This window comes from Arvicanthis niloticus, chromosome 16 (genome assembly GCF_011762505.2).
Source record: "Arvicanthis niloticus isolate mArvNil1 chromosome 16, mArvNil1.pat.X, whole genome shotgun sequence".
In the NCBI taxonomy this organism is placed as follows: Eukaryota; Metazoa; Chordata; class Mammalia; order Rodentia; family Muridae; genus Arvicanthis; species Arvicanthis niloticus.
This window is the reverse complement of record NC_047673.1, coordinates 9700625-9844803: the sequence shown is the minus strand read 5'-3', so window position 1 is coordinate 9844803 and position 144179 is coordinate 9700625. Positions and strand designations below refer to the sequence as shown.

Here is a 144179-nt window from a genome sequence, read left to right as displayed (position 1 = left end):
TGACAGCTTTTGGGACAGCCCCTGTTCCAGTTGTTCAGGACCTACATGAAGATCAAGCTCCACATGTGTTACAGTGTGTAGGGAGGCCTAGGTCCTGCTTGTGCATGTTCTTTGGTTGATGGTTCAGATTCTAAGATGGTTCAGATTCTAGGTTAGTTGGACCTATTGGTTTTCCTGTGGAGTTCCCATCCCTTCATTGCTCATAATCCTTCCAATTCTTTCATAAGAGTCCCCAAGTTTGGTATGGGTGTCTGTATCTGTCAGCTGCTGGGTAGAGCCTCTCAGAAGACAACATGCTCCTGTCTATATAGTTCAGGAGTCTGATGGAGAGGGAGGAGAGATAGCAGAAGAATGGAAGTCCCCATGGGATGGCAGTCTGCTCAAGGAAGCTTCATGTTATTCTATTTTAATAATTGAATAGGATCTATTCTGTATGTTTATTCTTTTCTTAGTTTCCTGTCTTCATTTTCTTTTACCAAATCCCTGTAGGTAATATGATTTTGCCACACTCATTTCATAACATACTTCTTACTGGTTTTGAAATAGAGGACAAAATACATCAGATGGTTTTGTCGTCAATGATAGAAGATGAAGACACATGACAATGATACAGGATAGGAAAACTAGTGTGGCAATTTCAATGAGAAAGGCTCCCATCAGCTCATAAATGTGAATGTTCAATTCACAGTTGGTGGAACTGTTTGGGAAGGTTTAGGAGATGTGACTGAGTTAGAGGAAGTGTGGCACTAGGGAGGAGCTTAGAGGTTTCAAAGCCCATACCATATTCCAGTTATCTCTCCTTCTGCCTCATAGTGTTTCAAGATGTAAGCTCTCAGTTACTGCTCCAGCAAAATGCCTGCTTGCATGCTACCATGATCCCTGCCATGATAGTCATAGACTCACCCTCTGAAACTGTGAACTAGTCCCCCAATAAACTCATTCTTCTGTAAATTACCTTGGTCGTGGTGTGCTTCCCAGCAATAAAAATGTAGCTGAGAGAAGTGGTTAGATGGACATGTGCTGCCACATTCCTATGATCCCTATGTGATAAGTATGCACATACTTATGCAGCAGAAGCAGAGAAATCACTGTGAGTTTGAGACCAGCCTGGTCTACAGAGAGCATTCCAAAACAGGCAGACCTACCCAGAGAAGTCCTATCTCAGAAAAACAAAAGAAAACGTCGCTAGATCATATGTTATAGAGTTAGGCAGATGCATAGATGATTAACTAACAGATAATAGGTAGATGATGGATATAGGTAGGTAAGTAGGTAGATCAATAGATGCTATAAAAGATACATAAGACATAAAAATGAATGGGTAAATTAGATAGAGAAGTAGATAGATGGATAGATAGATAGATAGACAGACAGATTATATAAAAGACAAAGATGAATGAAATAGAAAATGAGAGGGTGGATAAGATAGATTCAGAAATGATAGTTGAGAGAATAGATACATAAACAGACAGAAAATAGAACAATATAAATATTGTTAGTCCTCTTCTCTTAAGGGGAAGGATATAAACCAAGTGATTGATACTCCTTATCCAGTCTGATCACTAAAGATATGACATACAGGTAACTGAAATAAAACTGAGTGGTAAATGTTTCTTAATTCTAATCACTGGTATTTTTTTAAATAAGCACCTGTTGAATTAAATATCATAAATATAAAATATATTCTGCAAAAACACTATATAAGTGAACTATTAGAAATCCAAGTAATATAAAATATTATTACTTGTACAACATGTGTTTACATTTTATGCATAAAATGTCATGAAACACATTAGCATATGGAGGGACTATTATTGGTTTATTTTGTATAAAAGTTTCTAAAACTCACTCAATGTAATTAAATTTTTCAGTAGCTGCTAAATGCTTACACTGGGAATGTTAGGATAAAAGGTCATCTCAAATTGCCAACCATCAGGTGTCATATTCCTCAATGCCATCTAACCAACATGGAGAATTTCAACAAGACACATACATTAAGATGGGCTGAAAAACTTTCTTCCAATCTTTTCCACAAGATCAAGTGCTTTTTTGTTTGGAAGACAGAAACATAATGTTCTAAGATGGAAAGAAAGAACTCCCGTTCTACAAAATACATTCAAAAGAAAATCCTTTCTGGTAAATTCATGGCTTCTCAGTAGCATATTCATTAACTATTTAGTAGATCTAAATAGAAATTTAAAGTGCAGAAGGTTTTTTTAATAGCATGTATTGACAAGCTAGAGACAGATACATTTAATTTACAGCTGCTTGAATTCGATTTTAAATAATAAAAGATAATAAGGCATTTTAGTTTGTACAATATAAGCTAAATCTAACAATGCATTTAAACAAACACTTCTTATCTCTCCTTTAAGATGTGGTTATTTTGATTTGACGGGAGCATGGACCCTCAAATCAAAAGGAGGTCGTATATGCAGCTGCAGACCAGGAGAGCACATTGGAGCTTCTGGAGCCAGAATCACAGGCATTTGTGAGCTGCCAGATCTGGGTGCTGGACACTGAACCAGGGTCATCTTCAAGAGCAGCAAGTGTTCTTAGCTAGAGACCTGTCTCTCCAGGCCCCCTCCTTTCCCTCTTATCATCCTAATTTCTCCATTTACAGATATTTTGTCTCAAGTTTTACTGATAACATTGTATCCTTTAAGAAAACTTTTTACAACAAAGATTGGAATTGTGTTCCTTCCTCAAATCACTAAGAATGGGGTTAGAGACCCACACAGGAGAAAGAGGCTTCCAGTTTTAACAGATGCCGGGTCCAAAAGTGCTGAGACAAAATGTCGGCATCCTGGTAGCCTCAAGTGCCGGATAACTTTGGCTCTTACAAATTACTGCTGGACTTGGAAGTATTTATAGAACATCCAGTTATATAAGACACACAACCGTAAATGCCATTAGGAGACTGTGCTGACAGGGCAAGCACCTGCTGTGTGTGGAGACCATTTGTCCATGTTGCATAAGACCCTGCTGACGGCACCAGCCCCGCCCTTCGCCCTCCCGGCCACTGCCAGAGAGTTGGCACAAAACATTCCCCACACAGCAATCTTCCCTTACCCCTTCACCCTAGAACTGTTTCTGCTCTAAAAATAACAAAGTCTTCCTGTTCTAAAGTATGGCATGACAACACTAGACCCAGAATAATCTCTCAGATATGTGACATTTTCAGTAAGATGGAATCTCATTCCTTTTAAAGGGGATCAATGTCTGCTTTTGACACGAACGATTTCAGCAAGTGGGAAATTGAATGAGGCTGTCAATCCACGGAGGCTAAGTCACGGTTCCCTGGAAATGTCTGGGGCTGAGATCAGTGTCAGGAAATGGAACCGAGTCCCCACTAAATATGAAGCTGGAGTTTGAAGCTGGTGAGGTCCTTGTGTGTCAGCACTGAAGTGGGACCAAGGTGGGTTTCAAATTCACACCTGCCACACATTTTGCTTCTGCTAATAAGTGAGTTGTATTCTGTCTCTTAAAACTGGGGTTTGCAGGCTCAGCCCCACAGAGGAATGGACTAAGCTAGAAAGAGCTGAAAATTTTTCTTTCAAGACACTCCAGCTGATATGCAATTGGACTCAGCTTGGATCATCTCCATCCCTAACACATCGTACTTGGCACCAGTATGATGTAATCTGCTCTCCGAAATTCAATCTGAAACCCTAAGATCAACAAAGGCAGCAGACGAGAACAGCAACCTACCAACCTGCTTTTCTTCTCTTTCAGTAAGACCTTGACAATGTGGGGACAGGAAAATGGGCAGGTGACCCCAGTAGCAGCCTGCTCTAACTAGCTGGAAAAGAACCTAAGAAAATCCTCTCCTTGCAATATCCCTGTGTAAACATTTTCCTGTCATCTCCCCCAAAACAAAAGATGTCAAAGTAACCACAAGAGATGTTAAGGAGGTTAGTAACATTCTGGTGTGGGGAAAGCCTGGTGGAATGATGCCAGGGAAACCTTCCCAAGAGCCCAGCACATTGGCCGGATGAAGCACCGTGCCAGCTTTGACAACAACTGAAACCAGGCTCAGGTTCCCATTCTGCCTAGCAAACCTATACATTGGAGCATACTGGGAGTATTTTCCTGTTTGTAAACTGAACAGTGTTTCCTGAAATCCAGGCTTTGCCTCAACTTCTTTTCTATCATTCTTTCTCTTGCAAGTCAAATCCACCCTTGCCTGACAAACACATCACTCACCAACTCAATTGAATTTAGATTAGTGACACTCACCTCTAGGAGTGTCTGTGTGAGTTAGTAGGAGTGACTCTGGTGTCCCAGATGTGGACAGTACTGTCATAAAGGGGAGTGAGGAAAAGACAGCTAAGTTCAGGCAGGTGCCAATTCTACATCCTGGACCTCAAGATGTAGCTTCGTGGGGAACTAAAGATGCTGTGAGGTAAATAAATGCATATATGGTTTTCTAAGGTGTCTGAGCATGGTGAAAACTGAATCTAATACATTCTATTGCAGGTCCTCCTCATCTCATCTGGATCTGCTTGGATGGGGACAGGGAAAAGTCATTTTGCTATACATAAGTGATCAAGTGTCTCAGAGTACAACATGGAGGCAGCTAGATAATACACGGAATTGATGTTCTCAGTGCTATTGCTCTTATTCCCAGTAAGAGCTGAGTGAGCATGTGCCTGGGTAAGAGAGAGGAAACAGAAAGGCTGGATGCTGTGCACTACTGAGGGGTTGGATGGGCAGATGACCTGCCTCTAGGAGGCAGACTGATCCAAGTGGCCACAAACATAGGCCTCTCATCCCCCTGGTACCCTAGATCTCAAAGAAGAAAGTGTCAGAAGAGGAGGGGCACGTGAAACCTGAACAGAAGTGAGCCTCACAAGATCATATCATCCTCCAGTATAGTGTGAGGAGGGACCTTGGACAGTTCCATCTCCTGTGACCGGACAACACTTATAGAGGCGCTTCATGAGACTTGTGCTAAAATCAGCACTAGCTGTTCGTGAGGGAGAAGCTGGCTTCCTGTGACCCAAGAGACAGGACGTGCATGGCCCTGAGCTAAGCATCACAGGATCTCAAAGGTGCTGCAGCATCTAATATAAAACTCACCTAAGCCCCACTTCACAGCCCATGCACACGGCCAGGTGAATGTGTATCATGTGTGCTCAGTTTCTGTCTGTGACTTATAAATTTACTTTTCTCAACCAGGAAGATGTTTTCTCTTTCAGTAACTGCTTGAGCAAATCAGACTTGCTTGTTGGGTGTCAACAGGCTTAATGATAAAGGAACAGGATAAGTGTGTTTCTCAGAATGAAGAATGTGTACATTCTGGAGTTAAGTGCACGTTGTGGAGTTAATTATAAGATATCGATCATAAGCTGATTGGATTACATGTTCTATGCAATAAAGCATATGGGATACTTTAATGAAATTTATATTTCTGTGATGTTTTGACTTGTGGAGTATGAAGGAAAAAAACTGTAGAATTCCTAAAACCACAGGCAAAATGCATTTCATGACCAGTGGTGGTTTTTGCATGCACAGGATCACTCATGTGCCCCCAAATCAGTGTTAAAAGAAGGTCTGATACCACAAGGAAGGAGTCTTGCCCAGACTGCAGATGGTACATGGTTCCTGGCCAGGCTGCATCTCGAGGAGGCGGGAGCAGAAATCTGTCTCAGTGCCAGGAAGTACTAATAAGTGGATTTCCAGACTGGCAGCTGGTTCCTGGGTGCCAGACACCCTGTAATTTCAGTAAATGACACATTTGTTTAACCTGGTGTCCTCAGATAATGTATAAACACGGATTAGATTGAAATCTTACATACTTGGCACAATTAGACGGCCAGTTTGATGGAACTTCAAAGACAATGTCATAAGCGATGTGAAAATAATACCCTATCACTCCCAGAACTCACTGTGAATATTTTTCTTATAGGAAATTTCAAATGCATTAAAAATGAAATAAGCAAGCTTGTTGAAGGGCTGAAGAGATGGCAAAAGGAGACAGCTTAGTATGTAAGAGCTTTCTGTTCTTAGGGCACCACTTGAATTGGGTTGGCAGTGCCCACAACCTCCTGTGACTGCAACTCAAGGGAATCTGATACGCTTTTCTGGCTTCTATTAACTAGGCATATACATGTGCGTGTACTCACACAGACACGGGCATACACAAAAATAAAAATAAGCGTATAAAAGCGAGTGTGTTGAGACCTGAGCATGTAGATCAGTTCTGAGCTCAAGGTATTCTCCTGTCTTTAAATAAGTGGTTGCATTTGACGTATTCTTCCAACTTTTCACTGTTTTAAATAATGTTAAAAGCCATATCTTCATCATACTTTGATAATGTTCCCCTTGGTCTGACATGATATAAATCAGTCTAAACTATCTCTTCCCTGAAGCAGTACTCATTTTACTTATAAAATTTAAATGGCCATGAGGTTCCACCCTGTGTGGCCCTTGATTTCACTGTGGCACAGTGGAGGAGACCCATTGGTTACACTGTGGCACAGTGGAGGAGACCCATTGGTTACACTGTGGCACAGTGGAAGAGACCATTGGCTACACCGTAGCACAGTGGAGGAGATCCATTGGTTACACTGTAGCACAGTGGAAGAGACCATTGATTACACTGTGGCACAGTGGAGGAGACCCGTTGGCTACACTGTAGCACAGTGGTGGAGACCCATTGGCTACACTGTATCACAGTGGAGAAGATTCATTGGTTACACTGTAGCACAGTGGAGGAGACCCATTGGTTACACTGTGGCACAGTGGAGGAGATCCATTGGTTACACTGTAGCACAGTGGAGAAGATTCATTGGTTACACTGTAGCACAGTGGAGAAGACCCATTGGTTATACTGTGGCACAGTGGAGGAGACCCATTGGTTACACTGTATCACAGTGGAGAAGATTCATTGGTTACACTGTAGCACAGTGGAGGAGACCATTGGCTACACCGTAGCACAGTGGAGAAGATCCATTGGTTACACTGTGGCACTGTGGAGAAGACCCATTAGTTACACTGTAGCACAGTGGAGGAAGCCCAGGACCAGCTCTCAGAGGAGGTCCCTACTGCTACTGGACTCCAGGCTTCGTGATTCCAAGACCACTAGGCTTTATCTAGCCTTCCAATTAGATGGTGCTCAAAATTAAATATTACCAAATATTAAAGCACTTTCCTCTAGAAAACAATATTTGATTTTTTTATGTTTGAGAGTAAAAACATTGTATTTTGAAGTAGCACCCTCCATTGTATTTCTCAATTACTGGCACATGCATGAATAACAGTTTTATAAAATCATTTCTAAAAAGAAAAAAAAGAAAAATCATCTCTAATATTTTGAGCAGGGATTATATGTCAACTCAGTCCTCTATGAATAAAGTTATATAATTTAATAAAAAGATCAAAACAGTAGGAATTAGGAATTGATTGCTGCTTAACTAAAGTCAACAGGTTTAAACATCTGCATAGATGTTTTTGTTTATTCAAGTATATAACATGAGGCTTGCATTGATATATCTAGCGGAATAACACCTATGGTCCAGCAAATTACCCACACCATCATGCTGCATAGCTGTTTTTCCTGAGATATAGCATCTGAAATTTGTTCTTTTGACAGTTTTTCTATATGTGATGCAATGGCACCAACCATAATTCCCCTGCTACATGTGAGACATGATAATTATTCAGCCTACATAACAGTGTTAGGATTTCTCCAACAAGGTTTTTAATTTCTTCTTCACTTTTGAAAGACAAGATTGCTGGTTGTAATATTCCTGGTTGGCAGATGCCTTTGTTCCTTCAGTACTTCTCAAACCACCTCCCCTAACGCTGGTAAAATTTCTGCAAAAAAAACCAAACAAACAAACAAACAAAAAAAAAAAAAACATGTTTCCTTCCCAGTGGCTGATGACACAATGGAATCCAAAGGAAAAAGTACTATGGCCACTTTCCTAAACCAGTTTCACTGCTCACTGAACTCAAAAAAACCTATCCTATAGCCACAGGTAAATGTGGTTCTCACTCCTCATCAAAGAAGCTTGTCCTTGCAACAAATAGAAAGCATTACAGAAAGCTACAACAGGTCAAAATACAGAGATCACCTTCGAATAGGGTGCACATTTAACAATTCACCAATTAACACATTTGCAACACAACACCTTCACCTAATGGCACTGAGGAGAAAGGAGAGCAAAGACCAAGGCATCTGCTGAGAGGTAGGCTCTTCTAAAAGAGGACATGGAGAGAAAGGGGGTGTGGAGGAGGAAGTAGGTGTGGGAAGATTTGGGACCAAGAGTGAGGGTAAATATGGTCAAAATAATTTATGTTAAATGCTCAAAAAATTAACAAAAACATATATAGAGTTTTATAGAGATAATTGCACCGATATACATGCTAATGTGGAAAGGGGAGTCTCACTGATCTCCAACCCAGGACAAATAACCACAGGAACTAAATGCTGAGGGGGAGAGAAATAACCTTCCCTAGGGGAGCGCCCCTGGCTGCTTCTACAACACCAGATAGGCAGCCCTGAAATCATATGTAAATAGGCAATTATATACGGTCTACAGAGAGACAGAAAGACAGAGACAGAGAATAACAAAGAGAGAGAGAAGCAGAGAGAGACAGAAACAGAGATAGAGAGAGACAGACAGGGAGAGACAGAGAGAGAGAAAACACATAATTAAAAAGAGGCCATGAGTATGAAAAATAGAAAGGAGATCGTGGGGATGGGGAGGAAAGGGAGAAGAAATGAGGTAATTAGGTTTTAATTTTTAAAAACATAAAATTTAAGAGTATCCCTTTGTAGTAACAAATCTCCATTTCTGGCTGCTTTTGATTTTTTGTTTGTTTTTGTTTTCTGCTTCTGGCAATTTGATTATGTGTGTCTGGATGGTTGTGCCCTTGAATTTATCTTACTGAATACCATCTCAGCTTCCTGGATGAGGATGCCTAATCCCTTTCTTAGTTTGGAAAATATTTATTCATGATTTTAAGTATGCTCCATTTCTTTCTTCTCGTTCTAGAATTCCAGTGACTAAAATTTTCAGCCTAATTTTGTTCTACAGATCCTTTGAACTTTGTTCATTGTCTGTGTCTGTCTCTGTGTGTCTGTCTCTGTGTGTCTGTCTCTCTCACACACACACATATACACACACATACATGTACATATGTGCACACATGCACACTCACATACACACAATACACACACACAAACATACACAGGATTTTGTCTTTTCTTCCCTCAGAGTTTATTGCCTGTGACCTGCCTTCAGGTTCTCTGTCCCTTTCTGCAGACACACACATACACACACACACACAGACACACAGACACACACACACACACACGGGTTTTTTTGTGTGTGTTTTCTTCCCTCAGCATTTATTGCCTGTGACCTGTCTTCAGGTTCTCTGTCCCTTTCTTCTACTTTCAGTTTACTGCTCAAGTTTTCTCTGAATCCTTAGTTGAACTATTGTACTTTTCAGCTCAATGATTGATTCCTGATGTCGTTTACGTCTTCTATCTTTATCCATTTCTTCTCATTTCATGCATCGTTGACTATCCTAACTCAGATAAATACTTCACAGGTGTTATTTTAAATGGTAAGTGATGAGCAGAAGCCCATGATTTTCTCCCATTCCATTAGAGTTTCTAGAGACTTGTGTTATTCTTTTTCTTAGACTAATGATTTCAGTTTGGTCTGCCTTGGCTTTTCATGCTGATTGCTGCACACTAGCAGAAAGGCTCTCTCCCTGTCCTGTCCCATTGCCCTTGTGAAGCAGACCCACCTCACCCAAGTCAGCTCAGCCAGAGATTCTGGGTGCCACACAGACCTCTTCTCTTGTTCAAAACACTTCTTTCTTTGTAGTGTCTTCTACAAAATTAGGATAAGCTACATTCTGTTAGTTCCCCAAGAGAGGAGCAAAGATTCCACATTCATCTTTAAAAGCTGGGTGCTAAATATGTGTTCTGATACTTCCTATTCTCAGGGGGAAGCTAAGAGTCAGAGCATATCTCCAAGTCATGAAGAGAACCAATGAAAAATGACTATACTCTTGCCCACACCCCCACTGAGCCCAGGCAATACAGCCACTAGAATTGTCCTCCTGTTCAGAACCCTCTTTGCTGCTCCATGGCCTAGACATCCTTACGCCTCCACAGCTCTGCTGTCAGACATTGGTCCTGAGGAACCTTCTGGTGGAATTGAAACTACATGTGTGCCTAAGTATTTCCTGGCAGACCTGGGCAGGTGTGTGAAATTCATTCATTTCTAGTCAGGCTCCTGGAGGTTTCTGCCCTGTAAGCAGCCTGATGTGGGCTTACAGAAGCTAAGCCTTCAGGCAGCAGCAGGGAAAATAGACTCTTGCCAGAAGAAGCCAGAGAAAGGCCATTTATCCCTGTCTCTAGATCTGCTTTATACAGTATCATCTTGTAAAGAACCTGTGTATCCATTTAAAACTGATTCTGAGTTCTCTGTGTTGGGGGAAGCTCATAAATGCCAAGGTCCTTCTGCTCCTAGACCTAGGGGATCTAAGAGCCACACCATCCTAGAGAAACTGGAAAGGGCTTAGCTCTACTCAGCCTCAGACAGACTCTCAGCTGGGGCCCCTTAGTGATCGTGAGGTACGGTGCCCAGGGAGATCTGTGTTAAATCTGTTAATGGGGTCAGGCTTATGGGAATGGTGACCACCTCTGTCCTTCTCCAGCTCCCAAATGCTGGAGAAATGACAGCAGCAGCCTGTGGGGAGATGCTTGCTATCAACCAAGTTATTTGTTGAATTCTGCCCTGGGACTGCATCTCTGTATTTAATGTCTATCATAAAAATATTTGAGGAAAGATGGTTAAATGTCAAAGTAGTTCTGTGTTCCAGGACTCTTGAGTAAATAATGAGCTCACAAATTAATGAAAACCTGTAACCGTGTGTGAGTCTGCAGAGTAGACAAGCACAGGCACCAAGGGGCCTCCACAATGGCCTACTAGAGCTGCCATGCTTGAGGGAAAGAGAAAACTAATTAATCCCAGGAGGACTACAACCCCCAGGTCTCTCTGGAATAAGCAGCTTTACTCAGATTTAACAGGATCAGTTACTATGTAACAAAACTCAACAGGCATTGAGCCACAACTCCTACCTGACTTACCAAGTACTACAGTGTAGCTTATATGAGCTACCCCAAGGTCAAACCATGCAGGCTCTGTCCACAGCATCTTAGCACGTGCCTGCAGCTGCTGCCAGAAGAGCCTGCTTGCTTGTAATTTGACTTTCACCTCCTTTCATTACAAACTATAACATGACTTGGACAAATTTTTAAAATGTCTGTACTCCAACAAGAGTACTTAGTGAGCCATTATCAAAAATATATACAAAAGTGAATACCAAAGAGATTGAAATAAACGGTAAAAAGGGCAGAAGGGAAAAAAATGGCTCAAGAAGAAAGTCAGTGCCCAGCACATCTGTTTACAAACAAGGACTCTTCTGTTGGCTCAGGTAGAGAAGCTGATACTGTGTCATAACAGAAAGTGATACTGTCTTTCTAACATCCAAACATTCTCCTCTAGTTTTATTGTGACATCATTGATAAGCAAAACTTATGTAGATGTTATGCATATGTATATATGGTATATATTACACATCTCAATGTTTTGATAACTGTGAAACCATCATCATTATTGAGCCAGTTAATAGACTCTTCACCACCCCAACTCCTATATTCATTTCCACTTCCTCTTTTATGATGAACAAGCATTAGTGTTTACATGACTGCATGGTTTTAAAGAAATCACTGCTTAGCAAACTCATAACTGCAATTCTGCAAAGAAATTCTACTTTCTCAATCACATATCCCTGAGACTATATCACTCACAATAAATAGGTAGGGGGCAGAAGCTCCTAGTTAGCAGAAAAAGAAAAGAAAAAAATAACTATGCTTGGCATTACACAATAGGATGTTAAAATAAAAACTCAGCAAAAATATTTTTAAAAAATAAATAAACCACATTATCTAAAATCAACCATGAGTCTTTGTGTCACCAGATCTAGCAGAGGAGTGCTTTGTAACCCCAGTGTGTACCAGAAGTGCACATAGCACAGAGGAGACTGTCTCCCATTCACAATAGCCTAGGACATGTGGTCTCAAGGAATATATGGTCCCAAACGAGAAAACCCAAGGTTTATTGAGGGCAGGGTACTTATCCTGACCTGTGGAAGATACAAGAAAGTCTCTGGTCCCCCAGAGTCTACGCTGGTCCAATGATGAAATGTACAAGGTACAGAAAGTCAGCACACTCACTATTTAAATGGTTATGAGTAAACATCCCTTGGAGGGATCAAAAAAAGAGAGACCATTAATATGGAAATGTAAAAGTATGGAACCAGCACTTCACAGTCATATTAAACATATGCACAAAATATGAGTGTAAATGGTTGGAGGAAGAAGAGTTCATCAAGGTCACGCCCCCTTATACAGAAGCATCTCAGTATGATGTGAGTCAGGCCTCAGGCAAAGCCAGAACATTGGAGACAGACAAACTCACTTACAGAGGCAGGACCAGGAGGGGCTGAAGTACGGCAGCAGCAAGATGGATTCGGATTCAACAGATAAAAAGGTAGCATTCTAGCAGTCCAGGATTTGTAACAAAGTAAGTAATGGGCTGTGTTGAACTAAATGCCAGATGTTAGCAGGATAACTCAAACGAGGACCACTGTGTCCTGTAGAATAATGGCCCTGCTTTAGGAGGATGAAGGAGGTAGAGATTTGGGGAAATCGGATGCAAAAGGACAGGGACAAAGCTGTGGACATGGTCTTAATAAAGGTTTGGAGGGCTGTAGCTTGATAGGTGGGAGGGACAGATAGCGTCAGTGATGTGTAATAGGGAACTCCATCCGTTCTATATTGTCTCTGGAACGCCCATCTCTGGCTTCTAGATCCATACATCTCTGAAGACCAATAGCCCAGAACTTGCTAACCAGAAAAGTCACTTGAACAACATAAACTCTTAGAAGTTAAAACAGAAATTTCTAAGCAAGGATTTGCATGCATGTCTAACTGGTGTCTTGTTGTAAAAACTGTATGTGGAAGATTAGAGATTATCTTTACAGCCTGATAGCAATTGTTTTAAAAAATGAGCTAGCTACCATAAATATGGTGTCTTCACCTTCAGAAGCCAGAACACAGGAGGAAGGAGCCCAGTGCCTTTGATGGTGCAAGGCCATGCTGTGAAATGTGGCAAATAGGATGACATAGAGAAATCTCCCCCTGAAAAAACAAAGGTTGTTCTAAGTACACAGCTGTTGGCATCTGTAGGGCATGGAGCCCAGAAACAGGAAGTGAGGAGAAAGGAGTAGGAAGGAAGGATGGACATCTTGGGCTTGCACAACCAACATCCAGAGACTGGCACAGGAAGACATAGAGAAGCAAGAGCCCTCACTCAGTGCTGGAGAATACAAGATGCCACAGACACTATAGAAGACCATTTTGTGGTTTCTTATAAAACCAAACACTCTTAGCATATGACTTGACAATCAGATCCCTCAGTATCTACTCAGAAAGATTGAATACTTGCGTGCGCACAAAACCATCACACAGAACTGGGTAGCAACTGTAGTCACAATTGTCCAGACTTGAAAACTACAAAGACATCCTTCAGCAGATGAATGGGCCTGGGGTTATGTCCAGACCATGGAAAATTATTCAGCAGTGAACAGAAATGTGTGGCTGAACCATGAAAGGGCTTGACGGAATCTTCAACGCATGTTACGTAAACAAAGGAGCCAAACTGAAAAATGAGTTTGGGATGGCGACTGACCCATGTGACATTCTGGAAAAGACAGAAGCTAGAGATGGCAAATGGGACAGCAGTGGCCTGGGGTTGGAGGGGCGCCATGGGCAGGATTACCATTGCTGTGATGAAACAGCACCTCCAAAGCAACTTGGGGAGGAAAAGGTTTGTTTGGCTTACACATCCATATCAGTTCATCACCAAAGGAAGTCAGAATAGGAGCTCACACAGGGCAGCAACCTGGAGGTAGGAGCTGATACAGAGGCCATGGAAGAATTCTTACCCACTTGCTCCCCAGGGCTTGCTCAGTCAGCTTTCTTATAGAGCCCAGGAACACTGTGGCCCCGCCCACAATGGGCTGAGTCCTCCCCTATCAGTCACTAAGAAAATGGCCTACAGGCTAGTCTACAGCTCAATCTTATGGATGCATTTCCTCACTTGAGATTCCCTTCTCTTCTGATGACTGCAGCTTGTGTCAAGTTGACATGAAAGTAGTCAACACAGGGGAGAGTTACAGATGGGGCATGGAGGATTTTTCAGCACAATGCAACTTATCTGTGTGATTCTTGTGGACATGTCACTGCACTTGCCCAGACGTACAGAGGGTAAAACATGGCGGTCGACTGCTAATGTTAGGTGTAGGTTTAGGGTCATACTCATGGGTCAGTGTGAGTTAAGTAGTTTCCTTCTTTAAAAAAAAAAAAAAAAAAAAAAAAAAAAAAAAAAAAAAAAAGTTCTCTTCTTCTTTCTTATAGAAAATGGTGTTTTAATGGAGGAGTCCCTTTCCAAAGCTGCCAGGCTCAGAGGCTATTGGTTATTTTTCTAGAAAAAGCTACCATTTAAAAAACAAGCTCAGGAAGAGTTATTCTGACTTAACCAGTCCCAGACAGTTACATGTCGGCAGGGACAGCATGTCAACGGGATCACAACACTGAGAGATCATGTCTCAAGCACACACAGGAAGCAGAAAGAGAGAGTTCAGAGAAAGTTCAGCAAATTATCACTCTGAAAGCCTCCCTCCCCGACCTGACCCCTGTAATGCACTTCCTCCAGCAAGGCTGCTCCTAGAGGTCCCATAACCTCCCCCAAACAGTGCCACCAACCTGGGATCACATGCTTAAATAGATGAACCTGGGCAGGACAGTTCCCATTTGAGCAACCACAGGCTGCAAGCTGAAGGCCTGTGTACAAGAGCAGACATGCTGGCCCAGGAGACCCACAGGTAAGACAGAGACGCCATGTAAGATGGCATAAAAGAGATGGAACTCTGAACCTAAGATGGGAAACAGATGGGAAGCACTCATCGCTAAGGAAAGCAAGAAACGAAACTGGAAATGACCAGCTAGAACATAAAGAGACCTCCAGGAAGAATATCAAAAACAAGTGCTGGCTTCTGAAAACAGTGGACAAACCCAAATATGGGCGAACATCATTGTAAACTATGGAGCACGAAAATCTTCCAGGCATTTAACTACAAGGAAAACAAACAAACAAAAAAAAAATTAAAGTACAAGACAATACCATGAAGTCCCAGGATAATGAGTAATAAAAAATACTGTTCTAATTGCCTTGAAATAAACACGTAATTGTCTTAGACATATAAATTACATACTTGTGAGAGCAAGTAGCAAAGACTGTAAGTTCTGTTTAATACGACAGGAGATTTCTACCAAACTTTCAAGGAAGACATGATCTGTTCTTAATGTTCAAACCAGGGGCATTGACTGAACTTTCGATATGGGACTTATACGCACAAGCATCCCTAAGACAATATTTGTAATTGGTCTGATAGCATTTTGTTTATAAATACAGTATATCCAAATAATTGCCTGTTCCAGGGCCTTGAGCTTGATACTGGAACATGGAACATTCATGAACATGAGTTAATGCCAAACAGACTTAAAGTGGAAAGCATTGTCTATGTTTTGTGGTTCTTCTGATAAAATATCGGGTGAAAATAACCTGACATACCCATCCAACCCTCTTGAATATCATCTCCATTAAGCACAGGAAGTGGTCACTACCACATCCACTGGCTACTTGGAGCACATTCTTCCTCCCCATCATCCTCCTGGTGTTCGGCTCACACCCCTCCTCGCCATCATCCTCCCGGTAGTTTAGTTCACAGACACATCAAGTAAGATGAAATGTATGAGAACTAAAGAGAAAGAAAAACTCGTTTGCAGAAGACATGGTTGTCATTGTAGAGGAGCCAAGGAAACCTACCACAACAGATGGGGGAAGGGGTCAGTATGACAACACATCACTCTGCAGAAAGAAGCGGCCTTTCCCTGATGCCAGGTGGAGCCAGATGTGAGAAACAAAAGGGCTGGGTGTGGCTAACCTCAACATAAAAGTAACAGTGTTTCCAAGAAAAAGACACAGTAACATAACGAGCAGCTAGTCATTCCCAGTCCAGCAACTGTTCACATTTACACCTTAGACAAAGCTCACAAAGATCCTAAGGACACTGCTCATTTAATACTAGTTTCAATATAAAAAAATGTGAAACAATATACATCTTTCTCAGAAGAAAAATATAGAACTACATATTAAGTTAGAGGCCCAAGTAATTGGTAACAGTATTTTATATATCAATTTCAGGCAAAATACAGAAAATTCTAGAATCAAAGAAAATAAAAGGTGTTTTTTTAATGTGTGTGTGTGTGTGTGTGTGTGTGTGTGCCACATACAAGCCCATCCATGTCCATGCCTTGTAATTTTCAGAAATGCTTTGTTTTATCTTTTTAATTATAAAACTATAAAATTTAAGTAGGCTCACGTGTGGTATGCCTAAGAGGATAAGGGGAAAAGAAAAGCCAAAGAAAAATCTCTATTGCTATATAGACCATTCTGACTAAGAGCAGCTTGGGGAGAAGAGGATTGATTTTTAACTTACACTTCCACATTGTAGTCCATCACTGAGGGAAGCCAGGGAAGGAAATCAAGGCAGGAACCTGGAGTCAGGACCATAGAAGAACAATGCTTGCTCACTCCGGCCTACTCAGCTACCCTTGGTAAATACCCTGGCCCACCTTTCTAGCCAAGAGCTGCCTGCAGGACCTGCAGTGGGTAGAAGGCTCTAGTGTCCTGACTCATGATCTGTGTGTCTTAACACCTGAAACAGACTTGATGCCTAGGCACGCTTCTCCCGAGATTCTTAGCCACACTGACTAGCACACCTAGGAATCCTTTGCTCGTGAACAATACTGAATAAAACCCAGCTGAGAACAGAATTCAGTGGCTGCTGATTGACGTGATGTAACAGTCTGATCAGACCAGCTGATTAAGCCAGGTGTTGCTGTAAGAAACTGCCCACCCCCAACCTTCAGCTTTACTCAAATGTCTGTTGAGCCGCAGGGCACCGCCCCCTTAGTATCAGGGACTTTTTCTGCTTGCTGATCTCTCAAGCTGTTAATGGTGATACAATGCAGGCATGCCTTGGCCCCTTAGGCAGAAGCTGGACTGTTTTCTGTTTTGTTTTTCAAAAAACTAGTCAGGTGGCAACAGTGGAGAGATGAGGAGTTGTCAAAAGCATCCTTACAGTCAAGTCACTTAGCAGATAGGGAAACAGAAGAGCTTTTTTAAAATTTCCTTCTCTTTTCAGCCTTGGGGGGGGAAAATATATATATATATATATATATATATATATATATATATATATATATGCATGCCTGATTGTTTATTTCTTTTTGAGAAAATACTAGGGAAATGCCTTAGGGTTCCTATTTCTGTGAAGAGATATCATGACCAAGGCAACTCTTATAAAAGAAAGCATTTTATTTGAGGCTGGCCTACAGTTCAGAGGTTTAGTCCATTATCATCCTAGCGGGAAGCATGGCAGCATGCAGGCAGACATGGCGTTGGAGGGGAAGCTGAGAGCTCTACATCTTAATCCACAGGCAGCAGCAGGAGACTGTGCATCACACTGGGCGTAGCTTGAGCATAGAAGCCCTCAAAGCCCACCCCCACAGTGACACACTTCCTCCAACAAGGCCACACCCATTTCAATGAGGCCACACCTCCTAATAATGTCACTCTCTATGGGCCAAGCATTCAAACACATGAGTCTATGGGGGCCATTCCTATTCAAACTACCAGAGGACATATCTTAAACAGAGCGGCAGGAGGTGATTTCTTCAGCTGTCTGAAAAGTCTGCATCTTAGGCTCCAAACTGCTGGCTGCACAAAACAGCCTTCCTGAGACATCTACAGTCAAGACTCAGTACTTTACCAGCCGTATAACCCTCCCTGTGCCTCAGTAGGATGGCACACCTGCCAGGATCTTTGAAATCATGGTGCCATAACTGGCAGAAGACAGTCTTGTTTCCCTCCTGGACTCTAGAACTGTCTGTATGTTATAGCTCCATGACCATCTCCACTGTCCTGATAACCACACAAGCACCTGCTTGAGACAAACTTCCACCTTGCTGGTTCCTTGGTTACGGATATGGCCCTTCAGAGTTGGCCTCCAGCAGGCTGCCAGCCTAATGTGTTCAAACACGGGCTGGTTATTATGTGTTTTACCCTGTGGAGGCCAGAGATCACTTTTCCTTGCCTTTTCTATGACCTGTTTTAAGTGATTTAATCAGGACTTGAGAGAAAAGATTGGGGAAAGGGGGAAGGAGTAATGGCTGCCATTGCCGATGGCATAACTTATTCTTTGTGGACCATTTCTCGGACAGGCAGCCAGGAAGTGGGAGAACAGCCACACTCAGTCCTCAGCCCATCTACATTCCAGCAGAACTGAGACATATCTTCCAAAAACTACTGAACAACGTATTTTAAGAGGCATTGGAAGGGGGTCCAGAGGGAAGTTCCAACATCCAGGACTGCAGCGAAGGTCCAGTGGTGAAATGGAGGGTCTGGTGAGTCTGAGGGACCAAAGGTCATGGAATAGAGTCCCTGTGTGCATAGGGGTGTGGTTGAGCTCAAGGAGCATTGGTTCCACTTTTTACATATAAGGAAACTGAGGCACAGAAGAAATGCCATCTATCCAAGGCTGCTTACCAGGTAAAACCCATTGTCCCTAACACTGAGCTGGAAATCATGTTTTTACAGCAATATATTGAAAGAAGCAGGGCTTGTGTGTCTGAGGAAGTTGAAGACCCTCTGTATCAGAACAGGAGCTGACAGATCAATGCACAGGACCGCAGCAGGTCATGTGGGACACTAGGAACCGGTGGCATTTCTTTGAAGTCATAACACTGAGCTGACTTGAGGTTCTGTTCTGTCAATATGCCATTGAGTGGACCCCTTCACCACAACACCCTGATGATACCATTTAGACATGCTCTGTTTAAGAAATAAGGTCATGATTCTGCAGGTAAAACAAGTCTAAATAGGAATTTAATCCACTTTAAGCCAATGAAAAATGTGGCTATCGTCTGTGATCTTTCATCCAATTCACTACTTAACTATTGCTCAAGAAAATCAATTAAAAATTTTGTAAAAGATGCTAAACTTCAGTTCTCATTATAGGAGAGGAAGGGGGCTTCTGATCTTCTGAGTGCTGCCCCTCCCACATACGATCAATAAGCAAAGCTCTGTTAAAAAGGACGCTGAAGGGCGGAGAAGGACTCCGGGGCTCACAGCTCCCTGGAGACCCAGGAAGTCCTTACTCAAACCTCATCACTATGTGATAGTGTTGCTGTATCCAGAGGTAACAGGAAGAATTCCAGTGTTGTAATTTACTGCTTTGAAAAATGAGGGAGCCCGCTGCCTTTGTCATGCCTCTCTGAAACATGGGATATTTAAAATTCACACCCCAGACTTAATGTAGAGATAGATCACACACTTTTATGGCTTCGGTGATGCAATGTGAGCCTTGTAATATCTCACAAGGTGTGTTTTATTCCTTCCAATGTGAGTCACGTGAAGATTAAGACGCTATATTATTGCCTTCGAACGACCTGCTATTTCCTGGAAACAGTAATTTGCCAGACCTGTCCTTGTCGCCGGTTTAAGTCTACCGCCTTGAACAACCTCCGTTCTCTTAAGTGATGGGTTTGCACCAAGGAAGCCTGCTGGCCAGACTGCTGTGCTGAGTGCCTTGGCGCCACCTAGTGGCTACTTATGGGATGACTACGGGAAGGCTTGTTCGTGGCCTTAAGGAACAAGAATCTTTAATAGACTAAGGTCAGAGGGTGCCGTTATTTTACAACTTAACTCCAAGAAAGAACAGAGAGAGGGGACATGAGAGCCGGCCCCACGTGGCAGAAGGAGGGAACCAACTCAGGTCAAGTGTCCCCTGTCTTCTATGTGCACCACGGCATGTGTGTATCCAGAGGAACACACACAATAAATCACGTGATATTTTTTTTAAGAAACTAGCACTTGTCAGAAAAAGTCTGAGCTTGAGACAATTGTACAGTGAAATGCAAGACACCTTTGAAAGGCCCTGAAAAGCCAGATCCACGTGAGCTTGGACTCCAAGACACAGCGAGAAGCTGGCTGCAGGCAACGCCACAGTTTTTTCTGTCCTAGAGATGAGGTACACATACAAGATAACTGGATTCTGGGAGAAAGATACCTAGGCAGGCTCTCTCCTTTGTCCTAGTCTCAGACAATGACTGTCCACTTATCCCAGGCCACACTAAAAGTGCCTGAACTCCCTTTGTAGCCTCACCCCAGAATCACATCTTGTGTGTTTGCCATGGGCATGTGTGCCAAATGTCAGGCTGTGTAAAACTAGGTGTCGTGAGCAGTTCCCAGCAGAAATAAAGGTTATCTGTAATTTTACTCGGTTCCTTGACAGGTTACTTTCTCTGTTGCTTTAATACTAATAGTAATAATAATAAACAATAACAAGAAGAAGGAGGAGGAGGGAGAGGAGGAGGAAGAAGAAGAGGAGGAAGAGGAGGAGGAAGACGAGGAGGAAGAAGAAGAGGAGGAGGAAGGAGGAGAACAACATCAACAACAACACCATGAACAAGAACGAGAGGAAGAAGAAGAAAAAGAAAATGAAGGTTATTTTGGCTCATGGCTTGAGAGCCTGACAGTGAAGGCAGAGAGGAAGCTGAGGCTGCTGGTCACATGGCACCCACAGGAAGGAGCCAGGGAGGATGAATGGGTGTTCAGCCCTCTGCCTACATTCAACCCAGGCCCAACAGAATGCATGGCACCACATACACCCAGGGTCACCCTCCTCAGTGATATCTTGAAAGGGCCTCACAGATGCCCAGAACATTGTTTCCTAGATTATCCTAACTCCATTAAGTCGACAGGCAGGGTGATCACCACACAGCCATGGAGATATGAATTGGGCTGGTCTTATTGTGATCATTTACACGGTGTCCATGTTTTACTGCTAAGACTGAATAGCAAGAAAAAAACAGCCCAGTCGCAAATGGGCAAAGGATCTAAACAGACACTTCTCAAAAAAAAAAAAAAAAAAAAAAAGAAAGAAAGAAAGAAAAGAAAAGAAAAGAAAAGAAAAGAAATGTACGGACACGGACAATGCTCATGACAGAAGAGGGGACCCTAACTCTCCAATGTCCTAGTTAGGGTAACTATTGCTGTGATAAAATATTACATGCAAAGCAACTTGGGGAGGAAAGGGTTTATGTGGCTTATGCTTCCATATTACTCTTCATCATTATAGGAAGTCAGGACAGGAACCTGGAGGCAGGAGCTGATACAGAGGCCATGGAGGGGGTGCTGCTTCCTGGCTTGCTCACTGTGATTTGCTCAGCCCGCTTTCTCACAGAATCCAAGACCACCAGCCCAGGAGAGGCGCCATCCCCAATAGGCTGGGCCACTCCCCCATCAATTATTAATTAAGAAAATGCCCTACATCTGCATCTCATGGTGGCATTTTTCTCAATTAAGGTTCCTTCCTTTCAGATTATTCTAGATTGTGTCAAGTTGACATAAAAAACCAGCCAGGACATCTGAGGAATAAACTAAGCATTCACAGCTGACCTTGGTCGGAGCCGAGGTAGATCAGGCGCTGGCTTATGTGATGGCAGCGTCTGCTATGACTGGGGCATTCGAAAATCAGCATCTTGCTCTCACATGAAGCAGAGACAAGGATGTTTCAAAGGGTTGGCCCTGGCTCCCAGGAGGAGGTTTTCTTATGAAAGGGCAGAGGAAGGACTGGCAAGGACTTTCCTGAAGTCCACACATGGGAGGAGCAGCATCAGGAAGGTGACATCCAAAGCTCCATCCAGACGACAGAAAAAGAATATTAGCAATGGTTGTTGACAAACGGTTACTAATTTCCACTCACTCGGAACTTCCTTTCCCAGCTACTTGAATCAAAAATGAACTAATGGTGTGGTCCTTCAGATACACTGCCTTTCTCTCACTTCCCTGCAGAGACCCCATCCCTCCACCAGGAATTGTCCAGCTGTCAGAGTTCCCATTTAGGAGAGACCCAAGAGTACAGTACTGTGGTGAGATGTGGGAAAGAAGTGGTCCCCATCACATGCATGCACAGTGCATCCTCTAACTGGCTGGAAATCTGCCCTGGTGGACAAGCATTACCTGGAACACGGGAAGGACTGCGCCCCCAGTTTGCCAACCCCTTCTCTGTGGGTGTGGACACAAAGTCACCTTCAAGTCAAGAATGGTTCTAATTATTTTAAGTGCGTCTACAATCAACCTCTGCCAGTGATGAACCCGCTCTGTCCTCTCTCGTCACAAACATCTGCTTTGTGTCATCATTACGGTTCATGTACACTTTATGAAATTCAATTTCTGAATCTATTTATGGTTTTTAATTTTCTAAGCCATTAACATTCATGTGCAGACTCTCTTGAGTTAAAACATTCCTTAGGAAAAAAAAAAAGCACCCATTTGCTGTAAGCAACTCTCTTGTCACCAGAGGAGTAAGCAGAGTATAGTGTCACACAGTACTGTGGTGGCCTTCTTTCCCCAGACTAGAGAAGAGGCCTTGGTGCTGCATAAGATACACGTGGTTTGTTGTCTGTAGACTTTAGATGTGTGCATGAATGCTCTGGAAACATCCGGTAATTGGAGAACAGTTTTTAAGTTCCCCCGACTTACTCAAAGGATATCTCAATATCCAGTATTCATTTACCATAAACTGGGTGTTTTCACAATTACCTACAGAGTAGATTTTATCTCATTGATGGCAAAATATCATTCCCCAAACTGAATGTGACTCATTTTCTAATCTTACACACTTTCCTTTTGGTCAAAGGATGAAGGAGAAAAAGCCATCAGTGAGTGGATCCAGCTGCTAACATTGCTTACAAGTAGAATGCTGACACAGTACTGATACAGTACCTCATAGATCCATCCTCTGTGCCGAAAGGAGAGGGGTGGGGCAAGGAATGGAAAGAGGAAGGATTCTCACAAACATGGTAAGACAACATTAAGTCCCTCAGAAGGCTGAAGGTTTTGCCCTTCCTGTTTGAGCTGGCTCCCTGTCACGCTCTTTCAGTGACCGTCAGAAGAGAGAGCCGTGGTGCAGATGCAGAGCCACAAGCCCCATACGTACGTGCATAATTAAAAATAAGTAAAATGACTGTAATAAATTGCAACCCTGCCTTATGAACCACACCTGCTAAATAAAGAGATGTATTTCTAAGCTAGAAAATCACTGAATTCTGCCCCAATAAATAAAGGTCTCACATGAAATAGAGTCTGTGCCTACCAACAGTGTTCCAGAAGTACGTGAGACATAAGACTGAATAAACTCAGCTGATTGACCATTTGACCGAGAATAGAAAACTAACCAGGTCCTTGTTGCCACTCCCTGGGCTGCAGCAGGATCCACTGGCATTTCAGGATGCCAGTACCATCTAAGAAAAGAATGAGGGGATGTTAAAAGGATTGGCTTTTTATGATCAGTAATATTTAACAGGATCTAGACTCAATAGGAAACAAACCTTTGTGAGGAACTGTTGTGTGACAGTTACCTCAGACTGAAACATTCCATCCTGCAAGGAAGCTCCTTAAGCAGGAAGGAGAACAACTCAAAACAGCTTCAGGAAGTCCCTGAAACTGACTGGATTCACTAGGCCCTTCCCTGCCAGATTAACCAATAAAAGTTGAGAGTCTGCCTCAGAAGGAAGGAAACTGAGCTGCAAAGAACCTCAGAGAAGAAAAACTGCAAAGCTGATTCTAAGACCAGACCAGCTAACTGGAAAATACAGAAACCAGCCAGGCTCCCTGGAAGAGATTTAAACCAACCGAGGCACCTGGAAAGAACACTCTCCAACTGTTGACCTGACTGTGGGCTGAGCGGTGTGCTCCAGGTTCCCAGCTTTGCGAGCTGTCACTCATGCTGGGGTGGGCTTCAGGGATGTAGCTGTCTTTGAATCTGTTCTGCTCCTGTAAGTAAACCCTTAGCCACATGTCTATACGTAACCTCATTGGTTCACCAAGTTGGACTTTTGTGAACTTTGACCAAAGTCTGAACTTTGGTCTGTTGTGGCCTCCTTATCTGGGGGCATAGACCCACGAAAAGTTGTGTCGTACAGCAGGGAGTTCCTAGATTAGGTCAGCTGAGATGGGAGACTCACTGCTCTGTAGGTTGAGGTTCTAGACTGAATAGAGAGAGAGTGAGCTACACACCAGGATTTGCCTCTCTGCTTTTAGGCTGTGGACACAGTGAGACCAGTTGCCTCAGATTCCTGCAGCCATGCCTGTGTACTGTGAGCTAAAATAACCCCTCCTTTCCTGGTGTTGCTTTGCTCAAACATTTGGTCACAGTGACAGTAAAAGCAACTAATTTTAATGACCCAAAGAGGTAAGACGTATTTAACCCAGGAACCTTTCTGCTCCAAAGCAACTATGATACTAGTGGGGTAGGATTTTCTTAACCGAGGAACTCGGGCCTCTTACAGGAAGCCTGTAGTCACCCTGTGCATTTTTCAGTGTCACCCAAGTAGGTCTGACCTCAGCCAGTCTTCCATTTTTTTCACCTTACTGACCACTACAGTGCTCCTTGCCAATAAGGTGCTACTTCCCCTTAGACTCTGCCTAGTTTAGTCAGTGTGTCAGAACACAGCAAAGCTACACACACAGTTTTTGCTTTCCTCTACAAAAAAAAATTTTTTAAATCCATTGTCTTCGAGCCTCACAGAATGCAAGTCTCTCAGGACTCTTGACTGAGGGTCCCTCTCTGTATCTATGTCAGTGGACGGAGCTACAGGAGGGATCCCTTCCAGGGGCTGTCTCCCATCCCTGGTTCTTTGGACGTGATCCATGGTCCACAGAAGCATAAAGGCCAAAAACCTTAGCGAGCCAAGACAGGGACGTGTAGGTAAGCAGGATGCTGGCACAGAAACCACAGCAAGATGTCTTTTATTTTCTTTATTAGCCTAAAGCAAGACAAGAAGGTAAGCAAGTAGCTTGCTCAAAGTCTCCACAAAGGGTTTCCAGAGATGTGCCCTGCAGGCCCCACCACTCCCCTCAGGATGGTCGTAACTATCCAGACCACCACACGCTAGGACCCTCTGAGGCTCAGTCCACATATCTATCGCCCTGGATGTGCCAGCTGCTCTCTCTCAGCCTACTCTCCACTGCCATCCAGTCTCAGCCTCACACACGTCTTTCAGTCTTATGTTCAAAAACATTTGCTTTTCCTCCACACATAAGATTTGCATTGCAAAGGGCAAGATCAAAAGTCTAGTGTGCGATCGCCCATCTGGCCACACATGATCTCACGCCAAACTGGCATCCACTCAGCACAGCATACAACGTCCTAAGTCCTCCAAACGTCCCGCCCATCTCTCCAGCCCAGGGCAGACGGGATCCCCTTAATCAGATGAGGTGGAGGCTGGGATGAGCTTGGGTTTGGCTTGCTGTGGAGGTGAGACGTCTGGGATCTTCTCCCCATGTTTGTACACACTGACGGTGACATCGATCTTCTCTCCTCCATATTTATTCTTCACATTGATGCTGTACTTGCCCGAGTCCTCGGCAGTCACCCCCTGAATGGTCAGGCTGACGTACTTGGACTGCTCCACCTTCACTGAGAAGTGCTCGCTGAGGTCAATGTCTTTGTCGTTCTTAAACCAGACCACCTCAGGATCCGGATTTCCAAACACTGTGCAGGTGAGGTTCAAGGTCTAAGGAGAGAAGATGTGGGTGGGAAAAGACAGTTAGGAAAAGTATTGGAGAGAGGGAAACAGGTGGGTATGATCAAGATACATTGTATACATGTATGGAATCTACCAATAATACATTTCCAAAGGAAAGAAAAGGCCACAGTGCTCTCTGTCATGCATCTGTTGATCAACAAACCCTCATAGACACAAACTCTGAAGGGAGATGGGAGCAGAGGAACCCTGTGCTATGGGGGAGGGGCTGAGGAAAACTGTGGAATAGTTCTGCTTATTCCAAGGTCTAACCTGGGTTAAACCTGGAGGATGGATTAGCTCTGTTATCAGTCCATCGAACTTGTTTTTAAACTTTTTAAGTTTGTCTATTCCCTATTTATGTGCACTCCTGTATGTCTGTGGGGGGGGGATGTATGTGTGTGAGTGTAGCTCTTTGTGGAGGGCAGGATAAGATGTCAGATCCCCTGGAGTTGGAGTTAGTGGAAGTTGTGAGGCACCCAGCATGGGGGTCGGGAGCTGAATCTCCACCCTCTCTTTAAAGGAAGCCCTTGCTCTTACCAGATGAGGCATCCGACAGTCCCTACACTTCCTTTATGTTCAGATTTAGGGGGTCTGTCTTCCAAGTCCCTCTGGAAAATTCAGAGAATGTTCTCTCTGTACCTCCTCACTCAGATGCAGCAACTGCACGCTTGCCTGGGCTCAAGCCACTTACAGCCGGTGACTGTTCATTTCACAGTCACATCTTCTGTGATGTCACACTTACTCCATCTCAGGAGCTTTCTATGCATTCACTAGCTGTTAAAGAGGCCTATAAATTTTGCATTTAGGCCTAATAAAGTCCTTTGAAGTGCCTATGTCCCTGTGACATTGAACTGGAATCATGCAGCAGAGGTGCCAATTAGATATCAATAACTCTACTGATGGGAGGCAAATTAAAGCCTCAATTATGGATTCTAAAATGACCTTGGAAATTGGAGCAGGGTGTTTTTCTTTTCTTTAATATTGAAAATGTTTTGACTGTTCACATTCGAAGGCAGTGGCTCACAGTTTCAGAGCAGATGGGAGTTTACCCACCACCTCATTCAGAGAAGCTCCTGAACCAGATGCCAACACACCCATGGCCACCAAAGTCCTTAAAACAACTCCTTGGGTCACACAACAAGCCTAGTGTCTGAGGATTTGCAATACTGGCTGTTGCTGTTGCTGCTGTTGTTGTTACTGCTGCTGCTGCTGCTGCTGCTGTTCTTTTCCTCAGTGCTGAGAGGGAAGCTGATTGCCTCACACACTTGCCAATGCCCCTAACAGTAAGGCACATCCCAACCTTGACTATTAAGCTAACCCACCTCTCTGTTTGCAGAGGGCAGCAGCCCAGTGGGAGGCAGCTCTGAGTGCCATGCAGGCTGAGTGGGGAAGGATTCCTGCTCTCGGGCTCCTCTGTGTCCCATCCTGAGATGAAAGCTGCGCTCTACCCTGTGATGTGACACTCATCCCAGTCCTGTCCCCAACAGTCTGCTCTCACCTTGCCCTCCATTATGGTCACCACATCGGGTAAGCCGCCAATCACCTTGCCACGATCTACAATGGAAAAGAGCCAGGTTGAAGAGGCACCATCCCAGAGACCCTACAAGAGGCCTGAAGCTGGTATCAAATGATAAACAAGGTGAAAACAGGAAATAACAAGCTCATACCCAGGAGATGACACAGAGAGCTTTATTCTAGGTAGAAAAAACTACCATGGGACAACAAAAAATGACTGACTCTGCAGGTTAGGGGACAAGTGACACCAAGGAAATAGAAATGAAAGTCAACCAAACCAAGGCAGTCACATCAAGGAGAAAGAGCTAACTTCACAGAGGAGAGGGTCCTGGTCTCTGGGGAACAGAATCTTATAAGAGTTGTGTACAGACATGAAGAAGGGGTCAGGTGAGACACAGAAAATCAGGGTGCACTTAAACTGGGGAAGGAAGGTTGGTTGTTACTGAGCCATTAAATCAACTACATGAAGTGTGCACCTCCCCAACCCAAACTCTATCTCCCAACAAATACTCACTCTTCTCGGCAAATGCAGCAGCCCTAGAAATTACAAGAAGGAGAGAGAGAAAAGAGAGAGAGAGAGACAGAGACAGAGAAAGAGAGAGAGCTATTAGAAATCATACCGTGCACATGAAAAGTTGGCTAGCAGTGAGAGCAAATAAAGAAGAAACATCCAATGACACATAGCTATCACTATATAGCTACTCCCCATTGGTTCCAGAGCTGAGCCCCAAGGATAGCAAACTCTATGGCTGTGTGGGTCCCTGAGATGTGCAGGTGCTGTCTTCATGCATAGTGTATACTCATCCTCCTGGGTCTTGTCAGTCATCTCTAGTCACTTACAATACCCAATGGAGTAGATATCATGTGAAGAGTTCCTAGCCTGTTATTTTGGGAATGATGACAGGGAAAGGCCTGTAGGGACGTGCTTGCTGCCTTTGCCATGTTTTTAATTGTGGTTGGATCTGAGGGTGTAGAGCCTGTACCCACACAGAGGAATTGTGCTCCAGTTACTTGCTGTTGGGAAGGATGCTAAAGCCAAAAGAAAGACGAGCATGCAAGCCTTCACATCAACTGCCTTCCTCAATTGCTTTCCACCATGTTATTAGGATCTATCTCTCTCTCTCTCTCTCTCTCTCTCTCTCTCTCTCTCTCTCTCTCTCTCTCCTCCCTGTGTGTCTATCTGTCTCTCTGTGTGTCTCCCTGTCTCCCTGTCTGTCTGTCTGTCTGTCTCTGTCTGTCTGTCTGTCTGTCTGTCTGTCTGTCTGTCTATCTATCTTTCAACCTGGAGCTTGCTGATTTGGCTAGACTGGCTGGCCAGAAACCTAGGGATGCTCCTGCCCCTGCCTGCCCAGTGCTCAGGTTACAGGTGTGCCCTTCTGTAGCCAGCTTCCTTTTGTAAGCACGGGTTCTAAGGACCCACTTGATTCACTAAGCCAACTCCTAGACCCCAGGCATTTTGTTAAACTGTCAATTTCTGATTTATCACACTTCTCACATATCCACTTGACAAAGGTATCTCGAATAAGTAAGAGCCAAGGACTGTCCTCGGCTTTAATATTATAAAACTCAGACACTCGTTTGAAATTCTGAAGCATTCTTTAACAGTTGCTCTGTGTGGCATGTCACCTGGGTTATGATGATTTACAAGATCCATCATTTTAAACATTTAAAGTAATCCAGGGTTCTGACACCCTGAGGAAGCTGATACACAATGCATTTCTAGTGTAGGAAAAAAAATGGTGGCCCTGCTACATATTGCATTACTTAAATTGCTATTTTTATCCCAGGAACAGAGCATCCTTGGAATCATGAAGGCATTTATAAATGATCCTGTCCAGAATAAACCCTTCAGCCCTCACGCCCCCATCAGGCACAGGGATAACAAGCTGTGGGCCTTACTTGAGCTGCTGGAACTCGGCATATGCTTCATCAAAAGCTGCAAGGAAACAATCCATATGTCACTCTTGTCCCCGAGTGTTTAATTCTCATCCACTCAGATATTCTACTAGATAACTGATGAAATGAAAACTGACAAGCAATCAAACTAATCAATTGATTTTTCTCAGCTAATTTCCTCTGATTGAAAGTCATGTCATTGAGTGGATTATCATGCACCCTTATTTTTTCAGTACCGATGTGGGTTGTTGACTACAGTGAATTTCTCGTACCTTGTCCAGAGAGGTCCAGCGAGCGTTGGTGGTTGTCTTTGCCATCGAAAATCTCAAACGTGTATTTCCCCTTGTCCTTCTCTGTGGGCTCGCAGATCTGCAGCCATGCCATCTCCTCGCTTCCTCCGATCCGCATGTGCTCACTGGAGGAGATCTTAGCCTCTCTAGGAAACAACATGGGCATGGTCAGTTCAGCCTCCAGATCTCATGTTCACGCCTGTCAGGATGCACTTGAATGTCCGTGTGAGAAGGGTCTGCTTGCTCACATCTGGTTGGGAAGGATCTACTCATGCTCATGCCAATAGCATTGTAGGTTTTGGGGGATTTTTTTCTGGCTATTATAAACTTGAGTACATCAATAATTTGGGCCTGAAACCTTTCAAAGTCAAATTGCTACAATTTAAAGGACTTCAAAATACATGATTAAGTGTGGCCGTTCCTAAGAATATTAGGCATGGAGCCTATGACTTGACATGCCAATTCCATCTCTAGGTTCCTGTTCAAAAGCTAAAAGCAGGGACCTAGACACAGGAACACTCAACATCCATAGACACTTCAACACTCAATATCCACACAGCATCATTCACAACAGGCAATGTGGACAGCTACGTGGGCCCTGACAGATGAATGGATAATTAAACTTCAGTTTATCTGCATGGTGGAAGACTCCTGGTCCTTTAAAAAGAAGGGAACTGGCACACACACTACAACATGCATGACTTCTGAGGACATGATGCTACATTTAAAATGCTGGTCACGTGAGGACAAGCATGTTTCTACAACCTGAGTGCACCAGAGTCACCACACTCAAGAGCAGAGAGTGTAATGAGGCTAGTGTACAAGAAAAACAGACTTCTGTTTTACAGCCAAAGGCTCTGAAGACGGTTCCCCATGGCACGGTTGCTCTGCACCTTTACAATGTATAAAATAATAAATTTTATGTTATATGTATTCTACCCCCAACTTTTATGATGTGAGACTAAAGCACCCGATCCTGTCACCATCCTCTAAGTCCTCAGAATGTCAGACCACACCTATTGTCAAGCCAGCCTGCTTGATGTGGACATAGGTTTACAGTTCATACATGTTTCATGTGTATACATCATTTTCAAGTTACTACAATTTGGAGGACTGGTTAGAGGCTTGCTGAGAAGGCCATGGGCTTATAGTAGTTCTGTTGTCCTTGCTGGCCACTGTGTACTCTATAGTTCAATGAAAGAAAGTAATTCCCTGGGCCTCTTTACTGTAAAATAGCTCTGGCAGGGAATACTCACATGTCAATTCAAGATAGAAAAGTAACTCATACTATGAGAGCAAAGTGCCAGGAATGTAAGCAGATGGGAGGGAGAAAACCAGGAAGGCTCCGTGGAAGACCAGCCAAGCAGGGATAAAAAGATGTAATATCAAGGTACTACGTATGCCCAGCAGAGCACAGAATACTCCTGGCAAGAGGATGCATAGGGACTTGGTACCCTTGGGAAGGCAGAACCCAGAGGCCAAAGCTATAGATTAGGCTTACAGCTTTTCAGGTCGAATGCTTTGTCCACAATCTGATGGGTTCATTCTAGTCAACTGGCTCTTTGCCTGAGGGTGGCACACACCAATACTAGATAGACCTCCAATGAGCTCAGAGAAATCTCTATTACTAAAGCAATGAAAGGGTCATGTCAATACTCACAACTGCCTATGTCTACCTAAAAGCATTAATGGGACTTTATATAGTTTTATGGTTCTGTGAAAAGAAAATTCTTTCAACATAAATGTACTGTGCAATCAGACTCCCTGCCAGACTCCATGAGCCGATTCTCCAAGTGAGAGTTAGACAGTGTCTCACATCTCACATAGACCCGTCCAAGCACACAGTAGGGAGTTACAACCAGGCTGCTGATGCTTCCTCCAAAGCCAGAAGGATATGAGGTAATGGGTTCAAAGTGAGCTGACACATTGATAAGGCCTCCTAACGCCCCAGCCAGCCCTGTAATGACTCCATGGTGTATAAAGAGTGTAGCATTGACCCTGGTTGTCAGAGGAAGACAGCATCTACCTCACCTAGGGATTTACAATCTGCTTCAAGTGCTGTGTGACTCACTGGCCACCATCCCTAAGTCTGTAATAACTCCTGCAGCCTGTTCAGTCTTGCCCTACCACATGCTACCCATGTGGGCCTTAAATCTGGAGATGTCATTTTCTCTGTCTCTACAACTCAAATACACTGTAAGCACACAGAGCTCTGTCACAGGTCACAGTGGCTGGTAGCCCTTACCAGAGTGGGAGAGAATCCATCCATCACCTCACGTTCCTACTGGAAGCCATTACCTCTCCCATCCTGTCTAAAGATCCTAAAGGTGAGGTGTAGGCGACAGAGGGCACCTCATTCTTGAGGTAGTTGGGTCCACTAAGATTCAGGGAAGTCATTAGCCCAATGTGACCACTGCAGGAGAGTTCTCCCAAACTCAGGGAATGTACCTATGCTGAGGTCAAAGAACGCTAGCTTTGTTTTGTCTATAATGACAGCAAGAACTCCCGTGAGTGGCTGGGGTTCCTCTCAGCCTGGAGTGGTCCATTCTCTGACCATCGAGCTTTACCACATCTGCCTGATACATTAATTTCACTCTCCAGCAAGAAAACAGGGTTCTTTTCTGCAGAACGTTTGGCTGCATCTCGTCAGCTCATTTCTCAACTGTGAGCATGGATTCCCAATCTTCTATTTAAAGTGGCATTTTCTGCATCCCTTGATACATGGCATTGCTTGAAAGCAAGGAACAAATGTCTGTGTCTAAGTCTGCATTCTGTAAAATTCTCATGGACATCTATGGACTAAATGTCACCCTGGTGGGGATGTAGAGACAAACTTGGTGGAGGAAGAAGCAATATTGTGGGTAGATTGGGGAGCTTGAGGCAACACAGGCTCCCATGACTCCATGAGGAGTCCTGATCTACTATATCTGATGTGACACAACTCCTGGCACATGGGCAAAACAACCCAAAGGACTAGACATCGTAGCTACTTCCCCTGTCTTCATGGAAGTCTCCCCCTGAGGGGAGGGGCCCTACAGGTTCATGGACAGGCAAGTCAGATTCAGCTAACATAGGTTGTACCCCAATTTGCCCTTGAATACATAATTGGCTAAAAAGCTTGTGTAAAAAACAATAAAGTTAGATCTGCACTTTATGCTGGTTCTGATCTCCAAAGTCTGAATCCTGGGCATCATTGTAGGCTATCCACTGCTTCCCAGTCCCTGTTCTCACATCATCCACTGATGCAGGTTTCCCTATACCCTCTGTTGTTATTTTAACTATTGGGCTTATTTGGGTTCTTGTCTTCTTACTGTGTCTATTGAGAATGCCACTGGTTGGAAGGTTGGAGCTTGGACACTAAACACTGGTTCCCTTGCTCTCTTCTCCATACCAGGAAGAAGCTTTAAGCATTGTCACCACCATCAGTGAGCAGAGCCGTGAGAAAGCTGTTGATACCTTCTGGCATTTCCTTTTCTTTCTCCTTTGCCCAGACCCTCCCCATCTGCCCCGCAGCCCACCCAGCCTAAACTTGGCACAATGATCGAGAACAAGGTCATGGCCCGCAGTTCGCCAAGAGTACCATATCCAGTCCTGGGATTCTGCAGCCACCCATGGTCATGTGCTCTCATACTTACTTGTGATACCAGCTGACCTTCATTTCCTCTGTGAAATACTTCATGAAACACTGAAGCCGGATGCCCTCTGGAGTGCAGAGAACCTTCAGGGGTGAGGCAGAGGCTCCTGTAGATAACCAGATGCTATCTCAGATCTCAGAGAAGTGGGACAGACCCATGCATGGCCTGATGGGAAGGTACATCCATCCACAGCATCAATGCATCCCTCCTCAAGTTGGTAGTCATCCCTGTCAGTGCCACAGAGGCTCCCACCTCATTCCTGTGTCACATGCTTTCATTAAACACAATTTTGCCCTGCCAGAGAACTTTAAATGGCCTTTGCTTAAGACAAAAGAAACATTTTTTTAAAATCTACCCCTGGCCCTTAGCAGTTTAGTTTGCACAGACAGTCTTGTTGACAACGACTGAAAACTTCTAGAATCTGAAGAGGTGGGAGGAGTCACAATGCATGGAAAAGTCAGAGTCAGGGAAATTGGAGGATGTGACTGGAATCCTCTGTTCTCAAGACATCTGTACCTCACTCTTCTCTTCCTGCAATGTCACAGAGATGCTGGGGGGTCTAATTACACAGAGACTTCTGTGCTTGCTCTCCATCCCTGCCTCAGTCCCCATCAAAGATTCCTGCGTCTGCTTTGTGTGAGGTGTGACCTGAGAGTTTCAGAATCATCATTTGAGGGCACTGTCAGCTCTCTACATGTGACCAGCTCTGTCATCGTCAGGTGGCCCGTTCTCATGGCTGGCACATTATGAGCTAGGTAATGCAAAGCAGCTCCCTGGAGTGTAAGAGCAAAGCCACTCTTAATGGCTTTGTTTGCCTACCAAGCAGAATACACACCCATGGGGTCAGTACATGACTCACTGGAAGCCAAATGTAGTCCAGCCCATTCACCAAACAAAAACAAAAGGTCTGCCTCACAAGGCCATTTGTGAAAGCATTAGAGGTAAGTGTACAGTGGTTTTCATGGAAATTCTAAGAAAGCACAAGCCTCTGCAATTGAGGTGATGGGGACGTGGGTTCTGGTAAGTCTTGACCCACATGGTTGCACATCCACTGGCTTATGCACACTTTGGTTACTCGATCAGAAAATGTAACTTGGGTATTCTCTAGCTGATGTGTCTAACCCTTTGACATTATAACAACGTTCACGTCTACAAAATTCACACTGGAGAACCTCACAACGGGCTTACAGGAAGGAAAATTCCAGTGAGTTTATGATTTTGCGTTGAGCCACATTCATAGCTATCCTTGACTTTGTGCAGTCACATGTGGCCAATGCATCATAGATTGGGCATGCTTACAAACCTAGAGAGTCTAGACATTACGAGTTGTTAACATGAAAGCTACTGTTTGTTCATTTATAAGTGCCATTTTTGCTTTCCCAGTTTCTATACAAGGGCAACTGTCTCAATGCACAGACTGTGAGATTGGAGTGTAAGTATCTACTGTTCCTATTCACTGTTTGAATAAAGACTAATAGCAATTTTGGACAAAAAAAAAATTGCCCCGGTTGAGGAAGGGCAAATTGGCAGTGGTGGCTGGTGGTCAAGGGCAGAGGGAGCTCCAGGACTCACATTTTAACACTCTGAAGGAGCATCATGGAGTGGCCAGGTAACCAGTCATTCCACTGTCACCTACCCAAGTCCAGGCATGGGACACACTCTGGCCATTAACATATTCTGAGAAGTGACTGCATACCCCAGGAATCAGAGATGCTTCAGCCAACAAGACTTGAAACCCCAGGGGCTTTTACTCACCACACACACGACTCATTGCCAAGACCATGTCCTCGTACACTGGAAGGGAGAAGGGAAATGTAACATCACGGGGTACAACTTTAACAGAAAGCAGCATTTTCCATGTCTAATTAAATTGACACAGGAAACGGTGAAATTCATTTGAAAAATGAAACATTAAAATGGCAATATTTGTCCATAAAAGGCTTATGTGCACCATAAATCCTTCTAACCTATTCGCTTTTTAAATGTGGGACAAGAACATTTTGTTCAACATAAATCCAACTGTACATTGAATCGAATAACTTCATAAGAGCTTCAATCATCTTAACTACATCCATAGGGAATCAAACCTGGCTTCTGATGAGGGGCGGGAAATGACATTTCATCTAAGCCTGGAGTGATACTGTGTGTTTCTTTGATGCTCTTAATGCAGACAAAGTACAATCTGTTTTTCTTATACAATGTCATTACAGAGCCAAAATGCACCCAGCTCAGAGTGTGCGTGAGTGCACTGGCATAGCACCTGCCATTCATGGACAGAATGGAGTTCTGCCATCTCAGAGGACACAACTATAGCTCCCACAGAGCCCATATCACACAGGCAGATATGTCCAGCAGATATGCTCAACAGATATGCACACAGCTAAGGGTACTCGTGAGCATTCCATGGACAGAATGGATTTTACTATAAGACAAAGAAGGCACCATTTTACCTTTGCCAGCTATTTCCAGAACAGATACATCTTGACCTCTGTCATCTTTCAAGGTTGCTTTGTATTCACCATGGTCCTTCTTAGACAACTATGAATAAAACACATCCCATATTAATACAGAATCAAGTACCACAATACAAGATGTTGATTCAGACATTTTCCTCACAAAACATGGGAAATCGGTGCTTGAATTGGAAGGCACTGCCAAGTTTACAAGTTGTGGAGAGCAGTTTTGTTTCTGTGGCTGCATAGTACCTTTGGTATAAGCAGCTCACAGACCCCCTTCTCCAGGTCTGGCAGTGTCTCGGTTTCATAAAGAACATCATCCTTGAGCCATTTGAAAACAGTTTCCTTCTTGGTGTTTGCAACCTGCAAAACAGAAATCCTAAGTGAATTACAATGGCTCGGAAGAAAAAAAAAAATCCTTCAAGGTTAGTGAACCTGTCCCTAAAGAAGACACCAGCATTTACCCCTCAAAGGCTCAGCAAGGCGCTCCTGGAAGACCTGTCACTTCTAATAATGGTAAAAGCATTTCTCAATTGTCTTCTGAAAACAGTGAGCCCTGGAAGCTGCTACCAAGAGGACCCATGTAGTCAGTAGGTGTGAAAATCTCATGTTTAATGGGAAGTGTCACTAATGGGGCCTGAGCAAAGTGCTTTGATCGGTGGATCCAAAACTCTGTGTGTCACTGAGAAACCACTCTTTGAAAGTGGGGGATTCATGGGCATGAACACAGAGGAGTGAGCCATGGAGGGGGGAGCTTCCCTATGTGGGGATTCCTCTCAACTGACCCTCTGGCTTTAGAAGCTAAGCTTTGCAGGGTTCTGATAGAGTGTAACCACACTCACACATATGTTGCCGATGTGCTGTCTCAAGAAGACATTCTGCTTTGTGTGACAGATGTTGGACATTAGATAGCATTGGATTCCAGGAGGCTGGGGAGTCTGTATCCCCATTCATACAGACCCCATACAAGTAATGCCAGCAATGGAACATTACAAATGATGATGTCATGGGACTAGCTCCATAAACTAGTAATGCCATGTGTTTGGAACTTCCACAGCAGCTATATGTTATATTGTCACCAGTGACAATGGGAAATAATCACATACCCATACTGTAGGTACTTTTGCCTGAGTTAGTCCCCAGAATCAAAAGCCAGCCCAGCACAGAAAAGCCATTCACAGTATCTAAGGAATGGATGGAGATCATGCACCAGCCACTCTGGAAGCATCTCTCCCCATCTTCATCACAGAACATGAGTGAACACACATCATAGGGTGGTAGCTTCCTGATCTTTCTGGGTCTCCCTGCTGTGCCAACCTCTGCCATCCTTCCCTGCCTCTAGGTTCATGCTGTTCATCAAGGTAGAAGCTGCTACTGCATGTGTGGAATCAAAGCCTTTCCTATACCCTTCAGTCTCTTCTCAAAACAGCCTCAATCTACCTGTGTGTGGGTAGAGGGGTCTCCCCCTACGCATAGCCACCATGTGTCTTCTCCGACCCCGTGATACATCTCTGCCTGCAATTCATCTCTGACGCTCAAGTGCCTAATGTGTACAGGAGTAAGCAAAAAGACTTAGAAACAAGCTAATTCCTCAGACATCACATGCACACCACACCCATCTCCAAGGGACTCTGCTCTTCCTTCACCCTGCTCTGTGTGACAAACTCCCAAAACACCTTCTTCTTCTTATGATTACAGTTTCTGTTAAACACTTTTGTTTTCGAATGCTTTTCTGTAAAGGTAAAAGTCTCTCCTAACATATAGTATTTCCTGTACATTTTTGTTACGTAAATCAATTAAGAAGTGTCACTTGTCACGGTATCACTTAATGAAATAATACTCAGAAAGATGTTTTGCAGCATGTATCGAAAACCAAATGCATGAGATTGTAGAATACTCAAGGTTCAAGAGCGATTTCTTTCATTTTCCTGATATCTGTGTCTACCAGTCTATGCATCTCTGTGGTCAGGGAACTGAAGGTAGTTTCAAACATTTATGGTCAGTTACATAGCACTAGAGCCCCAAGAAGTAGACCTTACATTTTTCCCTGTCCTTAGGATACAGGAAGATCAGTATGTACTTCGGCTATGGTCAGAACCAAAGCGACCATCACCCTCCTTATTCCCTGGCCTAACCTCTGACCTTTTAATGATCTGAGGTTTATAATGCCGAGGCTTAGAAATGCAAAGTAGAAGCCCATACCTCTCCATGCATGGCAATCATTTCAGAAAACTGGTATTTTTCCAGTGTAAACTGCCTATAAAAACAGCTTATTGTTCAGAAAAGGGCTAGCCTCTTGCTTCCAAATGTCAACACTTCAGACTCCCATACAACACCCAGTCCTTCTCACCCACTGACTCAGCCTCTCTCAATATAGTTCTATGTTATTGTGCAAAATGCACATAACGTTTTGTCTTCTGACTGTGGTTAAAGATGCCGTTCAGTTCCCGGCTTGTCACCGCACTCCCCTGTACCCATTTCTCATCCTGAACCATGGAGCCCCACCATGCTGGAATGACCTGCTTATTTTCTTCTATCCAACTTGGGCTTTAAGTAATTTGTAAGTAGCTTAAGGGAAAAAAATGCACCACCATCATTTATCCTCGGCTCTTTCTCAGTGACTTGCTTAAAACACAACTTAGAAAACAAGCTTCTTTAGCTACTGAGTTAGTAGCAAAAACTTAAAGACCTGCTCCCCAAATGTGCCTTTTACTCCCTGATGGTCCTGTGAAAATCATGGCAGGTGTACTTCCTCATGACACACCTTCTCGGGGACTGGCTGCTAACGTTCTAAGTCAACGTCTACGCTGCGGTAAACCTAACTCCTTGGATTCTCCTTCGGAGAATTATCATGACACTAATGCTCTCTGAAGGAACTTAACATCTAAGTTCCACAGGGTTCCCTAAACCCTGAAGTCTCTGTCTATTCCTTCCTACACCTAGATCAGCACGTCACTCCTTAGAGCTGCTCACTAACCAGCCTCTCTTGTGAGGAACAAGAAGAACCTGCTGGGTCTCTTACCTTACAGACAAGCCGAACTTCACACTCTTCAGTAACATCCCAGTGCAAATACTCAGCAAAATGAGGGCCTGTGGGAAAAGAGAACATTCTAAAATAAGAATTTACATTACAGACAAATAGATCTTATATACACATATGCATGTATATTTAAATATACATTAAATTTTGATATATAAACATAGTTGACTGGAGGAATTTGCTGGACCCTATAAAGCTAAGGTACTTCTCATAGACCTGAAGTTGACCTGCCTTCAAGCTGAGTCTCTCTTGAGCCTCCTCTTCCTAGTGGGATACACAGCTCCTTCCACCCCCACCCCTTGCTGGTGCATGGGGTCTATCGCTTTTTAGACATTTACACTATTCAGCTCACCACATTCTCCTTCCCCGGGCCGCACGTCTGACTGAGCACTGAGCAGGGTAGTAATAAAATCTTTGAAGTAAGGGAATTAGTGAGGATGAGATGTAGACAGAGCAGTGACCTCGCAACTTTGTAAACGCTGTTGTTTCCCATCAGAGATGGAGCCATGTACGGTTCTCAAAAGTATCAATCATTTCTATCTAAATAAGCATGGAGCAAGCCAGAGCCTAATAAATCCATTTTCTCATTCAACACAAAAATCTAAAGCAGTTTGGAGACTTAAGTACTGATTTTTTTTTTACACTAATACATTTTATAAGGCTAGAATTCAATTGGTGTCTTGTGGAAGTGCTCAGTCAGGGGTACCTGGGAGGAACTGGCAGGAGGGAAGGGAGGACAGAAAGTGATGTGATTCTATCCCAATTCAAAATATATTTTTAAAAACCTGTGGGAAAAACAAGGCAGAATAAAGAGTGGTCTGGACACTGTGATGGGGGTAGTCAGAAAAGTCCATCTGACTTATCAGATGCTAGGCTGAAGTAGGCAGAGAATTTGGCTATCCTGAGCTCCACCAGCTTCGGTAAAGCTCAGGCATTCTCATTAACATGGGGCAGGCAGAGAAAAATGTGGAAAGAAGGGTGTTGGGAAGGATTGTCAATCTGCAGGGAATAGCGGCTGGTTAGAGAGATCCTCATCAGAGAATATAAAAATCAAGGGATATCCAGGGTCAGCTAAGATACACCTAGAGGGCTAAAGACAGAGACATCTCCTAATTTGCACAACAAAAAAATGATGACTCAATGTTTGATCATTCTAAGTATGTTCAGAGTCAGCTGTGAGATGCAGGACCTGTTCAAGATACATTACAAAGTCTGCACCCTGTGCTGCTGTGTGTGTGAGCCTCCACTTACCTTGTTTCCGTAGAAATTCCTTCCTTTGAAATTCTGCCTCTTCCAGGACAGCCCTGAATGCTATTCAAGAAGAGAGAGAGAGAGAGAGAGAAAGAGAGAGAGAGAGAGAGAGAGAGAGAGAGAGATGAAATACATCTGCCTCTCTCCATTCAAAGGTATTTTCTTTCAGTTACGTTCTGTGGGCATTTGAGAACGTTCCCGGTGGCGTACCATCTCCAATGAGCACCAGTGAAGACTGATTCTTGGCTTTTCCATCTTGAATCTGCACAGTGTAGGTCCCTTCGTTTTCAATAGTAAACCGATCCATGACCATCTCAATCATGCCTGTTGATCTGTCACATTTAATTCTGTGTGTCTGGAACCCATAAAAGACAAAGAGACTGACATGATGAGACTGTGTGTTCACATTGCAGTTGCACCTCATGGTGACTGGAATGAGAATAGCCACCAGTAATCACATTTGTTTGGATGCTTTGTTACCAAAGAGTGAAACTGTTTGGGAAGAATTCGGAGGAGGTGTGGCCTTGTTGGAGCAAGTGTTTCAGAAGCCCACACCAGATTTGTTCTTTCTTCTTCCTCCTCCTCACTCCCCCACCCCGTCTGTTGCCTATGGTTCAGGATGTAAACCTCTCAGCTACTGCCCCAGTGCCATTCCTATCTGTTTCTTGCCTTGATGATCATAGACTGACCTTCTAAAACTGTAAACAAACCCCCAAATAATGCTTTCTTTTGTAAGAGTTGCCTTGGTCATGGTATCTCTTCACAGCAACAAAAGACTGAAAGACATGCCAGATATTACATCTGAAGGACTCAGGAAGAAAGGTTATCAACCAGCACTCCAGATGAACCAAGGACCAAAACTACACTACTGTTTTCTGAGAAGAGAAAAGGGACAGGCAGTTTCCCAGGGCTTAACTATGAACTTCAGTCTCAAAAGCTGTAAATAGTTGTACGTGGCTAAAACCTGTCCCATCCTGTCCAGCCTTTAAACATACAAAAAAATAATAACTCAGTAAGAAATCCAAATTTTCTTTCAAATATGTCAGTTATATATTCTGTACTTGTATAATATCACTAAGGTTTTTTTTCCCCCAAAGGGAGTTAGAAGAAGAGATGGATATATCTATGCTCTTGAAAAAGGCCAAAATAAAGGGGCACAAGCCTGCAGATTAGTTTTGAGGCAGAACCTTCTGGAGCAGGTTAATGACAGGAATTATGAGAAAACACTGTGTCCTCATCCTGAAATGAATCACCACCATATCAGAATAGAAGAACAAGAGCCCAGTGAGTGATACCTGCCCTGATCTGTCTAGTTTCAAGTGATGACATTTGAATATAAAAAAGCAACTTTCAAGTAGTCAGTATCTGTGACATCACCATCAGTTTGCTGCAAGTTCCTGGAACTGTAGGAACCCACTCTGACTAGTTAAGAAATCACAGGTATGAGTCTCACCAACCAGAAGCTTAAATACATAGTAGGCTCTTCAGCTCCCTCTGCCCTACGGTGTCTGAGAAGGCTTTAGGAACTAATTAGGCATCTTGCTGCGGCAAGACGAAGTTCTGTGATTTTTACAAGCCCCATAAATACAGGGTCTTATGTGACTTTCACAAAATAGCATCAGTCTTCAAATGTGAAAGTCACCTGTGGGCTGCTAATTAAAAAAGTGAAATGACTCACTCCTACTCCAAAAGACTGGCTCTGGAGCAGCAATGTCGCTCTCTGTCACAGGCAGGAAATGTTAATCAAAAGATGTTCAGCAAATAATGTGCAATTACTCCACATTCCACTTCTTCTCCTAGCATGATCTCTGCTTGGAAAAAAATTTCTCCAATTACCTTGATCAGGCGATGCTGCCCCGTACACAGTGTGCACTCACTTGGATTTTTGCAACCCACAAAATCGACCTGCACTGTACTTTTTCTAAAAGCATACCACAGCTCCCGTGGGATAGGCTGACTGAGTGGTGTGATCTTAAATACCACGACATTCCAAGACTTCTGTTTGATAGACTTCATCTAGCGCTGTTTTGCCAATACCATTAGACATAAAAACCAGGCTGAGAGAATGTGTGAAAGCTCAAGAAAGGGAATGGGCTGTTCACAAACATGGGAGGGCTCTCATTTCCAGCCCCTAGTTGACCCATGTGTGGTAAACAACTGAATGGGGAATTTTGAACTAGGTAGCTATGTGCCAAGGACACTACAATGGCATTTAGAGAAAAGAGAGCTATACCAATCGATGGCTCAGCTAAACCCACTCATGAATAAAAGAAACTCCATAAAAAATAGATTGTCCTATGACTGGGTTCCCCAGTGCGGCATAATTACTCAATGGTAAATACACCTAAACATAGGTAATAATTTCTCAAATATTCCATAGCCAAAAATGAGGATTATAGTAATTTTAAGATTTGTTTTATACAATCAAAAAGATAGGAAGATAGCTCATTCAGTAAAGTACATCACAATGACTAGGAACGAAGTTTGGATCCCAGAACCCATGCAAAAAGCTCAATGTGGTAGCACATAACCAGGGATAACAAAATTGGAGACAGAGACAGGCAGATCTCTGGAAGCCTGCAGGCAAACTAGGCTGACCTATTTGATGAAATGCAGGTTAATGAGAGACCCTGGCTCAACAAAGAAGTTAAAGATGCCTGGAGAAAAACACCAGAGATTTTCCTCTGATCATACAGGTGCCATGCAAAGACACACCTCAACTACTTACACTTGCACACATACATACACACATACACACACACACACAGTAGAACAAAGGCCAAGTGTGTTTATCTTAGCATAATAAGCATTTGTGAGAGCCCCATGCCTTTCTCTGTCCAGATCAGATCCAGCACACCAAGGCAACAGCCCAGAAGGATCAAGATACCCCTGAGACTCCTTTTTCCTCCTGTGTCCCCCATGGGAGCTACCAGAGGAAGGAATATAGGGGGTCAATTTCCAAGATAGAGCAAACTAACAAGACTCCAGAACTATAGTCAGAAAGAGAGAAACTAGTTCATCAAGACACCCCCTTTAATCCTGAACCTTTTCCTAAACTCAAACTCCAAATCTCTAAAATATACTCAGTTTTCATCTTAACATATTCGAATTTTAAAGTCAACCTAATCAAGAGTGAATCTCTGAACAGTATGAGGACCACAACCTAGAGCCATCTGGTCAACCTTCTGAAATCCCGCCTCTGCAACTCAGAAGCAGTGAGAATGAATATGTACATTGACTGAGAGAACCTTCTACGTAAGCCCGGGTTCCTCCAGAGCTTTAGCCCCTGTGAGCCACAGCTCACATCCAGAAACTTACCTCACTGTCAGAAACTTCTCTGTCATTAATAATGAACCGGAAGTTGGCATCAGGTGAAAGGTGCTCTGCCTGGAGCCAGAATCGGACCTGGCCCTTATCAAAAATCTCATAAGCTAATTCTGACTTCAGAGGAATTGCTACAGGAGAAAGAGAAATCAAGTCAGTGGTGAATAGATTCTCCTCAGGTAGTCAGCTCCAGATCACAAAACACCAACTCCAGGTCCTAAACATTTAAAGAAGCCATGGAGTATTCCCTGGGACCGTGGCAAGAAGACATGAAAGTCATGCATGATGAGTTCCTTATGGCTCTCTGGTCAAGGTCAGAGGTTGAGGAGTGACCGTGTGAGGTGACCTTTTCTAGACAACTTGCTTGGATTAGGAACAGACAGGTAAGTTTCTATAACATAAGCTGATACTTCTGCTAAGTGGGTCACTCTAAGCCTAGTGAAGTCTCTCCCTCCTTTTGAAAATCCATGTATGAAGCAGGGGGATCGATACTTACTGGGGTTCTTTATCTCATTGCTCAGTGCCATCAGACGCTCAAGCTCTAAAATTAAGAAAAGAAACGTTATCAGTTTTGACCTGTGCATCTGTAAGTCTGTGACCAGCAGCAAGGCAAAGCAAGAGCTGGGGTCTCGCATCACCAAGACTTGCTCTGAGGAGATAAAAATGAAGAAGAACAGATAAGGGGCTTAACCTTTACCACACTAGCAATCTGCTCCAGCCACAGTCCTCACCATGGAACCCACTTGTTAAAAGGACAGTTGAAGCTGGCATGGAAGTGTAAGAGAGAGCAAAGCAGACACTCTAAAAATCGAGAGTTATCTGCAGAGAGTGGATAAAAGGACATCCCCAGAGATCGCTACTCTCTAACATAGGAAGTACTCCCAGTAGCACTAGTTCTGCTCCTGGGAACATTCTGGGGCTAGTGGGTTTCTTTCCCCTTCTAAGATTTTCTTCTTCTGCCTTATCCAGATAAGGTGAAGCTCAGATAAAGTGAAGTTCCCTGACTCAAGCAAACCCTCATTGTGGCAAATTAAAACAGGGCAGAGGCAGAATGGCTCCTGAAAATATCCTGGGCAGAGCCAGAGAAGCTAAGTTTCCAGGATGTCCCTCCATTTCCTCTTCTTCTTCCTCTCTTCTTCTCCTCCTCCTTGTCCCTCATAAGTCAGAATTCATAAAATGTGGTGGGCATATGGGAAAACACCTTTGTGCTAAACTCTTCCGAATCAACAGCAAACTCCATATGACCATTGGCTTGGCCACGAGGACCTCCATTCCCAGTGACACCTCCCAACCAGGATGTGTATAAACCAATCGAACTATGCCTGGAACCCTGAGGTCTTCTTTTGGTCACCAGTTCTATAAAGCATGGTGGGAGCTTCATTCTTTGCAACTACATAAAGCTGCAATGCAGAATGCCCTGTGTAAGTTGCAGAGACATATATGACTGCTTCTTGTGCATGCAGAGACAGAGTCCTCAAAGGCAGATCACAAAGCCCCTTCTGTGTGCAGCCTAAGGAGTGGCAGAGCCAAGCCTCTGCTATTCTTGGGCATGTCTTGTTCAGTCTGTTTGAGTTTGGTAAAATTTAACCAAAACTGAGCTAGATGTGTGAAGCTGTCAGCATGTCACCAACGCCCTCCTCCCAGATGTTCATGTGTCTTTCCTTTGCACAGTGTGTGGGATGACAACGTCTCCCCAAGTTCACATGTTGGAAGGTAACTCCTCTGTGAGTCATACTGAGAGGTGGGAGTGAACTCACACTTCAGTCCCAGGCGTGGTCCCTAGTGAAACAGTGAGACCCTTGCCAAGATGAGTTCTGCTTCCCCTGTGTGATACTTTCTGAGACAGAAAAAGGCAGCAAGAAAGGTCCTCAGTCTAGATTTGTTAAATGTCTAAAGTAATTCTGACTCACGAGCACTCCCTATGTCCTCAGTCCTCTTTCTGATTGTGATGGTTTGGCCCAGAGAGTGGCACTATTAGGATGTGTGGTCTTGTTGGAGTAGGTATAGCCTCCTTGGATTAGGGGGTAGCCTTGTTGGGGTGAGCTTTAAGACCCTCATCCTAGCTGCCTGGAAGTCAATCTTCTCCTAGCTGCCTTCAGATGAAGATGCAGAACTCTCAGCTCTACTTGTACCATGCCTGCCTGGATGCTGCCATGCTCCCACTTTGTTGATAATGGACTGACCCTCTGAACCTGTAAGCCAGCCTCAATTAACTGCTGTCCTTATAAGACTTGCCTTGGTCATGGTGTCTGTTCACAGCAGTAAAACCCTAACTAAGACACTGATCAAATTTTTGCTCTGCATTACAGTATATGAAGGTAGGGAGAAGCTGAGAAGGACAAGCCTGTGTCAGGAGGACATTACCTGCCTCATCCAGAACGAAGCTGGAGGACACACCATCTGTGTCACTTACAGATACAGAATATGTCCCTATGTCTTCTTTATCTGGATTCTTAAAGTACAGCTTTGAGCTGAAAGGAAAAGGACAGCTGAGTGTTAGTCACTTGCTCCTGCAGAAGCCAAAGGTTCACAGCCTCTGCCTTCCCAGAAACTTACTGATCACCCTCTGTGTGAACCTCGAACCGCTCGTCATCCGCAATCTCCTCGTAGGCCTTGCACCAGGTGAATTGTGAGGCGTCTGTCATTTCCTGGCAGTCAAACTCAAGGTAGATGTTGCCTTCCTCATCCACACCAGCACTGATCTCCTTTGTGCCTATAAGGGGAAGGGAAGAGGGGAGAGAACACAGTGTCCTCTAGGTTCCTTTTCTAGGGAGGCCAAATGGAAGCTTGTTTTACATTGGTTACATCATCAGTCTTACTTTATTTCCACCCAAGGCTGACCAGGGAGGCTAGGAAGGGCATGCACCCCTCAGGGAGCTGGCTGACAAGGTCACCTGGATGACTGGGATGATGCTATTTGTAACCTCAAGCTTCTGCTGGCTTCCTCTCCGCCACTTCAAGAACCCCTGAACTACCTTTCAGAGTGACTCCTCACCCCCAGGCCATGGCCTGGACAGTACATTCTTACAGTACTCTACATTCTTCCTTCAGTTATTCTGTGTCTGCTGAAGAACTAGGCTGCTATTTGTGTGATATGAGTTGACCAAGGGGAACACCTGGCCTGATACCAGACATTCAGATTCTCTTAGAATCTAGAGACAGGGAAAGGATAGAAAGATGGCCTAGACACTAAAAGCATTTGCTGTTCCTGTAGAGGAGCTGCTTTGATTCCCAGCACCCACACGGCAGCTCACAACCTTACTTCTTTTGCCAATCAAGGTCTGCTTTAAACATACTTGAGGCATTTGTAGGGAAGAAAAAAAGAGTTCAATGAGGGGTAAGCCAGTGATTGGGAAAGATAATTAAAATGCATTATACACGTGTATGAACTTGTCAAAGAATTTTTGTAAAAAAAAAATTTAAATAGCAGGGAATCCATTCATCTATTTAAACATGCCTCTGGGGCTAGAGAGACAGCTCAGCGGTTAAGAGCGCTTACTTCTCTGCCAGAGGTGCTGAGTTCAATTCTCAGCAACCACATGGTGGCTCACAACCATCTGTAATGGGACCCAATGCCCTCTTCTAGTGTATGTCTGACTACAGCTGCAGTATACGCACATAAACAAATATATATATATATATATATATATATATATATATATATATATATATATGACCCTGCACATGCGTACACATCCATAAAGAGGGTGTGCACTCCTCCTCAGTGTCCTGCTGTGGGATTACCTCCGCTGTGCTGAGAGCTGGGGGCTCACCTGGCCGAGCCTCTACAAGCACAGGCTCCGATGTGTCTGACGGCTTTCCTGGTCCACTGGCATTCACTGCTCGAACTCTGAATACATAGGTCTTACCCTGCTCCAGGTCACAGACCTTGAAAGAACAGAAGAAATATTTGCCAAGGCAGACAGCATCCAATCTTAATGAAGGAATGAGCAGATTTGGGTCTGTCTGTATTCATTTGTTCCTTTGAACAGTGAAGTGCAGAATCCAATGCTATTGATGAGATTACAGCCTCGGTGACATTTAACACAATTCTCTGGGATCGCATACTATTTTAAATGTGGTTTCTGGCTGTGAAAACCATCCTTTAGACATTACAAAATTGAGCCAGTCTCTTCTGACATGTATGCGTACACTGACATCCATATCACAGCTGGGCTCTAAGGTGATCATTTACCCATCCAAATGAGACTGTTTGCACCATGAAACTGCTCTGCAGAGAGCACTGCTACCCATGTCTCCAGCAGGGAGCTTCAGTACCTGGCACAGATGTCACCTTCCTTGAAAGAAGGATGCACAGACATCTGTCTAAACCACATCAAGAGACTTCTGGGTCAGGAAAGGTGAGCACACTCTTCAGAGCATGCAGGCCAGGGACTCAAAGACACTGTCACAACTGACCCAGTGACCAGAAAAGTTAAAGAGCTAAAGTTAAATATTTGAAAAATGAGGATGAACTAATTTATACTATGTGTATGTGAGTGTGTGCCCTCACGGATGTGTGAGTACAGGTGTGTGTGCATGTAAGTGCAGGTGTGTACATGCATATATGTGTGTGAGCATGCTGGTGTACATGTGTGGGATGATGTGAATGTGCATATATGCACATGTGTAGGCAGAGGCATGTATCCTATGCATATGTGTACATGGGTGAGTTCATTTGCATGTGTCTATATGTGCATGCATTTGCATACAAGTATACATGTGTGTACATGCATGCATATGCACATGTGTACACACATGTATATGTGCACGTGTGCATGTGTACATATGTGTGTGTGTGCATATGTGCATGTGTGTCATAGTGCAAGTGTATATGTGTGTGAGTGCTGGTGTGAAATTATGTGTATGCGTATAAATGCAAATATGTGTATATGTACATGTATGCATACAAGTGCATGTGTGTGAGTATATTATGCAGTCGTGTGTGTTTGACAGTACAGTATGCATATGTGAGTTCATGTCTGTATTTGTGTATATGTGTGAATGTGTGTGAGGGTGCAGGTGTGTATATGTCCATGTGTGGGCTTCTGTGTGTGTATACATGTGCATGTGTGTGAATGCAGGCATGTATGTGTGTGCATGTGTATAGAGTGTGAAGATGCCTATGCACGTGTGAGAGCACAGAGGTATGTGCATATAACAGTAGATGAGTGTGTGCATATGCATGTATGTCAGGTGAGTACAGCTATATGCATGTACACATGTGTGAGCAGAGGTGTGTGCATGTGTATGCATGTGTGTGGATATATGTGAGTGCTGTTTATCACTAGACCCTTATAAGCAATCACAGGTAAAGTAAATGTTGGGCTTGAGGTTGAAGCACTGGTAAGATGGTGTCACCCTTGCCTAGGGTGGAGAATGTACCTCTGCATACAAGGGATATGTTACTGTAATGGTAGTTTGGTAGGCTGCAGTATGAGTCCCGGAAAAAAACAAGCAAGCAACTCCATCCACAATACCCTAACAGGAAGTTTGTTAGGACAGCACCACCTCCTCAAGGCGCTTTGCTGCCCTCTGTTGGAGCTTCCTGCACTTGCTCTGTAGAACCCAGAGGTAAAGTACAATGGTGGTCTCAGTGGCATCCAAATAGGCTCACCCAGAGACTTTGGGCCAATTTGCTACAGACTCAAAAAGACGCTTTTTTAAAGGACAGTCACCTTTAAGTAGCGATTTGGAGTTGCTGCCTCGCTGGTGGTCTTCCACTCCCCAGAATCCTCTTCCTTAAAATCCACAAAATATCCAGAAACAGGACTGCTCCCCGAGTACACCGGGGCTTTCCACAGCAGGACCAGAGAAGTGTCTCGGACCTCGCAGAATGTCAGGTCATAGGCGGGACCTGAAAAGTCACCGAATCTGAGCAGCAGTGGAAACCTCAACCAAACCTAGGGGCCCTGCACCCTGGCAGGGACCACCCACCCCCACCATTATAGTGATTCCCCTGCTGCCTTGGCAAGGGCTTCCCTGCATCTTTGCATTCACGTATCACTCTCTAGACTGTCTTACCAGGTTCTGGGGCTGTCCAGGCCTCACACTTGAAGTGCTCACTGGGATCCGATGGCTGCCCGATCCCAGCCAGGTTGGTAGCCGCAATTTTGAACTCATACAAGGAGCCTTCGGTCAAACCTTCCACCTGTGTGGATTTTGTTTTCAGTTAATATAAGAAATCAGAGCTGTGTTACAACACACGGAGGTAAAGGAGGACTCATGAGTGTGTGAAGAGAAACGTAAGTAGAATGGACAGTGCCGGGAAATCAGAGGAAGCCACTTCAAGAGGCCAGTTCCACACCAAGTATGGGGACGTGATATCAACTCCATGATAGCTTGCCTCAGTCTACCAGACTGATATGTGGTGACCTCTGGACAGGCAAGGAGCTGAACTGAGAGAAGACACAACAGCTACAAAGAGCAAAGCAGGCACGAGAGAGGCAGCTTTAAGCCCCACTTTGCCTCTCCTACCACTGGGCTCCATGGGACAGAGCAAGAAGGTAGCGGGAGCCATGATTCCAGTCTGGCTAAGTAATACCAGGCTACCCTGTCAGCTGCAGTCATGGAACCTGCCACCTATAGTCACCACAAAATCTACCCCATACGTTCAAATGCTTGCTGAGTGGTCATGGTTTTACAAGTGGCTACGGCCTTCAGTCCTCAGCCTTGTGGTCTCTGATTTCATGGGCAAGACCCTAAAGGAAAGCCTTTGACCCAGCAGCTTGGTAGGATGACAGCCATATCCAGGTCAGGATACGGATTTCCCAAGCGAGACCTTTGTGGTTAAACTGCTTTACTCCCCAAAGGACAGAGCAGAGTGGGGAGCTGGTTCTGCCAGAGACACAGGCTCAGTAAAGAGACACTAGAGTTTAAAGGTGAACTTGGAAAGGGTCAATATTGTCACACCAAATCTGAGTTTAAGTTACACACACACGGTAACATGTATGTGTGCAAATATAGTTTAAATGATGCATAATTATATTATATTATTTTACATTTTGTAGTTATATTGTAAAGATAAAGTATACTATATTATATAAAATATTATAAAAATATAGTCTATAATTATATTATAAAGTATACTATATTATAAAATATAGTATATTATATAATTATATTATAAAGATAAACTATATTATATAAGTATATTATAAAGATAGGCTATATTATAAAATATGTTATATGATTATATTGTAAAGATAAAGTATATCATATTATAAAGATAAAATATATAATTATAATATAAATGTAAAGTATACTATATTACATAATTACATTATAAACATGAAGCATTTATATACATATCTATATGTATATATAATATCTATTTAAAGTATATCACAAAGCAGAAACTTCTATATGACATATTCATCTGCTAAGGACTCTTCCCAAATTCTCATTCTCCAATATGTTTGCTCTGACCAGTCCTTATGCATTGGGGATGAGATGAATTCATTCATCACTCTTCAGCTGAGAGGTCCAGGGCTCAGATGGTTGAAATCACAACCAAGGGCTTACATCTGGATTTGTCTTTAGATCTCTCAGACCCTCTGTATCAGGGTGTGATGTGGGGGCAGGAGATGGGAAACATTGGGATTTCTAGGAAATGGCTGTTATCAACTTATCAAAAGAGAGCAGAGTACCCTCCCATTGGCATTTGTTTGGCTAGATCCTCCCCTGAGCACCAGGCTCTGCTCCTAGGATGGAACACATCATTCCTGCCAACCAGGGCTGCTCACTAACCAACCATGAAATCTGCTTAATTTCTGACACAGCCTTTTTTACTCCTTCTTGGTTCCCAAGACTCATGTTATTCCAAAACACCATGCCCTCTTAACTCTAGGATTTTTGAACTACTACTTTTTCAGGATCAAGGGACCCAAAACCCAGTGAGCTCTAAAACTAAGTGAAAGAGTCCACCCAAAATGCCTAGGTAAAAGCAGAGGCACGGACAAAACCAACCGTTAAGATCCTCTCTTTAACAGGCGAGGAGTTGACCTCGTGCCAGTTCTTATGATGCACTTCTCGCTTGTCCAGATAGTAACCTATGATAGCCGAGCCACCGCTGAACTTAGGCACTTTCCAGCCCAGGGTCATGGATTGGCCATCACAGTTGAGAAGTGTAATCCCGTAGGGATGAGAGGGGACAGCTGCAAGAACACAGAAGCATAACAGTCACCAAGAGCTCTGTATTCCTCCTCCCACCAGTCAGTTAGCCTTGGAGTCATAGGGGAAACAAAGTCACAGGCAGCAGTCCTGAGGTCATGCCTTCCCCTTGACTATCACTCTTCCTTTAAAGGAGGAGAGTTTAACAGTGCCCATCCTTTCATCTGTATTCATTGTTCTTTCTAAATGCCATTTCATTATCTTGATAATAGGACAGGAACTTGTTTAAACCTGGTGCAGACTCGGAGACAGCAGATGTCCTCAGTGCTTGAAGATAAACAAATGCAGCTTTCAATCTGCATATGTGAAGAACAATCACTCTGTAGCCAGAAGGGGGCAGCATGATCCACGGTGTGTGCTCTAACTTCAGGGATGAAAACTTCTCATCAATGTGCTTCCGTAGCTCGTTTCCCTGTTTCACCATCATGTCTAAACTGTTTCACCATCATGTCTAAAAGGATGCTACCCTCCCCAACAAGCTTAGGAGTGTGTCCCTGCATCTCTCTGACTAAGGAACCTGGTTCATCATCTATGACTGAAGGGTGGTGAGATAGAAATCAGGAATTCTCACTGAGAGCAAAGAAGCCTCTGGCTTCCTGCTTTAGGTAAGAGGCAAGTAAGGATGAATGTGAATCCTTCTGGAGGACAGAGAGATGTCAATCAGAACTAGATGTTCTCTAGCCCTGGCTCACCTGGGAGTTAGTCCTCAGGTGAGCTCCACAGTCCTCAGACTGTCCTCAGGAGGCCCAGAGCTAGGAGATGTGGTGCAGGCCTTTAATACCAGCATGTGGGAAACAGAGACAGGTGGATCTCTGTTGAGTTCAAGGCCAGTCTGACCTATATAGTGAGTTCCAGGTGAACCAGGGCTACATAGAGAGATCCAATCTCAAAATAATAAAAAATAAATGAAGGAACCTCAGGAATAATATTGCCAGTAGGCTGTTGCAGGATATTTGATCATACTATGAACATGGAGATTGTGTTGTTTACTGGACAAACCTGTTTCTAGTTGTAGTATGGCTCAACCTTAGCACACACCTTTAACCTCCCTGGTTGAGATACAGACACGCCCTCAGTAAACAGTTTTCATCCCAAACAGTGATGGTAAAGTTAGTTGTGGAAGGAAGTACCCTTGTGGAAAGTGATGTCTAATTGAGAGGCAGACAAAGTGATGAATCAGAGAAAGATTTGACTGAATAGGATATGCCCAACTCTGAGGAGAAGAGAGGAAAGAGAGGCAACATGAGAAGGAGCATGCAGAGGGAGAGGAGAGAGAAGACAGTTTTACCAGGACAGTTAAAGAGACAGGTTACAGAGAGAGAACAGGCTAGACACAAGAGAAGACAGAGTGAGCCAGAGAATGAGAAGGAACCAGAAGATTAGAACCTATTGCCAAAGTTAGTATGAGACCAAGTAGAGCAATTCAGGAGGAGCCAAAAGAAGCCGGATTGAACCAGTCAGCTTAGAGAGGAGTTTTGAGCCAAAACTGAGATGACCAGCCAGCCAGAGTTCAGAAGCAGCTGAAAACATCCTAGGCCTAGACTAGATTGTATGGAGGCTAGAAGCTACCAGGACTAGGCCTAGGATAGCACAAGAAGGCAATAAGCCTCCAAAGTGACAATTATATCAGGATGAATAAAAGTCACTTTTACAAGAAACCTTAACTTCGAGAAATGTGATAAAATTACCTGGAGTTCTAAATACAACCCTGAACATATCTCTTAAGAATGAAAAGATAGTGGTATAATGGAATACACAGCTATGACTTTCATATTTTAAAGTGTTGCTCGTGGATATGTTCAGCAACAGAGTGAGCTCAATCAGTAAGCTAGCCCTGTCTGCAAGCTCTGGCTTCAGTGAAGACACTCTGCCTCAAAATGAAAATGCATTGTGATCTGGGAAGACATCTCAGGCCTCCACACTCTCATGTACTTACATGCACAAGCACACACACATGTGTGCACACACACACACACATGCACACACACACCACAGGCATGTACAGAAAAACTGGATCTGAATTCTCCTGTTTGACCAAAATAATAGGCATTTTAAATATTCATGGATGGGGGCCAGGAAGTGTCATGAAAGTCACACATGTTTAATCCTAGCAAATATTTTCAAAGAGCCAGTGACGAAGGACAGTGGAGATCTTCACATGAGTACAGGCACCATTGCGATATCTGCCATATTTAATTGGCATGGTGTTGGCATACTACCATTGTTAACAAGCCCCACCCCTACCACTTTTGTCTAGGTGTCAGTGTGGCAAGGATTTATCCATGCAGAAATTATAGCCCTAAGCAGAGACAGAAGAGCCTATAATAAGCTACGTACTGAGGGCCGCCTGGACCTTGATGACCTCTGACTCCTGGGAGTTCTCGCTGGTCCCCACGGCATTGACAGCTTTAACCCGGAAGATGTACTGCTCACCGGTGGTTAAGCCGTGTACCACGAACCTGCGGAACATGACCAAGAGTCACACAGCACCAGACCCAGCTTCCTGCTTCCTACCACTGAAATAGGTGTTATTGGGGGTTCATCACAAAAATTCTCACTTGACCTAAAGCCAAATTTACTTTTCCTGTAAACCATACATATCCACCCCCATTTTCAGTGTCATAAATTAATTTGATATTTAAAGTAAAAAAGCAAGCCAACACAATACTGATTATACTACACTTGGTGTCAGAGTCTGAGACCCTGCTTAAGGTCTTACATCTGGAGCCTCTCTCAACTGAAGCTCTGCTGCATATGACTCCTGACATCCACAAGGTCTGTGCATTGAAACTGAACTCAGGGCAGGTATTCCAGAATGCGTAGCGGCTAGGACCTCAAATTCACACAGACAGGCTAGAGCGCTGGCTTTGACACATATGTTCCTTGTCATGTTCCTTGACACCTACAAGGCTCTTTTTTTCTCTACTGGAGATCAGGGGTGCCCAGCTCTCACAGACCCACCATAAGCTTCACATGAAAAACAATCCTGACACACTTTGGCCCCCCTGCCTTGCACCCAGCAAGTATTCAGGAAATATAAGCAGTTATTATGACTCTATCATCAATACAATTTATCAATATCCTGCAAACCCCTCTCTGAGAATACCCCAGGTCTCTGCCTCTGATGGATCTTTCTCCAATTGCTGACAGTGTGTACGGATAGACCATCTAGTTGTGATTTGTTTATATGACTGCATTTTAAAATGTGCCTTTTTAAAAGAATCGTTTTTAAGTAAAGATGGCAGAGCTGCCATTGAGAACGTTCACAGCAGACATTGTGATACAACCTATAGAGCACATGGTAAGAAAATGCAAACCCAGATAACCTATATGTCCTGAGGGGGAAAAAAAAGCAGAAGAAGCAAAATTTCAAAAGTAAAGACTCTGGTTTCCCACTGCAGAAGACATGGGTCTCAGTTGCACTGCCCAGCCAGGGTCAGCATTTCCTGTCCCAACCCCATTGGGGGCTAAAGAACAAAACTGCCATTCTGTGAGCAAAGCAGGATTTGCCCTGCTGTGTGGTAAGTTCTGAGGTGTCTCTCTGACCCCCACATAAATCAAATTTAAATGATAGTTATTGTTAAATATTGTGTACATATGTTCTATTGTGGCATTGCATACTATGCATTTGTTTAATCAAAATAATAACAATAGAAAGGTTATTTTCATCAATAGACAAGTTTTCTTAGTTCAGTGATGTGACCTGCCCATGGGAGTCAGTACTTTAGAATGCCATACCCCAACATGTGACTAAACAAAAGAAAGATGTCTAAAGGGGGGCCGTAGGCATTCTACTGTGGTCTCTTGAGCTCTGGGAGCCCCACTATGCACAGAGCCCTGTCTCTGTGGCAGTAGGTTGGTTGCTGGGTGTTAGGGAGGGCACCTGTTATATCCAATGGGTTTATGGTTGCATGGCTCCCACAAGTTTGTTCCTGCGACACAGCAATCCACATAGTAGCCCAGCAGGTCCTCTTCATGCTTTGGTCTGTCCCACTGGACCACGACAGATGTCTTTGTATTCCTGGAGGCAAGCACCCGGCCAGGAGCAGAGGGGACCACTGAGGGAGAAACCAGAGGATGGGAGATATGACAAGAGTGGGAGCCATTCCTGAGAGCCATCTTGTCCCCAAGGAGTAAATGCCAGGTTTGGCATTCTACAAAGGAGTGAGTTCTCGGTGGAGCTGTGAAACTGGAGCATCTTTCTGGATCACCTGACTACCAGGAAAGGAATTATCACTGTGAGATCAACCTTTTCATAGGACTGATGGAGGTTCTAGTGCAGGAAGGCTTTGCTTGATGTCCATGTTTGAAATAAGACACACTGATGTCCTATTTTGGGGACTCTATAAGGGACTCAATTGAATCACAGTGTGATCATCATATCTCCCCAGACCCCGTGGGCTGTGATTAAAGATCCTCCCTGGTATCACCAACCACTTCAAAGCCAACTACCTCAGTATATGCTGTCTTAGGTATTTTATTGCTGCTATGAAACACCATGACCAAAAACGGCAAGTTGGGAAGGAAAGGGTTTATTTGGTTTATACTTCTATATTCTTCTATTTATCAACAAAGGAAGTAAGGATGGGAACTCTGACAGGAAAATAACCTGAAGCAGGAGCTGATACAGAGGCCATAGAGAGGTGCTTCTTACTGGCTTGCTCCTCTGGCTTGCTCAGCCTGCTTTCATATAGAACCCAGGACCACCAGCACATGGATGGTGCCACCCACAATGGATTGGGCCCTCCCCGTCAATCACTAATTAAGAAAATGACCTACAGCTGGATCTCATGGGCGTATTTTTTTTTCAATTGAGGTTTCCTTCTTTCAGATAACTCTAGTTTGTCTGTCAAGTTGACATAAGGCTAGCCAGTACACATGTTCGGTGTTTGCTAATTATTGTCACTTTGTACATGTGTCATTAAGTAAAGGAAAAAATGTCATTAAATAAAGTAAAGAAAAATAAAGTAAAGGCCTCTCCTCAGAGATGACAGATGTGGTAGCTATGGTGCTGGGTTTGAGTTCTAAGAGACTAGGTGAAAATGGGCGACAACCCAAAGAGGATCTGAAGGCAGTCTGGGCCTCCATCCTCAACACCAGCTCACTGTCATCCCCAGGTTTTAAGATGTTGGACAAAGGCTCTCAATCCCATATTGAACTTGAGTTGGAAAAGGTGAGTTAGGTCTCAACATGGAGGGCCATGATCCAAAAGAACCAGAACATCAAGGACACCAATAATTGGTGTCCTGAGCTTTGAAACATCAGTTGACAGCTAAAGACACCATTTTGAGCAATGGGGCACACTTATAGACAGGGTGGTAACCAGAGCTCCCAAACAAAACGTTCCAGGACTTTGGTTTTGTGACCTGCTCTTGTGTTGAAGAGGTGGATGCTGCAGTGTGTGCTCGGCCACACAAGGTTGATGGGGGTGTGGTGGAACCAAAGAGAGCTGTTTCTAGAGAGTATTCTATAGAGCCTGGTGCCCATTTACTGGTGAAGAAAATTTTTGTTGGTGGTATTCAAGAAAATACAAAGAATACACATAGAAGATGTAAAGAGTATAATCTGAGAGACTGCTTTGAAAAGTATGGCAAGATTGAAACCATAGAAGTTATGGAAGACAGGCAGAGTGGGAAACAGAGGACTTGGTTCTGTAACTTTTGATGACCATGACGCAGTTGATGAAATTGTCGTTCAGAAATACAACGCTATTAATGGGCATAACTGTGAAGTGAAAACGGCCCTTTCTAAACAAGAGACGCAGTCTGCTGGATCACAGAGAGGTTGTGGAGGTCGATCTGCCAACTTTATGGGTTGTGGAGAAAACTTTGGGGGTGGTGGAGGCAATTTTGGTTGTGTTGGAAACTTCAGTGGAAGAGGAGGCTATGGTGGTAGAGGTGGTGGCAGCAGAGATAGTTATGGAGGTGGTGGTGGTGGATATCACGGGTTTGGAGGTGTTGATGGCAGCTGTGGTGATGGTCCTGGTTACAGTAGTAGAGGAGAATATGGAGGTGGTGGACTGAGATATGGAAGCCAAGGTGGAGAATGTGGTAGTGGAGGAGGAGGATTTGATGGTTGCGATGAAGGAGGAGATTTTGGTGGAGGTGACTATGGTGGTGTTGGTAACTATAAAGACTTTGTAAATCACAGTGGATAGCAGCAATCCAAGCGTGAACCCATGAAGGGGGGCAGGGCAGGTTTGGTGGAAGAAGCCCTCGGAGTCCCTATGGTGGTGGCTGTGGATCTGGTGGATATGGTAGCAGAAGGTTTAAAAAACTAAAACAAAAATAGAAACGGACTGCAGTTCTTAGCAGGAGAGGGAGTGAGGAGTTGTCAGGAAAGCTGCAGGTCACCTTGACACAGTCGTCCCAAATGCATTAGAGGAACTGTAAGAAACTACCACAGAAGGAACTATGATCCACAGTCAGGAAAGTTACTGTGGCTTAAACAGGAAACTCCTCTTGCTCAGGACTGTCATGGCCACAGTTTGCAAAAAGTGCAGCTACTGATTAATGCAATGTAGTGTCAATTAGATGTGCATTCCTGAGGCCTTTTACCTGCCATAGCTTTGTCTTTTTCTTTTCATTACACCAAGTATACCAGGAATTAAAAATTAAGGAATTTTTAACTTCTTTTTTTTTAAAAATGTGGTACAAAGGAGAGATTGGCTAGAAGTGCCCTGACACTCAAAATTCATCCTGTGGGAAGGATTTTAGGATTCAGGAGGCCTCCTGAGAGGGCGATGCTTTGGGGTGAACTGCAATTCCAAGTTCCTATGATCTACATCTGAAACTTTCCGAGTGTGATCTTCAAACCAATTGAGCAAGAAACTGCCCTATGTATAGGGCAGAGGTCTTTACGTGACCATGGGCTGAACATACATTTTTACCCATGTGTTACTGTGTGTGGTGGCATCATGCATATAATCCCAGCATTCGGGAGACTCAGGATGATGACTATCAGTTTAAAGCCAGACAGGGCTACATAGCAAGACCTTGTCTCAGCGAACATACTAACAAACCACTTGTTGGTTTTGTGAGACAAAGATAGGCCTTTGAGGGAATGCTGAGTGTTGATCATAATATGGAGATAGCCCTTCATCACTTCTGAATGGACTTCTGACCATGCACAAAGTCATTGCCATGTGACACGCCAGCATCTTCATTCTCTGACTGAAGTGGTAACAGGGACACTGTATTTCCAGCCTGTCATAGCGTCTGGTTATGTGCCATAACTTACCAATCATGTCCTGTGCCTGAATAGGTGGTGTTATCTCTGATGGGTCACTCAGGCCATGTTTATTGGCTGACAAAACCCGGAACACGTAGGACTTCCCCTCAGCCAAGTCAAAGACAGCATATCGCGGAGATCTCACAGCTGTCTGGGCATTGACCCGCTGCCAGCTGCCACTCCCAACTGCGGACTACAGGGGGAACAGGACAGGAGGTCAGGGTCTCAGAATGATGGATAGAAAGACAACTAAAGAGTATTTTTATCACCTCTTAATAAATCATAATTCAGTTAAAATTTTTATTATTGTGCGGCTACTTATGGTAGTGTCGTGACATGACCTATGCATTCCTAAAGGCATAGGTCACACAATAGTGAGTTCATTGAGTAAAGGCCTTTGGGGAATTATGTCATCTCAGTGTCCAAGTTCATAAGAACTAAGAGAGAATACATAAGGTAGAATGCTATATCTTATAAAGTCAAATACGGTTGGGTATGTGTGTGTATGTGTGCTTGCCTGTGTGTATATTTGTGCTTGCCTATATGTATATTTGTGTGATACCCGATGCATTTGTCTTTAGGTATATCCAGGTGAAGCCTCAAGCTGCTCAAATACACGGTTCCCTCTACAAGATCGCCACCCAGTGGCTGAGCATTGACAGAACCTGAGGTCCTTGGGAGAACTGGAAGGCAGATACAGATGTGCAAACTCTATTCCTCCCTAAACCATGAGGACATAGGAACCAAACAGCTGGGCAGCAGCTCTGTTACACAGGTGACAAAGCTCAGTTCCCACAGGTTCCCATGCCAGAGCAGCTACCTGTGGAGGACCAGTCCCCCCCCCCTTCTCACCCCTGCTCTCCACTACTTAACCTCCTCTTATATAACAGGGATCGTACTCTATGGGGACCAGTGGGCTCATGACCCCTAAGTAAAGCCCAGAAATCTAGGTGGCTGCCTGAGAGCTGCCTTCTTGGGAGCTTGGCCTGAATACCTTCTCAATGAAGTACATTAAGGGCTCCTTGCCACGGGGGGAAGGAGGATCCCAGCTGAGGACAACATAGTTTCTGCTGATCTCTGAGGCCTGGACATTGGTGGGAGGTCCTGGAATCTGAACATCACCTGTAAAAAAAAAAATTAGTGGAATGAGTGCTCTGTGGGGATACTTGGTCATGCCCTAGCAGAGTCCAGGTCTGTTCTGGTGAGCTGGAGGATAGCTAAGCAAAGTAAGAACAATGGCTGTTCTTTCAGAGGACCTGGGTTTGTTTGATTCCTAGCCCCACTATGGTGGCTATCACTCCAGTGTCAGGGGAGCCAGTGCCCTTCTCTTGCCTCTGAGTGTACCACTCTCACACAGTATATATACACACATGCAAGCAAAATACTCACACACATAAAATAAAATAGTGGGGGGTTTGTTGTTGTTTTTTTGTTTTTTAAAGACTACCCTGGTATGGACTGTCACAGTTGGCCACTTCTACTCAGGGAAGGCAAATAGATCCCAGGATTCTTTTGACAAATTTAAAGCAAAAACACTCCATTAAAGACCACTCCATTTTTATTTCTGATTTTAAAAAAACAATAATTAACAAAACAATAGTTCCTAAAAGTCTCATCCAAACGTCTTCTAGATTTTCTACAGGACAGAGAAAAGGATTTTTCTAGAAATAATCACTCAAACCAGGATCTTGCCTCTGTGAAGGCAGCAGGCAATGTTGCCAAGAAGCCTACACAGATCACGCCTTTCTGATGTCTCCATACTGTGTCCTGAAGCCATACATTAGTTCCTAAGGCATGCTTCTCTCCCTCCAAAGGTCCATAAACATTTACAAGTGCTGTAATCTGTGTCTGTTTATTTAAACTTCAGCAGAGACGGTGATAAGCCCTTTGCAAATAACTGTCAAGGGATATTTATAATCAAAGGTATCTGGTATACCTAAGTCCCCTCTCACCTAGCTATGTTTTTTAAATACATGTGAGGTGGTAATACTTTGCATCTGAATTCATGAGAGATTTTCACAGGGATAGAGGTTTTGCCAAACTCAAGGTCCCTTTAATTGTTATACAAAATATCAGGAGTCTCAGTTAGATTAGCACATGATTAAAATGGTTAGAACAGTCCCTGGGACATCTCTCTGTCCTTTGCAATATCTAGTTGCTCCCTTGGGACTCAGCTCCAGGCGGCAAATTGAGCAGCCACATGGAAACAGCACAAAACAAGATTGGGTTTCACTGTGAGAGTCCCTTCACAGAGCACAGATCGCTCTAGAGGGTTTAGCCTGGACTGGAAGCGTGCCGGTCCATGGGTTGAATTTCACCAAGGAGTCAGCATGTCTCCAGGAAAGTGGGGAGACAGAGGGTGACTGGGGGAATGGAGAGCATCCCAGGTCCCCACTAGCTGTATAACACCCAAAATAATACAAACAAGAACACCAGAAAAAGGCACCAAAATGTTTGCCAAGCTTCCCGAACCAAATCACTTCTGATGGAGTAAACCAAAGGACATATATACTGTTCCCACCGTCCTGGAGCAGACAAGAACTGAAAACTGAATGTCACACTTCAGAGCTGAGATCTACTGTAGAGTTTTGGGTGCACAGCCTCCAGACATAAAGAAATTGGACGAAGAAACACTTTATTGGAAACCAAGGTAAGAAGTAAAAACCCAGCCTTTGCGAGCAGAGATCTCCCAGTGAGGATGAAATTCTTGAGTCATTAGGGCTTTCTACACGACTTTAGGACAAGCAAGCAGCAGATCTACAGAGACCGTAGCCACTGACACAAGAAACCAGGCTGGGAATGGCCTAAGAACCACGAATGTACTAATGAGATTCACAGAAACACACCTAGGGTGGGGGGAGAGGTCTGTAGACATAACAATAAAAGGAAATGACCAAATACTTCTCCCTGTGCGTTTCGCTGTGGAGCTGGGTACAGCTGGTTAGTTACTAATGCCCTTGGCCGCTATTCACTTTCTACCAGTTCTCTTAGGCCATAGCCTAGTAGGCCATGTTATGCTGGATAGAGACATGATCACTGTGTATGATCATGTACATGTATCCCCCTGTGCGATGTACTCTTGGATACTAAACATACTTCCCAGACTAAAATTATTTTGATAACAAAAATACAGCACGTATAATACACATATGTGTGTTATTTTATGTTGTTATTATTTAAAAAGTTTTCATATCCATCATCTTTTCCCCCTTGGAAGACAACACTCCCAGTTCCAGTCTAGCAGCTGAATAGGAGCCCAGACCACACCCAATTCCCACAGTCATTAAAAGGCTGAGCTGGGGTTTAAGCTTGGGGATTCTGGGTCGCAATCCTGCATTTTGTTCCATATCTCAACCACTGGAAACCACCATCACCCCAGAAGAAGTTTCCTTAAATTGTTGAAACCTAAAGTTGACTTGGAGTTTATAGAGCTCTCAAGAGTCCCTAAGTCAAGAGAATGAGAAACAAAACCAAAGGCTACAATTTCCAGAATAGATGATCAGCTGAACACACAGGGGATAAGCTTCCTGTCCTGAGGTAGTTCACAGGATACTGAATATGAAGTCAATAGAATGAAATGAATCTTGCAGAGGTAGCAAGACCTAGATAAAAGTGTGTGCGCACAAGCCCAGTGACCTGAGTTTACTCCCCAGAAACCACATTCTCTAATTTCATTTCTGTTACTATGATAAAACATTCTAACCAAAAGCAAAGAAGAGGACTGTGTTTATTTAGCTCGCAGGTTACAGCCCATCACTGAAGGAAATCAGGGCAAGAGCTCACAAAAGAACATGAAGAAGAGACTCTGGAGGAATCGTGCTTGCTGGCTCCCTGGAGTTCTTGCTTAGCTAGCTAGCTTTCTTTGATACCCAGAATCACCTACACAAGGAATGGTGCTGCCCACAGTGGGCTGGCTCCTCCCACATCAGTTAACAACTAAGACAACCCCCCACAGACACATTCACAGGCCAATCTTATCTGGGCAATATCTCAGTTGAGACTACTTTCTCAGGTGATTCTGGGCTGTGTCAAGTTGACGGTTAAAGCCAATGAGGACGCCACATAAAGGTGGAAAGAGAAACTTAACAAAGTTGTCCTCTGGCCTCCATAATCATTCCATGGCATTCAGAGAGAGAGAGAGAGAGAGAGAGAGAGAGAGAGAGAGAGAGAGAGAGAGAGAGAGAGACTCACAAAGTAATAAAGTTTAAAAATACATAAATAAAAGCAATCTTTTAGTTTATTATACAGGAACATATCATAGCCCTTTCAAGAATAGGCCATCCTTTTTTGGTATGATAATTCAGTAAAAAACTAAAAAGGATAAATTATATTAAAGGAAGAGCGTTGACATGAATGGAATGTTTAGAGGAAGGTACTAACCAACTGAGATTAGGGTGAATCAAAAAGACTAGAAAGACAATAAACGGACTAAACTAGTTGGAGTGTTGCTCTTAGTAAAAGTAATGTTTTCACTTCATTAAAACAAATGTCTAAAGGAATGTTTAAATACAAAAAAAAAAAAAAAAAAAACCAAAACAACAACAACAACATCAAAAAAATCAAAACAGAGCCCGGGAGGAAGGGAGGCAGGTAGTGTCAGAACTGTGATGAGTGTCTGTGAAGCACTGGTGTGATTCCTCAGTACTGTGGGGATGGGGGAGAAGGAGGGGAAGATGAAGGAGTGTTAGATTATATGACAAACGATAGAAAATAGAGCTTGCTCATAGCAAGCGTCTGAACTCAGACCTGACATGCTTGAAAACACTGTGGAACTTCCTTAAAGATTAGTTAAGACAAATATTCATGTGTAAAGGGCCAAAGTGAACAGGCTGTCTAGGTAAGTTCTCAAGTGTCCCCTTGACACAGTCAAAATCACCTGAGGAGAGACTGAAGAACTTCAACCACAGTTGAAGAACTGCCTCCATCAGATTGACCCATAGGTATGTATGTCCGTGGGACATTGTCTTGATTGCTGGTTGATGCAAGGGCCCCAGCCCACTGTGGGTGGTACTATCCCTAGGCAGGTGATCTCAGACTGTACGAAAAAGCTATCAAACCATGAGCCAAGAAGGAAGAAGCAGGGGGCATTTACATATTCCCTATCCCCCTCTCCCAGCACCTCCTTTCCAGCCAAGAAGCCATGAGCTAGTAACACACACACACAAAAATTGTTGAGTTCCTCCACAATTTCTGCTTCAGTTCCTGCCCTGATGTCCCTCAATGGCAGACTGCGACTTACCCTAGAAGTGTAAGATAAAAATCACTTTCTCCCCAAGTTGCTTTAGGTTAGGACACTTGTTCATTTGTTTGTTTGTTTGTTTGTTTGTTTGTCACAACAGAATAAAACCAGAATACAAACTTACTCTCCACTCCTCTCCCCCTATACCAGAACCTTAATTCACAGCCAGCATGACTGCAGACCATTGGGACGGATCTTTATGCAAACAAAGCCTCATACCAGGGTTAACAGCCCCGTGAGGCTGAATACTAGCCTGTACCAAGGTCCCAAGTCCTTTATGTTGGGATCTCATCCTCTACTTTCTGAGGTCAGCAGCATGAACAGATACCAGCCTTGCAGATGTTCTCGTAGCAACTATGAGGGAGGGTTGAGTCAGCTGGAAAGGGGGTGCAAGGAAGGGGCAGGGGATACCTGACCGCCTTCTGCTCTTTCCTCTGGAAATCGAAGCTGCTGTCCCCTCAGGCAGCACCTTACTGTGTCATCTCTGTTAGGACTGTGGAAATGCTTCCTTTACTTAACATTATTTTTGACTCGACGGTATTCTTCACTCAACGCGCTGATTCCCAAATGTATCTCTGCCCATATACTAAGCAGCGGCTCCTCTAGCCAGAAGGCAATAGCTGGAAGGTCCCTCCCTGCCTTTGGGTTTTATTAGACTCTGCTGCTACAAGTTTCACCACACAAGGCATTTACGAAGCAAACTGCACCTTCTCACCGTGGCCTTTGTTATGGGGTGTGAATTCCACTGTCCACTCTGGAAGAGCACAGCATTTCTCTACTAATCCTGCATCCCATGAGAGTGAAAGGGAATGCCATGCCCCCAGCATGCCAACACTCCCATTTACATGGGCCTGCTCATAGCAAGACTATCATCTCCAGTGTATAACAGAGCCATTTCTGTCATTCAGATATCTATGTTTCAATAGGTCCTGGGCTTGGCACACTGCTAGACTGAGGAGACAGCAGTTATGTAGGGTTGTAAGACACCCTGCCTGAGCCAGTCTTTTTGAGTATTGACCAGGTGTCTCTCGTGACTTTGGAGGACTTCCGGAGATATGTGTTTGACAAAGACCACTAGTTCCACCTCTGGTCCTACCTCTGCAGAATCCCAAGTGCTTTCTCTGGAACTGGATTTTGTCAAGATTGAAGCACACTCCTTTAGAGACCCTGTCACCTTCATAGGGTAGAAGACACAATTCGAGGCTGCTCCTTTAAAGGCTGTGTTCTGCACACCTAAAAGTCAATTCTGGTTGGCAGCAGCCCTGGGAGGAATCTTCTCTAATACTTCGAAGAAGAACCAGGAAGCAGTTCTGCCTCACTGGTGGCTTCAAATTGATTTGCAGTCTTGTTTTAGGGTAAGGAAGAGGGGAGGAGAAGGAAGAAGAGGAGTTGGGGAGACAAGAAAGGAGAGAAAGAAGAAAAAGAGGGGGAGGAGGAGTGTATGAGAGTGTATATGTATGCAAGTGTGTGTGTACGTGTGTGTGTATGTGTTTGTATATGTGTGAGTGTGTGTATGTGAGTGTGAGTGTGTGTAAGAGAGTGTGTGTGAAAGAGTATGTATGAGTTTATGTGTGTATGTGTGTGGTGTTTATGTGGTTTGTGTGTGAGTGTATGTGTGTGTGTGTGAGTGACTGTATGTGTGGTATGTGGTGTGTGTGGTATGTGTGTGTATGAGTGTGTGTATGTGTATGTGTATGTGTGAGTGTGTGTGTGTGTGTTTCCAAGCAACTTTAAAGAGTTACTTTTCTCCCTCCAGTGTGAGTTCCAGAAATCAAACTCAGGTCAGCAGGCTTAAACAGGAAGCACTTCTATCCATTTCTTAAGTTTCTCTTAACTGTGCTGTGAAATCTCAGGATGTCTGATTCATGGTGTGATATGTGTCACCTTAGCCCCTCTTTCTAGTGCCTCGGGGTACATGTTAATGAGACATATTTGCAACATCAGGCTTGAAGAAGAGAAATACAATATAAAAAATCAAGGATGCCATCTGACAGGGGAGTCACAACCAATTTTAGTTCAAATGTTAGGGATAAACCTCTTGCTGAAAACACTAAAATAAAAATAAAATATTCTTTCACTAAGAGGATTAGTAAAGTGCTTATTGATCCCAGAACCTGTGTAGAAAGTCAGGTGTACACTGTTGTATTTCTAGCACTCAAAAGGCAGAGGCAGGAAAATTCCTGGAATTTGCTAACTACTTGGCAAGCTCCAGGCCGTTGAGATACCTTACCTCAAGAGAGAGATGGAGACAGACAGACTGACTGACATACAGAAGAGGAAGAGAAGAGAAGAGAGAGAGAGAGAGAGAGAGAGAGAGACAGACAGAGACAGAGACAGAGACAGAGACAGAGGCAGATAGAGACAGAGAGGCAGAGATATAGAGGGAAAGAGACACAGAAACAGACACAGGGGAGGTGGTACCTGACAAATGACAAAGTTGTCCTCTGGCCTCCAGATGCATGTGTAATGTATACACACACACACACACACAAAGAGATAATAAGAAAAGACCCAATATTAGCTTGGAATCAGACCTCAGCTTTTCCTGCAGGAGTCCCTAGAAGATGTATCTGGACCCTACTAGAATCCCAGACATACTACAGCTCGATCATTGTCCCCTCTGCCTGAAGCCTCTCCCATCTCCAACTCGAGTTCTCGAAGCTGAAGAAGGAGACCCTCACCTTCAAGGTCATCCTGGTAGATGACGATTTCTTTCTCTCCTTGCAAATGAATCGCTGTGAAGAAAAAGTGACAGTGATTTTGACATCCAAGGGTTCCCTAAAGGAAGCACATGCCTCCCAGATATGGGGCAAGTTGTAGGCCAGCTCAGCATTTAGGCAGCAACGCAGTCATGGAGTCATGACCTCCGGTGTTTTGGAAATGTTCCTGGTAATTCTCAGCACAGTTGGCTCTTTGTAGATGGTCAAAGGACTCATAGTAAGGTAACTCAAGTGAACCACAAGGAGGTTCCCATGAAGAAATTTATGTCATAGAATTTAAACTGGACACAGAGTGGCTTGGTGTCAAGACCTAAGTCCTGCTCTATACTGAAACTGTGCCATTGACAGACAGAGAGCTGTGACTGAGCATCCAGTGCTTGGTAGGGGTAACAGGCACTGCTGTAAAGCACAGGTTTTACCTGGCTGCCTCTTATTCCTCAAGGAGTGTCAATCACCTCCAAGTCTAAAGACTGATGGAGATGTCAAGAACAGGGAAACATTGTCTTGCCACATCCATCCCGGGGTGCCATACTTGAGGCTCGCATGCAGCGGGTAACAGAGAGGGAACTGACTACATGCAGGTGTCCCAGAGGTTCTCGGTCACTGGTCACTACTGGGACTTAAGTGAGCATACCTTGCAACCTTTTGAGGTCAACAGGGTCAAGGGCAGCCACAGCATCGGAGATCCTGGAAGGCCTGCTAATGCCGGCGTTATTGACAGCTCTCACACGGAACACATACGATCTTCCTTCGAAAAGTCCGGTGACGGGGTACTTACAGATCTTAACTGGTGCATCGTTACACTGAACCCAGTTGTTAGTTCCCACCTCGCACCTTCAAATGGAAAAGAAGTGTAGAGAAAAGAAGCACATATGGTAGTCTACCGCATACTCAGGGTGTGCTCTCACAGAGAGCAGTCACCACACAGGAGCATGCCATTTGGATGTAAATTCATGGTACTGAAATACTGACTTCTACTGATAGTAATATAACAAACCTTAAAATAAATTCAATAGGTATCTCTGTATACATCCATAAAGAATGGGTAGATAGACAGATGAATGGTTAGAGGAGAGAGATGATAGATAGATGACAGAGATAATAGATAAGATAGAGATGAGACAGGCAGGATAAGCCAGAAGATAAGTAGATGTGGATTATAGATTAGAACCATGGTAAGATGGGAAATAGCTAGAAGGTAAGGCAGACAAGACTGAGATGTAAATAAATGATAGATAAGATAGAATAAGATAACATAGATAAGATTTAAATAGATGATAGGTAAGACAAGCAGATAGTTGCATAGATGATAGATGTATACAGACAGATACATATCTGATAGATAGATAGATAGATAGATAGATAGATAGATAGATAGATAGATAGATAATACATAGATAATACAAAGAAAGAAAGAAAGAAAGAAAGAAAGAAAGAAAGAAAGAAAGAAAGAAAGAAAGATAATCAATAAGAAAAAGGCAGGTGACAGAAAGATAGTTACATATATGCAGTTACATGGATACACAGATAAGTTCAATCTTTGTGGTTAAAAAAATTAAATAATTTAAAATAATTCCCATTATCAAACATGTTTACTCCTCCCAGTTTCTGCCTTCCCTCCCTCGCATCTGGATCCATTCCCTTTCTGTCTCTCATCAGAAGAAAAGAATAGGCTTCTAAGAGATGATTAATAAAATAACAAAATAAAAGATAAAGCAAAAACCATCATGTCAAAGTTGGACAAGACAAGCTATATTGTTGCCAATTCCTTTTGCAGCTGGGGTGGCAAAGTTTTGTGAGATTAGATCTAGGGATCCATCTCTGTCTCTGTCTCCCCTGAACATCTTGCTTGAGCTGAGCCAGCCCTGGTGCCTTACTGAGGTTCTGCTTAGGCTACTGGACAGTAGAACCCTTCCCATGCAGAATTCAGAAGACTTTCAAAAATACAGTCCTGTCCAGAAAACCGGAAATGTGGGCAAGATTAGCTTCTGTTTATCATAGGCTGAGGGATTTAAATGCAACCTTTTACATAAAATGCCCAGCAGAAAAATGAAAGGTCAGAAAACTAGTCTTTTGGGTTCTTCAAGTTGTAGAGCTGAACATTCATGTTAAAAAAAAAAAAAAAAAATGCCACCTCACTTGCTCTAATTGTCCCGCAGATTGGATTTGTGGGATCTCCCAGGGATCAATGTACTAGCATCAGTTACCAATTACTTTATCAGTGACATTGGAAGACCTGAAGTAGCACCACGCTCCTGAATGGTTCTGTCAGCCTGCAGTGACATTACACATTCAAATGTATTGCCTCAGTAAGGCCACCTGAGTTCCCGCCCCTATGGACGGAAACACATCACACACTCACTTATCAATGAAGTAGCCAATGACGGGGCTCTCAGTGGTGGTGTTGGGTGGTTTCCAAGTCACGATGACATAGTCTCGGTTGGCATCATGGCACTGCAGGTCCATGGGTGCCCCAGGAGCCCCTGTGACCAGTGGGTCAGCATCTGTGGTGGGGAAACATGTTCATATCGTTTACAAGATGGGGTCACTGCCAAACCTGCCCGTAGACCTCCAAACTCACATTCTCTCAGCTCAGTTTGATCTCTATCACTAAAGCATTTGTGTTTATTAACACGGCAGATTGATATCAAGAAATATAAATGCCTGTGTACATGTTTTTTTAAAAAAAACTTAGAATACTTAATCTTCTTGTCTGTGACTTTTTAATAATTTGATCTGAAATTAAAATTCACCTTCTCCTAATTTTATCTGGTCACAGTGGTGAGATAGGCTTTGCAACATCTGAGAAATGCCAACAGAGGTGATTTATAGTTAAAATCTCTTAGGAAGTGTGAGGATTTAACAGAAAAATAAGAATAACTTGTGGCCAAATGCCTGAGTCACTGAAGGCCAGCAGAGCTGCTGAGAAAGTCAATACATCAAACATTTGATTTTCTTATCTAAAATCCCTATTTATTCAGGAGCCATGGCTGCTGTATACCCACAGAAGTCTGAGCATTCTGTGGTGGCTGATTCAAACCTCCCCAGTGTACTAAAGGCCAGGGATTTATTAGCATCAAGCCTAGTGTTTCCTCTCCATTCATAACTTCCAGAAGTTATGATCAGAACAGTTGACCTCCCCCAGGTTGGAGTCCTGTTCTTTCTGTGTGTAGTACAGAATAAGCAAAGTAATCAAACCTGCTTGAAGTCACTGCATTTTTTATGGCTCAAAACACCCTGCCTGAGACACACAGGAGAACGAAAGGTATCTTTTAATGACAACCCTAATAAAACCCACAAAACTCTGTAGGAGAGCCTGAAGCCACAGCCCCGCACGCTTACGCAATCTCGTGGGAAGTACAGGAGTGAGGTACATATTTTTGTTCCAGGGTAACTTACTCTAATGGCAGAGCCCTTGGTGAAGCAATTGTGAATATATATGACATCTCAATTGCTTTTATATACCTCCACAACTGGAGCTGCAGGGGGATGAACCAAGGGGCCAGCTAACGATGACTGACTATGTAAGACAGAAAATACGGCGGCCAGGGAACAGCAGCCATAGCTGGGATCACCCCAACAGGCTCGGGAAGGAAGGAGACCACAGAGGGCAGCCTGGGTGGATCAGGGCAGACGCAACACACTGAGAGAGGGACACAGCTCAAGCACAGAGCACCGGGCTTTGCAGAGGGGACTCTCTCCAGCTGTGGCGCCAACAAAATTTAGCCCTGGTTCTGTCACAGGAAAGATAACCAAGTTCTTGCTTTGGTGTCTCCAGCTGGGAAACAGAGCAACTTATGGATGTTGCCATGAGAATTTTAGATGGTCTGTGCAGATCATGCATGAACACACTTGTCTATGCACACCTACATACATGTGTATGACAAGTGTTTACATGCATGTCATTATTGCTACTGCCTGGCACTATGCCTGGAACATCAAGAACTTCTTTCTCCATTGCATATTAAGAAGAGCACCCCATGAGCCTGGGTTGAAGGTGAGATGCAGGACAGAGGATTCAGTCAGACCCAGGGCGTTCTGTAACTGTGCTGCCATGCTGCAAAGCCGGCAAAGATGAGAGAGTCACTGTCCTAGACTTGTCTGTCCCACCAGGGTCTAAAGAGCCTGCTGCACTTCTGGGAGATGAGCGAGAAGCACTGTCACCCTGAGGGTCCTGCTTACTCACAACTCAGGGTCATGATGACTGGCATGCCTTACGCTTTGGATGTTTCTTGTCAGGGGAGTGTGCAATGCCCAAGGCTCGCCATACACTTTCCTGTGTCTCTTCCCTGTCCCCTCTTGCTATGTAGCTTCTTCCCACCTTCTCCTTAGAACCCACCCCCACACCAGCTGAGGCACCTCTGACAAACATGAAAGCGCTGTGGTCACTGACTCCACCCCGGGACACGATCCTCAAGGTGTACAGCCCCTCGTCATCCTTATTCAGGTGGCTGAAGGACAGGGAGGCCTGGCCTTCTCCAAAGAACATCTTGGTCCACTTGGACTCTTTCAGCAGCACATCTGAAACAGAACCAGACGTCAAGGTGAGCTCAGGTGCTCCCCTTCTATCTGCTCCCAGAGGCTCCAGGATGATGTTCCAGGTCAGGGCTAGGCTGCCAAGGTCACTTCCATGGCTCTGCTTTGCTGCTGGCAGCTTCCACACCAGAAGAGGTGAGAGACCAGTGGCCAGGGCCACTGTTCCACAGAAGACTCAGGAGCAGCAGTGAGAAGTCAACATGTCAGCCATGTCCCTGGCCTCATTCACCATGACACTCACCATCCCGGTACCACTCGGCTCGTGGCTGTACTCTCTTCAAATCTGGTGTCACCAAAAGTGTGCACTTGAGTGTGACTGTCTCGCCCTCTCTTCTGAAGGTGACCCCGAACTTCTCCAAAAACTGGACATCAAAATGTGTGTACGGGATCACAGATGAAAGAGGCACTGGGGTGGAAGGAGATACAGTTAGTGACCAGCATGTGTGGCTGTGTCTCAGCACAGCAAATACACTCAGAGCCACTGCCAGCTGCTAGGTGGTTGATAGTACATGCCCTTGGAGGGTGGGGGCCTCAGGGTCTGTATCTTCCAAACTCATATGCTGAAGCCCTAAGCATCATAGTGTGAGGACAGTGGGGCTTTCAGAGGTGATTCAGCTTTGATGAAATGATGAGAAGGGGCCCCATGATGAGGTCAGCATCCTTACAGATGGGCAAGAGAGTACCCAGGAGGAGGAGAGAAGACCATCTGCAAGCCAGAAAGCAGCCTTCCCCAGAACACACACTGGCAGCCTGGGATATCAGGCCTGCAAACCTAAAACCATGGGAAATAATAGCCCCTTGTGAGTCACCCTGCTGGGAGACAGCCATTCTGTCTTCAGAAAAGTAGCTTATCTACCTTGTCATTAGGGGTGTGGTCATACAGGACACAGCACACAGCATGATCCTTACTGTATTTACAGCTTAGGATTTGAGTCCCTCCTCAGCCCAAAGAGTGACTTTGGGTAAGTCATGCCCACCGGAGTTATAGAATTTTCTTCTTTAAAAATAAATGGTGGGACTGTTCTTATCCATGTGTCATTTCAGAGCAAGTGCACTAGAACCAGAATAAACCCTGAAAAGATACCTGGTAGAGTATGTGTGCTTCAGAAGAAAATCAATAGGCTTTGTTTATTTGGTTGCTGTAGCGCTAGTATAGGGCCTTGCACACACTGTGTGCACACAGCCCCACTGTGTACTAGTGGCAAGTACTCTGCCACTGAGCTATATCCCCAAGTCTTTGTTGAGACAAAGTCTTAATACATAGCTCAGGCTAGCCTTCAATTTGCTCTCTTCTCAGCTCTGCATCCCCACCAGTGTGCACCACCACACTTGAAATATAAAAATTTAAAACCCAAAAGCATCTGTGGTTTAGAAACACATGCATGTTGGGAAAGTTCAGAAACTATCTACAAAACAGAGATGGTAATTTTGACTTGGGAGGATGGATGGGCTGTTCGGAAGTTCTTACTAACTCCATGATAGCTCAGGTCCTTTAACAATAGCTGAATCATGACTAAACTGTGTGTGCTTTAAAGGGATTGACTCTATGCCCTGTGAACTTTGACACTAAGCTCAAAAGTGCAAATAAAATAAATAAATAAATGAATAAATAAATAAATTTTACATTTGCTGAAATGTGTGGTGAACACAAGACTACCTATTGTTACTGTGATCTGGAAGTATTTTGCAACTATTATGGATATTTCAAGTCTCTGTTAGAAAGATAAGACTCTAGTAGAAGAAGTCCTGCAGTAAGGCAGATAATCTCAAAAGTCCAAGTATTCAGGGTGTGTAGGACTCCAGACCTGCAGACCTTCCTGCATCAACCTTGGCCTGCCTCATGCTCCTGGATGGTTTAATACCAGCCAAATGTTGGATGTTGGTCCATCCAATAAAACTCACAAACTGAATATATATCTGGTGGTTGCCAAAGGATCTGCCCTCAGGAAATTCTTCATGATTAGGCCTCATATATAAATGGAATCATGACCAAGCCAAAGGCCACATGGAAATTCAATTCTGGTAGAAGCACAGGGCAAACTTAAACCTTGTCCTCAAACCATATATGAATTATGTTTGAACTCATATATGGTCTTCATTTCAGGTAGCCTTCCTCACCTGGACCAGGTCAGCACAGCTCTTCAGTGTTCCAGGGAAAAGCCAGCCTGGGTCACAGGGAAATGCATGTCTTGTGACAGGGTCACTATAGGTCACTATGTCCAAGAAGCCTATTTGCTGATAGTGAGATGCCAAATCTCGTAAATTCAGACTCCATTTTAGAGAGCCTGACCTAAGTTTGAACTCAAGTAAACTAGCAGTTGGGTACCTAGCATTCGTTTCCAAGTTACCACCCCCCCCCCCCAACAAAACATCAGCCTAGCTCCAGTCTCAAGGCTAATCCCCACAAGATCTGTGTCTCCAGGCTACACCCCCAATAAGACCGGTGTCTCCAGGCTGTTACCCCAACAGATCTGTAACCCCAGGTAACAAGCCCACCTCCTGCCTAATGACTACCAATGCAAAAGGAAGCAAATATTAAATTTATGATATGACTCCTAGCACCAGCCAATTATGTTAAAGACCATGTTAGCTCTCCAATTAAATGCTTACACACACGCAGGCATGCTCACGCATGCGCACATGCACACACACACACACACACACACACACACACACACACACACACCACTTGTAGCTCTCTATAAAGCCTTGCCCCAATAGATATTCGGGGCTCCCACCACCAAAACCATCCAGCATAACAGTGGTGCACTGGTTGGCCCCTAGCTAGCTCAAATATAAAGGGCCTACTGTGATTGCATTGAATCAGCTCCTGTCTGTTTTTTGGGGGGATTGCTAAAGTTTCTCTGGCACTACAATAGGTTCATGGTGTTTAAAGGCAAGCGGATGAGTACTGAAATTGACAATGGAGCAAGGGGCCACATGCTTCAGGGTACCACTCATGAGGAAGAGGTTTGTTGGACACTGAGGTAGTATGTACCATTCTCAGCATACCCTGGCTGTATGTCCTGTTTAGGTGTTATATAAATGGCCTAGGGACTTTCAGGAGCATGGAGTGTCCTTACACACAAACTCTGGCACCGCCATAGATCTGCTTAGAAATTTTTGTTCATTTCTTTTTTCCAATTCATATATATATATATATATATATATATATATATATATATAGTCTCTACACATGTCGGTTTCACCTGTGTCTAAAAACATCAGCTTGCCAGCAGAGAAAATTGTCGTACACTAACCCTAGCCGGGGAACTCCCAGAAAAATATTAGAAATGTAATTTTAACAATGATTTTTTTACCCTGAAAAAAAAATCACTTCTCACCTTTCTGCTATATCACTAAACATCTTTCTAGACAAAGACACCCAGGTGTACTTACATCCAATTGGGAGTCCTACCGAGTGGAAGGGCTCCTCATCTCCTCGGTACCCTGTCAGAGAAATTGGGTGAATGTGGTGCAGAAAGAGACAGGCATGGACAGAGGCTTTCCCCCTTCCCAGGGCAGATAGCAGGGACGTACTTCTCACCACTACCGCAGCGTTGGTAGACACTTGTCCGTGGGGATTAGTCGCTACTGCTGAATAGGTGGCTGTGTCCTCAAAGTTGGCCCTTGGGAGATAAAGCAAGTTTGTGAGATGCTCTGACACAGTCGGCATCCTGAACCTGAACAAAGCATTCCTGGAAAGCAACCGTGTTGCCTGGATTGCTTGTGATTTATTGGAGAATAGCGCCAGCTCTACCTTGGAACAGAGGACAGGGCATAGTATTAATTATAGATACAAATGAATGCCTGACCCCAGCCTATGCCAGACCTGCACTCTCAGAAAGGAAGGGTAGAAGTGCTTCCAGGAATTGTTTATTTCACTCTCAAGGAGAAATCGCTTGTCTGCCTGACCTTGTTTTGGAGCCTAGTCTGTCCTTTCACGTGGTCACTGGGAAGCTTCTGGGACCTTGGGCCACAGAAGAATCCTTCCTGCTGGGACAATAAAGACCCATGTCTGGGAGAGTCCTGCACCTCTTCTATAGATCAGAGCTTCTCTCCTGCCTGGGGGCTGATTGGTCTCTAGCTGGCTCAAGGTGGCCCAGGAGATGGCAACTGGTCCCAACTTCCAAGATGTCTTCCCATCCTGGAACTGTGCCTGCCACTGTCATGTTCTAAATCACTCTGATATCACAGGATGACCCAGCTGCTAAGATACTCACTAGAGCCCCAGGCAGGAGCTAGAGCTTGTATTTAAGATCTGAGCAGAAATTCATGAGCCTTCCTAAATGCAGAACACTCTACTGGTCAAGTTAAGGAGATCCAAAACCCCACCTCATCCTCCAGAAGGACTTCCAAGTCAGTAGCTGATGTCGAGAATCGAAAATGGTATACAATCTCCAGACTGGAATGACCCACACAGGTGTTATTAAAACACCCAGGCTCCACCCTGCCTAAGAAATAGGTATGTGTCTATCCCAGGAAAACCAGGACCTTAAAATGGCAAGGGCACAAACTCTCAGGGTGCAGAGTTCCCATTTCCCACTTCCATCTTTTAGAGAAGTGAGGCCACTTCTGTGCTTGTGAACTGACACCCTTTCAACTTCCTGGGTTCATCTGACAAAAAGAAAAGCAGGCAGCTTCATGTGTTCTGATTTATGCCAGGTTCTCTGTTAAGTCCTTGGGGTGGGGGGGAGGCGTGAGCATGTCTTGCTCTCACTTTCACTCCTGTGTGTCCATATATGTGCCCATACATATATATACATATAGATACATGTGTGTGTGTGCATACGAAAGCCAGAGGTCATCCTCTGAAAGAGATCCTTGATTTTTGAGACATGGTTTCTCATTGACCCAGAGTTTAGGACTAAAGTAGGCTGGATGACTAGAAAGCCCCAGGTTTCCACATGCCTTCGCCTCACCAGTGCTGGGATTAAGAGCACACGCCCAGCCTTTTCCTATAACATTGTCACAGATCCTAGAATTTGGCACATGGAACGATTGAAAAACAAGATCCACATAGCACCAAAAGTCACATTCCTGCAACTGTTTCTCTCCAAAATGGGGTGGGGGTGGGGGCACTGGGAGAGCCCTTAATCATGGGGAAAAATTGTACAAGTTCACTTTTGAGAAAGGAAAACTTTTCCCAAGTCTCACTTTTAAGTAAATTAAGCCAGAATGCCCAGGAACAAAGAAAGCCCCCTGTTCTTGGTCTGACTCTCTTCCATGTAGCATTTAGAGCTTCTGATACTGTCTTTAACAAAAACTTAATATCTCTAGCAAAGGGGAAAGAGAATTTTCGGAGAGAGACCTATCCTGTCTTTTCTCTCGGGAGTTTCAATGCACTTTTGCTGTGTCAGACATGACATCCTGCCCCCTGTAAATGCCACTGCTCATGGAGGTCAACCCAGCCCTGTCCATCTGGACACTCACACCAGCACATAGTGTTCCGTTCACCTGGGAGGAACAAGTGGCAGCTGCCACCCATCAGCCCAGTGCAGCGCTGCCCTAATCTGGTTAGGAACCAATCAGCTATGCAGCTTGAAATTCTTCAGACAGCCCTACATGAGTGCAAAAGAACAGTGTTCAGTGCAAAGTTCCACAGGATGGATGCTTGCTTCTCTGACACCCACCTTCATCAGCAACAGTGCAGCCAATGGGGAAAGTGACAGCTTTGTGACCACAGCCATGGTTGGGGGACCTGGAAAGCTAAAAGAGGCAGTCTCCTGCAGTGACCAATGGAGCCCTACAAGGGCCGCAAGGTGGCACAGATGAAGCTTGGGACTAGGAACATGACACAACAGCAACCACCCAACAGAGAGCAGAGTTCGTGAGGAAGCCTGGGAAGGACTTCTAGGAGAAGCCCAGAGACAAAAAGACTGCCCTTGGCCCCTTGGCCCTGCAGATCACCCCGGCCTCAGAGCTGAAAACGGAATTAACACCTGGGCCACGGAGAGCCCTCAGAGGCATGTGGACACAGATGGTACCTAAGTTGTCCAGTCAACTGCATAGATCGCACCATCTCCAATTCCATCAAGAGTCTTTCATGTTCATATGATGGTTTCCAAACTGAGTTTCCTTTGTCACACTGCAAATTTCGCCTACTTCTAAACCCATAGTAGATGCCTGCATTCAGCCATGTCACGTTGTATTTGTATAGCTAAGGACAGTATTGAAAACTCTATACTATATGATTTATATAGTACATCATTTGTCTGTGCCTAGGCCTCAGTAAAGCTTTGACCCTCTCTGTTTAATTGAGTGGTATCCTTTGAGTTCAAGGTAGAAACTTGTTTCTGTTTATAACTAACTGCTCATCTCGGCAAGTCAGGGCCATTCTCAATAGTGGTCAATCTGAATAAGCACAGAAAACATGGCTGCCGAGGTTGTGATACTACAGCTGTGGTACCTTGGTACCCTGTGCTGCCTCGAATCAGTTCACAGTCCTCATCTCTCAATGTTATCCTTCCCTCCAAAAGAAAGTATCTATATCTTAAATTCATAAAATGCTTTATAAGGGTGACGTTGACGATTAAGACAATGTATTTGGAAAAGTCTTGCAGTTTTATAAATGAATTCAAGCTTATCACCATCCCTTAAGGTTCATTGGCTTGATCCCTGCACGAAAGATTGGAAGAGTCCCTACTCTCCTGCACAAAGCTTCCTTTCTTCCTCCAAACATCAGGGGCTTCCAGGCCCTCTGAGGTATTCTTGAATAAGGAAGAACTGAAGTGACACAGAAGAGACAAAGCGTGTCACAGAGCGGACCACACTGGTGACAGGAGCAAAGAATCGAAATGGTCACGGACAGCCACTCAACTCCCAGCTTGCCCTGGGCTGACTGAGACTTGAAGCTGGGACAGCGCCACCTAAGGCATTAGCACTCATTAGCTCCTCCATTCACCCATTAGCACTTCTAGCCCTGAGCTAGGGCACAATGGCAGGGGTTAGGAGAAGGACTTATTGGAGAATCGTACTTCTTCCTCTGCAGCCGAGCCATAGTGCATGCTGTGCTTAGGAAAGCCAGCTCAGGAGGCACGGACCACAGCTTCCTTTCCATCAGTAAGGAAACCCATGACCAGCCAAAAGATGAGACCCCTTGATTTCTGACACTTGTTCACTAGAATTGGGCATGTCCAGGTGACTGTTGGGTGGGCAGGGTAAAGGTTAGAACTTCTAGGATCTTGCTTTGTCTTGTTCATTGAATTCCTGGGTGTTTTGTACTACACAAAACATTGGAGCCGTGGTATGCATGTACATAGTAAGTGAATTACACGTATGAAAGTGAGCACTGGAATAGTGTTCTACCTCTGCATGTGGTAGGATTATAGAAAACAGGGTGCCTAGGGTAGGGGCAGAATAGGAAGCATAGAGGACATCTGAGTGCTTCTGGGAACTGCACCAAACTCTGATTTCACCGAAGGCTAACTTGGAGCCAGTGAATTCTGACCCCATCCTCAGCATGTCCCAGGTGGACCTTCCGTCCCTTCTGTTCCTCAGGGCCTCACAGGGAGTGTTCAGCAAACCCAGATTCTAAATCTAGCCTTTGCTTCATGCTGAGAGAACTTAAGAGGTTTTACTTTCTGTTGGGATGGGTTCCCAGAATAGAGGGATTTTTTTTGTCTCGATTTTTACTTCCGTGGGAGTGCCTTTGCCTCTCAGAAACTCAATGTGAAAACGTCTTAACAGGACTTCCTGTGAGAACTAATGCAATTTCATCTTTCCTAAAGATGAACAGACATCTTTGAATGTTTGAATGAACAGGCATCGTAAGTGATTTCCTCATTGATGGTGGACAGTAAGTAGAAACTGGACTCAGCATTTAACTCTTCAGACCTTACGTGCCAAAGTCAGGAGTGTAATAAAAGTTTAGTCATGAAAGCATTCAGCAAAAAGTAGATGATGGCCATGTCACTAACAAGAAAGGAGATGGACTGTTCTAAATGTCCCTCAGAGTAAGAGAACAAAAAAAGAATCCTTTGGTGTTGGGGGGAAGGTTCTCTTTATGGGTGGTCAGATAAAAATGTGTATTTGTATCATGGTGCAGCCTGCAAGTTGAAGTTCCAATAGTCCCAAGGAGCCAGATTGCTTTTAAGTGTCTTCAGAATTCAGCTGCAGGAGTCAGAGCGTATTCATAGGAATAAATGTCACCCCAGAATGCAAGGAAAAGCTCATTCCACAGCCAGCTAGAGAGAAGGGCAAGGCATTCCACACCCAGACGCACCCCGGATCAGATGATCTGTAGCTCAGCACTTTGGAATGAACAGCTGAGCTGAGCTATAATTTGTGGGGTTTCCCAATGCTCTTTTCCTGAAGAATATGAAATTCTCTTGATCTTCTAAGAAAGTTCCAGGAAAAAGAAGAAGAAAGTGAAGAGATAGATCTGTGGGTCTTGGCAAGTGTAAGTCAAGAGACCTGGGTTTCTGGCTCATTCCGTCATGTCCTTCCTGGGCCAATTAGCTTAGTTCATTCTGGGTGTTTCTTAACTGTTTAAAAGCCAATGTTATTCTGTATGTAAAGTCTAAATACTGCCAACATTGCGTCAGGGTGTGACAATTTTCACACTCATTCAAACACAACCTACCCAGACCTGCTGGTCAGAGTGTACCTACCCCAGGGATCAGATACGCTGACATCAGTGCTGTCCCTGAGAAAACTGGCACTGGCTTACTGCTGACTGGTCCTTGGATGTCAAGAGAAGAGCTACAGACCACAGAGTGGCTGTGCTCTGGAGACCGCCCACCCAACTGTCTTCTCCCTGAGCTACAGGCTTCCACCAGGAACACATGACTGCCTGCAGAGTCGCAAAGTCTTCGGGATCCCTGTCATTCCCTATGCCACCTCTGGTTCCTTATTCTTGAGTTTCAGCATGAGCTCGACACTGGTCGGGGCCCTCCTACTGCAAGTCAGCAGGGATCCTGCCTGCTCATCTCAGCTTCTAAGACCCCCTTTAACTATAGCAAAGCTAGAATCCTCCCTGTTCTGCGGGTTCCCCGATCTACAGGCCTATCTCTAGTCTCCATTTCTCCTTCCCCTTTCAGCCCCAGCACCTGTGCACTTCAAGAGACTGTCAGAGATTCTTCACTCACACATCCAGTTCCCACCCACTATCCTTTCACCTTGGAAACTCTTCCCAAGAAAGTCGTCCCCGTCCCCGTTTTCTATGACCTGCCACCCTAGACCCAGTTCTCCCCTCGCCTGCCTGCTATTCACCTATGCTCAATACTGGACACCAGAGAGCAAGTCCAGTTTTGGTGGTCACCCATGTACCACATTGCCTAGAACAGTACTTGGTACTCAGTTGGCTCTCGATGGAGGATGGGAGAAACCAACCAGCTGTGAGGCTTATCAGGGGGCGGGACTTCCTGCTTAGTAGAGACTGGACAGCTGTGGGGGCGTGGCACTTACACAGGTAGGGGAGGGACCCACAGTCCTGCGGGGCTCCGGACAGCACTACGCTTTCCTCAGGCCACCAAAATGAACTCAGGGAAGGGGCCGTCTGCCCCACAGAGAAGCAGGAGTCACATGGAAGCAGATAGGAAGAAGAAAAACTGAGAAGTGGAAAGAGAAACTCCACCATAGCTGCAGGGTCAGGGCCTGACAGAAGGCTTCCAGTCAAAGCAGGTTCCTCAAGAACACAGCCCAGTCATGTGACCCCACCCTCAACCCTAATGGAGCTTCTTATCTATCTCTATCAGGGAATGGCTGGTCATTCCAGCCTCCTGCTGGAACTTGATATCCCAGGGTGGGGTGGTGCCCAACGGGGGCTTCTCATTCTCTTAGAAGTCAGTAATGGGGGAGGGGTTTGTGAGGGTAGGACTGGGAGGGAAGGAGGGGGGCTGAAATTGGGATGTAATGAATAAATGAACGAATAAATAAATAAATAAATAAATAGAATCCTGTTAGGGTTATCTACAACCCCTTCCCCAGAAGCTTTCTGCTTTGACTTTCTATCTGTGGACTGCACCTTCTTCTTGGCTCTGATGTCCTGCCCCAGATCTGCTATGGGCTGAGCATACTTCTCCACTGTAGCCAACATGGATTGAATGAATCTACCTTGCTATTGGGAACAAATACCAGAATCATTTCTTGTTCTACAAAACCCAATCCTTAAATTATTTTAATGAAGATGAAGAAAACGTTTCATTCTAAGCAAACATCTAGGAAAAGATGCAAGAAGAATGGGTCTGTCTGTGTGTGTCTGTGTGTCTGGGGAGAGTAGCCTGTGTGTGCCATCATGTGACTCTTCCAGTCAGTCAACCCTGCCAATCAAGCTGGTGTAGATATCTCGATTTCTCTGCCTTGGCCTCCTGAGTATAGGGATCAGGGTTTTACCCACTCTCCTAGATGGCTTCTGCTTTCTTAAGTTCATACACGGTTATAGGATGTGGCCCCGGCACACACTAACTGTGTCTCCTCACCTGTTGATCTCCAGAGTGTGCACTCCGTACCTGCTCTCAATCCGGTACTTGCCTGGCTCCCCTGCCTGGCAGATCAGACTGCCATCTTTGTACCTGGTGGAGGGAAGCATTTATATCGGTATACAGGTAGATATGCTTGGCAGTTGTGTCCCAGCCTCCTTTGTGCTCTGAGAAACATCTGCTCCTCTTTCCCCTGTCCATGAGTACAAGGTGCTCTGGATCCAGCCTTCTACAAGAGGCAGGAGTTGTATCATTGTAGTAGACATATCTACTTGAACCCACATATCTTGTGAATTTAGAAGCTATCGTTCCATTTAAAAAGAAACCTAGCTGGTGCTAGTCAGGTCCCAGCCTGGTCCAATGGGCTACATTGTAGTTAGAGCCTATGAAGAAAATATCACACTGTGCATGAATTCTTAGTTTTGGAGGCTCTAAGCCCCCCAACCTGTAAAGCAAAACTCAGCCACCCACAGGCTGTATTACAATTGGGCAAGCCTTGGTATCCTCCCTGGCCCCTACCACCATGGATGGGCTGAGCTACAAGATTCCAAGACTCCCGAGACAAAGCCAGGCCACAGGATATACAGCAATTCCTGATTTCAACAGCCAATGAACAAGAAGGGGCTGTGGAGCTTCAAGATGTAATTCATCAAGATTTACAGCCTCCTTCCGCCCTCCTATAGCTAAAGTAGATACATGGGCCCTGTGAACACTGTCAGCAAGAAGCAGTGCATAGACAATGGCCAGGACAACAAACATAAATGTCTAGTCAGGGAGCAAACCTCTTCAACAAAATGCTCTGAAAGGACAGTCAATGTCCCTAAAATGTGAGTGGCAGAGCATTAGACGGGCATTTGGAATGTTGCACGCACTTTTCCCAGGTGGACTTGGGTAGGTCTATATGACAGGCTCAAAGGCATGCACACAGTTCCTGAAGGGAAGCAGCTGTCTCTCACCATTGCACCACAGGCGTGGGGAATCCTTGTACAGTGAAACAGAGCCTCACTGACATCCGCTCCCAGATGGTGTGGGACCTTAACCTCACCAGGATCTCAGGGGCCCTGCTCATCCGTTCTTCAAATGAGGGTCTCTGCCAAGCTAGATTGTCTTCCACCTATGGGGAGAAGGGAGGGTGGTCAGGGTGGGTTTGGCAGAAGCAGCCCACTGTTAGTGAAGCGTTAGACCATTTGCATGCAGACAAACTCTCCTCTACACTCTGAGGAACTCTGAGGCAGGTCCTCCTACCGTCTGCTCCAGGAAGTACTTGTCCAGCTTGTCCCGAGCCTGTGACCGTGCCAGATGTACATTCTCCTCCAGCCGGGCCAGCTCACTGAGGAAACGCTGCCTCTTAGCTTCTCCATAAGAAGCCGTTAGAGACCGGTACCTAGGAGAGCCAAGAAGCTCTGTTGGTCATAGGACAAGTGACAGATTTGGTGGCACTAACAGACTAGACAGGTCCCTTCTCTGTGTACCCATCCCTCAGTGTGAAGGGATAAAAGAAGATGATGGGGAAAAGCAAAGTGACTTTTCCTACTTACACTGCCTCTCTTTTCAGTGTGTGTCAGTATACACAGAAAGTTACAAAGAACGGCAGATTGTGGTTTATTAACACAGCTATGCACAGTGTATGCCCCTTGCTTTCTTTGGCATGAGAGACAGGACTAAAATACTTGGGCACTCCATAGAGTCCTTCAGGAGCAGGCATATGTGGGGCACTGGGAAGGATCCCTGCATGTAGAGGTTGAGGGATCACAGAGAAGTGTCAGCCTTACACCTGGGGGCGGGGGTTCAGAGCCATCCCTTCCTGTCAAAGCCAAGAATCAATATATACAAGACTGGGCTGATGTCTATAAGGAGTGGTAAGTGCTCATGATAACACTTGGGACAGGTGAGAGTGGTATGACCCTATGAATGACCCTAGGCTCTAACCAGTGCTCACTAGGGTCTCTTTCATCCTCCCAGATACCCTGCAATGGCATCATCTCCCCGAACCCTGGAATCACTGCTAGGAACACTAGTCACCCAGTCTACTTTCAAAGGAAGAAGTGATCTCAAGATCTTACATGAGACAACAAGCTTCTGCAGGACTAGGCTCATCCTGTCCCACTGAGGCAGACAGAGGCATTGCAGTTAGGGAAACAGGATCCACAGACAGGCAACAGCTTTAGGGACAGCCCTACTCCAATTGTTGGGGGACCCACATGAATACTAAGCTGCATATCTGCTACACATGAGTGGGGATGGGGGGCTGGGTCCAGCCCATGTATGCTCTTTGGTTGGTTCCATTTCTGGGAGCCCCAAAGAATCCAAGTTAGTTGACTCTGTTGATCTTCCTGTAGAGTTCTTATCTCCTTCAGGGCCCTCAATCCTTCTCGAAACTCTTCCATAAGACTCTCTAAGCTCCATCCACTGTTTGGCTGTGTGTCTCTGCATCAGTTTCAGTCAGCTGCTGGGTGGAACCTCTCAGAGGACCTCCACCCTCTCAGAGGAGAAGAGAAGGGACTATAGAAGGAGAATATAGTGGGAGGGACTGTGTGATGAGGAGACGGGGAGGCAGTGATTGGATGTAACTTGAATAAATAAGAATAAATTAATTAATGGAAAAATTCACCTTTGTAAAATAAATAAATAAATAAATAAATAAATAAATCTGACAGTGGAAAGTTTCCTATATGAGTCATGAGAGTAAAGTATTACGATGCCATAGGCCAGTGGGGTCAGTTCAGGCTAGTGAACCCCAAACGTGTAACCTACACCTGCCAAGAGGACTGACCTCCAGAGTTGGCTAAGAGCTGCAACAAAATGGAATCAGGCATCATGACTGAAAAACAGACTCAAGAGTCGAAGAACCCAGTGCAAACACTGTGTGTCATAAAGATTTCCATCAGCTGAGACTGGACAGGTAAGCAACGTACCAACCATTCAAGTTAATGATCTTCACTTTCCTCATCCTACAGTGGGGACCCTGAGGGACAGGAGCTTGTATAGTATATTCAAAGTCACACAGATATATGGCTCATGGACATACAAGGACACAACTCAGATTTCCAAGGTCTAGTCCCCAGATTTGTATACAATCAGAAGATACCTTCCCAATGCAATTGAACACTTAAAACTTCAGATAGTTTGGACGTCCCATGTATCTAGCCCAGGCTGACCTTGAACTCACTAAGTAGCCAACCTGAAGTGATGAGCTGAACTTCTGATCCTCTTGCCTCTGCCTGGTTACTGGGATTCCAGTCATGCAGACCTAGTGTATGTGGGGTTAGGGATGGTTCCCAGAGCACCGTGCATGCCAGCTGAGCTGCATCCCCATCACAGAGCTTACGTCTGGAAGTCATTCTCTAACACCAGAAGCCATCATTTTATAATAACATCTACACAATTTGTGCGGTACAATATACCTAAGGCATTTATAAGCTAATTTGTGTTTTTAAAGGGATGAATAAAATTCATATGTATAATCCACACATATAGTCTATTTTGTGCCTATCCTTTGAAGGAACTCCTAAGGTATACCACATTTCAAGTAGGTCCTTAAGTGGGCAGTGTCCACATGATATCGCATAATGACCCGCTATTTTAGGGCAAGATGTGAATTTTAAATTATGATTTTACTGTTTGAATCTTCCCGTAGGATGTAGTTCTTTGTAAGAACTATTAAACTTGGTGCGTTTTATTCTTTAGACACACATTTTTTTAACTAACCAAACAGTAGCGTGAGGATTACTAGAAGCGCGCTTAAAATAGTCGTAACTTTGACACAGCCGAGAATTTCTAGGAATACAAATTTGCTATGTCTGGATTTAAAAAAATAAAAATAAAAAAGACAAAACACCAAACAAAGAAACAAACAAACAAAAAACCCACCAAGGATCTGAAAACACTAAGAATCTTGCTTTCATCTTAGTGTATGTTACAATTCTAAAATATATCGTTGTCGCCAAAGAATCGTCATCTGGGGTTTTCATTATTGGCCCAGCTACCCCATCATGACGCAACATTCGAATGAAGCATGCTTCCCCAACTCTTGTGAGCCTTTCTGATTTAAAGAGTTGGGTTTTTTTCTTTCTTTCTTTCTTTCTTTTTTTTTTTTGAAAAATGTTAGGGAAGAGTTGGAGAGATATACAAAAGGTGTGAAACATCTGGCTGCTCATTTTATTCTCTTTAAGATTTATTTTTAATTATTGTAGGTATTGTGTCTGTGAATACAGATGCAGGAGAAAGCCAGAAACATAGGACTCCCTGGAAATGGGTCTCCAGGTGGTTGTGAGCCGCCTGGGAATCAAACTCAGGTCCCTTGTGAAAGCAGCAAGCGTCTTAGCCTTGGAGCCATTCCTCCAGCCCTCCTCGTGTTAATCTGGAAAGATCGAAGTGCAGCCAACAGCTGTTCCACTATCACCTGGATTTTGTAATTTTAGGACTGACATTTTGGCTCGTCCTTCTCTTTCCTATGACAGTGCACCCTCGTGAGCCAAAACCCATTGAAATCTAAGATATGATGATTTATAGAACCCTTTGCAGCCCTTGGTGTCCACAGAGACAGCTGTTTAAACACTGGCTGCCTCCTCAGGAGATGACCTTGCTCCAAGGTACAACTGGCCATGATGGAAACTCAACTGTGGAGTCTGAGGCACCTGAACTTAGAGAAAGGCGGGGATCTAAGTGCAGAGAATGAGCCAAAACCAACATCTCAGCCCTGGCCAACATCATGATGGAGAGTCAGTCCAAATTCTTTGTGTGTTGGGACTGACATGGGATGGTAAAGGGTAAGCGGGGGATGGGAAAGCAGGAACATTCAGCTCTGGTTATTGGCAAGCTTGGCTTCTCTTAGCTGAACCTCTCCAACTAGCACCCCACCCTCCCAACACACGCACATACATACACACACAGAGAAACACACACACACAGCAGCTGACAGGGGACACAAAGAAGTTACCTGTTTTCATTTTCAACTTCTTCCTCTTCTGATGCACTCACCCGCTTTGCACACAGCCTACAGGTCGTCGCCCCAGCGGAGCTCTGACTGGAAGCTCTCTTCAAAGAGGACCTCTCTGTAAGAGACCTCTGGGATGAGGACTGGGTGGTTGCTTGCCTGAATGAACAACAAAAATAGTTAGATGCACCTGGAAAATGATTAACACTTAGACTAACACACAATGCTTCCTTTCTATACACCCGAACCTTCCCTGAAGTACACATGTGTACACCCAGAACATAGGCACAGAAGTACACATACGTGTACATCTATGTCCATACAGATGTACCTGGGTGTGCCTGCATTCCTGTATATGCACACATACCTCATATAGAGGCACACACATACACCAATATATATCACACAATCACAAGCAGGAACTGGCATATCCATGAACACACACACATGTACACACACACACACACACACACACACATATATATATGCACACATATGCATGAGTACACAGAAAACGAAGCCTATGTTTTTGCATATGGTGTCTTCCATTGGTCTGCAAATACTCTGAAAAACACTTCCCCTGAGCTCCCTATGACTGATGTTATCTCTTCTCTGCCAGCTATTTCTGAACCTTGCTTCCTGGTTTGCACCCAAGGTTGTGGGGTGTGTGTGTGTGTGTGTGTGTGTGTGTGTGTGTGTGTTGAGATGGACTGCAAATGTTTGGCTTTGTTTATAACAAGGGATGGCAACTAAATGAAAACCACAGACATTTCTAAATATAGGATGCTGGTGACACGTGGCAGGCACCTACAGCAAGAGAAGGCCGGCCTCAGAGGTCTCTTCCTGCTCACAGCCCTCTAATCAGCCCATGGAAGCTGTAGATCTGCTGCCCACGGACAGTGCCAGGGAAGCACGAGCTGCAAGCTGGAGGAGACCTCATCCTTCAGGAGCTTGGCCAGGAAGAAACATCATCCTTCAGAAGATGGAGATGAAGGTAGGACTGGATTCAAGCTCCCCTTGGCAGGCAGGACACTGAGGTGTCACCCTTGTTCTATCAGGTAGGGGAACTGTGATTAACAAGGACTTCATTTCCATTTGTCTTGTCATCAGTGAACGCTACCAGTGTTCTTCCCATCGCTTTCCTCCTTGGTGCCCTATATGGTGGGTGACTTTAAATCTCACTGCTGGAAGACACCAGAGGAAAAGTATAAAACTCAGTGGGCTCGTACTGAGTATTCTTGGGCATCTCCACCATGGGGCTCAGAGCCAGCTCACAGGCCACAGAGGATACATGACAACTCTACCCTGATGGGTCACTCAACCCAACCAACCTCTTGTCTCCAAAAGGGATATATATACATCAGAGATGCTCTCTTCTCTGCTTTCAGACCTCCCACAATCCATTTCCTCTCCAGATCTCAGTGAATAGCACAGTTCCTGACCAGAAAGTATCAAAGCCACACACACACAGAATCCACGGAGTCTAGCCAGAACCTGTCAACTTACTTTTTCGCTGCATACTGGTCCAGGAGGTACCTGGTTTGGATGTTTCGATACGATTGGTCAAAGTGCTTGTGTCTTTTCTGGTAGAAAGGCACTGCAACCAGGGACATCTTGGGTGTTCCTGAGAGAGAAATAAGTATGGGGAGTCAGGTCCAGTGTGCTCTGCCTTTCACTTCCGCATAATTCCAAGGGAGAAAGATGGAGCTGAGACAATGACACTGTGGGATAAGTGTGCTTGTTGTGTAAACCTGAAGACCAGAATGAGGTTCCCAGCACACATATCAAAGACTCAGTGCTGCATGTTAGGATAACCAGCTAACTCCAGGGCTCAAGGTGGCAGAGTGAAGGGAAGATCCAGGAGCTCACTGGCCTGGTAGTCCAGACAGATTGGTGATCTCGGGTTCAATGAGAGACCTTGTCTCATGGCATTCAGGTAAAGAAGGTGCAGGACAATTGAGAAAGACACCTGGCAGTGACCTCTGACCTCCACATGTGCATGTGCATACACACACACAGACACTCAGAGATAAAGACACACAAACACATTCAGAGAGAGAAAGACACACACACACAAGAGAAAGACAAAGAAAAAGAAAGACAGACACACACACAGAGACACATAGAGAGAGACAGACGGACACACATATAGACACACAGAGACAGAGAGACAGATACAGAGAGGCAGATAGACAAACACACACAGAGACAGAGATAGACACACATACTTAGAGACAGAGAGGGAGAGACAGACAGACACACATACACTCAGAAGAGAGAGTCACACACAGAGAGACAGACAGACACACAGACACACACTCAGGAAGAAAGAAAGACAGGCACAGACAGACAGACAGACAGACACACACACACACACACACACACACACACACACACGAACAGCTATGCTGATGATCCCAAGACAGGGAAATGGAGATGATTACACAGACAGAAATTATCCTCGATTATAGTCACAAAGCCCACAGACTTCTCTGGAACACAGTTTTATTTTTTTGTTAGCTTCCCAGAAAATGGGGAAAAGGTGACTCTGTGTTTCACTTCATTTCTAGCTTAGCAGTCTTTATAGAATGCCTGCCTAATGAGTCCATGGCAGAGCAGAAAGCCGTGTGAGCAAAGAGGATAAAAATAATTTAAACAGATTAGAGAAGTAAACACATACTTGAACTGACAAGAGCCCGAGGCCACAGAGATAGAGCAACCTGTAAAGGAGAAGAGAGGACAGCCAGAGAGGCCCCCAACAGGGGACACGTGGCCAGAGCCCTGAGGGGTGACTGTGCCGCAGACAGAGGTCAGGTGACAGAAAGGGCTCAGAAACATGGTGGTGGGAATGTGGTGTGCCGGTGTGCTGTGCAGAGCTACTCTGTGAAGCCTGAAGCCACACCAGAAACTTCCCAGGGGTCTTGGAAAATTGCTAGCCCCACCAGTGCCTCCAAGGGTCGTGAACCTTGGGTTGGAACAGAGGCAGGAAAGCACAAACCATGACAGCAATGAAACCCCAGGATGGGGGAAAGTGAGTAAGTCTGGGTGAAATTCTCCCGAGAGATCATCAAGAGATGGTAGAGCATGCAGGAATTACACGTGTTCATCTCGTACCTCAACTCACCCCAAGTAAATAAAATCCGTGCCTCATCTGGTCATCTCTGCACAGTTGCCCAGAGGCAGCTTCTTCGCTACATCTCTGTGACCTTTGCTTTTCCAGATAAGACATAAAGAACTGGTCAAGCCTGAGCCTCGGCTGTTCTGTTTAGAGAAGCCCACAGCCCAGCTCCAAGGCCACCACTCAGATGCATTCACAGGGTGGGAGCTCAGGATGGGAACGTAGGGGGAGCTCAGAGAGGAGACTGCCCCCACTCCAGTCCACGTCACCCAACCCACCTATATATTAGAATATTCACCATATTGCGTGATTTACCCCATGATCAATTCCAGTTACATAGAATTGTAGAGCTGTGGAAGGTCCTGGGGATTATCCAGACAATTGGCCCAGCTCACTACCCACTCCCCAAGGTCTCTATCTTGGGGCCTTGTATGCTTTGACATACTAGTATATCGGTATTCTTAAAAATCAACTTGTGATCCAGCCATCTCCTAGCCCAGAGGTCATGGGTGGATTCCATGGGAGTGTGCCATCACACACAGGCTACAAATGTGTATCAAGGCATTGTGCCCTAAGGGCCACACAGAACCAACCCAGCCAGCCTTCAAGGAGAACTCAGAGGTCAAGTGCCAGGCTCCAAGCTGAAGCCAAACTTGACTCCTGCTCTGTGATGCTTGGGGCTTACTCCTAATCTCTCCGGCCCTGATATTCCACACTGAATCTATGTAACAGCTGGCACCGAGCTTGGTACAGAGTAACAAACAACAGAACCCGTGGCTGTCTCTGTCACACGGTCACTGTGACACTGAACTGTGACACTGAACCCTAGATAGGAGGGGGTACCTGAAAGGCCCTCTTACTTTAACATGGGAGAGCCTCGGCTGTATTTGAAGCAAGACAGTCGCCAAAACAGTCTGCTGCCCATGGCTGCCTGTCATGAGAACAGCTGTCTCTGGAGCCGTTCATAGGTGGATGCTAAAGATGGTCCAGCTTTACAGAGGTAGCCATGATAGATTCCTCTCTAGGACTTCTTCTTGATCCATCTCTTGATGAGTACTTCATCAGAAACCATAGACTATCGTATTATTCCACATGTTAGCTTCCATACATGTGTGCTGTGTTAGCCTTCAAAGTTGTTTGTATCTCTTTGCAAAAAGAGCTCCAAACACATGCTACATGCCTAGTGGAACTGTCCACCAGAGAAGGCCATGCACACTTGGCTAAGCCCATGCTTCTGTGCAGAATGTAAGATGACGGGTCTTTATAGCTCCATGACTGTCTTCCCTTTAACTGGTCTGATGTCCCACTCAATACCCCAGGTGCAGACCAGCACACTGTGTGGTATATCTCTGACACTACCTTCACACGCCGCCGGGTAAGCCTGGAAGTCTTCAAACACTTAATATGTGAGGAACACACACTTTGTAGTGATTAGCGAGGAACTTCTGACCTCAATCGGTCACATTTCCTGGGTCCCTCACTCTGACACAACTGACCCACTGGGAATACACCCCCTGGGGGCCTTTGGCAAGGGCCACAGCACTTTACTGTACTTACTCTGAATGTTTTGGTCCCTTATAAGTCTGGCTTGCCGAGTGCTCTCCAAGTACAAGCACTCTGAAGTGACTGACATGTGTCCGCTGATGCTGAACCCAAGACCACTGGATTTAAAGGAGGGACTCATTGCTCAGGGACAATGCATGCTGGACCTCTGTGCCTCACCCCTGTGCCTGGGACCCTCAGCTCCACTTCTCTCTTCAGATAGCTAACAGTATCATGCCCAAGGAGACATAGAACAGGAAGGGGGCACATGGGACCCAGCATGTGCTACGCAGCCATTGCTGACTCCTTGGGACCTTACACTTCAGAACCTCCCTCAGCCAAGCCGGGCTCCTAACCCTAGTTATAGCAATGGAACCTCCCAGAAGTATATTTCTGAAACCCAGTAAGTGCTCTGGGGCTACATCTGGGGAGCATCAGGTTCACCCATCCTAACACTACTACTGGCCTCTTTAAGAAATATTTTAAGTGCCCTCCCACATACCCAAAAAGATGAAGAGTACCTCCTTTCCAAAAATCGTGTTCTGATGATCCCCTGGAGTTCAGGAGACAGAGGCTTTGGCTCTAGAGACCTCAGAGCCTGAATGTTCACAGGCGGGCTTCTGTAAAACCAGGGGACTGAACTAATGCCAGAAATATTCCTCTAAATACCCCTCCCCTCCAGCAGCATATGTCCATGGCTGTACGGAGTTAACATCAGAGGCCATGCTGACCAGCAATGCTGAGCCGTCTCAGATGAACACGCCTCACCCGACCTACTGGTGCATTCCAGCAGAGCCAAGATAGCAGCTGCTCTCCTGACCACTCCCAGACACTTTCCTTCTCAGCCCAGCTTTGGAGCCACACCCGAGAGGCTCCTAACATGTTTAGGAATCAGGACACCATCATGAAACTCTAGCCCATCCCCCAGTACTGGGACTGCCTGTATCTTATGTACCTTATTCTAAGCCCTCCCTGCAAGGAACAGTGGGAAAAAACCGGTTTGTGCCACTGAACACAGTTTTAGTGTGTGTGGATATGTCAAGTTGAAAGCATTTACTCCTCTGCAATTAATAAAGTTATTTACACAGCTAAAAATGGCAAGGTTCATCGACACGTGGAATAAACGTGATTCATGGAAGAGGAGAGAGAATCACCTGGCACAGAGTAGATCCCAAGGGACAAGCCCCGAGTTCATGAAATGAACCTTTCCCCAGCTCGTTCACATTGGAACCTACTTGTCCAAAGGCTTTGCAAAATGACTTATTGTCAAAAAGGACCTCATACCGCCAAAACCAACAGCTGGGCACACACAAGCCTTGGGGGCACTGAGAGTCAATTAAACGTGGCTGGATTCTGCAGGGCCCCTCTTTGAGAGCCTTGGTGTAAGATATGGAGGGATACAAGTTTGCCTTCACAAAGCACTCAGCCGTCTGTGAGGACTCACAGACTCCCCCAAAATGCTCCAATACTATCGAATGTGACACAGGAAATGATCCCAGGAAGCTCCCACTTGGGTAATTCTTACAGCAACCCACAGTGCCATCTCACTTCACAAAGGAAAATTAAGTCAACAATTTCAAAAACTGCACAAAGTGGACAATCTTCCCTTAGTCTGCATAGAACAGTCTCTGGGTGCTAAGGTACCTGATTCATGTGCGTTCCTTACGCGTTTGCTACAAATATAATTTAACATCCTCCCAGGGCATTCCGCAGCCTACCCCATACTTCAGCTCCACTCTCTTTGCAGAGGCAGAGGTGTCAGTTGGTGAGCTCATGGGCACAGCATCTCCTGAGGGCGCATGAAGTTGGCGTGAGCCCCAGAGACTAAGTCCTTGGCTCCTAGGACAGCTTTTTATCTGCCCCCCACCCCGATTATTCAATATCACCTTTAAGTGTCTTCGTTCCGCGTGCTCTTTGCTTCCTGTTTTTGTTGTACTCGGGAAAGAAGGAATGTTGGGCAGGTGACAGAGAAAGCTGGACATTTCCAGCCTGGCCCTCAAATGCAGCATGAGCCCTTCCCTCCTGACAGGCAGGTCACTGGACACAGCCCTGCACAAGGAATGGAGCTGGAGACCTGCAGAATCAGGATCCAAACCCCAGATACATACAAGGAAAGGAAACCCAACAATCCACAAACAATTGTCCTTTCACTGGAAAAGCTTAAGCCTCCCTCCCAGCCCCGTCAAGCTCTCAGACAAATGCCTGGTGTTTCTCTGCACCCCCTTTTCTAGTCAGCCCTCTCCTCTCTCTATCTCGGATCCTTTGTGAGAACCTCAGACATCAAGTCAATTAGCTGATTTAGAAAAGACAAATGCAGGAAACCAGTGGATACAACCTACCCGAAGCAGCATCGGGTTATACAAAAATAAGGCCCAGAACATAGAGAAACAAAGAAAGATCTTGGGGGCCATGCCTAGAGATGTAGCACACGCAGTTAGTGGAGTACTCGCCCCACATGCCTGAAGCCCTGGGCTTGACCTCCAACACAGCATAGAAACCTGGTGACACATGCCCGTGATTTCAGGAGTCCAGCACTCAGGAGATGAAGGAAGGAGGACCAGAAGTTCAAGGTCATTCTTGGCTAGATAGCAAGTTCGAGACCAGCTTGGTATATATGACCACCCCCCTTCAAAAGTAAGGAAGAGAAGGAAGGGAAAGGATGAGAAAGGAAGGGAGGGAAGGGAAGGCAAGAGAAGAGAAGAGAAGAGAAGAGAAGAGAAGAGAAGAGAAGAGAAGAGAAGAGAAGAGAAGGCAAGGGAAGGAGGGAAGGGAAGGGAAGGGAAGGGAAGGGAAGGGAAGGGAAGGGAAGGGAAGGGAAGGGAAGGGAAGGGAAGGGAAGAGAAGAGAAGAGAAGAGAAGAGAAGAGAAGAGAAGAGAAGAGAAGAGAAGAGAAGAGAAGAGAAGAGAAGAGAAGAGAAGAGAAGGCAAGGGAAGGAGGGAAGGGAAGGGAAGGGAAGAGAAGAGAAGAGAAGAGAAGAGAAGAGAAGAGAAGAGAAGAGAAGAGAAGGCAAGGGAAGGAGGGAAGGGAAGGGAAGGGAAGGGAAGGGAAGGGAAGGGAAGGGAAGGGAAGGGAAGGGAAGGGAAGGGAAGGGAAGGGAAGGGAAGGGAAGGGAAGGGAAGGGAAGAGAAGAGAAGAGAAGAGAAGAGAAGAGAAGAGAAGAGAAGAGAAGAGAAGAGAAGAGAAGAGAAGAGAAGAGAAGAGAAGAGAAGAGAAGAGAAGTATCCTAACTGAGATGAGCATAAAGTCCAGTCAAAGACAGGCACAAAGATAGAAATCACTTGATTTCTCCTATAGTAAGGAATACATACAGGTAACTCTTCACTCTGAACTTGGCCCCCATGGGAAAGCAATTGCAGCATGCTCTGCAGTCTCCCAAAAAGATCACAGCTGAGAGAAGGAGAAGAAAACACTCACCCAAAGGAGAAGAGCCAGCAGAGGAGAAAACTACTGTGGGAGAGTCTCCCAGACACTGGCTGAGGACGGCAGAGCTAATTTCTCCCTGCAGAGCCCTGTGCTTCCCCCATTTATGGCCAGAGGAGGTGCTATATTTAGGCACAGGACTGCCTCTCCCAAACCCATACCTGTATCATAAATCACTGGCCTGCTTTCCAGAGGAGAAGCACCAGATGCAAGGGGGCCAATCAAACTAGGAAGTAGACAGTGCTGGTACCAAGTCCCAGGGTGCTCTGCTCTTCCCCTCCCTGCCTAATGCACGGGAGCTGAATGGCAGACCCAAACTCTCAGGCACGTTTCCTCATTCACTGAGGGTTCCCTGACATACACAGTGGCTCTCCACATGAGCATCCAGGAACATCTGAATCAGCTGTTAGCCGGAGCACCTAGATCCAAGGATGCTATTGGCTATGAACAGGGAAGACAGAAGCTCTGTGTGTGTGTGTATGTGTGTGTGTGTGTGTGTGTGTGTGTGTGTGTGTGTGTGTATGTGCGAATGTGTGTGTGTGCGATAGTGTGAGTGTGAGTGTGTATGTGTGTGCATGTGTATGTGTGTGGAAGTGTGTGTGTGTGCGAGTGTGTGTGAATGTGTGTGAGTGTGCACTAGTGTGTGCAAGTGCATATGTGTGTGCATGTGTACATGTATATGCAAGTGTGTGTGTGTGCGCGTGTATGTGTGTGCATGCGAGTGTGTGTGCGTGTGTTTTGATTAAAAAGCTACTCTAATCCAGATGAGACTTTATCTTGGAAAATTTTATCAGGAGCCGCCTGCCTTCATGGGGACAGCTTGCTAGGCAAGCCCAGACTTATTTATGGTCTTCCCCAGACTGTGCTGCTTCTGACCTGTGGGGATAACGGCAGGTGTCCATCTTTTCACACAGCGTGTGTCCAAATATAAATAACATGCACCTGGCATGGTCATGCTGCCAAGGGGAGGAGTCTGGAGGGACAGCCCTGACTTGAGGACTCTAGCCAGTCAACGCTGCAGAGTTCTGTGCTGCTCCTTTAGGTTGTGTGCAGCAGCCACCTACAAGTCGGCTGTGAAAATCATACATGCAAAGTCCCCGGAGGCCTTTAAAGAAATCCACGCTCTCACATTTGCTTATCCAAACAACCTGAGGAACAAGCAAATCACGGAGGCCACTGCTGCCCTCATCCGAGAGTCCTTGGATACTCAGTCAGGGACTTCTGCACGTTTATTGGGTGTCTTATTTTCCCTAGCACCCCAGTGGGCCTGGTTAGCTTTATGTCAACTTGACACAAGCTAGAGTCTTTTGAGAAAACTGGCTCTCAACTGAGGAAATCCCTCTGTGAGACTGACCTGCAGGCCAGCTTGTGGGGAGTTTTCTTAATTAGTGATTGATGTGGGAGGGTTCAGCCCATTGTAGATGGTGCCATCCCTGGGCAGATGGTCCTGGTTCTATAAGAAAGCAAGTGGAACAAGCCATGGAGAGCAAGCTGGTAACTAACATCCCACCATGGTTTCTGCTTCAGCTCCTGCTTTCAGGTTCCTGCCCTGACTTCCTTTGATAACAAACTGTGATGTAAAACTATAAGCTGAAATCAACCCTCTCCTCTTCAAGTTTCCTTTGGCTATGGTCTGACAACAGCCATAGAAACCATAGCTAATGGGTACCAGGTCATAAGGTATCTTAGATAGGGTTTTACTGCTGTGAACAGGCACCATGACCAAGGCAAGTCTTGTAAAGGACAACATTTAATTGAGGTTGGCTTACAGGTTCAGAGGGTCAGTCCATTATCATCAAGATGGAAACATGGCAGCATCCAGGCAGTTCTGGTACAGGAGGAGCTGAGAGTTTGACATCTTGATCTGAAGGTTACTAGGAGAAGATCATACTGGCCAGACTTAAGCATGTATATGTATATGTATATGTATATGTATACGTATATATATACACATATATGTATACATATATATACACATGAGACCTCAAAGCCCCGCCTCCACAGTGACACACTTCCTCTAACAAGGCCACAGCTTCTCCAATAAGGCCACACCTCCTAATGGTGCCACTTCCCATGGACCAAGCATATTCAAACCACCTCATAGGGGATTGCTGGGACAGAGTTGACTATTTTGGGAGGAGGATCGTGGAAGGACTTTGGAACTTAGGACTAGAAAAGCCGAGCAGTGTTAAAAGCTTACTGAGCTATTTGGGGACTTAAAAGATAAATGTAAGAGCAGGGCAGACAATAGAGGCTCAGACTGTGGGGGCTCTGCCAGGGCAATTTGAGTGTTGCTGTTGTTGTTGTTGTTGTTGCTGCTGTTGTTGTTATTGTTGTTGTTGTTGTTGTTAAGTAGTGTCTGATCAGCTGAGGCTGAAGAATCCCACTAGAATTAACAAGAGATCAGAATCACTGAAGTGAAACCTTTGCTTTGCTGGAACAATTGCTCCTGGGCAGATGGGGCTATAAAACCATCTGTGGTTAAGAAGAGACCAGCACCATCAAGGTGACATCTGGGAAGGGTTTCCTCCGGGTTAGCACACAGAAGCCATGGTCCACAGAGGCCGAGGCTGTACTTCATGCTGGCAGCTGAATGTGGTAATGTCTAAGAGTTCTAAGTTGAAGGGATCATGGCGAGCAGTTGGGGTTTGGCGCCATCAGAGGTCAAGGTGTCAGCCTCAGTGGCAGTGAAAACTCCAGAATGGAAGGGATTGTGGAGGGAAGTTGAGGCTTAGCACCACGTGTCAGAGTCAGAGTCCCTGAAGAAAGCCCAGGAGAGCAAATGATGGGTGTTACAGCAGGAACCTCAGCATTTTGGAGATCTCAGTACCATGGGACAATAGCATGGTGTCCCTGCAGTGACCTTGAACAACTTGTCTACAGAGTCCCAGCAGACAATACCCAGAGGAACCATCAGGGTGGTGTGGAGAGCCTCACAACTGGCCCTAGCATCAAGAATGCACTTCGCCCTTTGGTGCCAGCTTCAGATAAACCAGGATCGTCGCAGCTAGAGTGAAGTTACCAGGTCCTAACCATTAAATATACACACGGACACAATTCCTTCAGAATATTCCTTCAGACACAATTGCAGGGCGTCTACTTGGTCTTCATAGGTCGAGGCTTCTCTCGGTGAGTCCTGGAAGTATTGCACCTCTCTAGTCTCTGCTTAGATCCTTCCTCAATTCAGTGTTCTTACACAGCAGAACAATTCTGGACTGCTTACCATCCCACTTACTAAATTTGTGTACAGTGACTTCCTAAGCCAATCAGGCTGCCACACTGAAAGACTACAGCCTGGGGGCTAACAGCAGGACCTCATTTCCCACAACCCTGGAGGCTGTACCTCATGTGGAAACAGCTTTCTTGTTCACAGATAAAGCCTGCTGGCTGTGTCCTCCATGCTGGAAGGGACAGGGAGCTTCCTAGGTTGCCTTTAAAGGTTTCTATAAATCCCTTCTACCAGGGATCCACCATGGTGACCTCATCACTTCCTATAATCCTCACATCCTAACCATACCCTTGTGGGCGCAGATTTCCCCAAGTGTTAGGTAACATGAATATTCATGCTCTTTCTACATGTGATGGACTAACTCTACCCTCCCCCTGTATATGTAGGCATGAGGTACTGTATTTCATTTATATGTGGTATAGCTACAGAAAGAGTATGGGAGCATTACAATGCCCTACTCCTACCCAGGGGAATGCCAGTTACCTGGGTTCCCATTGCCAACCCCCCTGTCCTTTCTCATGAGTCTAGCCTTAAAGGCCCCCAGCTCCAACTCCAATTTACTTTGTGTGTGCATCAGTGTGACACAGTATTCTGTGATACAGGAAACCTATTTCCTAGAACACTCCATCTAAGAACTCCTCGACTTTCTGGATGTATCCAACTGAGGGAAGAACTCTGTACTGGGATGGAGGAGGCTCCTGATGGGAAGCACTTGTGGTTTTTTCCTCCCTAGGGATCGATTTCCTTCTGTGTGGGGATGAATTTGTCCATGTTCAGCCTTTTATTCTCTCCCTGAGACACTGCTGCTCGCCCCACTATGGAGTGGACCTGCCACAGACTATAGCTTGAAAAGCCAAATGGTGAGATGTGACCCCATTCTGGGAAACTCTATTTCTCCTAGCTCCTAGTCAGTCAAGCACAGTCCACCGAAAACGTTTAATAAATGAGGGTCTAGACACACTTGATTTGGTACATATATACAGTATTCCTCTTATTCGTATCTCTATTATTATCAGGGTCCAGTAAGGCAAATGCTTCAGTGTGGCATGCTGTACCTCAGATCTTGGGTGAGAGCTTTCCTGACTATATATAGGTAGCTACCGTCAACACACCCAGAAATGTACTCCACCCCCCACTGGAAGTGGGATAAGAAAGTCCAGGTTCTCACACACTGAGGATGAGCAGCTCAGACCATACACAGCTTTTCCTGGTAGGTCGGTCTTCATTTTAAGACAAGCTTGGTTTCTATGGCCTGAGGTCACTCACCCCACCTGTGCACTTGGTGTTCGGCATTACTCAGTGTCTCTGTAATGGAGTCCAAAGGTTTTCCATATTTTGTAGATCAAAACACATCCTAAGAAACCCATCAACAGATCCCAGCAGTGTACCTTGTGTCATGTGTGCAGTCCTCTGGCACCGGCTCCAGCATATTCAACCCGAGCTACGTGCCCGGGCCATGGCGGCAGGAAGCCCAGAACTCAGAGCAGCAGCAAGAGGCTTTCCCTCAGATTCCAAAGGTCTGTCTTCAGCAGGTCAAGGGTGAGAGTATTCTTAGCAGACAGGAAGCCACAGTGGACATGAGGCCTAGTGCGTGATTGAGAGGAACACAGGCGGCTTAGTGCGTGTGTAGTTGTCTGGACACCCTGACATTCACACATCAAGCTAACTCTCAGGGCTACAGCAAAATGTTTCTGCATCCTTTTAACATGTGAGAGTAGCCTGCCCACCCAGCTGGAATTCAGCAGTAGGACAGCACTCTCTGATGACCTGTCTACACCAGGTGACAAGGATTGCCTGAGATCACCCTGGCATACACTGGCATCCTTGTTCTGACAGATCCATCAGTGTTGGGCACACCGTAGACAGTCAGTAGGTATATCTTCTCCTAAGTGCAAAGGCTTAGCTTTTACTGTGTGGATTCTATAGGCAGGCCTTTAGAAATATCTGGCTCTGGTGTTCGCATTTATTTCTTGTAGATGAGGACATATGTACATATTCATGCTAGTGTATGCATGCGTGTATACAAGTATGTTTGTGTGCACCTGGGAAACAGGAGTCCTCAGTATCTTATTCAATCATTCTTCACCTTGTGGAGTTTTGGGGTGTGTGTGTGTGTGTGTGTGTGTGTGTGTGTGTGTGTTTTGAGTCAGGGTGTCTCACTGAACCTGGAACACACTGATTCATCTACACAGGCTAACCAATGAGCTCCAGGGATCTGCCTGTCTCTGTGCCCCAGCACTGGGCTTACAGAAGTGTGCCAGAGCATCCGGCTTGTATGTAGGTGCTAGGATCCAAACCAGGGGCCTTGTGCTTATATGGCAAGTACATTACTGGCTGAGCCATATCTAGCCCCCCAGGGGGTTTATTCCTTCAGTGGATCCAGTGAGCCATGAGAAGGCAGGAGGCGGCTGGGTTTGGATAGAGAGCCCCAAGCTGGAATCAAGGGCACAGGCTCAGGCTGGTTCTGTTTGTTAATCTATTCTTGGAGCTGTATGCCTATTGAGAATCTCTTCAGCTGCTCTGGGCCTTGATTTCCTCATTGGCACAGTGGGAATCAGATTAGACACTCCCAGTTTAAGCCCCAAGAGGCTCCAGGCTCAGTCCTGAATGGTCATGCTCTCTGACTAAGCTTGCTGCACAGGACTGTGTGGCCAGCTGCCTGGCCCACGACAGGCTCCAGGAAACAGTAGTGAAGGCTCGGACAAGCCATGCCAATGAGGATTCCATTCTGAAGATGCTCAGAGGCTCAAAGATTAGCAGCAATGTGCCATGCCACGTGTTTACAAGAACAGTAGCTGCAATAAAATAAAAGTGGCTGTAGGCACAGGAGTCCATTCTGCTGATCCTGCCTATCCTGCCAAGGCAGGGAACAGTGTGCCCACTGGACTGAAAGAGAGCTGATAGGCTGAGGACCAGCACAGGCTGAACCACAGCGGTTAGCAGAACTCATCCTGCAGAGATCCATGAGGACAGTCCCTTACCTTCACCTCACCTGCAAGAATGGAAACCATGGTCCAGAGAGGTTCCTAAAAAGCCAGAAAATGTCGCTATGCAGAGCAAGGAGCTAAACTATGATCTACTACTTCTGATTTCTAAACATTTGTAATGGGGCCTTCTGGGAGAGAGGAGAGGCGCAGAAAGTCAGGCCATGGTCAAGGTCCGGGCTACCATCTAGTCCAGCATGGAGCCGGGACAGAACTGCAGCTCAGGATGCTAAGGTGAATGAGTGAGTGTGAGAGAGCATGAGTGAGTGTGAGAAAGTGTGAGTGTGAGTGTGAATAAGTGTGAGCAAGTGTGAGCACATGTGAGTATGTGTGAGCATGTGTGAGTGAGTGTGAGTGCATGTGAGCATGTGTGAGTGCATGTGAGCATGTGTGAGTGCATGTGAGCAAGTGTGAGTGTGAGCAAGTGTAAGCAAGTGTGAGTGAGTGTGAGCATGTGTGAGTGTGAGCACATGTGAGCGAGAGTATATGTGAGCGAGTGTGAGCATGTGTGAGTGCATGTGAACAAGTGTAAGTGAGTGTGAGCATGTGTGAGTGTGACCATGTGTGAGCATGTATGAGCATGTGTGAGTGAGTGTGAGCATGTGTGAGCAACTGTGAGCAAGTGTGAGTGACTGTGAGCAAGTGTGAGTGACTGTGAGCAGCACACACATGTGAACTCAGTGGACTGAGCATTTTTCAAGGGCCCATGTAGCTTCGACAAGATACAGTCAACCACAGGGATAGGAAGTTGGCAGTCTTTTAAACATCATGAATAATAAATATCAATAAAGAGCAACAGAGCCTGGTGTGGTGGGCAGGCCTACCCTCCTTAGCCCTTGTAAGATGGAGGCAGGAGGATCAAGAGTTCAAGGCCATCCTCAGGATCATATCGAGTTCAAGCCCAGCCCGAGCCCCACAGACCATGTTTCCACTCTAAAGAATGACTAAATAAACAACCGTACGCACTTCGGCTTCAGAAGTCCCTGCCTAACGCTAACCTCCATGTTCACAAAGCCAGGATGCCCTTGCCTGCTTCCCTTGGCTTCCTGGGAAGGTGCTGCTGGTCCACACAAGCCTTAAGATCGGGTCCTTAGCAGCCTCAACTGCTCCATATTCCCTGGGCACAACTAAGAACCATGGCTGCCCAGCCAATAGGAAAGGCAGCATGACGGGAGATCCCTTCTTAGGGTTTAGCCACTCTGAAGATTAATATATACCATCCTCCCCCTTAGCTCAGCGTCTAATGAAGCCAGCCAAAACCTGAGGGGTCCTTCCTTCAGGATAGGCTCATTCTCAGATATGGGCCCAGGAAGTCCTGTTCCCTATCTTAGTGTAAAGCAACTGTTGTCCAGCTGTCCCTCAGGGACCCTGCAGCTGCCGTATGAATGCCTGCTGATTTACTTGCGATGCTGTTGCTATGCCTGGAGCCCCCCGGCTACGGGTAGAGTAGGCAAGAAAATAAATGGGTGTTAGGGATGGGGTTGAAATCCCAGGCTGCATTGTGGCCTGACACCTGCCAGATGGGTGACCCTGAGTGACACTCAGGTGCGGCTTTCTAACACAAGGATCAGTGAGCTGAAGTGTAGTGATGAGCGATCTCTCAGGTCTACCTCTCTCACATGCCCCAAATCTGTCATAATTAGGGGGCTGAATGGTTGATCATCCACAACAGAGCCACTCTGAGACTGGAGAGAGCAACTGTTAATAACCAGTGCATGCCCAGAGATCCAGACATCTGCCGCCCTGACCACAACCAGCCGATCTACACAGCAGAAACACCTAAGAATATATGTTTAACCTTACACCCGTGGCTCACCTTGGTTGTCAGCTTGATTGGATAGAGAGCCAACTGAGAGGCACGCCTCTGGGTAGGTCTGTGTGGGTATTTTCAGGAAGGTGTGTCCCACCACAAATATGGAAGTCCTGTTCCATGGACTGGGGTTCCAGACTGCATAAAAAGGAGAAAGTGGGCTGGTCCCCGGCATTCATCTCTGTCGGTTTTCTTAGTGCAGATGCATGACCAGAAGCCTCAAGTTCTTGCCCCCAAGCCTCCTCTCCGCTACGGACTGTGTGTCCTCTCAAATTGTAACTGTGTGCCCTCCCAGGCAAGCCCTCCCTCCCTAACTTCAAAAAATTGAGCAAATTATTTTCAAAAAGTATAAGCACACCCCCAAAGAGTTCTTCTCTCCCTCTTCACCCTAACAACCACTGCGGCAATATCACCGCTGTCCACGAGAGGGCGCACAAGGCCACCAGAAACCTCTTCCCTGAGCACTTCCGTAGCTATGAGCTCTTCCCAAGAGTGTAAAAAAAAAATGAAAAAAAAAAAAAAAATTGGAACTTTAGTGTTATTACCCACAATCCATTTCAACATGGAATAAAGTTCCGTTACTCCTGACCCGGGGCTGGCAAGTCACAGTAATTGTGTCTTAACACACCCTCGGGTGTGATGGGTGACATTGTTTCTATGATTTTTAGAGGGTTGTAAAAACAAAACCAAGAAAAACCATAGAAACCTTTTTTTCCCCTGTCCAGGGGTCCATATGAACTGCCCAGTTTGTTTATTTGCATTTCTCAGCTGCAGAGGGGTTTTAATTACATGAGTAGTTTATTTTCTTCCGGCAAAAAGAATGTGGGGTGGTCTAGGGAGCGTAAGCTAAGTATTGCCAGGTAACTCCTCCAGAGGACACCGGGCTCTTAAAGCCAATAGAAAGTCTTCACTTGACAGCAAGCAAACTCAAATTGTGTAACCCTGAGCCCCACAGTTCTTTGTTGGTGTGCACAAAAATCACATCCTGGTTGGCAAGCTTTGGTTAGCAAGAAGAAAACAACAGATGCCAAGAATCAAGGTTTGTCTATTTAGAGACTTTCCTGGGTCCTGAACTATGGGCTGGAGCAGGTTTTTGATGGATTTGGTCTTAGTTACCATTCTATCAGGTGTTGGGGCCTACGTGCTGGTTTTTAAGGTCACAATGATGTCTCTAACATGGTATCAGATGTGCTAAGGTCTTAGGGTCTACTAAGGTCTGGGGGCCTGTTACAGTGAGATGATCTACAAATAGCCAGGCCTGGATTGTCACTCCCAAATGGGCCCAAGTCACTTCAATCTGAGATGTTCCCCAGCCCTGTCATATAAAGTATGCTTACTATGATAGGAGCACAGACACACTATGTGTACTCTGATATCTGTGGGGGAGGGAGGGCTTCATACACACTTACAAACCTGTTCAGCACCCTGCATCTGGTGTGAGTTTGTCCCGTGATAGAACTGCAGAGTCAGGAAGCTGTGGAGTGTGGCGTCACGTGAGCTGCGGAGGTCCACCTAACGACACTGAGAGCCTGTTACAGAGAGAGTGTGGAGCCAATAGGTGCCCCATGTGAACTTACAGCTGGGAACAAAAGCCTCCAAACCCTTGGAAACACTGTGAAAGAATGCTGACCCTGGTAGCAAACATAATTTCCAGGTTCTGATAGAAGGAAGGTATCTGGAGATGACGGCTTCTTTGTTGAGCCCAGCATCCCCATGCTCTCATTGATACACCCCTCTGCAGAGCCATGCTAGGAACACCACGAACTACAAATGCAGGGTGAGCCCAAGCCTGATGTTAAGAAACAACCAAAGCTACCCATCATGCCTTGTGATGTAGGTTGTTGGTTTGTTAGGCACAGCTCCTGCTGCCCATTTATTCTTTGTAGGAGGAGCTAAGGTGGAAGGAGTAGAGAGGAAGAGGAGGAGTAAGGAAGGAAGAAGAGAAGGAAGAGGAGGAGCTAGAAGAGAGATGAGACAAGAGAGAAAGGGACATGAAGGCTGATGTTCCCTTGACTGTAGCAGTCAAAGGTAGTTGGTATATCTAGGTTGGGTATTGGGTTACACCTCTGATTGTAAAGGCATCTTGTTATTGACCATTACCATATATATAAGCCTTTGATTAATCTTTAAGCATTAGAGTCTCATTTTTCTACCGGGCTCGCATGGATGGCGGGATGGTCTGGGCAATGCCCAGCCTTGCAGAGACAGCGTGGAAGATTGGCAGAGCTATCTCCCACGCTGGCATCTCATGGGTAGCAGGGCTGGTGTTTCTAGCCGGCCATTTGTCTGATCTAGCCAGAGCCACCACAGCCTAGACTGGCTTGACTGGTGGCCGCCATTTTTAAATAATTACTTCAACAATTCTTGACATCCAAGGAAACTGACTCCATCACTAGACTTTCCCAGAAGCAGTACTCTGTGTTGAAATAGTTGACCCATAGTTAGCGCTACTGAAATACTAATACATTTTTATCTTGTTATCGTTCATGTGATGTGTTTGTAAAATGTACTCATCTCTCTGCCGTGGGTCTCATATAATAAACCCAGAAAGACAGAGTGACTGTAAAGATGGTAAAGTACTGCCCATTACTGCAGATGTGGAAACTGACCCACACAGAGCCAGCAGCACCCTGCCTGCAGCTCCTGGAACCCCAGTCTACCAGGTTTAGTCTCCGGGATACCCACAGAAACATGTCCCAGCTTCACTGGACCAAGGTGTGAACAAATCCTTAACTTTTCCCATATTCTGCTGCACCTGAGCTCTCTGCTGTGCTGTAAAGATGGTTGTCATTTGCAAACTGGGTCACCATAGGGAAAGGGCACACAGATACATCAGTGGCAAGGATTACACACTTGATGTCCTTGACCTAAATAATAATCACAGACAGACAGACACACACACGGGGGGGGGGGGGAAGGGGAAGACTGTCTTCAGGACGTTGATATTGGAATCTGAATGAGCTTTAATGGGAACAGGTGTGCCCAGAAAGCAAACCATGATTATGGTGGGGGGAGGGGATATTTATATTGACAGCATGAATTACATCTAGCATCTTGAAACCATCCGCCTTGGCCACGGACTAACAAAGGAAATGCCACCTAAGGCTGAGTGGGTGGTTTGGGGGTAAACATCCTGAAAGGGTTTTCTGGACAAAATTCTGGTTCTATGACCAAACACAATGGGTTCACATCCTGGTGAGTACAAAATCAAAGCAAATACCAACATGAAATAAAGTAGAAAGATATATTACCTGTAACAGGAAAGGAAGGGCAGGCGGCAATTTCCAAAGCATCCAATGCCTTCCTCGAAGAAAGTGCCAGAAGCTACTTGGGAAGTTCACACACATGCACTGTAGAGCACATTCCTGGACGTGCTCAGTTAAGATGAAGTTTAACTCCTGAGTGTGCTCAATTTAAGGTTATCTCTGAGAAAGAAAGATGGTAGATGCATTCCCGGGCATGCTCTGGTTTATAGATATGGCAGTCATTTAGCATGCTGGGCATGTAACGTAAAACTTCTGAAGGCTGAGTTAATATAGAAGTTTGCCTGCGATGGTGCCTGCGTCACACCTTGGCTCTGCCGTTGGGGTTTGATTTGTTTCCTGTGACGTGAACGCCAGTCGAGTGTCAGATCTATAGACATATAGATATACTATGTATTATATAATAATATGTTATAATAATGTATTCTAATATATTATTATATAATATATTATAAATATATCGATACATTATATAATTATATAATATATATTATAAATAATACATTGTACAATTATATACTATATGTTATAAATATATATTAATATATGATATAATAACATTATAATATATTATAATTATATATATAACTTCCTAGTTGTATCTATTAATGAACAGTTATTAAATGGGTGAGTGACTCCATTGGATTACGATAACTCACAGTTTTATGCATGGACTTAAATTTTAATAAGTATTAGCTTAGTATCAATGATTGATGTCAAGTGATCCCTTTGCATAAGATATTTTTCTTATATTTGAAAACTCAGCTGTAAGCACACAGGAGGGTCTGGGAGAGAAGGGAGTTGTGAATGGGAAGCACCACAGAGGTCCCACATCCGGTGTGGTCTCCAGCATCTCACACTCAACAGGCTTCCCAAGCCTGCCCTGAGTCAGTCATACCATGTAGGACAAAGGACTTAGGAGCTGGAGGCCCATGGTATGGTGGGGACAGGTCCTGGCCTATGAGAGTGTTCCCGAGACAAAGGCTCGCATGCAACTGAGCAACTGAAGGAAACTGTAGCCCCTAAGCACCGATGTTCCCACTGTCTTCCCACTTTTACACGGTGCATGCTAGACACAAATCCATGAATTAATTATTCGTGAGTAATTCTGGGATGGTCCTTGGGATCTCCCAAAAAGTGTGTAAAGCCCTGTCGATTACAAGACTAATAGGACCCTTGCTGCATCCATCTCTCAGCCTATCAACACAGAACATGGAGCTTACACAAAAGCAGGCACACACCGGGGACATCATGGAATTATCACGTGTCACCCGAGTACATGTCATCACTATGGCCTACACTGCGTTGAAAAGAAAATAACACTTCGTGTCTTTAATTGGCAAGCATGTACTGTGCGTGCATATGTACATAATATAAAATGTACCTTAAATATTCTGAAAGGCTGTGGAGAGAGCTCATTGGATAAATCACTTGCCACATAAGTTCGAGGGTCGGAGTTCGAATCCCCTCAACTTACCTAAACTGGGCATGGCAGCAATGGTTTGCAATCCGAGTGTTCCTATGGGTGGGAGCAGAAACAGGAGAATCCATGAAAGCTTGCAGCCAACTAAGCTACCATATACAGAGTGATAGAAGGACAGCAAAAAAAGAGGAAAGCAAGAAGCAAAAGCTGAGGGTACCCCATCAACTTCACATACACATTGTGGCACACACACAAATAAGAACACATACACACTCAAAGAAACACGCGTGCACACACAGTCAAAAGAATTGGAAATATGGTGTGATGATTTACATTTCTACTTAGTAACTTCGTTGTTTAATATACTTTTACTCGTCTCTATTTCGATATCCTGAAGTCTCTTCATGTTTGCCCTAAAGGGTGCAGTGTGCTGTAACAGCCAACAGGTGGCGGTGTTGGACTTAAAGAAGCACCACACAGGCTTTGAACTGAGATCTCCTACAACCATGGGAAATCCACAGCCTGTTAGACCTTTGCAGACCCAGCAAAGCCATTTGTGAGCATTTGATGCCACCTGCCTGCTTTATAGTAAGAATCCACAGTACTTGCAGAACCGTTCTAACTAGGACTCAAACTGGAGAAAACAAAATGCCTTACACCATGGGAAACTACAAAAGCATTCTGACTTTATGTCTGTGCCCCCAAAACTGGATGCAGAGGCCCTGACCCAAGTGTCTGTACCCCCAAAGCCAGTTTCAGAGGCCCTGACCCAAGTGTCTGTACCCCCAAAGCCAGTTTCAGAGGCCCTAACCCAGGTGTCTGTGCCCCCAAAGCCAGATGCAGAGGCCTTAATCCAGGTGTCTGTGCCCCCAAAGCCTGGGGCAGAGGCCATAATCCAGACTACTAAGGGTGGATGTTCAGGATGGTCCAGGGTACAGTGGTTGGAACGTGTGGTAGACAGCCCATTATTGGCACTACAACAACCTGTGTGTGATGCATATTGAGGCAACCCAGGGAGGTGGCTGGGACAAGTCACCAGCAATGTGCACAGGCCAGGGAGACACTGTGTGGCAAAACACACTTAGCATGTAAAATAAATTACATTTTAAATAGCCTGCCAGCTGGTCCAGGTAAGCTTTGCCTGCCTGGGATTCACTCAGATGGGAGGGCACCTGGGTAAGCCATGTTGAACACACCTGACTCCACCGGTGAGGCTGGGAATGAGGACAGCAGAGGGAACACGGCTCCATAAGGCACAGGGGTGGGGTAGAAGCTAGGGGAGAGGGGTCCTTACCCTCTAGTGCCAACCCACATTTTCACCAAACACTCTCAGAGCCATGGAGTAGAGTAGACCCTGGGGGATGCACCCATTGCTTTATGGCAGCACGGGGTGGTATCTGCACTCCCTATTCTAATATTTAAACAAGACACAACTCTGTGCATGCTGTGCAGGACAAGTGGTGACTTCGTCTTTTCTTGGGTTCATTAGCCTCCTCTACCCAAGAATATGCAACTAAAGTCAGTGTCAGGAGACGCCAACACCGAGTACCCTGAAGGGCCAGGGTGGCACTGCCTATGGCTGCCCTCCTCTCCCTCAGCAGCACCATAGAACAAACCTTAAAATGGCGCCTTCTCTGCCACAGCCATGGACTTTAACACCCAGAGTTCCCCGTGGGGCCTTCTTCATCCACAATATAAACCACGGATGCTGTGGTAGCTACCTCATGCTCAGCTGAGGCTGTAAGACAGTCGAGATCCCCAAAGGCCGCCACCTGCTATGGAGCTGCTCTGTATGACTTGGATAATGGAAAGTTGAAGGCTTTGTCCCTGGTGGGTAAGTCAAGTCACAAGAGGTGACTCCAGGCTGCAGTCTCGGATTCCTGAAGCAAGGTGAGTACGTGGTAAAGCATCAGTGGCCGGCTCAGTGCTGATCCGTTTTCTAACAAATGTTTCAAGCATTGAGTTCTACTGAGCGTGAGATCGTATGAAGTGCTTGACAAATACAGAATACAGAATGCAGAATGCAGGATGCAGGATGCAGGATGCAGGATGCAGAATATAGAATGGTCGGGAGCTCTGACTGGGTCGTGAGATGATTAGATACAAGTTGTGTGTCTGTGGGGGGTGGCAGGTCATATCTGTGGGGGACAAGATGTCCTCATTTGTAGGAGTGTGGCGATATCCTGAGGAAGAAGACATTCTTTGTCCAGTGCCTCAAATGAAACAGACCAAGAAAGAACCTGACTGAGAGGGTTCCACACCTAAAGAGAGACAGAGCTTAAATCTAAAAGGAAAAGTACCTGGCAACTCTTGGTACCCAAGGGTGAACTTACCCGGTTCTCTTGGCCTGGTCTCCTCCCATGTCAGCTTTCCAGCAGCAGAAGCTGGGACACTGTGAGGTGGGATATAAACGATGAAGAAGATGAAGACCAGAGGAGCAGTTAGACACTCTGAGCAAAGGGCCCAGCAATTGAAGACAGTGGGCCAGGGACAGCATCAGGACATATGGGTACCACTGGGTCTGATGGGCAGCATCCCAGAGAGAGGCTTCGTGCATGATACTGTACTGTACAACCAGAAGGGCAGGAAGGCTCAAAATCAGCCAGGCCTTGAGAGGAGGTAGGGAGGCGCCGTATCTGAAACCATGGGTCTTACCTTCAAAGGCGTGGTAGATTTCAGAAGTGGAGGTTATAACAGGTTGGGTGATTGTGGGGCCCATGACCCAGGGTTCCTGAGAACCACGGCAGGGTAGAGTGAAGCTCCCTGCTCGAGTCTCTGGGGCTGTTTGAGCTGAGCAAACAATTCCTCCACACCTCTAGGGCCTTAGTGGAGCCTCTGGTCCTTGACTTGGCATGGTCACAGCAGCTACTCAAGACACGTCTCTTATCTCAGCCGCCACCACCTCAGGCACCTTGGGAAACTCTGGTCCAGGCCAGGCAAGCCTCAGTGAACTTCAGATGACACCACTCTCAGGAACAGCTTGCCAAAGAATCACCTGAAGTACCTGTTATTGGTGAAGTCCCAGGCTTGTGATTGGTCCTTAAATGAGTCTTTGTCTGTCTGTCTGTCTGTCTGTCTGTCTGTCTGTCTGTCTGTGTTTTTCAAGAAAGAGTTTTTCTGTGTAACAGCCCTGGCCATTGTGGAACTCACTCTGTAGACCAGGCTGGCTCTGAACTCACAGAGATCTACCTCTGCCTTCCATGTTTGGGGGTTAAAGGTTTGTGCCACTACCCAAATCTTAAATGAGTCTTCAGAGGGGGTGAATGGAAGCCATGCACATACAAGTCCACGGCTGCTGGAATTGCAGCTAGGCAGAATATTGCTGCTCTTCCTTCTGATCTATGAGCAGACTTTCTCAGTGTAGACGGCTTAATCTAGGGGGCTTCTGTATATTCCTACCCCTGTGTTGCAACATTGGGCCCAGTAAAGGCTTCTTCTCAGTGGTCCGTTGTTACCTACTTGTCTCTTTAGAGTGGGCGGAGCTGGTGTGAGACTCTGGGCTCTCAGTTCTGGGCACCCAGGCATAGCAGCTAGAAGGCGGCTGGAGAGAGAGCCCCGAGGCTATACACCGCCAGTTCACTGGTCCCTCAGGAGGCAGCTGAAGGCTTCCGGAAAGTGCCAAGAGCAGTTATTGCAAAGTCTACAGCACAAGGCGAGTGTGCAGAGATCCAGGAGGAAGAACTGCTGCCTGTGAACAGAAGACCTTTGAGGGGCTCCCAAGGGTAGAGAGCCAAGCATCTCACACCTGAAGACTGAGGGTTGGAACAAAAGCTGCTAAGACCTGAGGGTCCTGGCAGCCAAAGCTGGAGAACCACACACCATTGTGAGAAGCCTAAAGTTTCCTCTGATGGCCCTTAGTTTGGAAAGCTTGGGGCTGTAAGCTAAGGCCAAGGAGTCAGCGTCATGAGCCTCTGAGGTTTTCGACCTGGCCTGCAAGCCTCTGGTGTGAGGAAGCTCAGTGCGGTCAGCACCCTGGAAGCCTCTGCAGTCTACTGCATCTGAATAAAGCAGATGGGCCCAGCTGCTGATGTCTCTGGCTGAGTGGGGCTCTGAGCAGACACATTCTGTTAGCCTGGGCTGCTCTCCTGCCTGCATCCCACACACTTGAGTCTCCTCCCCTCCCATATTCAGTGACTGAGGTACAGCATGACTTGCTGGTGTCCATCCATCTCAGAACCCAGACCTCTGAGGGAGAAGCATTTGGATTGGACTGAGGAAATTATCAGTGATGGATAGAAAGGGGGAGGGGGGGACAGACAGACAGACAGACAGACAGGACTTGGAGAGAAAGGGACTAGGAAAGAGAGTGTAAAGACAGACCAAAGAATCACCAGAGATTAAGACAAAGAGCACAGGGGAGCTGGCAAGAGACACCTGGTTCTCAGGGCAAAGTCTGTGAAAGCCCGAGGATCTGGTTACTGATGGTGCCCAGTCTTGGTCTTCTCCTGACCAGAACTCCCAATAACTTTAAAAGCCCCTAACTGGACGCTCATGACAGATCACTCACTTTCCCCTGGGGGGGGAGGGGCTTCTGAAACAACAGAAGCCACTAAGACTCTTCATCTGCTCCCAGTGACATCCGGCCAGAGCAGGGGGGAACCAGAGCAGGGGAAATCCGATTGGCGGGCCAGCCAGAGAAAGAGCGTTTGTCCACCCAGCAGCCTTCGCTGTCCTCCTCGCGGCCCAGGACAATGGACACTTCTCTGCTGATTTTCTGTTCTCAGTTGGACAGAGGATAAACTGTGACATGCAAGACCTACCAAAGAAAGTGGCTTGTGTACAGAGTGTGCCTGGGGCTCAGTGATGTCATGCTAAACCCTGGAAGGAATAGAAGCTGGGAGCATAGGCGGGCGTGGGAGTGGGGGGGGGGGCGATAGGAAAAGTATGAGGAGGAAGCAGATTTTCATAAACTGAGCTGCTCTCGGGTCACAGGTCCTGGACCAGCCGTTGCTGGGGTTGGGGTCCTGAGCCAGCTGCAGTTTGGGTTGGGGTTCTGAGCCAGCTACCACTGGGGTTGGGGTGGACACTCCAGGATGTTGAGGCTTGTATTGTCCTGCACACACCTGGCTTGCTGTCACTGCCACCCATGAAGTAGATTCCTACGCTGGGCTCCAGAGCACTGGTGGGGGGTGGGGTGTAAAACACAAAGTCTCAAGGTCCAAGGTCTGTATCTCATCAAAGAAGCTGACTGGAAAGCTGGGTGTGGTGGCGCACACCTTTGATCCCAGCACTTGGGAGGCAGGGGCCAGTGGATTCCTATGTTCAAGGCTAGCCTGGTCTGTAGAACAAGTTCCACGGCAGCCTGGGATACCACAGAGAAACCTTGTCTCAAGGGGGTAGGGGTCAAGGGTAAGGTGTGCTGCTGTTTTGTTTTGTTTTGTTTTCCTATAAGACTTAAAGGTCAAGTAGCATTTTAAATGTAAATGTTTTGCGCAGCAGAGGGGTGACTGTTCAGCTCTTGACCTCATAGATCCCAGGAAATCCTTTGAAAGAAGCTTTGAAAGAAGCGGTGGTGGTTTTGTTGTTGTTGTTTACGTTTACAGACTGACTGCTCCATATTTTAGGTAATAATTATGCCACGAAAGCAAAATAGAACAACCACACTAGGCTGTACAACCAAGGTTAGTATGCAATTCACGGGCAAACAGATATGCTCGGGGGATGTCTAACTTGCAGTCAGGGTACCCCAGCATAGCTATGAATGCAGCTGAACTTACTAAAAGAATGATCACTCTCCACCCTTTTAAAAGCCTTTCTTTCTAATATTTGTTATTGATTACTATTCAGGCCGCCCGTGTGTACGATAATAGACACACTAGTAGCCAGAGGGCAGTGCCATGGGGTTGATTCTCTCCTTCATGTGGCTTCCAGGGACTGACCTCTGTTCTCCAGGCTCTTGTCCAGAGTGGCAAGTGTTGTACCCTGAGTCATTTCACCACATTATTATTATTATTATTATTATTATTATTATTTATGAAAGACAGTCTCTCACCGAGAGAACTTCAGCTCTGTGACTGACGGCGAACGCTGGGACCTTTCTGACTTCCTCTTCCCATCACTGTGACTGCAGGCTCACACCCCCGCAGCCGGCTTTTACACACAGGTGCTGGGGATCCAAACTCACTTCCTCATGCTTGCGTGGCAAGCACTTTATTGACTAAGCTATCTGTCCAGCCGGTAATCAATTTTTATAACTCAACTCTGCGGTTCTTGAGTGTAAACTCTGAAGGTGACAGCTTATCACGGTGTCAGAAGGTTGGCCACACCTGATTGTTCATATCAAAGGATCTTAGCTTTCCCCAGGTGAGCCAGTTATTCTGCCCCCACCGTTTTTCCCAGGTTTGAGCTGTCTACCCTCAGCCAAGATTCACCTGGGGGGGTGAGGGGGTCCAGAGGTCTTGACAAGAACACAGGGCCTGAAGGCAAAATAGACAGGAGGGTTAGCAACCTGCAGTAAGCAGTGGTTTAAGTCCAGGAATCTCTGTGACAGTTCTTTACAAGAATATATCTTATAGACTCAGTCAGTCACCGCATAATAGTTACGTGTGCATTTTATTTCTAGGCTACTCTACTCCTAAACTGTGTTAGACTGGAGGCTCTGCACTCAGTGTGCCCGTGAGAGGCACTGTTACTGTCTATGGACAGCTCACTCCACGGCTGAAGTGTCCATATGACAGCAGCCACTCCCTGTCCATGACCTCTTAGGTGTGATCAAGGCCTGGATCTGACATGGCTGCCTGCATCCTCAATGTCACCTCCTCTGCTCATCCCTTGCCCTGCATCTGAGCTTCACTATAGCATCTGTCATAACCTTGTTTGGGACATATACTTGGGTGTGGTTTTACATCTGCTCATTTGTAGTAAAAGAGCACACAGGCTGGCGACAGGCTCAGCTGATAAGGGCACCTGCCGCCAAGCCTGGCAACCTGAGTTTATTCTTTTGGTACTCACATGGTGGAAGAAGGGGACCAGCTCCCACAAGCTGCCTGCCGGTGTCTACATGCACAGCATGGCACAAGCTACCCACTGGCATCCACATGCATGGCGTGGCACAAGCTCTTCTCTGGCGTCCCCGGGCACAGCTTGGCACATATGTGATCCTCATCTCACACAATAAAATGTAATTTAATTTTTTAAGGAGCACATTTAGAAGCTTCCTATATAAAATATGTTATTTCCTTGTACAAGAGAGTATAATACTATTAACAAATATTAAATATTTAACTGTTCAAAAGTAACCCCCCCCCCCAATAAGAAACTATCAGGGGAAGACAGAATAAATTTAACAATTGGAGGAGGAGGAGAAGGAGGAGGGAGAGAGAGAGAGAGAGAGAGAAAGAGAGAGAGAAAGGGAAGGGAAGGGAAGGGAAGGGAAGGGAAGGGAAGGGAAGGGAAGGGAAGGGAAGGGAAGGGAAGGAAGAAAACTACTCAGGGCTGGAAAGACGACTCTGCAGGTCAAAGCACCTGTTGCTCTTCCAGAGGACCTGGGGTTTGATTCCTAGCACCCACAGAGAGGCTTGAAACCATTTGTAAATCTATCTCCAAAAGATCCTCTGCCCTCTTCTGACCTCCATGGGCCCCTGTAATGTACCATGCACAAACACACACAGAGATAAAACACTCACACATATGAAAAACATTTCATGTAAAATGTAAGAAGGAAAGAGCTACTACCCAGGAAAAGACAGCATTCAAAAATGAGAGCTAGCTAATAAAGGAGATTTTTTTTCTTTTAATCTCTAAAATAGTGTTTGAAACCCACGGGAAACTATGCCTCAGCAGAAAACATTCATGAAACAGACACAGAGATGTGCCTGGGTAAGTCACACAGGGACATGGCCCCTGTGGGGTTACAGAAATACATGCTGCTTTCCTGACAGAGACAGAACCAGGTATGGGAGGGTGGTGTTCCAAATCTCAATGCCCTGGGGGTGGGTGCACTCCACACAGCGTTTGGAGATGGTATTACATGGTGTCCTTCAGTGGCTTTATATCCCAGCTCATAGAAACCACAAAGAAGGTTTGCCCAGGTCCTAGGACAATTCGCATCACAGTATCTATAACACACACTCACATGCACATGAGCACACACACATACACACACACACTCACATACACACATGAATACACGTGCACACACATCCTGGGGGGCCATGTAAAGACAGGTGAGCAGGAGGCAAGTTCCCATGTGCCCACTGGCTTCTAACAGGCTATGTCTTGGGCAGTGAGGATAAGAGGCCTGGCCTAGGTGTCATCAGCCGCCATCGGTGGTTCCACGCACATCAACAGCACCTGCTGAATACCGTGCACAGGTGTGCACAGCCTACACCCTTGACATGGGATTCCTCAGCCCCTCTAGAGACAGGCATAAATCCTTTCACTGAATTTGACACCACCTCAATTCAAATGCACAGGACCAGGAGCTGTGTGGCACGTGGGCAGTGACCAGGTGGAGCCTTCAGCTAGATGTTCTCTCTGTCTCTGTCTGTCTGTCTGTCTGTCTGTCTGTCTGACTCTCTCTCTCTCTCTCTCTGTGTGTGTGTGTCTGTGCTTATGTGTGTACCTGTGTTTAGAGATGTATGTGCCTATGTGCTCAAGCATGCGGATGCCAGAAAACCACCACAGCTGAAACCAAAGAAAAGCCATGACTGTGGGGCCTCAGGCACTATCTAACTTGGTTTTTTTTGAGACAGTGTCTCTCACCAGCCTAGAACTCACCAAGTATGCTAGGCTGGCTAGCCACAAGCCCCAGAGATTTCCCCCCCCCCCCCCCACCGTCTCTGCCTTCCAATTTCTGAGATTATGAGCACATACCTGCCACACCTGGTTCTTTTAGGTGCAATCTGTGGATGGAAACCGCCATCTTGGCCTTTCGTTAGCAAGATGAGAACCCAGCCATCGCCTAAGCACCCAAATGTCATCTTAAATATAAGAATGTCCAGGGAGATAAGAGCCACTCATTGTGTTTCAACCATCCTGATGTAAGTGGTAAGGACCGGAGCCGGAACAATATACAATGTAACAATGTCAAGGCTCATGGGCCGCACACACCTGGGACCTCGGTTTCAGAATTCTGTGTTTTAACAGATACTCCAGACCCTGAGGCAAACACATAGTGTGACCTCAAAGCTCCAGCAGAATCTGAATCTCCATCACACTCACAGGTGTCCCTAAGAGCAAGTGTGCTCTGCTAGAGTCCAAGACTTTCACCCCTCTCTAGTAAGAGGGCTCCAGTCACTCCAGCCCCTCCTTGTGGATCCACTCCTTCCCCCACTATCAGGAGGGGATGGGAAGGCCCTCCCTCCACGCTAGGCTAACCTTGGCTCCTGACTCTCCAAAGAGCATGCTTTGTAGCTGAGGATTTGGGTCTCCTTTCTCAGTGGCCCCTGCCCAGGACTGGCTAAGCTCACCTGCTTCGGCCACCTTTGTGACTTCTTCCTGCCCAGTCTCTGTAAGCAATACCCATGCATTGGGGTGTCCCAAATACATATGAGTTATCTGTGATCCTCCAGGTGTTAAGGTTAGGTATGTTGCTATGTATCACAATGCTAAATTCTAGACGTAAAGGTCTAGACCTACAAGTGACTTACCACGTTTACAAGCTTTTGTTGTGCAAATCTTGTTTCTTGATTTAAAACGATTGGTTAAATAAAATTGGCTACAGCCAATTACCAGAGGGATTAGAGGTGGGTGGGTTTGAAGGGACCTGGTTGGAAGAAAGAGACCAGGAGGAGGTGGAGGAGGAGGGAGGAAGAGGGGGAGGAGGAGGAGGACAAGGAGGACGAGGAGGGAGTGGGGAGGAGGAAGCTGCCATCAGGGGAGATGGACCATGAGCATGTGGCCAGGAGAAATATCTGGGGTACACTGCTGGGGAGGTAGCCAGGCCAGCAGTTAGAAGAGTAGATAAGATGATCCCCCCTCCCCACTAATTGTCAAAGCCACATAAAATAACCATAGTCTGAGTCTCATGTATTTGTAAGCTGGTCAGAGATAAGCTTAAATTGGTTGAACCATACCCAGGCCTTGTGTTTGGCTGGGTCTGCTCTGCACATCTGGTTCTCCTCAGCTCATCTTGTCCCCTCTGCTTGGCTGGATCCCACCCCCCCCACCCCCGTTCATTCAGTGGAGTCCCCTCTTCTCAACTGCCGAGCCTATCCTGGTTTATTTTGAGCTTCCTGGGGTGTCAGAAAGCCATGTACTGTAAGAGGTCCCCAGTCCCAACTGTGGAATCCTAGTGGACTCGTGATGCTCACAAGGACAAAGGATGCCAAGGATTACCAAGACATTTCCAGTTCCCTATGACCTCTCCAAGAGGCGTGGTTGACCATGTGACTATATCTTGTGTTTTCTGTTTTAAGATGTTTTGACATGCTAGGACTTGCTGCTGGAGAGAGACGCCCCCTTCCCCCAAAACAGTTCCTAGGAACAGCAGCATGGGGTTTGGCTAGCACGTCCCTCAGACAGACCAACCCACCCACACCCTTCTCTGACTTTCAGATGTAAAACTATGTTTTCTGTGCTCTAAACCGCCCAGAGTCCAGAGCCCAGAGCCAGGAAATCAGAGAGGACCCCAAAGACCAGAAGGAGCCAGGAAATCAGAGATAACCCCCAGAACCTAGGATCAGTGACATTTGTCAACAATGAGTAGTCTTCTCTGCCTGTCCCCTATAGAAGCAAAGGCCTGGCTTGGGCCACTCTCACTCTATCCTGGACACCCAGCCCCTCTATGTACCCAGCGGCCTCTTGTGGCATGCAGTGACCACTCCTTGGTTTCTGGCAGTCTTGTGGATCTTACAATATCACATAAAGCCTTTATGGATCCATAGCCTCAGTCTCTCAAGTGACCAGGGAGGGATTAGGCTGTGAGCTGACTAGCTGTGAGGACAAGTGAAAACGTGGAGGTCATGAACATCCCGAAGCTGACTGACAGGTAGAGAAAAACCACAGCAGCCGGCTGCACTGGTGAAACCATAGGTCTCTTGAGACTCATTAGGATCTGGTTATTATTGGGATGCGCCATACCTGTCGCCATACCTGTCATTCTGGGGAGGTCAGAGAGAGAAGAAAGCACAGCAACATTTCAGGAGCGCTGGCAGTTTCCACATGGTTTATTGCATCTTGGCACAGGTGACAAACATACAAGGTTTTACAGCATTTATGCGTAGGGTAACACTCAAGTGTTAGCATAGTAACTGCACATCCAGCTACAGCTGGCCCGACTTTGCCTCAAACTCAAAGGGTGCTGACCTTTAATAAGTGGCCAAATGTGTGTACTAGTTAGTAGTAGGTACTAGTTAGAGCTTTACCAAGCATGAGGGGACAGGGGAGTGTGCAACCTCACATTGGAATACACATACACATAGACTTTTACTTCAACCCAAAACTGGCCACAAAGCCAGGTGAGGCTGTTGCCAGGACCCATTTCCTGCCAGGTCCTTCAGCGTCTCATGGTACGGCCCTCTTCATGGATGCTCCGCCCACATCCATGAAGTGTCTGCTTGGATAAACACAGATGCAGCTAGAGTGCCATAGAGTTCCACTTTCAGCTGGAGTCGTTACCTTCTTGTTAATAATATTACAAAGAAATGGGGGCATTAAAAAAAAACTTGAGTATCAAAATAAAATTTTTCTGTAAGCTGGGGAGGGTCCCTGATGTGAAACACTACACGGAAGAGCTATTGGGCTCACATCCGACATTTCCGACCATCGTGTCCCGACTACCTTGACTTCAGCAGAAAGTAGCATACTCTCGGAGGTGCTCAGTTTCAACACCGGGACAAAGTTTGCTAACAGGTCACACAGACACCACCAGGACTAGAGGGACACAGGTTTTGTTGTTGTTGTTGTTTTGTTTTCCTGTATAACAAAACCAGTACAGGTACGAAATTAAGCAGCCAACAAAATTTCCACAACATTCATTTTTCTTAAAGTAAACTCCTGCCGTCATTTCCTTAGAAGCAGAATCACCGCATTCCAAGTCTACCAAGCTGCCAAGTGTCTGCACTAGAGGTGGGGCTCATCCCGTCCCATGCCAAAGTACAAAACAGAAAGAAAAACAGAGAAACGTTAGCCCGTTGCTAAGACTCCAAACAAACCTTGGCGATATAAATGTAATTACCCGTCAGCCAAACAGAAGGTCAATCTTTGTGTGTTTGTCAATCATTTACTCCTTAAGGTGACACTGTCCTTTCAAACACTGGGGGTGTCTGTGTACGAGGGTTAATGTCCTAAGAACTGAGAATGGGTGTCCCAAGCACATTAACCTTAAATGATCCTTAGCCGACAGACAGAGCTGTGCTCACGCCAACCAAACTCCTAGGTGGAGTTAGAGGCAGAATGTGACCAGCAGGTGGGCAGCACCTACCTGGTTCACACACTGGAGACACATCTCCGAGAAGCCCGCTCCCCTCGTTACCAAACCAATACTTTATCCAGTTCACTCCCGCTTGTTGTGGGGCAAAGGTAGGTGTTAACAGAACAGAGAATTACCTGGAAGACAGGCCTCTGAGCATGCCTGTGGGGAGTTATCTGTATTGCATTAATTGGAATGGAAAGAGCTGCCAACTCTGGGTAGCAGCATTTCCTGACTGGGTCCGGGGAATGTAGGCACGGAGACAGGGAGCTGAGTGGCAGTGTCTTAGGGTTTTCCTGCTGTGAACAGACACCATGACCAAGGCAACTCTTATAAGGACAACATTTAATTGGGGCTGTCTTACAGGTTCAGAGGTTCAGCCTATTACCATCAAGGCGGGAACATGGCAGCGCCCAGGCAGGCATGGTGCAGGGGGAGCTGAGAGTTCTACATCTTCATCTGAAGGCTGCTAGGAGAAGACTGGCTTCCAGGCAGCTAGGGTGAGGGTCTTAAGCTCACACCCACAGTGACTCACCTACTCCAAAAAGGACACATCTAATAGTGCCACTCCCTGGGCCAAGCATATAAAAACCATCACAGGCAGTATGCATCAAATGCTGTCTCTTGACTGCAGGGACAGTAGCACCAGTTCCCTCAAGGTCCCGCCCTGGGACTTCCACAGCATGGTGGACTGTAGCCTGAACTCTGAGCCAGAAGAAAACCTCTATCCCTTAAGTTGCTTATCATCAACAAGAAATGAATGTAGAAGAGATGGGTGGGAAGTCAGTCTCCCAGACCCCAGGAACAAAACGCATGGTTGCTAAGACATGACAGGGCCTGTAGCATTTTTCAATGGGGGTCACCTTTGGGAACAGGACAAAAGATATATGTTCTCAAAAAAACAGATCAGCCACACCTCTATTCATGAACGACGAAGTGATGTTCTTTCATGATTTGCAAATAAATACATTTATCCTTTTGACTTCCTTGGGTTTCTCTGTGTTCTATGGGGCACGATGCCCACACAGGAAGAGTCTTCTGTCTGGTGTACATCTGTCCTCTCCAGGGACATGTCACCCCAGAGGCCCAATTTCAATAGTGGATGTCGGAGGAATGGCTTCTTAGGCAAGAGTCACATGATAGTATTCTGTAAGTCTGGTACTTAAGGAATGCAGGTGTGCCTCTAAGCACTGTCTCCTTTTGCTCCTCTGCAAGCCTTTCCCCAGGACGCCCCTCAAAAAGACCAATAAAACCAGGCAATAGGAAGTCTGTTTTTCTTAAGATGATTAACCATGTTGCCAAGACATTCTCTTGGTTTATGAGTAACCACGAACAAGCACAGAGAGACCAGAACATACAAACAGGAACTATAAACTCCATTCCCCTGGGTCATGCAGAAGATTCAAGCTGGCTGTTTCTAAACACACTTCACTGTGACCTTTCAGAGCAGACTATAAAGCCTAACCTAGTTCCCAGCAACCAACGATTTCTATAGAGATGACAAGGTGAATGCAGAGCTTCCTCTGTGTTCCAGAAAACTCTGAGTGCTAAGGAGCCCCACTGTTAGAAAACAGTGGGCTAGGTATGGAATCTAAACTAGTTATCTGGGAACACATTCTGTCCTGAACTGCTTTATGAATAGGAAGCCCCGCCCCACATATTCTCAAATGCACAACCTCCTAACACGAGAGAAAATGAACGGACTTGGTTTTGGTCCTTGCAACCTCGTCTAAGTATGAGTCTCCTTCCGACTCTAGTAGGGTGTTTTGGAAGTTAAATGGATGTCACTTCCACTCAAAACTGGGGCGTATCTCCTCTCCCTCCTCCATATCACCCCCCCCCACACACACACACATTTTCTTCTAGATGGTTGTAAATTAATCTCCCTCATCTGAATCACAGAAGACACGTTCAAAACATAACCACGCCGAGAGTTCAAAGCGTGCGGCTGTCAAAACATGATTTTAACTTCCTTGTTCTAGGGAGGAAAAAAAAAGTTGCCCTAGTTCATTCTCAGACAGGAAAGTGGGTGAGCAGGCAGAGTCACCAGAGCCTCCTGACCTGAGGTCCTGTCACCCTTGTTGTCTGTCCTTTCCCGTTCAGTATGCTGCCTGTTAACATTTTCATCAACAAAGGCAACTCTACTGGTCAACGAGGATTCGCCTTCAGTACTTGATAGGTTACTTTTTGAAGCTGAGTCTACAAAAAACTTGCGAACACACGTGCAGATCTTATAAGTTATCGTTTTAAACCTGGGGGCGGGGTTTAACCTTCTCTCTGCGGTTGCAAGGATACCTGGCCTACTTTAAGACCCCAAGCAGGTCTGAGAACCTCGAACTCACTGGTAAGGAAGGGACTGGGCTGGCTCCTCATTACCCGAGTCCGCACCTGCACCCTACTTTATCTGTGGCCTCCTCTACCTCTTCCCTTGGGCATGGGCTTATGTGTTATCTTCCCACACTTTAAGCTATGAACCCCCCACTAAACAAGCGAAGCAAGAGCAGAATCCAGCACTGCAAAGCGGCGCTTAAAACAGCATTGTGAAAATGTCTTCAGAGCCAGAGAAGCTTCTTCTACTCTCAAAGCGTTTGCATGATGCACTGTGGCCAGAGGCCTGTCCTGTCCGATTCCTCCATTCCTGAGACCTCTTTGCCCTGTGGGGGCCCAAGCGCACTCTTTTGAGCCCCACCACCACCACCACAAATGCTGGACAGTGGAGCTGCCCAGCTAATCCTGTCCTAGGCTGCACTCTGCTCCCCGCGGTCAGGCTTCTCAGGCAAGTTGAGTACAAATGGAAAGAGTACCCCCCGGACATCCAGTGGGGATCCCAGGGGCTCAGGTTCAAAGCTGCCACCAGGTCCCACATCGCTGCCAGCCTCGGTGTCCTGAGAAGGCACGAAACGCCAGGTCCCAGCGCGGCTCACACAGTAGATGGTACCATCTAGGGCAGCACAACGAAAGGGCTGGAGGCCTGCGGGTGCGCCTGGGGGCCTCAGGTGTACAGCACACTGGCTCCACTGCTTGGCCAGGCAATGGTACCGGAAAACGCTGACCCCACCACCTGAACCGACTGCAGCCTGAGCATCACCTCGGCTCCCACACAGGTCAAAGCGATAGAGGAAGCCGTCGAGGGCCACCATGTCGGCAGAGCGCTCTCGGCTGCTACTGCATGGACACTCCTGCCACTCATCGCGCCGGGGGTCGTACTTGAGCAGGCGGTAAAAGAGTGAGCCCCCGGACACATAGATCTCGCCGTTACAGGTGGCAGCCTCGTGGGCCACTGCGAAGGCACCCCGGGGAAGCGGGGCCACCGCGGTCCAGCGGTCAGCTCGCGGGTCGTAGCGCTCCACGCTGAGCAGGCACTCGCCGCCAACAGCGTATAGGTGGCCGTCCAGGGCCAGCAGCTGCACCTGCGAGCGCGCCTGGCGCAGCGGCCGCACAGTACTCCAGCAGTCGGTGACCGGGTTGTAGCAGTACACCTGGTCCGACGGGCGCGCGCGGCCATCGGGACCCGCAGGAGCCACACCGCCCGCCACGAAGAGGTAGTTGAAGAGCACGCAGAGGCCGCAGCCGCGCGCCGGCGCGCCCTCGGGCAGCCGTGTCAGCTCGCGCCACTCCCCGGCCTCCGCCTGGTAGCAATAAACGGCCGCGTCCCCGCGCGACTCCGCGTCCCCGGACGGGCTCTGCGGTCGACTGCCCGAGCGTTCCCCGGTCGTCCCGAGAGCAGCGGCCAGCAGACAAGCGCGGCCGGTACCCAGGCGGCGCCGCAGTAGCAGATCTCGCTCTGCCCCGGACAGGCGGCCGAAGACGGCGGGCTCGCGCAGCACTTCCAGGTAGTGGTCGCTCATGAAGCGGTAGGCGGCGTCGCGCAGCTCGCTCAGCCGCTGCCGCTTGCCTGCGCTCAGCACCTCGTAGCAGTTGGCCAGGCTCAGCTGCGGCGCCATGGCCTCGGTGGCGCGCTGCGCAGCGCCGGGCAGCTGGAGGCGGCGCGCGCCGGCCACCACCTCGGCCACGTTGTCCGGCCGCACGCCCGCCATGTGCCCGCTGTACGCGTCGGCCAGCAGCAGCCGCAGGGCCGTGAAGCTCACGCCTTGCACCCGCAGCACGTCCCGCGACGCGCGCGCGCGGAAGTAGTCGCTGCGCGCCGCCAGCACCGCCTTATGCGCCCGCAGCCGGCGACCGGCCACCTCGATGACCAGGTCGGGCTCTCCGTGAGCGGACCCGACCCCGGGCGGCACAGGAACGGGCTCCCCGAGTTCGTCTAAAGACTCGAACCCCACGGGACGCGCGTGCTCGTGGCGGGAAGGGGGATCCTCCGGCGACGCGGGCTCTTCCGGGCGCGCGCACTCCTCCGGGGACTCTGGGGACGCGACGCTGCTGACATCCCACTGCGTCTCCACCACGCGCAGGTCGCTGCGGAGAGAAGGCGGAGAGGCTTCGGAACCCTCCGCCGCAGAGGCGCGAGACTGCGGCGGGGAGTCGTCCCCGGAGCTGAAGCACAGTGAGGCGCTGAGACTGCAGGGTGTCTGCGCTGGGGACGCAGCGCCCTCTTCCTCGGCTGGTAGAGGCAGGCTGTCCTCTCCGGGAGTCCTGGGCTCAGTCCCCGGGTAGAGGACGAAAGGCGCCACCGAGTTCTCCATGAGCGGGCTGTGTTGTGTGCAGTCGGCCAGCTCAGGAGCCACACGAGCCTGGTGGAGGCTGAGCTTTGCCCTGGGGTCTATGGCAGCACATACCCTTTCCTTGGCACTGGATCAGATTTCACATATGTCCACCCCCTGTGCACGCCACTCCCACCTTGCCCTTCCCACTCTCCTCTCTTGTGAGGAGGACGCACCCAACTCTTTCTGAACTTCGAAAAGGGGAACCTCAACCCGGGCTATATCCGTTGCGGGGCGGAGGTGAACCAGCCTGGTGGCAACGAGGGTTTTGTTTTTTGCTTTGTTTTGGTTTTTTTTTTTTGCAGTTTGCACATCCGACGCCCTGAGCTGGGGCTCCCTTGTGTTGCTCCTTTAGAGAGCTGAGATTAAGTGTATCTGGTCCACGGCATGGCCTTTCTTGGACTCTATGTGGACCTACTGAGTCACTTTGGATCGCAGTACTGTAGACCCAGGACCAACAAACCCTCCAGGGGCTGTGACCACATTTAAATCCTTAGCTTCGGCTGCCTCTGTTCTACAGACTCCAACTGTGCAGCCCAGAATTCTGCTGAGGTGTGTGTCTGAATCTGGGTGGCCGCTTTGCACCCAGGCTGATCACCTAGGGAACCACTCCACCTATGGGTGAGTGTCTGGAAAGGCAGTTCCTGTGTGCCCAGTTTTTCCTCATTTGGCATGGGGAGCATCTGCTGCTTCTTTCCAGGGCAGGTTCCCACGTCACTCACCACATTCTTGCTCCTGTCTGCAGAAGGAAAGAGGGAAGATTTGAGTTGCATTGTTGAGTGAAATAGTTTTACCCCAGGCCCTCCGCCAGGTGCAGTTAGCCCTCTAGTCTGGTGGCCACGTGTCTGATCATCACTGGAGTTTGGTGGACAGGAAATACATAATTACTCACCCTTCCTGCAGGCACAGGACTAAAAGGAACTCAGTTCAGGCAATAATAAGTATTACCAAAAGCGACTCTGGCCACAACAAATCTGATGACACGGCTAATTCCCCAAGCTGGAAGTAGTCAGCTATAAATGTCAAATTCTAACCCAGTAGGATTACGTTCAGGACCAAGACCTCGTGTTGAGGACGCGCAGAGTGGCTACAGAACCTTGCTGACTTTATTAATGTGTTGGCAGTCCCCTTGGCTTTTCTGGACAACAATTCATTCCATTTTTTTGTTTGTTTGTTTGTTTGTTTGTTTGTTTGTTTTTCGAGACAGGGTTTCTCTGTGTAGTCCTGGCTGTCCTGGAACTCACTCTGTAGACCAGGCTGGCCTCGAACTCAGAAATCCACCTGCCTCTGCCTCCCAAGTGCTGGGATTAAAGGCGTGCGCCACCACCGCCCAGCAACAATTCATTCAATTACAAAAAAAAATAAAAATAAAAATAAAAAATACATGTCAAATATTTGAAATTGTCCTCAGGCAAGGATCCGGCCCCGAGGCTCCCCCTGCTACCCCTGTGGTCATTATTGCAATCAGGTCTCTCCCTCAGAGAGGCAGCTGCCAAATAGCAGGACAAAGGCAACCGAGGAAGATGTGGGTGGGTGTCGCCCGAGCACTCCGTGGAGTCCTCCTGCCCTGGCACACACTGGCCTATGACTCACTGCCTTGCTGCCTATCTGAGGGGCAGGTTATTGTGGTCCAGTTGTACTCTAGCCTTCTGAAGAGGGTGGACGAGAAAAGCAGAGGGGACTCGGGCCTGGTGCTTATGTAGAGAATCACTCCCCTCCCCCCACCCCCACACACACCCCAGGTCATGGAGAAACAGCATTCAGATGCTTTCCGGACATAGCTCATGACCTGCTCTACACGCACACCCTTACACAGGTGCTGATATGGTTTGAGTGTGACCTGCCCCCCTCGTGGGCTTACATGTGAACACATGGTTCCCAGCTCTTGCTGCTGCTAGAGGTGGCTGTGGATGCCTGAAGCAGCGGACATGCCCAACCTTCGGACACTTCGACAGGACGCTGCCATCTACAGAGTTCCTTGGGGAGACCTGCACAGTCACATTAACCCACCCCACTAGAAGTTTTCTTTTAAACCCTCACGTTTTCAAGTTATGAATTTGATTTGGGCCACATTCACTGCTAGCCCGGATACATACGTGTCTGTCTAAGGCTCAAGGGTTATAGATAGTCTCTCTCTCTCTCTCTCTCTCTCTCTCTCTCTCTCTCTCTCTCTCTTTCACCTAACCTTCTGCTTATCTGCCAGGACCTGACAAACCCTGGGCAGGCTGTCACCACCATAGATGAAACCCCTGCCATCACACCTACCCCATGTAATGGGCCATGACCCTTTAAGCAGCCAGCCCAAACAACACTCTTCCCTTGTTTATCGGGTATTCCTTATAGTGGAGAAGATAACATAGACATGTGTGGTACGCAGCTTGCCCACCCACACCCAACTCCAGCCACTTTGCCACTGATGTTCATCGTGGATCTAGGAGACACGTTCAGTTCCCTCCATGCCAGGTCTGTTTCACGTGGCGTGTTCCCCCTGCCAGCGCACTGCAGTAAGAGCCTCCAGAGATGTAACGTCAGGGGAGTTTGGGAAGTGAAGCCTTGGGTCATGCTGTTCTCTGGTTGATCTCTGGCCACCCCAATGAAGCCTCCACCCAGCTCTGTCAGTTCAGGGAACAGAAGGACTTGCTGGCCCACAGCAATGAGGATGTGAGGGTGACTGCAAACACAGAGAAGGTGCGCCAGCACCCCAGAGGTTGAGCTTTTCCCCTGGGCTTAGCCACTGAAGAAAATCAAAGTCAGAAGCAGGACATGGGGTGTCTCCTGTGGAAATGTCTGGAAACTTCACTGTAGGAGACAGAAGCTGGGCTGACTTCCCTGGCTGGCCCATTCTTCACACTGCCTCTGGGAGAGACAGCAGACCATCAACTTTAGAAAATCGTCTGACCTGGGAAGTGGTCTCAGAACGACCAGGTTCTCTGGCTTGACAGTCCTTGTAATGTACAAATGATAAGACCATGGTATCTTTATGTTCCTTCACAGCCTTCGAGGGGAACCAAGCAACAGAAGACTCTAAAAAAGGGACGCTTGGGATTGGCCACTTGAAGATCCTGTAGAAACAGCTTAAAGTCTGAAAGAAGGTTCAATGAGTGAGCAGAGTCTACATGCCAAAGCTACTCTAAGGCAATGGTATGGTCTGGCCCACGCTTATGGGACACCTGTCTCTGCTCACTAGGCCTGGGATCAAACCTTCTAGCTCCTCCTACTTGTTCAGGGAAAGGAAACTCAGTTACCTCCAAATGCATGGTCACTGTGTTCTTAACGTCTGTGATGGTTTGTATATGCTTGGCCCAGGGAGTGGCACTATTAGGAGTTTTGACCTTGTTGGAGTAGGTGTGTCAGTGTGGGTGTGGGCTTAAGACCCTCACCCTAGCTGCCTGGAAGCCAGTATTCTGCTAGCAGCCTTCAGATGAAGATGTAGAACCCTCAGCTCCTCCTGCACCATGCCTGCTTGGATGCTGCCATATTCCCATCTTGATGATAATGGACTGAACCTGTAAGCCAGTCCCAATTAAATGTACTTTTTAAGAGTTGCTTTGGTCATGGTGTCTGTTCACAGCAATAAAACCCTAACTAAGATAATGCCCTTAATCCCAACACACACACCACCATCATGCCTCGTGGAAGCGCATTTCCAGAGTATGGCTTTAATAGTATGGCACTGAATTCCTCGGTGTCCCACGCTGCCCTCAGCACAGACAGCAGGGTGGGTGGGCTGAGCGTGACCCAGCTGTAGCCTCATTCTGCTCCCTCATCAGGCAAGAGCTCCAACGTCACCCTGTGACAGCCAGCAGCACACACCCTACAAACGCAGCAAAACTTGTCGACCACACCTGTATGAAGCTGGCTCTAAACAGGCTATGAGCAACCTGACAATCATGCTGTCCCGCACCAGAGCTGGGGGGGGTGGGGAGGGGTGTCACACTTCAGAACTCTGGTTACCTCAGCTGGGATCTCAGGTTGACTATATAGTTCTCCCTCTCAAAGGAGAGTTGGGGGGTATTATCTCTTGCTTCCGAATATGAGCAAGGCACCCATTACATAGGCTTAACCTGGAAACAGAGCAGTCAGCCCACTTTACACAAAAGCCCTGGGAACAACTTCCTGACAGCCTGTCTGTGGGAGTGAGTGACTGAGCTCTCTGACGCTGGTGTGAACCCACTTCCCTCCTGCTCTCGTGTAGAGCTATTTTCAGGGAAACATTATTAGCTGTTCAATTGGAATAGCCATGTCCATATCAGAGTATTAACTGTAAGCTATACCAGCCTTAAGAAGTTAGGAAAGTTTAAGCAAACAGAATGAAGAAAAAGACTCAGACAGCTGTAGCTCTGCTAAGACCATTCCCATGGAATTCTAAACCAGATGGAGGTTTGGAAGTGGAAATTTCCCTGCTTTGTGGTTGGCTCTGGGCTGAGGAATTCCTTGGAATCTCCAGCAAAGAGCTCTCACAATTATGATGCAGTAATTGAAGCCCTTGAAGCCTGTTCTTAACCTTAGGACAGACTCCCCTCCATGAGGCAGCTTGTCCAGGACACAGGCTGAAAGGAGCTTGCAAATGCAGGGGAAGGGATAGTGGTAAGAAAGCCTCCTTCTTACTTAGTCAGGAAATCATGCACAATAGCTAGACTTAATTATATATAATTTGCACACCATTTTCTCAGTGAGAATATGACCTTCTAGACCTTAAAAGTATGTAAACAACACTAAGTTTCTGTTTGTTCATCTTTTTACCATTTATATGAATCAAAAGCATAGGACTGTGTGTGGCTTCCCAATGTGGACAGTGGGCTACAGGTTTAATGTGGGTATCAATTTATACCAAACTAAATGTCATACTTCACTAGAATACCAGTTGTTAAAAAAAAAAAAAAATTCTTTCAGCTTATTACAGTCAACTCACTATAAGTTTGTTGATGGACTTACAAACCTGAGGCAAACTTCAACAATATGATGTATGTAAAGACCAACTTCCCCTGTGTCTCTCCACATCATGAGTGTGTCCCCCACACCTACAGGACCACAGGATCCCTGGGAAAAGTGTCTTCACTCCCCACACTTAGTGCTTCATAGTCAAGAGCCAATAAATGCAACCTGATTCCTTGGGCCAACAGATGAGGTGCAGGACAGTATCTTCCCATTCGATACACATTTTCCCTCCACCCCCAGCACCCACCAGAGCCTTCCCTGTTACAGCAGCCCCTGAGATAGTAGTGTGTGCCCACAAGCTCAAGATGGCGGCCACGGAAGGATGTGAGGGTGTGTATGTCAGGACAGGCAGCTTTGTTTAGCAACCTCCATTCTCCTGTGAGCCAAAATCCTTATCCCTTAAGTTCATGTTCCATGGTACCTGTGCTAATCACAGCTGGCCTCCGGTAGCACAGCCAGAGGATGCTGATGTAGGATCAATGCCACATGTGGTACTGGTGATATACATCTTCATCTCAGTCATGAAAACGTGACATTCAATAAGAGGAAGATCATGTTCTGGTTATCTCAGCTCTGGAATAGAAGCACTGAATGTAGTAGGTTCTGCCCTCTTACTGTCCCTTTGGGGAAGAGTATCACCCTACCAAATGTTCCCTTTGGCCCCATGGAATGCCGGTCACAGAACTATGTTCATGGCCATGTTATGGCGAGCTCCATGCAGACCTTGAGGTCATGAGAGGCTTGAGGGTAGGCTTAGGGTGGCACCAAAGACATCATTTGCCCCAGTAGGCTTTAAACAGGAACTAAGAGACAACTTGACCTGCCTGGCATATGTGATATGTGGTAAGTGTGTGTGTGTGTGTGTGTGTGTGTGTGTGTGTGTGTGTGTGTGTGTCTGTGGTGTGTAACTTAACAAGCAAGTAAAAAGATCTAAAAAGTGGAAAGCAAAAGCAAGACAGAACACTAGATTGGGCCCGGTCCCAAACCTGCTTTATCCGGCTTGCAAGCATCTGAGGTCCGGCGCTACATACCACCAGTACCCATGAGGTATGCTTTCATGGCTGTGGCCACCAACACAACCATGCAGGGGACTAGCAGGACAGCTACCACAGTCTTAAGAGACAAGAAATGTTCTGTACTCAGAGATATTAGGTGCATGGTCTCAAACAATCAAACAAAGCCCAGCAGTGGCTCCGTGATTGTCCCTGTACAGTCTGCAGGTGGCCTTGCCGAGGATAGCTGAGGCAGTCGGCATTCCTAGTCCTTAGTTACCAAGCCCATGTGAGTTAGTTCATGACAATGGTCATGGTGTTTAAAGGTTTGTACTCAGTCACAGTCTCTAGCACTGCCATTCTTGGAATCTGCACTGTGATACTAGGGTCAGTCCACACTGGGTAATAGACAAGGCACCATTTCTTCCCCAGGACCTTTGACTACCACCAGATGAAAGTTATTTGGAGAGATCTGAATTATCACTTAGAGAGATTACATTTTCACTAATCCAGTTGGACATCATGTCATGAGATAATAGATATAACAATCTGTTTCCTCCATCCGATTGTGGATGTTTTAATATCCAACTATTTATTCTGAGACATACACAGGGATTAGCTTCATAACCTATGGGATCCATCTTTACTGTGATGAGATGTATGTAACTGTGATGAGTGTAAGGACCAACACTCAAGGATGGGACCATTCCCGGTGTACAGAGCAACTCCATCCACGCTGTCTCTGGTACAAGACAGACAAACCCACCAGAATCAGACTGGGGTTGGAATTAAATGCTCGGTCACTCAAAGCACATGCAGGTCAGAGGACTCAAGCTGTGCCCCAGCCACATGAGAACACATGCCCAGACGCAAACGGGATATCCTGAAATCCTAAGTGTTTGCCACTCTTGGTGACTCAAGTGAGGTTGGAGAAATACAAAGCACAAACACTCAGAATCACTAAGACCTGGGGAAAATATGGGTAGACTGTTAGTCTACCTCACACTTATAGCTGTGACATCCAATCCCTGGCAATGCCCGGGTCAGCCTGATTGTCAACTCATCCATGAACCCAAAATCAAAACTGAATGCTTCACCAGTGGCAGGTCATAGTGTCATAACGACCACCTGGGCTGATGAATCTGCAGCTTTTCCAACCATCCACTCAGGCTCTGAAGGATGCTTGGAAAATACTTACCGGTAGTGATCCACAGATGCACCCGTGCACCTGCCATGTGCTGGGCACACAGGAACGAGCACCAGAATGGGGCAAGACATCAGTTAGTCCTCAGCCACAGGAACTGTATCAGGAGGAAGACAGAGCCAGTACATGTTCCAATAGAATCAGATGCCATGATCAGCTAAGAGGGGACACAAGACCTAGGGCATCATGACAGAACCTGACTTCCAGGCCAGGTGATGCTCTCAGAGAATATGAAGTTTACTCTGGAGCCAGAGGGAGCTTGTAAGGGGTTGGGGAGGGGTTGGACCTGTGGGAGTGAGTCTGGTTCCCCAGGAGAGTGGCAAATGAAATTGTAGGGGACCTCAGAAGCCAGTGGGGCAGCAGGATCTTGAGTGGCCACAGAGTTCTGTCACCTTGGTTATAAGTAGGACCATCTGTGGCTTTTAAAGAAGGAAACTAGCCTGTGCTATGAGGGTGTGGTGGTGGAGTGCCTGCTTAGTCCTTTCAGATATGAACAAAAGATGAAAGATTTTGATTCTCATTTTGCACCACTGCTAACGTCACCTTCAAATCAAGGAACTAAAACCTGTAGAAGCCAATCAACGCGAATCCCACAAACACAAGTCCGACTTTTTGAAGCTTTCCGGATGTCACTCTAGAATGCCATTTGCATGCTTTATAAAATATAAAGGTGCTGCCTGCCATTTATAAAGAGAAAACACAGGAAGGAGGGTGAGATGGGTCTTTTGTGCAGCATGCACTTGTGAAGTACAGGGTCGTTTCCTCCGACTGTGTGCTGTGGGAGTTCCTCAGAATGGGTGAACGTCAAAGGCCCAATAATAACTTCAATCTCAGAAACGGGAGGAAGTGCTTCCTTTCTTGACGCTTGCCAGTTTATCCAAAGTCTTTTAGTTTATAATTTGTTACTCTGAATACTTCGGTGGGAGGCTTTCCAGTGGAGTGAGCCAGCCTACACTAAACACAAGGTGCAAAATCCCAAACAAAGTAAGGTTGTCACCAGGCAACAGGACTCAGCTGGGTTCCATGTTCTCACGCCTGACAGGTGAGTGACCCATTCGGCTACTCTTGTTCTAGGCAAAGGAAATACAAGAAATCGAAATGAACACTTACAGGGTGTCATTTCTGAAGTTCTAAGCTCTTGGGTTTATAGGAGTAAAACTTGGGCAAGGTCACACAGTGATAGCTGGATGAGGATTGCCCAAGTACAGGCAGGTCCCAAACTGTGTCCTCTAGTCAGAGCAGCGGCATACGCAGCTGGGGCAAACTTTAACCAGACTGGAGCCCCCAGCCAGCCTCCAGCTTCATGGCTCTTCTCACCCATTGTGCCTACATCATGAGAATTGTCTGCTCAGTTCTCAAACATAGGATGTTATTGAACTAGAGCTTCCTGCTCAGCCCGAACAGCAAGTGTTAACTGCTTCGGGTCTAGAGGGGAAACATGAGTCTTTTCATCACAGCTAGTGTGCAAAGCCACACTTCCTGTTTGGATGTCAGGAAGAGGAGGGCTGGAACTGATAAGATGGAATAGGAAGACTGAGGTGGGGCACCTGGCGTGGTCACATGAAAGTCTAGGTAACTAGGAGACCGGACGTGAAGCAGAGCAGAGCTGAGCAGAGCAGGGTTCTCTTCACTGACACAGCTTAACCATGGCTGTGGACCAGAACATCAGAACCTGTGGTCTGATGGGTAAAAGCAAGAAGGCCACTTCCTGTCCCAAGGAGCAGAGAGGTGGAGACACCTTCGGATGCAAAATCTGCCTACAATCAGGCCCTGAGAGGAGCTTGATGAGATGAATTACAGATGTTTCTACCCTCACTCACTCCTCAGGGGTGGCTAGCATTCATCTTTATTTCATTTTTCCTGAAACGAGCAGGTTTGAAGGCTGCCTCCCTAGCACATTCAGAAGCTCCCACTTGGGTCAGAACTTGGCAAGACCTCCTGGCCACCCTGGAATGATGAGGCAGTTGGTCTGGTGTGACAGGTGTGACCTCAGAGAGCTATGTCATGGGAGGTCTCTCCCTACGCTCCAGCACTGATACCCTCTGGGAGCTGGAAACTTCCCAAGTGTACCAGACCAGGGTAAAGTGTGAGGTAAGGGGTGACTGCTACACAACCTCAGCTCAGGGTCCCCAGGGCACCATGCAGTTAGGATTACCTCTCTTTTGGGCTGAAGGTCACACGGGTGGCGGCCCAATACCCTTCCAGCTCCCGCTAGTAGCCCGCCTATAGACATCAACACCTTCTCTCTGAGAGGGTCTCAGGAGTATTACAAAGGCACTTTTCGTTTACATAGGAGCTTCCCCGGGCATGAGAGCATATTCTGGGCACTCCTAAGAATGTCATACTTTGTCTAATAGCAGCAGAGAAGGCAGCAAGATAAACACCATGTGGAAAGAAACAGGCTGAGTCTTAAGGTAGTACTCCAGGTGTCCCTCTCCTTTGGGATGGAGAGAACACAGAAATTAACCAAGGCAAGCAGAAGTCTCCAGAAGGTCCCCGCTAGCTCTGGGCACCTTGCCATGCCAGCCAGCTGCATGGCCTGTCAATCTTCCAAGCAACACCTGGCTCCATGAACAAGTGAGTTCAGCAACTTAACACCACCTGCCTGATAAACCCATCTCTGTATTATTATTGTTGCTGTTATTGGTGCTGGCTGGTTTCATGTCAACTTGATGCACGCTACAGTCATCAGAGGAGGGGAACTTCAACTGAGAATACGCCGCCATAAGCTCGGGATGCAGGCAAGCCTGTAGAGCATTTTCTTCATTAATGATTGGCGGAAAGGACCCAGCCCATTGTGGGTGATACCGGCCTGGGCTGATGGTCCTGGGTTCGATAAGCAGGCTGAGTGAGCCCTGAAAAGCAAGCCAGTAAGTAGCATTCCTCCATGGCCTCTGCATGAGCTCCCGTCCCCAGGTTCCTGTCTCTAGAGTTCCTGACCTGACATCTTTCAACGATGAACTGAAAGTGATGTGGGCGTCTAAGTCACATAAGTCCTTTCCCTCCCCCAAGTCACTTTCGATCATGGTGTTTCTCCACAGCAACAGCCGCCCTGATAAAGACTACTGTTCTAATTACTGTCATTGCATATGCTCCTGAAGCACTGAGTGCCTTTGTCTGGCCGTAGAGGTCACGATTTGGCTTGTTTCATCGGACACAAGCACAGCCACCCACAGTCCCGTGGGTCCATTCACAAAGTAGAACTCTCTGCCCCCTCACTTCAGTTTATCCTTAAAAGTAAAGCCTGTCTCTCACAGGTAGCATTAATTGAATCTTATCTGGGAAATAGCTGCAATGTTCTTTTGGAGAATTTACCGACATTATGCACGAGGTGAGCGCTGGTGGGTAAGATTTCCTCTCCTTTCCTTTGGTGTTTGGTGGTTTGAGGACCTGGTCATCTTACCTTTCTCTTCATGCCCTCCCTTAAACTCCAGTGCTTAGCAAGCCTACTCTAGTTGTCTGCTCTGTGGTTACCGTGACCCTACCTCACTGAGCTGGAAAACAGGGAAGAGAAGCACAGGACTCTGTGGCTCCTTTCGGGCACAGCTAGCACCAGTGGGAACTGTAAGCCCTGTATTGGCAGCAGCCTTGCAGAAGTCTGAGTAAAGGAAGCACTTTGGATTGATGGAATGGGCGGGTGGGGATTTTGTCCAGAGGCATGGATTCCCCAGAGACCGCTGGAAACTCCGGGCATTTTAAGACAATAGGAAATTGGATGGGGTGAGATGTAGCCAGCACCAGCTAAAGAGAGAAATTCAATAGAAGATGAAGCAGCGTGCTAGGCTCTGATGGTACAATGGGGCAGGACAGAGGTATCACTAGCTTGTGCCCAGTTATCTCAGGGCAGCTATGAGAAAGGGGTCTATCTGCCTCTCAGTTCCCTTCCCTACCAAGAGATGGAAAATGGTTGCTTTTATCATTCCTGCAGGGATGCTACACTATCCGGGTGTTTGGTTCAACACCACTCTACTGTAACCAGGGGCACTTTTGAGACAAGATTAGCACAAGGTGAGCAGACTGAGTAAATCAAGATGTCCTCTGTTTTCTGAGGAGTGCCTTACCTGGTCAGTCTACAGCTTAGGAGGAGATAGAGGTATCTGAGGGAAAGAGAACCCAGGCTCCAGATTCACTCCGCCCCGCCAGCTCTTTGTGGTATGCTAACACACTTCCTGTGAGTGTAACTGAACACCTGAGCTGGGAAGTTTATAAAACATAGAAAGTTATTTATTTCTGAGGCGTGGGAAGGGACATGGTACTGGCTGACTGCATGTCTTCTGGCACAGATCTTGGTGCTGCTTCAAGGAATAGCCAAAAGCACAGGGCAAGAGATGCCGACACAGGCTGCAAAACACGAGGGACGCACTCACGATGAACCAAGTCCTACAAGAGCTTGCACGGGAGCAGCACCGACCTCCAAGTGACCAACCACGTGTCGTCGGGAACCAGGCCTCCAGGACAGCCTTTCAGGGGAGACTTCATACCCAAACCATAACTGGGACCAGGCCTCAGTATGAGTACTGGGGAACAATAGCATTCAAAGCTCAGGACCTGGAGCCTCTGCAGGCTGAGCTATCCTACCAGTGGGGGCTTTGTCACGGGCCATCTTCACTGTCAACCTGACTGGATTTGGAGTTATTTAGAAGACGCACCTCTGAGGGGAAGAGCCACCCCGAATGTGGGAGGTACCATCTTCATGCTAAAATTGAAGAAAGCATGCCGGGCAGCAACATTCATCCTCTCACTGCTTCTGGACTGAATGCGACCCAACCAGCCAGATCAAATCCTGAGCCAGACTAAATCCCTCTTCCCTTAGCCTGCTTGGCAGGTATTTTTTGTCACAGCACCTGTCTGTCTGTCTGTCTGTCTGTCTCTGTCTCTTTCATGCATGTGCGCACACACACATGCATGCACATAGACTCGCATGCACACTCGTACACATGCATGCACACACACACATGCGTGTACACACACACCCACACACTCTTATACACAGACACTCATGCCCCATGGCTGTTTAAGGAATGCCGACATGACCAATGGTGACCCTGTGCTGTACCCACTTGTGGGTGTCGGGCAAACATCTTCCCTTTTTGATGGAAAGACCCTCAAATGAATAGGAAGGGGTCCTATTGAAGGCTCTGGCCCAAGGCAGCTCCTTAACCCTGTAACACGACTTAAACTCTGACCCCACAAGGGTGTGAGGTATTGAGATTTCCACCCTTATCTCGAGGTGGTGGCGGGGGCTGAATTAGCAGCTGGAGGTCTGACTGTGACAGGTGATACTTTCCAAAGACACCCCTTAGATGTAACCCACTCAGTACTCTCCCTGGGGTATGGGATAACAGAGCTGCTTGAGTGGTGAGCTCTATTTTCTCCAACCGGCAGGCTGGGACTGTGGTGAATGACACTGACTTTAAAGGCTCCTCGGGAAAAGTGGCTTCTGTTGGACTCTTTCTTCGTACACGCTCCTCACAGCCCACCATTCACCAGGGGAGAAGCGGACACACGGAGATAACTAAGAGGCCTAGCTGCCTCTGTCCAGCTATGCCAGAAGTGAAGAACAGCCTTCCGTGACTCAAGCCCTGCCTTAAAGCTGCCACATCTGGCACCGATTGGCAGGCATGCCACCCCTGAGACTGTGCCACCAAAAGCAAAATGAATGGATGCTATTGTTCAAGGCACAGAGTTTTCTCAGCCCCCAGGGCCTGAACAGGAGTCTCGATGCTAGCTAGTAGCATTGGGGACCTCGTCCTATGGTGGTGGGAAGTAGACGAAGGCTCAGTCTCACAGGATGTGTGTTTTAAATGGTTACACTGACTGCTGCATCTAAAAGCATACGTCCAATCCTGTGGAGAGCCCACCACACCAGCAAAAGCTGAATGTGGCTCAGAGATCCAAGACAGAGTGAAGACAGACGTCGAAGCTGCATGGCTCTAAGACTTCTTAACTAAAACAACGACACAACACCTTTTATTTATGCAAAGTCTTACCCACACCAGCCAACTTCAGGATTTCCCTTTGATGCAGGATCTCAGTTCTGCAAAACTGAACCACATGCAACTCCACCCAGCCTCCCAATGTCGAGCTCCATCAGTGTATGTGAACTGAAATAAAACCACAGACCCAAGGCAGGCTCCCCAAGGACTTCTCTCTGGCCTTCTCTACTGATCAGTTTCATACCACAGGGCCTTTGCACATGAAGTCACTGCTGATACACCATACCAAGCCCCTTGCCACATAAGGAGCCTCCGTTATGTATACTTATGGGATGTATACACTCCCTTCAGAGTGTATTCTTCACAAGTTATTGGGAAGAAATGCTTCAGACCTTTCTCTGATTTTGAGTCTAAGATGCACAGGCAGGGACACCAGGTCTGTTATCCAGAACTCTGTACCTAGCACCAAAGACTGTGCCATACTCAGCAGACATCAACAAACATCGCTAAAAGGAAAGAATGTGCAGCCATTTGAACAGTACCGCCAGGACTTGAGGTAACTTGAGTTTCCAAGGCGATATTTAATTAGGATACTATGTCTAGCAGGAGCCAGAATGTTTCCAAAGTGTAAACTCCTAGAAGTTTGCATTTTATTATGAACGTTGCTGATGATAAGTGATCTCTAAACATTTGCTGGTACTAACACTCTCAGTGTATAACCACAATGATTTCAAGAGAAAAGCTAGAAACCAAGGCTGTTAGTGAGATAGCATGGCTTCCAGAACAGGGCAAACATCCCAGGATTACAGGGACTCGTGGGAGACTGGGCTGGTTTCCACTGGAGGCAGCCTGCTCTGCTCCACACAGTCCCTGACGCCCAGCTGACACAGTCTGTTCTGACCACAGCCTTGATGCAGGGCGGTCCAGAGAATCAGCGCAACTGCCTAAGTAGATCCAGATTTGCACCGAGCAGTTATTACACAGTAATCTACGCAGTGGTGTTTAGGAAATATCTGAAATATGAGCCTAGATGGAGCGATGGCAAAGGGAGAGCACATTGCAAAGAGAGAGACACCATCAAGTCCCTTTGTTCATGCTGGGACTGTACTGAACATACCCCATCAGAGACCATCGACCTCGTGGGTGGGTAGGGAACAAAGTGGTGATATGACCCAGCCTGTGACCCACAGATCTAGACACAGGGTGTAATGGCTCCTAAAATGGTGTTGCTGGGGAGGGCTTGTACAGAAAGACACATTCAATGCTCTCTCCCTCCTCCTAAACCAGAGATGACCTTACATACTGTAAACAAAATATTTTATTTCTCCTCAGTATTTTCGTAATGGTATGGTGAGCCATTTCTCGCAGTTGATATGAAAAGCTCTGAAGACTTTTTATCTCATCAGAACCTTAGCTGAGTTACACCAGAAGAGAGCGATGGAACATCTAGTCAATCAGCCTGGGGACCCTGGTTTTTTTTCCCCCAGCATCTCCGGTGCCGGGAAAGCTCCCTTCTGCCTGGCAGGATTTGGCCCAGGCTCGAGGGAAGGAGGGGGGTGGATTGTCTAATAATAGGAACCGCCCAGGATGAAAGGCTTAAGGATGCCATTGACAGCCTTGAGGGTTACTAATTAGAGACTGAGTAACTGTATTTCGGCGGGAAGGAGTGGGGTGATGGGAACCCACAGGGGACCAAGGACTCTTCACTGGGTGCTGAAAGGCGCTGGGAACTGCAAGATAAGCTCCCAAATGGGGTAAATGGAAGGGAAAGAGTTCATTTTTCCTGTCCCTGGACTAGACACCAGCAGGGGGGGGAAGAAGTAGTTCTTTAGGAAAGCTAAATCATGTTGGAGCGCAAACTCTCGCGTCTAACGCTACAGGTGCAGCGGGCCAACCGAGAGGAACTCGGTAGGACCTGTCCCCACCGCCCTGGCCCTGGAGGGGGTTGTCCCAGCCGCACAGCGGGGCTGGCAGGATTCCAGGAAGGCCTGGGCTCCACTCCCAGCCTCTTCCCGGGATGCAGGGGAGCCGCGCACTCGGTCCTAATTTAAATGCAGCGCGCTTTCCTCCGTCTACCCCCCAACCCCCCACCGTGCTGTCAGGCACGTACCCGCGCAGGCCACCAGGCATCCCCGACCCGCCGTCTGGCTCAATCAGCCGAGGTTCCCCGAAGGAATACTGTAGCTGTGCCATAGCCCACGCGTCCCGCAGACTACCCGTGGCGTCAAGGGACAGCCTAGAGGGTCCCCACCCCGGTCCTCCAAATCATGTCCACATTCCGAGCTAGCGTCCAATCCCTGAGCCCCCCAATAAAGAATCCAGCGCCACAGGCAGCAGAAGGGGAGCGGCCAGACCCATGCCAGGGAGGGGCCCGCAGGCGACTCACTGTCGCCCGTCGTCCTCCCACGCCCAGCCCGGTGCTTGTCTTGGAGCAACCCGCCCCCCCCCCAACCCCCGAATCCCAAACCAGTTCCCACTGCCCTGCAAGAGCAGCGTCCCTACCTACCACCCCCAAGGTTCCTCCATCCTCCCAGAGTCCCGCAGGCCGCGCCCGGGCCCCTACCTCACCGCTCGTAGCTCGCCTCTCTCCCTCCACCCCTGCAACCCACCCGAGACCAGGACGCGCAGTCTGGCCGGGGGGGGGGGGTGTGGGGTATGTGATGCGCATGCGCACGCGACCATTCGCGCGCACCTGTGCGAGCGCCCCGGGGGCGAACGAACCCTCCACGCACCTGTGCGAGCGCTGGGCTTCTGTGCGCTTGCCCGACGCCGGGAGCGCGCCGGGCTCCTCCGCACGCGCGCCAACCACTGTGTTGGCAGAGACCGATTACTCCTGCGTGTGCCCTGCGCTAGGAGGGAGCGCGAGCTGAGAGGCCGCCCACGGGACCGGCGCGCGTGCACCTCGCGGTCCCCGCCCGCCGCCTCCAGCTTGGGGGTCCACCGGCAGGGACTGCAGCTGAGCCAGACCTCCTTGGATCTAGTGTGTGCTGTGCCCCGCGACTGCCCGCAGCAGCTCCTGCGCCTCCGCACTTAACCCATTCCACAGAGTGAGCAGAAGCTGGAAGCTTGCTTGTTCTTGGTAGCCTCCGGCCTTGACAACAGATCTATGGCGCACAGGGCACCTCTAGTAAAGAGACTCCGCTGCATCCCGTGGGCATGACCTGTTGATCCCTCCCCAAACCCGAAAAAACACCAGGAACAGGTGTCCGCGCAAGTTTTGCACCTAGGGTGCTCTTGGCTGTTCGACCTCCAGCATTGCATCCTGGTCCCACTGAGCATCTGTAAGAAGCAATGCCACACGTAGTAATTAAAAATCTATTGCCCACATCCCAATAGAGTCTAGAATCTTAAGAAAGTTCCGGACAGTGAAGCAGACCAACCGGTTGGTGGACATTTCCTGGTGTCTAGGCAGGCCCTTTTATGTGGGCAGCCTGGGGTAACATGAGGGGTGCCATCAAATCAGGGTTGGTCCCAGGGTAAATGCTTCTTTAAACAGCTTTATGCAAATTACCGATGGCCAGATTTTAGAGAACAGAGGACTTGAACCTTAGCTTTCTTCTCTGTTTTGATATTCTTGCCCGATTTATGCCACCAGCCCTTCTGAGTTCAACACCAAAGCTGTAAAAGCCCTTCCTTCTTGTTCAGTAGCCAGGCATCAGCTCTGGGCAGAAAGCTACAAATTGCTGGCATTAATCCTTCCGTTCCTGTTGGTTACAATAGAAATAGGCCAACATAGAGCTGAGATAATTTTCATTATGTTTTATTATTAATTTCAGTTTGTCCTCAAATATGTGACTCTTGAGATCTCTTAGTGTGTCTCCATTTACACGTGGGTGGAGAAAAGGCAGAAAGCTGACCAGGATACAGGCTCAGGGCTTTCTCCACACACCCAGCCTCCATCATCCTGGCTCTGGATGCCATTTTCTTTCTCCATCTTTTTCGGCTGGCTCCCACATTGGGCTCCCACATTGGGCTCCCACATTGGGCTCCCACATTGGGCTCCCACATTGGGCTCCCACATTGGGCTCCCACATTGGGATCCCACATTGGGCTCCCACATTGGGATCCCACATTGGGCTAGGTCTGCGATTTGCAGACCTACCCCACCCCCATTCGAACAGACATTTTTACAAAGTTTTACACTAACTCGGCTTTCCATGAATATTTTCTGAAAGGATGAAAAAATAAACAAAATAATTCAAAATACCTTTCTGGCATCTTGTAGAGGCGGTGTTTGGCCGTTACCTGCCATGTGTTTCCCTACTTAAATATTTATAGACTGTATTTCAACGAAGTCAGTGAAATCTGCAGAGCTGTGGTAATTAGTTGGAAGTTCTTCATGCTTCATGAGGTCCTGAAACTGACCAGGATTGTAATCATCGTGGGAGTAACAGCATATGTCATTAAATCCTCTTGCCTCAGAAAGAGCCCAATAGTCCCGCAGACTTGAGAAGCATGAAGACATACCAGCCGTGGGTATCTTCCAGAGACAGGTGTGAACCGGTGTGATGCTGACTGAGCCATTCACATCTTTGGTGCTGGGTAAAACTGACTAGGTCCATCCAGGTCAGAACAACAGGCTGGGAGAGAGCCAGCAGCAGCACACAGACAACACTAAATACAGTCATCCTTCTCAAACCTGACAGGGACAAGATGCTCAACTTGTTTCCCTTACAGCACCCACCTCAGATAGAAGGATGTCTGCTATGCACTGGGTAGTGGGGCCATCTTTCTCCAGGGAGGATGTTCCCCAGATTCTACCATTGACCTGGGAACTCTTAGCTCTGCCTGCCTGTGCCTTTGTGGTTGATCTTTCCTGCACACAGCCTTGGGGAAGCATGAAAGGAAGGTGGCCATAGGTCATAGTTATACCTTGTTCCTACTCCCAAGTGCTTTGGTTGGCTCCTGCTGGGATCCTGGGTGTTGTTTGCTCACACATGCTAGACAAGATAGTCCCCAGCACAGCTACCCCTCCCCCAAACAATTAAATCCCAATGGCTGTCAGGAATGGAGCCAGTTACTCTAAGTACTTCCAGCTTCTTGGCATTAAGAATAAATAATTAGATGTTTGTTGGTTCATTTAAATTCAACCCATGCTGTGTAAGAGGGAAGTAGTCCCCCTGGGACTCCCTTAAGTCAGCCTTGCCTGACCAGGCCACTCCTTGAAGTGCAGCATTGAATCTGCATGTGGGTTCTTCCAGAAGCTTCTTAGGTATCCTGGCTGAGCTGCTTGGCTCTCCTTTCTCATCACACACTGCAGACCAGTACCTAAGAACCTGGAACTCAGAGGTCATACACTGTGTTGTTTATGATGTCTCCAAGGCAACGGTGACTATGGAAATGGATGTCACTCGTGAGGTGAACCTGCATCATTCATGCTCTTCCGGGCATTTTAAACTACAGTTGCCACCCCCACCCCCACACATAGCGGTCTGAGATGGTACCTCATGCCGTACAGCTGAATAAAGAATGTTTTCCTTAGCTCTATGTCCTCCTGGGATAAGAGCCATGATAATTAACGAGGGATACCCACCTAGATCAGATGTTGCTTTCTGTGGGCTGGAGGTCTGAGTGGACTCTTGACTGTAGTTCCTCTCCTGAGAGGAGATAAATCCTTACCCAGTGAGGATTACAGTTATCTTCTTACTAAGCCAGCGAGTTTGCAAACGTGAATCCTAGTAGCCTTTTATTTTAGAATAACTTTAAAAGGAAATAAAAACTTAATGGTTATGTTGAGATATTGTTTAAAACATGTTAATAACTGTCTGCAGTTGAAAGGGACTTCATTTCCATAAGAATCACACTTGTATTGATGATGAACCACAGAGAAATTTACTCCAAAGCAGTCATTTGGTATACACAGGGTTTTACCATTTATTAAAGATGAAAGGAGATTTGCATGCTAATGAAAGGATGTGATTCAGTCTCCCAGCCTATCTGCTCCCCTCTGGAAACTGAGTCCGGAGGCACCCCAGGGAGGTCACGGACAGCAGAACTGCAGAGGTACCCAAGAGAGGTCAAGGACCGCAGAGCTGCAGGCATCCTAGAGAGGACACGGCCCACAGAGCCGGAGAGCAGGGGACACTATATCCTGAAGCATCCTAGAGGAGCAACTACATTCAGAGCAGCAAACACCTAGCTGGTCTACTACCGTGGAGACACCATATCCTGAAATATCCTAGAGGAGCCACTGTACCCAGAACAGCTGGAGCTCAGGATCATAGAGTCATCTGGACCCCAAGGAGTTCTGACACAACCAAGATAACTGGAAAGGCAGACTCCAGTCAGAACCAGTGAGTGTGAGTAGCACTACAGCTAACCAAATGGCAAAAGGCAAGTATAAGAATGTAAACAACAGAAACCAAAGTTACTTGGCATCACCAGAACCCAGTTCCCCCACCATAGCAAGTCCTGAACACCACATCACACCAGAAAAGCAGGACTCAGAATTAAAATCACTTCTCATGATGATGATGGAGGACTTTTAAAAGGACATAAACAACACTCTCAAAGAATTTGAGGGGAACGAAGATAAACAGGTAGAAGCCCTTAAAGAAATGCAAGAAAACACAACCAAACAGGTGAAGGAATTACACAAAACCGTCCAGGATCTAAAAATTGAAGTAGAAACAATAAAGAAATCTCAAAGGGAGATTACCCTGGAGATAGAAAACCTAGGAAAAAGATCAGGAGTCATAGATGCAAGCATCACCAGCAGAGTACAAGAGATAGAAAAGAGAATCTCATGCACAGAAGATACCATGGAAAACATAGACACAATGGTCAAAGAAAATGTGAAATGTAAAAAGCTCCTAACACAAAACATCCAGGAAAT

At 46.3% G+C, this 144179-nt stretch overlaps 2 protein-coding genes, 1 long non-coding RNA gene and 1 pseudogene across 4 annotated transcripts; 2 read left to right on the top strand and 2 right to left on the bottom strand.

Annotated features, from left to right (window-relative positions):
* Window positions 1-25031: 25031 nt before the first annotated feature.
* On the bottom strand, window positions 25032-94667 carry Myom2 (myomesin 2). Of its 2 annotated transcripts, none has more exons than XM_034520352.2 (37): window positions 94550-94667; window positions 87981-88098; window positions 86478-86633; window positions 82784-82922; window positions 82495-82652; window positions 81539-81631; window positions 74658-74746; window positions 74517-74567; window positions 71359-71523; window positions 70941-71102; window positions 68944-69085; window positions 67216-67415; window positions 66543-66596; window positions 59617-59744; window positions 58632-58815; window positions 55276-55450; window positions 53730-53851; window positions 51189-51376; window positions 49245-49371; window positions 48899-49077; window positions 46994-47108; window positions 45777-45933; window positions 45585-45691; window positions 43717-43761; window positions 43215-43351; window positions 40107-40251; window positions 39897-39956; window positions 38628-38695; window positions 35855-35968; window positions 35600-35687; window positions 34905-34943; window positions 33150-33255; window positions 29497-29660; window positions 29228-29264; window positions 27843-27865; window positions 27312-27367; window positions 25032-25801 (listed from the first exon to the last, which is right to left on the bottom strand). In XM_034520352.2, exons 2-37 carry the CDS (start codon window positions 88085-88087, stop codon window positions 25490-25492), a joined length of 4392 nt encoding a protein of 1463 aa, XP_034376243.1. In that variant the 5' UTR covers window positions 88088-88098; window positions 94550-94667; the 3' UTR covers window positions 25032-25489. The 2 variants fall into 2 exon arrangements, with proteins under 2 accessions (XP_034376243.1, XP_076769987.1); XM_076913872.1 differs by lacking the exon at window positions 94550-94667 and adding an exon at window positions 91656-91877.
* On the top strand, window positions 56583-58574 carry LOC117721438 (heterogeneous nuclear ribonucleoprotein A3 pseudogene; annotated as a pseudogene).
* Window positions 94668-118342: 23675 nt separating the features above from the next.
* Kbtbd11 (kelch repeat and BTB domain containing 11) lies at window positions 118343-124256 on the bottom strand. The gene has a single exon (XM_034520520.2). It carries the CDS (start codon window positions 124254-124256, stop codon window positions 122355-122357), a length of 1902 nt encoding a protein of 633 aa, XP_034376411.1. The 3' UTR covers window positions 118343-122354.
* Window positions 124257-124760: 504 nt separating this feature from the next.
* Window positions 124761-127814, top strand: LOC143434649 (uncharacterized). The gene is made up of 2 exons (XR_013104290.1): window positions 124761-124895; window positions 127269-127814. It is a non-coding gene; the product is annotated as an uncharacterized LOC143434649 (long non-coding RNA).
* Window positions 127815-144179: the final 16365 nt, after the last annotated feature.

Bases quoted from the DNA above. Each gene is read 5' to 3' on its own strand.
- Myom2 (XM_034520352.2), bottom strand. From the start codon at position 88,087: ATGTCCCTGGTTGCAGTGCCTTTCTACCAGAAAAGACACAAGCACTTT. The intron at 66,597-67,215 runs GTATGCTCACTT...TTTTCTTCACAG, and splicing joins TGACCTCAAAAGGTTGCAAG to CGATTCATTTGCAAGGAGAG. The intron at 47,109-48,898 runs GTGACTGTCCTT...TGTTCTTTCAAG, and splicing joins CTCCAAATCGCTACTTAAAG to GTCTGTGACCTGGAGCAGGG.
- Kbtbd11 (XM_034520520.2), bottom strand. From the start codon at position 124,256: ATGGAGAACTCGGTGGCGCCTTTCGTCCTCTACCCGGGGACTGAGCCC.